Source organism: Pan paniscus, chromosome 17, assembly GCF_029289425.2.
Source record: "Pan paniscus chromosome 17, NHGRI_mPanPan1-v2.0_pri, whole genome shotgun sequence".
NCBI lineage: Eukaryota > Metazoa > Chordata > Mammalia > Primates > Hominidae > Pan > Pan paniscus.
The window spans coordinates 79,314,495-79,458,673 of record NC_073266.2 but is presented as its reverse complement, the minus strand read 5'-3'; the positions used below and the strand labels follow the sequence as shown (position 1 = coordinate 79,458,673).

The following is a 144,179-nucleotide window of genomic DNA, read 5'->3' as shown; positions in this document are numbered from 1 at the left end:
CAGAAGGTGAAACTCTTGTAGCAGAGAGCAGTGCTCACTCTGCCCTGTGGCCGCTGAGATGTTTATAGTCCATATGTTCAGGTGGAAATTTGATGTTGGAGTTAAAATTAGTGGCAAACACCATAAGCGGGCCTGATATGAGAGCCGAGGGGAAGAAAAATTAGGAGAAAAGAAGATAAATTAGGAGATATAAAGAATTGCATCTTCATGTCTTCACAATTCTGTTCCATGCAGAGGGCTTGCATGCTCTGAGTATATTGGTTTTCCTAAGTCATTTTAGATACTGTGAGATACTAAACAAATTCTATGCAATCCTCCGTGAAAAATGTTGGATTCAGAAAAAGAAAATAATTATTGGCTGCCCCTTGATCATTGTTGGGGAGCAGATTGGAAAGAACAGATTGTTTATATTTCCTAGTCTTTCTCTTTGACGATGCTCTCAAAAGTCACAGATGACAGGACAAAGTGATACTTAAAGAATTGGTTTGTAAATCGTTCGAAGACTCTTAGTGTCCAGGCTACTAAATCCTTTGTCAAGGCTAAGGTTAATTCAAATCTTGGGACCACCTTAATCCCTTTCCCAGAGCTCTGTCTTTGAACAGCCTCAATACTGGCAAATCTTCATCCTTTGAAGGGTTATTCTGAGGATTAAAGGGGATAATATTTCTAAAGTGCTTCATGCAATTCCTAGCCCTAAATAAGTGGAAGGCATTGTGGGTTTTTTATTTCGGCTATTATTAATATTAGATTTGAGTTTTTGCAAGCAGTGAAAAGCCATTTAGGGGAAAGTCTGATGAATAAGGAGAGGCGGGGGTGCGGTCAGGCCAAGATGTGGTATTTGGAATCCAAAATGCAGGCAAAAATGGTGCGATTTTATGTGGTTCATAAGCTGAAAGTTAAAAGTTAGGTTTCGCTCAAAGCTACTAGAAAAGAGAAAGTTTCGAAAATATCTTGGAGCACGTCTGTGCATGCTCAAGGTATCAGGGTTCATTTGTATGTATACTTCCTGGTGTGCTTTCTGCAGGGCAGCATTGGGTGTTTAAGGGGAGTTTGAAACCCGTCAGGGAAGTCTCTGTTGCTTAGGTTGTGGTTGCAACAAGCCCAAAGGTTCACCTTGCTCCTGTCTAGTGCCTTCTGGGAATAAAGAAGATGCAATTATCTCCTATCAACAAGCCCAGAGGAACAGCCTCCAGAGGTGGCCTCCCTTTTGACTTCATGATGCAAGGAGTTTGGGTGGTCAGACATACCTGGATTTGAATTCTGGCTCCAACATTTCCTAGCAGTTGGGCAGATTAGGTAGTCATTCTGAGTTCACTTATCTTTTCTAAAAAATTGGGGCAAGTAACACAATCTTCAAAGAAGTTTCTGATTTTGTTTTTATTTTTTGTTATGAAAATTTTCAGAAATCTAAAAAATTCATCAGAATAGTATATATAATAGTATATATCATAAGTACCTGTGTATTCATAACCCTGGTTTAACACCTATTACTTTCAGCCCATCTTATCTTTTCTCTACTTTAACTCATCTCCCAACCCCAGATTATTGCAAAGTAAATTACAGGTATCGTGTCATTTAATTAATAATTATTTTAGTTGGAACCTCTAAAAGATAAGGTCTGTTTTTAAAAACTGTAACCACAGTGCCTTTGTCACACCTAAAAAAATGATTAGTAATTCCATAATATCAAATATAAGCTATCAAGTCAGTGTTCAAATTTCCCCAACAGTGTCATAATAGTTTTAATAGTTGGTTCAAATCAGCAGTAAAATCAGGTCTCTACATTGCAACTGGCCAATATGTTTCTTACTATGACTGAGACAGGGTCTTGCTCTGTCACCCAGGCTGGAGTGCAGGTGGTACAATCATGGGTCACTGTAAGCTTGACCTTCTGGGCTCAAGTAATCCTCTCACATCAGCCTCCCAAGTAGCTGGGACCACAGATGTGTGCAACCATGCCTGGCTAATTATTTAAAAATTATTTGTAGGGACGAAGTCTCACTATGTTGCCCAGGCTGGCCTTGAACTGGACTCAAGCGATCCTCCCACCTCTGCCTCCCGAAGTGTTGGGATTATATGGTTGGGTGAACCACCATGCCCGGCTTTGCATGGCTCTTTTAATCACAGATTCTACCTCCCTCTCATTCTATCACCTTGCTATTTCTTCCTTTTTATTGAGGTAAATTCCCTTGCAATTTGTTGTTTGTCTTGTAGAGTTTCCCACAGTCAGTCAAGAGTTGCTTATGATCTCTAGGAATTGGGTAGTCCTGAGACAGGCAGTCTTCCTTGGTCAGTAAGAGCCCAGGGGTTTTAAAAATGTAGGTGATATTATTATTCAAGGATGGTTAGGCAACAGATCAGGAGAGGATGGCTTTTGAAGATAGTCTGTTACTCACAGTTCCCAAGAGGAAGTGGCCACACAATGCCACTGAGGGGCTTATAGGGAAGTGTCAGGGTCAGTCAGAAGGCAGACAGTGTGAAGAAAACGGGGCAAGAGTTTTTACTGTGGTTTCCATGGGAAAGGCAAGATAGGGTAAACAAATTTAGAGTCAGATAATTTGAATAATTTCACCGGGTCCTGCAGTATAAGGACTATCTCCAGTGGTCTGGTATCTGGGCTTGCGGTTATTAGGGCAGGAGAGTATTGGTCTGGAGTGTAAAAGCTCAACAGAGGTTGTAGGTGTGTTGTGGGAGGAGGTAGGTATGGCTTTGGATTGTTGCTTTGCATACGAAATGCATGATGCATGCTTGAAAACAGGTGGTTTATTATCTCTAGGAACTGTGTGGCCCTGGAACAGGCAATCCCTCTTGGTCAGTAAGGCCCCAGGTATCAAACCATCAGAATAAAAAAATACATGCTTAATACACAAGATGTGGCCTATTGCATCCCTATGATGTCATTTTGTATCTTTCTCTGGTCCTATATTTGCTATAAATTGGTAATAAAATATAGAGGCTTGTGTGGATTCAAGTTCCATTTTTTGTGACTTCCACCACAAAGAAGGCAATATTCAATTATCTTCTTTTTTCTTATGGTAGTAGCATTTGATGAGCAATAGCTACATTTATTATTTAATTAGGGATTGCAAAAAAATGGTATTCTAATTCTACCATTCCTTCTTCATTTATTAGCTTGATAATTTTTTCTGTAAAGAGAAATGTCTCCTCATCTACTATTTGGTATCTCAGAGAGACAGTCTGTACAGGAAAGGTAGGCTAAATACTTAATTCTTTCCTTTTATTTACCTGTTTTCAAAACTAATGTGTTGGTGTTAGCATTCTCTGAAAGTGACCAGTGGGTTCGTTTCATAGGTTTAAACATATGCCATTTGTTTCAATCCATTGTAATTATTTTTCTTATTGATATTGAAATTGTTCTATTTTTGGCCACTGGGAGCTTCTGCAAGCTGCCTCTTGACTCCCTTTGACATAACACCAGTGGTCTTTGATAACTGCCTGTCTTTTGGAATGAGAAGAGTTCCAGGCTGATGTTAAACACTTCCCATCCCACACTTGGAATCAGCTGTATCACCAATGATCCATGCTCTTATTGATGGAAGGTGCATTTAGAGGCTGTCATTACATTGTTTTCCAGTGCTCATTGCTTTGAAGTTGGTTCTTGTTTCAAAGGCTTTCTCAATGGACAAAGCAAGAAAATCCATGTATAGATAATTGGCTTACATGTTTATTACTTCTCTTTTGACCATAGGTTTCCCCTCTCCTTTTTTCTTTTTTACTTAGGAATATTCTCCTTTCAATTTGGTTAACTTCATACTGATACTTCCAACACAAATTCAGGTTCTCAGGCTTTTAAAAACTTTTCCAATAATACCTCTGCATCACCTTTTTTGTTGCAAAAAATTCTGGCACCCATCTCAAACCAATATATTTACTCATTTGCTTTATCTAAAAAAATACAGAAAACACTAGGGGAATAATGATTGCGGCATTACCACCAATGATGTGATAACCAAAAACGTTTTAATTTTGTAATAGTTCTTCTTGTGTTTAGGTTGTATTTTGTAAGGATGTCCATTTGGATTTGGTGTTTCGGACTCATTGAAGTCATCCCTTTCTGTATGGGCACACTGCTGGCTTGATTCTCCCAATGAGCCCATTCACTTTCTGTACTTTGCTTTAGATTTTTAAGGGTTGCGTGTTTTTTAAAATTAAAGTGTGGGGTGCAGTCAAGGTGTATTCAGAAAAAGCCAGCTTTTATCTCAGCCTTCTCCACCCTATTCCCTGTGCTCCCATTGTTTCAGTTTTTGGTTTATCTTTCCTTTTAATTTTTTCAGTATAAGCAAATTTTTAAAATATAAACAAATATTTATTTCTCCTCCTCTTCTAAGATATGATCCATACTTTTCTCCACCTTGCTTCTTTTCACTTAATACATGCTGAGAACTACTTCATAGGAATATTTTAAGTACTAAATAAAACAAAAGTCCACAGTCCCTTATCCATAGTTTCAAAATCCTCAAAGCTTTTAAAACCCAGAACTTCATTATAAGCTTGCAGCAAATTCATTCGGAAAAAAAAAATCAAATCTAAACACGAATAAAGTTGTTTATTGTCTTATTTTTTATGCTTATGTGCACATTGACACATTTTTGATGCTGGGGTATTTAATATATTCGCTTATGGGCCCAGCCTCATACCTCAATGGAGGTGTTAAATAATAATGGTATGTGCATTGTATTACCTTTCAGAAACCTGCAGGTTATGAGTTCTGAAATTTATCTGGCTCCCAGGAGTTCAGATAAGGCATTCTGAACCTGTAATACATAAATCTTTTATCGGTAACTTTTAATCACCTTTCTTTCCCCAGCAATTTTTTGTAAAGGATTATGACCTTAATGCTCAGTGTCCCATTTTATAGTAGTATAACCAGATAAATATGATTCTCACAATACAATTTAAGTGAGAACCAGAAACCCATGGATTTTCCTTGCACAAGCCAATATTGGCTATGGTTTTAAGACTTCCTTCTAGATAGGGTGATTTCAGGGGCAAAGACTTCTGGCTAGAGAATTAAAAGAGTTACAATGTTAGTATTTTGAAATTTTAAGATAATTATGAAGTAGATACATTTTAAAGAAAAACGTGGCTAGAATATGTTCACAGAATTCTCAGATTTTGCTGACCTCTTTTGTGTTATAGTATCATAGAATTTTGAGGTGGAAGGCATATTGGTCACTGCTGGTAGGCATCTTTCAGAAAATCTAGATTGACCATGACTTGAACAAGAAAGCTTTTCTAACTCTGCCTGTTGCTTTTACAAAGGAACACTGAATTTATGGTGCTTATAGCCGGCAGGTATGAACTATAATTATAATAATACTGCTCTACTTCACTGCCAAGTAGCTTTTGGAATTATTACATCACAGGCTTTATATAAGAAGTAACATAAGCCAAACTTTTTCACAAGTGGGGAAAATGGAGTTCTCTTATGATAGGTTGTATAACACTCCCAGTAGTTGCTGCCTATCCTTGTGAGAGGATGATGTGTCCCATTGACAGGGCCATTGGACTTGCTCTGGCCCACAGACTGAGTGGAATAACGTGGGCTTCTTCTGGGAAGAAGCTTGAAGAGTCGGCATGTTATTTTCTGTGTGTTCTCTTCCCTCTGCCACACAACTAGGCAGGTCTGGGACAGAAACTTCTCCAACAGCCTAGGTCTGAGGGTGAGGATGATGGGGTGCAAAGCCACTGCTACCCTGTGACAGACACATGGCGTGAGTGAGAAATAACCTGTTGTAGTTATAAACCAGTGAGGTCTGGGAGTATTTTGTTACCACAGCATAGCCTAACTTATACTGACTGATACCCTTGCTAGGGTCATGCAGCCAATAGCTAGATGTCCTGGGGAGCCCCAGTGTCCAGACGAAACCCTTGAGTTTTTGCTAGCAGGTAGCAGTTACCTGCTTGATTTTCTAAAGCTCACTTTCCTTACCTATTCTAATTTTTGAAATAGCTTGAGGCCCCTGATTAATATTCATGAAGTTCTTTGAGATCCTATGCATACAGCAAATATTAAGTACTAAAACACCAGTATCTTTAGATATAGCAAGTGTTAAGTATTATAATTGGTCCCACCATCAGATGGGGAGTGAAAACAAGGTGACTGAGTGATGAGTAATCTGAGAAGGAGAAGAAAGATGAAAAGGAGACAAGAGGCATATCATGATGGATGAATTTGTTTGGTATTTTAATTTTCCTTGCTCTGAACTGACAGGGAGAACTTTTGAAAGAAAGGTGCTTTCATCAATCTTCTCATTTCTTCACCAGAATAAGGAGATGGGAAGGATTCATTTCATGAAAAAATGACCACTCCCAGGATGGAATTTTTAAAAGTTTAGCTTGTGCACCTCATCTTTTTGTTCCTACATGCTCATACGAATATGCTGGCTTTGGGGGTTGAAGGGCCCCCCTCCTCTCTTTTTTCTCCTTCTCCTTTTTCTTTCATTTTTGTAAAAGAAAACCCTGGCCGGGCGCAGTGGCTCATGCCTGTAATCCCAGCACTTTGGGAGGCCGAGGCAGGCAGATCACGAGGTCAGGAGATCGAGACCATCCTGGCTAACACGGTGAAACCCCATCTCTACTAAAAATACAAAAAATTAGCTGGGCGTGGTGGCATGTGCCTGTAGTCCCAGCTGCTCGGGAGGCTGAGGCAGGAGAATCGTTAGAGCCCGGGAGGCGGAGCTTGCAGTGAGCTGAGATCACACCACTTCACTCCAGCCTGGGCAACAGAGTGAGACTCTGTCCCAAAAAAATAAGAAAGAAAACCCCTAGGGCCAACCTATCACACTAGTACCATGTCCATATCAGAATGTGTAATTATAAAGGCCTTCATAGCTCTGGGAGTAACAAGTCTTAGATAGATTATGGAATTGTATATCCTCATTGATCAAATAATTGTAAGCTCCAGCATGTTTATTCCATGATCTATGGATATTTGAAGATATCAACTAAGAGTGGGAGAAGATGTGTTAATCAGGAAGCCGGGAGAACTCTGCCCCTTCTAGAAATTCCGTTTAGTGCCCCCTGTTATCAAAGAGATCTCGAGTCCATGTATCACATGCCATCTTGCTTCTATTTCTACTGAAAATAAAAATTGCCTGAATAAAAAAGCCATGCATATGTACTAGGATTCTATACACACTTATTGAATGCCTACTGTGTGCCAGACTTTCTAATACTTATCCCCAAAATAAGCAATTTGGAATAATTTGGGGATTGGCACAAGATTCTGAATTGTCTTGGACCCAACTCGTAATTACAGAACAATGGAAGAGATGGGAATAAAAGCATCAATTTGGCTTTGCTTATAAAATCTCAATTAAAATGTGAATTGAGAAGGCAAGATAGACCCACAGATAAGCATCCAAATAGAAAAGGATCAAACTGGGTGCTGGTGTAGGGGAGTGTGTGGAGCTTTGTAAGCTGTCAGATGATTTATCAACCTTTGGGCAGCTAAGTGGCCAGGATCAGAGATGGAGATTCACCAGCTGAGATACTCATGGACTCACTGACTCACTCTGAGAACTTGTATTACCAGGTAAAACATGCATTTCTTTTGAAGGATGATTACAGTACAATGACTATGATGGGCCACATTCTAATTTGTGTGGAAGTTCCAAATAATGCAGAAAAAAAATTAAGAACATGGAGCAAATATATTTACATTGACCACCAGTGTTTTACTCTCTAGTTCTGACATAACTGTAGGAGAAAATATACTTAATTCCATCCTGGTGTCAGCACGAATTCAATTCTTTAGTCACCTATAATTTGAAGACAGCAAAGTAACCTTTCCCTTCCATCAGCTTTTTTGCTGCTCATAGATGTTTGAACAGGTATGAGAGAAATAAGTTCTGGCAAGCAATAACTTGCAACTGCAGCTGTTTCCATTGTTTGTGGATAAAAGAAGACAATGCAAGTTCAGTCCACCACAACAGGAAGCCTATTGGCTGTTGTCAGTAAAGCAAGATCATGGACCAAAAGGTAATTCTTCACCGAGCCCTAATTTACTGTTTAATGACTTCCCCATAGTAGTCTGGAAGGCACAGGAACCCATGTCTTATGTCAGCAATACTTCTCTGCTGAAACACTAATTGGCCAGAGTCAATGGGATTGGCTGGGGCTGTTCCTGACTGTTTTGCTCAAAAGGCACCAAAGACAGAAAGGCATTCTCTCATGGGGCCAAATCAGGTAGATTTTGCATATTGTTGTTACAGAATCATTTGGGAAAGGGGCTGGGAAAAGAAAGCTAGAGCGGATAATTCATGAAAACATAACCAGATAAAGCCCTGCCCTGACATCCAATGCCTCTGCCTCCCATTCCAAGTAAAAGATTTCTTCTGGACCTCTTAGGGAAAGGTGGCAGAGCCATCCATTGATAGAATTTAAGTCCTGGTAGCACAGCTATAAGAAGGCTTAGATGGCATTTACATTGCTGAGATTTGTGGTGGCGTGAGCTACGCAAAAACATAAGCAATTAAAGAAATGGTAATGGAAAGTTATCGAAAGACAATTTAGAATTTCATTAAGAACTAGAGGAAAACAGTTTTGGGGTCAAAGAATCACAAGAAAGAATTCTTCCATGTTGAGGTAAAAAGCTGATAATGTTTGATGATCTCACAAGGCCAACTGGCCATGCAAGCTTTATTTTTTTATTTTTATTTTTATTTTCTTTTGAGACAGAGTCTCACACTATCACCTGCGCTGGAGGGCAGTGGTGCCATCTCAGCTCCTGCAGCCTTCGCCTCCCGGGTTCATGCCATTCTCCTGCCTCAACCTCCCAAGTAGCTGGGATTACAGGCACCCACTGCCATGCCCAACTAATTTTTTGTATTTTTAGTAGAGATGGGGTTTCACTATGTTGGCCAGGCTGGTCTCAAACTCCTGACCTCATGATCTGGCCGCCTCAGCCTCCCAGTGCTGGGATTGCACATGCATGCATTTTTAATGTATTAGTTATCTATTACTGTGAGAAAAATTACTACAAAACATAGTGTCTTAAAAACACACACACACACACACACAACTCCAAACATCTGTTATCTCACACAGTTTTGAAGGTCAGGAATCCACAGATGGTTTAGTGGTTCTGGGTTAGGATCTCTCAGGAGGAGGTTGCCCGAAGATGTTAGCCAGGGCTGCTGTCATCTGAAGGCTTGACTGGGATGGGAGGACCTGCCTTCATGGTGCCTGACTCACACTGCTCTTGGCTGAAGCCCTCACCTATGTGAGCTTCTTGCTATGTGAACTTCTCCATGGGGTTGCTGTAGTGTCTCACAACATGGCAGCCAGCTTTCCTGAAAGAGAGTGATTCAAGAGAGTGAGTGAGAAGAAAGTCAGAATGCCTTTTATGACCTCTCAGGAATCTCACATGCTCGCTTCTGTTGAAGGACAACCATGCTCAAGGGGAGGGAAATTAAGCCCCACCTTTTGAAGGCAGGAGTAGCAAGGAACTTGTGGGCATATTTTAAAACTACTACAGTAATGAATCAAAGTAAAGATTCTATCCTTGTGTAGCAAAAAGCCATTTTTGATTATTTAATGTGAAAAAGTGTTCATTTATTCTCCATCATTTAACCTTGGATTGATCTCCCTTTGCTTATGTAATAGGGTACTGATATGGTTTGGATCTGTGTCCCCACCCAAATCTCATGTCAAATTGTAATCCCCAGTGTTAGAGGTGGGGCCTGGTGGGAGGTGGTTGGATCATGGGGGCAGTTTCTCATGAATGACTCAGCACCATCTCCTTGGTGCTATTCTCGTGATAGTGAGTGAGTGAGTTATCACTAGATCTGGTTGTTTAAAAGTGTGTGGCACCTCCCCCACCTTCCTCCTGCTCCAGCCATGTGAAGCGCTTGTTCCCCCTTTGCCTTCTGCCATGATTGTAAGTTTCCTGAGGCCTCCCCAGAAGCTGAGCAGATGCCAGCATCATGCTTCCTGTACAGGCAGAACCATGAGCCAGTTAAACCTTTTTTTCTTTGTATATTACCCAATTTCAGGTATTCCTTTATAGCAATGTGAGAACAGATTGATAAAGGTACTAAAGAAGAACCTCCTTTTAGGTGAAAGGCGACTAGGAAAGAGTGAATGTGTCTGGCTTGTTTAAAACAAAAATTGGAATTTCCCAATTGATTTATCTGGGCAAGGTTCTAGCAAAAGCCATTCAGGAGTCCCAGTAGAGAAGCTGCATCAGAGCCACACCATGCCCACACAGTTTGATTAAATTCTCTTGGCCACTTGGTGGTGGAACCTGATTGTGTTTGCTTCTACCCTTGATCAGTAATGGTGTCTGTTCTGTGTTGTGTATGTACTTTCTGGGACCAGAAATTTGGGAACTGGGAAGGCATGGCCAGACATGGAGTGTCATATTCAGTGCTGAGGAAAAAAACAATAACAAAACAAACAAAGCCAAGCCCATCTGATGGACGTGGATGGAGACCTGTGGCTGTGCCATATGCAGATTCCCCAGAAGACCCCAGGGCAGATGGAGAATGTGCTGCCCATGTCCCCTCGGACCTTACCACTGCAGTGCAGGCTGGCTGATTTCCAACAGTCACCTCTGCCTGTCTTTGTTTGAGGGCTTTCTCTAGAAGCTGGAGCCCGATCTGCCAGCTTATATTAATGCTTCTCAACAGCAGCCCTCAACTAATACCTAATGAGAGCTGGTGCATAAATCCCCAGCTCCCTTGTCCCTCAGGTGGGATGACTCAGAGGCATGCATTTTACGGTGGCTTCTCAGCACTTCCCAGTGGGATGGAGCTCCAGTTGCCCGCATCGGTAACTGGCTTGACCACGCACACTTCATCAGCTGCCTTCTCTTTTCTCTCCATGCCCTCCTTCTTTTACTATGTTTCCTAGAACCACCTATCACATAAACTACTTGCATTTGAACAGATCCTTGAGACAGAGTCTGCTTTTTAGGGAACCCAAATTAAGACAGTGAATGACATGACCACTGTCTTCAAATGTTTGGATGACTGTCTTGTGGAAGAGTGATTAGATCTATCAGTCAAAGAGGAGACTTAGGACCACCAGCTAATATTAATAGTTATTAGAAGGTGGGTTTAGTTTAGCATAAGGATATACTATTATTATTATATCCTTATTGTAGCATGTACTATTACTATTTGCTATTTAGCACATACTATTATTCTGTAGTAACTCAATATGTCTACAGATGGACTGCCTTGCATTGGAAGGTAATATACACAGTATCACAGAGGTCGGTTAGCCACCAGAGATCTGTGATTGATATGGAGCCCAAACCAAAGAACTTCTAAGGTCAGAGGGAGGTTTCCTGTCAAGCAAATGAAAGGGAAACTTCCACCTCCCACTCGTGCAAAGGATCCTTGTAAGTCCCTAGCAAGGTGTTTATTGGACAATCATTTCTGTAAATTTGCAGATATTTGAATCACAATTTATGAAGACCACTGTCTGTTTCTACTTCAACTTAGTTTTATTCCGTGACTCTTTTGAAACAAAATTGATCAGAATTCTGGGGCTTGTAGGTAACATGTGTGCAGCAGTGCTGGAAATGGATACAACCTTTTGTGAAGTTGCATGTTCTTATGCATTTCAACATATCAGATTTAATTTTAGTGTATCTGACACAGCTTGTCCTGACAAAGCATAGTGGTTCCAGATGAAACAGCATGGAAAATTGCCACTAACACAGCAAAATAGCGGAAAAAAACAAGTGACAATATCAGAAAAGAAGTTTCAGTGACAAAACTCATGCCCTAAGAGTAACTTGATAACACAATTATGTCACTCTATACAATGTAACAGCAATTACAAAAGTATTCTGATTTAGCGCATTCTTTAATTTTAGATTGTTAATTTTTTTTCATACTTATGAACCAATCAAAAATTTAAATATGACAGGAAGGAAGTATCTTAGCGGAAACCCAGAGTGTAACTTGAAAGAAAATGGCTGTAGTATTCCTCAGCTTTCGAACATTTATAATCTGTTGAGATGTCTCTTCTCTTTAGAAATAAATATTCAGTTTTATACCTAATTTTGCATTCATAATTTTGCATGCATGATATTTCTTCTCTGTTTCTTTTATTTACAGGGGCTCACATTTAACTGGAGCCACCTCTATCTGAGGTATGTTTTGGTTCTGAGATTCTGAGTCATGAATCTTGATTCTAGGAGCTGCATAGTAACAATGCTCTTGATGTATCTGATTAGGATTATTTTGTGGGGTGGAATAATGAGATGTGTGACCCTCTAGCTCAAAATGCAGAGAAAATTCCCAGTAATCTTTAAATACAATCTTAGAATACAATGCCAAGGCCGAAGAGACCCTCTGCTATCTCTCTCTGTCTTTATTCTCTTGTCCTCCTGGGGGGTTGCTAGGGGGATCATTTTGGGTGCCTACCCACATTCTCCACAAAGAATTTTCTAAACTAAAGAGACACTGTAAGTGTATTATTAAAAGCAATAAAATTAAATGGTAAAACTATTCTTTTGAATGCATTCAAATTTATATAATACTGCCCCAGGGATGCAAGGCATTTGATGATAATACGAATACATATGATAATTTATTAATCTGAATATTAATCAGCATGAGGAGAAAACTGAACAGTAAGACAAAATTAAAATTGACCAGTTACAAAAATGCATTATACATTCTCTGAATGCAAAGGGCTAAGGTTATGTTGGTCTAGAGAGAGAGTCAGCAAACTATGGGGTTAAATCTGCCCCTGCCTTGTTTTGTAAATAAAGTTTTATTAAAACACAGCCATACTCATTTATTTATGTATTGTCAATGGCTGCTTTCATACTGCAACTGCAGAGTTGGTATGACAGAGACTGCATGGCTGGCAAAGCCTAAAATACTGACTGTCTGACTTTTCACAGAAAAAATTGGCCAATTCCTAGTTTAGAGGTAAACTTTGGGCTGGGTAGGTCTCTGTGGAAGTTTGTAATAAGTATATATGAAAAGAGAAAATCCTTTTTATATTAAAAAATTTCATGAGAATCTTAATTCCATATGGAACTCCATGAAACTACTATTGCTCCAGTTACAGGAATTTTGAAAATTAAAAAAAAAAATGATTTTGGCAGTGAAAGTCATGAAGCTTCTCTATGTTCGGGTCAGACTATTAGTGATGACAGCAGCAGGAGTGGAGAAAGAACTGTGGTTTAAAAATTAGGCGTTTATATTCTTTGCACACCTCTTTACTGAAACTGCAGTTAAGATAGAATGAACTTACCCTCCTCACCCAGGGCTGGGGGTGCTGCTGAAAGTGCAGAACTACTTTCTGTATGAGGACTCCAGGGCCACCTCATAAGCTGCTCCTCCACAAGCTTAGGTCCTGCCTACATGCCTTTTTGGTAAACACTTGAGCTCAGCTCATCCATCTACCTTTCCAGTGTCAGCAACAAACACTCCTCCCTACGACCCCATGAATGAGTGCACATCTGTGCATGTATGTGAGTGTGCACATACACACACACACACAGACACACACACCCACATGCATGCATGCACTGGACTTTGACTGCATGAACTTCAGAGCTCTCTGATGCTATTATATGTGAATGTCACTGTACTAGCTTCCTGGAGCTGCTGTAACAAATATCCCATGAAGTTTCATGTCTCCTGCGTCTTTATTCTTCTGATTTTTGTGCCTCTTGTGTCTATTGAAACTCTACTCATTCGCCCCAAAAATCTGGTTGTGGAGATCATTAAACCACATTTATTTTATCTTCCTTGGAGCATGTTTGAGAAATGCGCTCTTCTGTTTGAGTCTGCTGTTTCTGAGCTTGCGTTCTGCATGCCTTTGAGTGAGTGAGAAGAAATTCAAAGCATTCAGTTAGTGGGCCTCTGGCACCTGGGCCTTCTAAACTACATTTTTAATACTTAGAGAAAAATTCTGAATTCTAAATCCAAGGGCTAGAGTCTGCAACTACAGGGAAGTTTTCTGACTCGTTTGCAGGCAAGAAGTAATGTCTTTTTAACCTCTTCGACTATAACTTCACTATAAGCTTTATCAGGGCAAAGTTACTGTTTTATTCTTTGAGTGGCCGCTGAAGCCCCCGAGGGAGTGGCTTGCACAGGAAGGCATGTTACATGTGTTTATTATAAGAAAGAATGAATGAACATGAAGGATGGATACAGAGGAATACTTGGTAGGAAGGTGAGCTATTATATTTAGAGTGTGGTATGGCTTCAATGCTTGTCTCCTCTGAAACTCATGCTCAAACTTAATCCCAGTGTGGCAGTGTTGAGGGGTGGGGCCTTTAAGAGGTGATTGGGTCGTGAGAGCTCTGCCCTCATGGATGGATTAATCCAGTCATGGAGCAATGGATTGCTGGATTATCATGGGAGTGGGACTGGTGGATTTACAAGAAGAGGAACAGAGGTCTGAACTAGTACCTGAGCATGCACAGCCCTCACCACATGATGTTCTGACCCACCTCGGGACTCTACACAGAGTCCCTACCAGCCAGAAGACTCTCACCGGATGCACCCCCTTGACCCTGGACTTCCCAGCCTCCAGAGCTGTAATAAATACATTTGATTCCTTTATAAAATGACACAAGAGAAGGCTGGGTGCGGTGGCTCATGCCTGTAATCCCAGCACTTTGGGAGGCTGAGACGGGTGGATCACGAGGTCAGGAGTTCAAGACCAGCCTGGCCAAGATGCTAAAACCCCATCTCTACTAAAAATACAAACATTAGCCAGGCGTGGTGGTGTACGCCTGTAATCCCAAGTACTCAGGAGGCTGAGTCAGGAGACCTGCTTGAACCCCCGGGCAGCAGAGGTTGCAATGAGCCGAGATCGAGCCACTACACTCCAGCCTGGGTGACAGAGCAAGACTCTGTCTCAAACAAAATAAAAATAAAATAAAAATAAAATTCACAGGAGACTCCAAACAGACTAATAAAATGTGGGTATTCTATTATAAGCAACAGAAAACAGACTAATACAGATTGCTGCCTGACATTTTAGTGGCGTATTAAATGACTCTGACATGTCTGACAATTTCTCTTAGCTTGTTTGTCATCACTGCATCCTCATCAGCCAGTACAGGGCTGCTATCTTGCACAATCAGGTACATTCTGTGCACAGGCTGACCTGCCATGTGCAGCCGGCCTGAGCTAGTGCTAAGTGCATAGGTTGCAGGGTACACTTTCCCAGATTGGATTCCCAGCTTTAGCATGTGCTAGTTTATCAGTTCTATAAAGTTCCTTGAAGTTCTTCAGACCTCTATTTCTTCATCTCGAAAACTGGGAGAATTAGACATCATCGTGTTGTTATGAGGATTCAATGAGGTAAGGTATGACACCCAAGGCAATGACAAATGCTTAACAAACCTGCTTTTCGTGGCATGTGTTTGTGGTTAGCTGTGACTCTTCACCAGAGACATTTGCTACTCTAAAGGATCTTAGAATGGATAGGGTTTTGATGCTATTGTATGTGAGTGTCACTGTATTAACTTCCTAGAGCTGCTGTCACAAATTACCACAGACTAGGGGCTTAAACCAGCAGTCCCCAACCTTTTTGGCACCAGGGACTGGTTTCATGGAAGACAATTTCTCTATGGGCGGTTGAGCAGGGGATGGTTTCAGGATGATTCAAGTGCGTTCCGTTTACTGTGCACTTCATTTATATTATGATTACATTGTAATATATAATGAAATAATTATACAACTCACCATAATGTAGAAACAGTGGGAGCCCCGAGCTTGTTTTCCTGCAACTAGATAGTCCCATTTGGGGGTGATGGAGACAGTGCCGGATCGTGAGGCATTAGATTCTCATAAGGAGCTGCAACCTAGATCCCTCACATGCGTAGTTCACAATAGGGTTCGTGCTCCTATGAGACTCTAATGTCCCCGCTCATCTGACAGGACGCGGAGCTAGGGCTATAATGCGAATAAAGGGGAGCGGCTGTAAATACAGGTGAAGCTTTGCTTGCTCACCCGCCGCTCACCCCCTGCGGTGCAACCCTCCTGCTGTGCGGTCCATTATGTCCGTGGCCCCCGGGGTTGGGGACCCCTGCTCTAGAGGAGAATCCTCCCTTGTCTGTTTCAGCATCTGATGGTTGCCAGCAATGCTTGGCTCATAGCTGAGTCACTCTAATCTCTGCCTTTGTCACCACACGGCCTTCTTTCCTTTATATCTGTGTCTAAACTTCCCTTCTGTTACAAAAACATCAGTCAGTCATTCGATTAGGGCCTGTCCTGCAGTATGACCTTATCTTAACTTGATTTAGTTCCCTGTTTCCAAATAAGGTCACAGTCACAGATACCAAAGGTTAGAACTTGAACGTATCTTTGTAGGGGACACAGTTTAACCCACAGCAGTCAGTGATCATGAATATGGTGTAGGGAGGTGGCAGGGAGGAGAAGATTCTCCCCAGGGACTTGCACTATTACCTTAGACGCATCCTTCAAACAGCTTTAGCCCTCAGTTTCCTCATCTGTACCAGCTGTGAAATGCTGGCTAATCAGATAATGTGCTTGCCCGGATCCCTCCGCTTTAACACGTGGTGATTCCATGAACGATCTCCAATTCCGTATATGCTGAACCTGAATTCATGAGGTTTCTCTGTAATCGGAGCCTGACTACTGAAGAAAGCACTGCGTCTGGCGTGCAGAGGCAGGATCAGCCAGGGTGCATTCACTTGCTGTGCTCGCCTGCCCGGTATCCCGGGAACAGCTCCCTGATAGCAGTCTGACAACGATGGAGGCCTTTTTCACAACGAAACGCGTTCTCTATTTCTTCCTTTCATTCCTAAAGCACTGAAATTAGAACGTATTTTATTTTTACAAAACCTACCTCCATTTTACTAGATTGATACAGGGTCCAGCTTTGTTTCAATCACTACTACTGGCGACTTTTTTTTTTGTTGGACAGGGTCTCATTCTGTTGCCCAAGTTGGAGTGCAGTGGTGCAATCATAGCTCACTGCAGGCTTGAGCTCCCCAGTTCAAGCCATCCTCCCACCTCAGCCTCCAGAGTAGCTGGGACTACAGGTGTACACCACCATGCCTGGCTATTTTTCTTTCTTTCTTTCTTTTTTTTAGTAGAGACAAGGTCTTGCTGTGTTTCCCAGTCTGGTCCAAAACTCCTAAGCTCAAGTGATCCTCCTGCCTCAGCCTCCCAAGGTGCTGGGATTATAGGTGTGAGCCGCTGTGCCCAGCCTATTGGCAACTTTTGAATACTATTAAGAGCCAGGATAAAACACACCGCTTAAAAAGCAAAACAAAACAGAAAAGCTCACACAGGAACTTCAAATGTGTCTGTGTTCATTCTAAGTCTTTTGAAGCCCAACTCTTCTGGGGGTAACACTGATGTCCATGTGGTTCACTGGCTAAAAATGGACTCAGAGATTCATATCTCATGTGAACCTGAAATAAGAGGAAAAAATCCTTTAGTCTAGCAAACACTCCATAAAGAAAAATATTTGTTTCAAACTTATAAGGCAATTGAACATATTTTATAGCCTGGAAGAACCCTCAGGGTCTCCCTAGAGCTTTATTGTTAAATAACTTTTAAATCCCGATGCTATTGAAGTCTTAGAATTTGCAGTTTTTATTATGAATGATGTTATTACCTAGGAAATAACCACCAGAATCACATTCTTTGTAAGAATTACATTGAATACAACACAAAAGTGTAGATTTTTCTGTATACAGACATTACACAACATAAACTTATAACAAATTGATTATGCAAATTTTTAAAAATAACCAAATCAAAAGGCTTTGCTGTATCAATATTTCTAGTAACTATATGCTGTATTACATAGAGTAAGAACTCTATTTTGCCTTTCTATTAAGTTTTACAAGTGTGGCTTAATATAATCATAGTCAAAATAGAAATGTAGAATTTTAATCGAGAATGATAAAATGCTCTGGAATCAAATAATGAGTAAATCTCACAACTGTGTAATTAATTTCTTGATTTATTAGGAAAGGGTTTGGAAAGGTAAAATTCAGCACGGCTCCTATTAATTTAACACTGATTATGAACTGGGGCATCTGAATTAATGAGGTTTAATTTTCAGTGAAACTTTATTTTTGAAAAAATTTGTTTTGATGATATTAATTATTTTGGTTGCATTCAGGACGTCTCCCCTAACTGAAAGTGCTTACTCATAGTAATCGAAGAAATTACCCCAAGGATCGTAATATCAGGGGCATAGTTTTTAAAGACATGCCCTGCTCATATTATTTGTGATTCTTGTGGGTTACTTTAATCTCAAGTTTGTGGTTTGTTCCAGAGCAGTCCACTCCTTCCCGATAGCTGGGCAGTAGAGTGGTGCAGCCTAACGAACTTGCACCCTGGAGTCAAACAGACCTGACTCCAAGTGCTCTCTCCAAGGCTTCCTAGGACATAACCTTGGTCTTCCTTAACCTTGCAAAGGCTCATGTTTCTTATCGGTAAAATGTGTCCAACTTCATAGGATAGTTAACAGGATTAAATGAGATAAATCCGGGAAGCACTCTTTAGTGCCCCGTAGAAATGTTAGCCAGTGAGATAGGCCAGCACCAGGTCTTGCTCTTCTATCCCTGGCAGTGTCTAGCACTCATAACTGGCTTAGAAAATGTTTATTGAACAAAACTGAGTCGCCATTATGTATGCTGGAGGGTTCATGGAGGTAAAAGGAGATGTGATAGTTGGTTCAGGTGAGATGATCTCACAGAGCCCCTTTAGGTTTAATGCTAGATGAGCCTGTGTGGTATAACAAGAAATAGATATTTGGTCTTTGCTCTGGATTCCTGGCACTGAGCTCTTAAAACCCTTGGGATTTACTGGGTGACAGTGGTGATAGGAACCTCTTGTGTTATTCATAAGGAGCCTCTTTCAACCATACCTGAGTTTATGTTGATGACATAATTCTTGGTGGCCCCTAGATGGGAATTGGCTGCCAGAAAGGCTAAGCCTTGATTAGAAGTTGGAACTTTCAGCTCTATTCCCCAGCCTCCAAGGAGGTGTTGCATCCTGACTCCACGGGGACAGAGGCTCCCCAGCTAGGGACCCTTTCAGACCTCACCCTGTGCACCTGTTCATCTGGCTGTTCATTTTTATCCTTATAAGAAACTATATTGGTAAGGTTAGCATTTTCCTGAGTTCTGTGAGTCATTCTCACAAATTATGGAACCTGAAAGCAGGGGCCACCTAAAACCCTGCAGATTTGTAGCAAAGCCAGACAGAACTGTAGCAAAGCCACAACATTCCATTTGTGATTGGTATTTGAGGTGAGGACAGTCTTTTGGGACTGAATCCTTAAACCTGCGGAGTCTGATGCTGACTCTGGGTGGTTTGTGTCAGAATTGAATATGACTTTTGGATACCAACTTGGTATTGAAAAGTCAGAGAATCTGAGAGCCTCTGAGGTTCATTTCTGCCAAGTTTTGTAACCCATTACATCTCAGCTGGGACCAGGGGGAGGTGTGTGTGTTTCTTCTTGGGGTCTCCACAGTGTATGTGCAATTGCATTGATGGGGGGCTGTCTTTCTCTTCTGGATTGCTGCTACCAGATGGGTGTCTTAGGGTGACAAATTAGTGGTCTAGATGAGCAACGATAGAGCTAACAGTCAAGAAAATAGGGAGGTTGGTTCCCATTGCCAAGGTCACCCTTGAACTGCAAACATGAAGCTGCAGGTAAGCCACCTCACATGACCACAGGGGCCATGCTTACTATGAAGGATTTTCAGATAGGTGCAAAACACTGCCCAATCCAGACTGAAAATATCCCCCTCAGCCACTAGGATTTTCTCATTCATTGTGAATCTTTTTTGGTAATGGACAAGGTGCAGTAGACATATGAATAAACACATAAATAAATTTCATCTTCATGTTAATGTCACTAGGATGAGTCTTGTTCTGAGGAGTTTCCATGCCCCCAGAAATCATGTGTCTCACCTCATGATTCATATTTTCCATTTTGAAATGCTTTCCCACAAGCCATTTTCTTTCAGGTTCTGGGCCTATGAAGCGAAATTAATTTACTTGCCTCTTTTCTGTGGTGTCAGCTCAGCCCTGTTAATTTGGTTGCTAGAGGACATGTGTTATAATGCTCCATGAGAACTAAAAATGTTTTCCAGCTTGTAAATTGCTTTTTGTTTATTTAATTGTGTCTTTCACGGACTATATATTCAGCATATTCCTCTGGGGTCTTCTGCACATTAACAATTCAAAAACAACTGACCCATAATCATATTAAAACTCCCATTTTGTCTCCAGTTTACCCATAACAGAATCCTCATACAGGAGCTGGGCAGAAGCCTTGTTAATAGCCAATCTTGCATCTAAAACACTAATGCTTTGTGGAGTAACTAGGGATTGTAAATTCAAATTGCGAGCCGTTTTATTATTGTAAATACTGTCATTATCATACAATTGCAAAACATTCCAAATTTTATTAATCTAGGTAGTCATCTCCTGATCAGTTTATTTATTTTCTTTCGGTCAGGATTACAGACTTTTCCAAAAGGTAAAAATGAAAGTAGTTCCTAGTGAAAAAAAGGGCTTCCAGGTTCTTTGTGGGTGATGAACGAATCCTGGGTCTCTCAGTGATTCAAAATCAAGAGGCCATTCTCACAGTAACCTGAGGGATTGGAATACATCACTTAAGAAGCTTGTCCTCTCAAAAAGTAGTTTAAGCTTGGGACATTTGAAGTGTTAGCCTAAATTTGTTTCCCCAGCTAAACTTTGTCCTTATTAATCTTCCAGATTAGACCCTTAGCCTGTTTCTGAGTAGAAAATTCAAAGTATTTGTTTAAAACAACAATGACGCTGAATGTCTGCCAGGTTTCGATTACCCAGACAAGTAATAATGTCTGTCATGTTAATAACAGCATGATCTAAATTTCATAATTCAGTTTTATTGGTGGTTATATTATGAAAAAAAAAGGAGACAAGTTTAAAGCTGCAGGTATACATAGCCATTCATCCAGTCAATCTCTGTGCGGTGTGGTTGTTTAGACTTTTCAACAATAATTAAGGTTGATTTTTGCACAATTATTTGGATTACTATGTGGTTAAGCCAATTCGGTCATTATGACTGCTAAGATAATAGACTATTCTGTTATATTTATTTTGGCCATGTTAGGACAAATGAGGCTATATTTTAAGGAAATGTAACTGGGTAATTAAGTGGGATGATCTCAGTGGATACAAAAGTGATACAGAATTATTTATTTTTCTCTTCATGGCTTTGTCCAATCTGTGTTCCCTGACCCAGGATGGCACTTTAGGAAGGTCTCATTGCTTTTGAATGGCTCTCAGTTGTAAGAACAATCTGAGGTAGCTGTGATTCACTTTCAGGAGCTAAAATGTCTCCTCGAGTCTAAATCAAAACTTCAATCTCTCATTCCATCCAGAGCTTCTTCCCTCCCACCCTGGCCTCACCTTGGCTCAGAGACACAGTGGGAGGGGCCACTTCTTTCACTCTTCTTCTCCCTTTCCTTGTCCTTCCGATGTCTTCTTCAAAATGCCCTCTCTGGCCTCTGGGAAGGGGTCTCTTGGGGCCTCCCACTTCTGGCTCAGAGTGGGAGGAAGAAGCTCTCAAACTGGGTGCTTGATAACATTCTCTAGTTGCTCTTTCCTATCACTGGCCTTTCTTACGTAAGCTGAAGGTGGACTTCAGGAATTTTTCTCTGATGGTTCTCAGCATTGGGGCTGTACTCAAAATATGTGACAAGAAAAGTCCCATTAAACATCTTTTTACAGATGCATATATCACAGCACAGATATATGCCAGTGTAGAAACTTCTCTTTATATAATCAGAGGCTTGTCTCTTTAGAGACAAACATTAGTCCTAGAAGTTCTTTAGTTTACTAGGGAAGAAGGGACTCTACTCTAGTGAGTAGAAAAGAATAGCCAATATGGAGCTTGGGAAACTGCTGCTTTTCGCTTTAGGGCCTAGACGATCTGTGTGTCTTGTTAGATTGTGTCTGTCATGCACGTGGTAAGATGATGCTGGTGTCCATATTGACACGGTGGTCCCCATTTGTTGGAAATAGAATTAGGACCATCTATTTTCTCTTGGTACCACCTCTGGGGGAGAAGGTGGGTGGTCTGAATAATGTGGAGAGAAATTTTGAGCTTTGTGCTAATTTAATTTGTTGATATTTTCATTGAACTACTCTGTTGGGACCATTAAATCAATGTGGATGATTTTTTGAAGAATATAGTCTAGAAAATTCAATTATTTAGTGTCTGGAAGGGTTTTGAAGATTAAAATGCTGTGTAAAAATGTGTAAATATTTATTATTACAATTAAATACATGTTTGCTCCGTGCAATTAAATTGTATTGTCCAAATGGTTTGCATAACTCAAAACAAATTTAGTATTATTTTTGTTTCATCTTTTCCTAGTGCACCCCAGGCGAATTAGAAATTGCTTTCCTCTGTTACTCCCATAGCTTTTTCTTTATACCTTCATTTTAGTTAGATTCAATTTCATTCGATTTCATTTCATTTCAAATAACACTTATTAAGTGTAAACTATGTTCTAGGTACTGTGCTAGGCCTTGAAGAACAAAACATTGAATCATACCCTCCAACAAGCATTTTTTGTGTGTGTGTGAACTTTAATGCAATTAGTTCCATGGTAGGAACAAAATTAAGGGAGGCAGTGGGGAGGGGACATTTATCATTGTTCCTGGTGCTGAAGAGTTTAAAGGTAAATGATTTTGGTTACATTGAATTAACTACGAATGCTTTCAGCAAAACTGCATCCTTTCTTTTGTGAAAGGATTCAAATCTTTGTGGACAGATGGAGAAAGTTCTCCTCTTCTCCACCCCTAAAGAAGAGGTGCAAGAGAAAACTATGGTAGCAAAACTTTCCTTTCACTAGTTTTGCCCTTGAACTTGATGAACACACTTCTGCAAATTGGAAATATTTCTGAGGTTTCCACACTGTTCAAATTTCCAGCAAGTGTGCCAATGGTGATGGCAGACTTCTTCCTGGAGTTAGGAAGTTTTCTTCAATTGCTCATAACTCTGGCTTGTTTACTGAGGAATTAATCCTGAATATTAAACAGTTGGTATTCTAGAGAAAATCATTGGTAAGGAACAGGGCTTATGGGTATGGAGTCACTGCAAATGTAAGAATTAGAAAATCAAGATTTTGGCTGGGCGTGGTGGCTCATGCCTGTAATCCCAGCACTTTGGGGAGGCCGAGGCGGGTGGATTGCCTGAGGTCAGGAGTTTGAGACCACCCTTGCCAACGTGGTGAAACCCCATCTCTACTGAAAATACAATAATTAGGTGGGCATGGTGGTGGGCGCCTGTAATACCAGCTACTCGGGAGGCTGAGGCAGGAAAATTGCTTGAACCTGGGAGGCGGAGGTTGCAGTGAGCCGAGATCATGCCATTGCACTCCAGCCTGGGCGACAAGACAAAAGTCAGTCTCAAAAAAAAAGAAAGTGAAGATTTGGACGTAGATCCTTAAGAGGATTAGCAGAGTTTTTAAAGGGGAAGGACATTAAATACACTAAACTAAACAAAAAATATATATATTAAAGTTAAAATACAAAAAGGAAGGATGATAATTACAAACCATTTGTCTTTGTTTAGAAAGCAAGATAGAAGTCACCCATATTAAACATATTTATTGTTGAAATGTTGGATTCTGAAGAGGATAAGAAAAACATTTTTCTGCTTACTTCTTGTCTATAAACATGTTTCATAACCTATTAAAAGCTCCTTAGAAGCAAAAACCTTTTTAAACCATTTTGGTCAGGCAACAAGTTTGATGGAATATGGGGTTAACTGAGTGTAAAAGACCAATAAAATAAATAAAATGATGAAAGATAGGAACAAAAGAAAGTGAAGGGAAAAATTACAGAATAAATGGAGTAATTTTCATTTCTTACATGCCCTAAAACAGATTATGGAAGATATAAATTTTTATTCCTTGAAAATTTGAAAAAAATCTACTAGCAAAATGATCTGGTTCCAGATCCTTTTTTGAGAAGTAGTTCTTAGATTATTTTTTCAGTTTATTTTATTGTTACTGCTGTAGCATATTTTACTGTTTCTGGTTTCAGTTTTGGAAATTTGTATTTCTCAGATAATGTCCAGATTCTGGAACGTATTAGCATAGGGTTAAACATGGTACAAGAATTGCATATACAAGCTTATACTAATCTATTTAGATAAATTCCCTTTATATTAATTGTTGCATACTCTACCATTTCTAAATCTGTATTATTACTATTATTTGTCTTCATTTAATCCTTCAGACATGGTTTATTTTGCTTATTTTTTCTTAAGTATAAAGCTCTTGAATTTGTTGGCCAATTCCTAATCTTATTGTTTTGGGATTTCTATCTCTATTATTTTCTTTTTTCTCTTTATTTTAGGTATATATGATGTTTTTATAGCTTCTAGAGTTCAATAATTAGTTTTTCTTTTTTCAGCCTTTCTTGAATTACAGTGAAAGCTTTTAAAACTTTGCATTTGTTTCTGGGTACAATTTTGAGCAAATTCCTTAAGTTTTAATATATACAGTTCTAATTCTGATTTCTTCTAAATAGTATGCATTTTTATAGTAGCACAGTAGGATGTATATTAAACATACATATACAAATACACATGTATTTGTGTGTCTATATATTATAAATCTCCAATGGACATTTATAAGCATATATATATTTTTAAAATTTTAGCTTCGGGGGCACATGTGTGAGTTTATTATGTGCCTGTATTGCATGTTGCTGAGGTTTGGGTTTCAACTGAACCCGTCACCCAAATAGTGAACATGGTACCCAATAGGTAGTTTTTTTTCCTCCCTTTGTAAATATATATTCTTATTTATTTATTTATTTATTTTGAGATGGAGTTTCACTCTTGTTGCCCAGGCTGGAGTGCAATGGCATGATCTTGGCTCAATGCAATCTCCACCTCCTGGATTCAAGCAATCCTCCTGCCTCAGCCTCCCGAGTAGCTGGGATTACAGACACCCACCACCACACCCGGCTAATTTTTTTGTATTTTTAGTAGAGAGGGGTTTTTGCCATGTTGGCCACGCTGGTGTTGAATTCCTGACCTCAGGTGATCCACCTGCCTCGGCCTCCCAAAGTGCTGGGATTACAGGCATGAGCCACCGCGCCCTGCTGTAAATGTAAATTCTTAAATGAATACAGACAGGTATTAAATTAAATATATTGGTCAAATATTCCTAGGCTTCTTTCGTAACTTTACAGTATCTCCCCGCTTCTCAGTATATAAACATATTTGACCTTAGAAAATCTTCTCTCAATGCTGGTATTTCTTTGAGGCAGTGCTGGCTCTCCCCTTACCTGCACTGTATTTAGAAGTGTTGGCCACACCTTCACATACCAGGACCTCATTACTTGCTCCCGTGAAGCAAAAGGTTTGAATTCTTAAAATTTGAAACTTTAAGCATTCATTGAGAATCTACTTGAGGTAGGCAGTAAACGTGTGATGAGATCTGTGATCTGAAAGAGCTTGCACTGGGTTTGAATTCCAAGGCTCACATCAAGGACCTCTGATTTTGCTTGGTAGGAGACAGCCTTATTCTGAAGCTAGTTAGGAAGAATGGAGAACAAAGGCAGAACAGTAGCTTCTCTGAGCAATGGCTTCATTGTGCTTTCCTCTTCTTACCCTAGCCAGAGAGGTTAAGATTGGCGAGAGGAAAGGGCAGGCTGAGACCTCAAACTCTGGCTTTGAGGTCAGAAACATGGAGAGCAGGACCACTCTCCATGAATCTGGAAGGTGGGTGCCATGACCAGGCTGCCAAGAGCTTTTGTCTCTTTAGCAAGGGGTCAGTGGGACCCAGAGAAGGATATCCAGAGGTTTGGCTGATAATTTGTAGCTGTCAGGTCTTCCACTCAGAGTGGGGGTCCTATTTCCTCTCCTTCTACTTATAGGAATGCAATACCCTTTTTAATGTACTCTGGGATGCCCACCTTAACAGATGATTCTGATCTAATATTACAGATCATGTTTTTCTGGGCACCGTCTCATCCCTTGTGTGACCCCAAAATTTTTAAGCCACTGCACTACTCTGCTATATATAATCCAAAGTGCTTTCTAATTTAAAATAAGCAAACACAACAATCTAAATATACAACATTTATTTATCCTGCCCTCCTGAAGCAGAGATTGAATATTATAGAATATTGTGGCTAGAAAAAGAGGCATCCCCTCTGACCCTGAGTGTCAGTGACCTGACCTTTCCAGTGTTTGGGGTTCAAGGCTCCTTCGCCATCCAGGTTCCTCTGCTCTTCCCTCTCACTGTCCAGCCAGGCAGCCCCTGCACTAGCTGTGCAGGACTTCTCCTGGGCTCTAGATCACATGACTCTATGTATTTGCACCTTCTTTTCTTTCTGACATGCCTCTGAAGCCTGTTTTTACTTATATCTGACAAACTTCTGCTTGGTCTGCAAGACCCAGCTCCATACAACCTCCTCTAGGAGTCAGGCTTCTGTTGAATAACACTGACAGTCACTGATCTCAAAGTAGCTTTTAGCAAATAAGAATAACTAAATGCAGAGGTGCTGTGGCTTCAGAGAATCCCAGAGCTGGTAAGGTCATCAGGGCAGGCTTCTCCAGCTCTACTTCCCTCCATGTGGATGTCAGTCTCTCCAGGTCACAGTAAGGATGCTTGCTGGCAGCTCCACCAGGCTTGCCCCTATCTCAGAACAAGAGAGGAACTCTTCCATGAGTTCCAGCAGAAGCCTCTGGGGAATGGTTTGCATTCGCCTAGCTTGTGTCATGTACCCATCCTTGAACCAGTGTCTATGGCAGAGAGACACTATGTCCAGGGCATATGTGTAATTGGAAGGGCTCCTTCAAATGATATAAAAAGAGGCACTGTATTACCAGAAGACAGGGGAAAGGGTGCTGAGTATGCAGAAACAACAAAGGTGAAACATTCCACACAAAACCTTTCCTGACTCCCTTATATTTAGCTACTTCTATCTCTGTTCTCCCATTGTGCTTTCTTATTTCCCTCTTACAGCACTTACTGCATTGTATAGCAATACCTACTTACTTGTCTGTCTTTGCTATTTGTAGAATTAAGTGAAGGTTCTCCCTGTTATTTTTATCTATCACAATGCAATGCACCTGACAGGTGCTCCATAAAGGCTTACCAAATAAGCCTTGTCTTGAATTAAAAGACAAGAGTTTGAATGTAGAGAAGATTATGGCAAGTGAATGTGGTGGTTTTAAATACAGATGTTCCTCGACTTAAAGGGGGTTATGCCCCAATAAATCCACTTTAAGTCAAAAATATTATAAGTCAAAATGCATTTAATACCCCGTAAACTCATTGTGAGGTCAAAAAAATCATAAATGGAACAATAATAAATTGCGGATCATTTATATGTGCACAAATTCTTTAATACCTTCCCTTCCAAAGCTGGAGACAATTCCCTTTTTCTTGAATGTGGGCCACTCTTAGTGACACACTTCTAACAAATAGAATAAAGAGGAAATATTGATGTGCAACTTTGGCAACTTTGGAGACTAGGTCATAAAAGACAAATGGCTTCCTGCTCTCTCTCTCTCTCTCTGTTTCTGTCTCTGTCTCTCTCTCATCAGATTCTCAGGGGGAAGCCAGCTGCCATGCTGTGAGGATATTCCGGCAAACCTGTGGAGGGGCTCATGTGGCAAAGAGCTGAAGCCTTCTGGTCAGGCCAGTGAGGAGCAGTGGCATCCTTCCAGCAGCCATGTGAGTGAACAATCTTGAGAGCAGGTCACCCAGTCCCAGTCAAGCCTTCAGAAGAGGGTGGCCTCAGCTGACACCTAAGCAACCTCATGAAAGACCCTGAGCCAGAACCACCTAGCTAAGCCACTCCCTGCTTCCTAACCCCCAAGGAACTGTGAGAGATGATAAATGTTTGACTCTTTTAAGCTGGTAAATTTGGAACTAATTTGTTATACAGCAATAGACAACTGTTGCAGTGTGTAAGATCTTCACAGAGAAGTACAATGAGGGTTAAAGAAGGAACAGGTGAAATATCCACACAGGGGGATAGACAGCAGAAAACTCTCCAAAGAAGAGGGGGGCATTGGAGATGGGTCTTCCAGAGGACTGACCCCACATGGGCATATGGAGAAGAGAAGTAACATTTCAGGAAAAAGAACAAGGAGATGGAAAAGTGAAGATCATGCTCAGGGCCTAGCGACAGTCTCAGTGATTTACCTCAATGGTACAAGTAAGAAACCAGTGGGAGATGATCAGGAAAGGTGGTGGTACTCAAAAGTAAAGTACCCTGTGTGCATCCTCTTTCTCACTCAAACCCCTAAGGACAGCCATCTCTCCTGTTTGGTCCTTGAACCTCTTCTCTTTCATTACTGAGTTGCTTATTGATCTCCCCCATATCTAAGATGTTAATCAATTTCTACTGAATTGTTTAAGATGCAACCCAGTGATTCAGTCTCCCACCGCCAATGGTTTGCTGGTCTTCTGCACCTGCATATGCTACCAGCAACTAAAATACTTTGTCTCTTAAATCCATTTTCCCTTCCAGCCATCCTGCCTTCAATCTCAAGAATGGCCCTGCTGTGGTTGACATCACCCAGGTTTTTTCCCCATGGGCCATGAATCTGGGTGTAGATGTGGAAATCCAAGAGGCAAACAATCTCATGGAATGTTTCCAAGGACAGAATTTAGCACCACTGGATAGAAGTCTGTGGGACACTTCAGGGGAAGCATTGTCCATATCACTACCTTTAGGGTTTGCCACCTCCAGCCCCCACTGAAGAACACACATTTGTCGTACACATACCCACACTGTTTACCAACTGTGGGATGGATGCCTGTTTTTGATCACATTGAAAGTAGCAATTTTCCTTTTATTCTAATCCCAAATGCAGCTGCTCCCAGTCATATGTGTTTCCATCCTGGTCTCGTTAAAGATGAGGTTAAAGAGGTAGTTAGTCCCTGAGGCTAAAAACCTCATTGCCTTGGCGTCTCTCCGCAGTTCAATGTCAAGTCTCATCAATTCTGCCTTCCCATGGTCTCTGGCTTTCAGGCCCTGCCTTACAGCCAGGCTGTGCCACAGCCCACAGGTTCTCCACCTGGCTGCAGTTGAGAGTCCCAGGAAGTTTTGAAAAACTCCCTTACCTGGATTTCACCCAAGACCAATTAAATCAGAATATCTGGGGGTGGCGTCTAGACACCTCATTGTTTGAAAGTTCATCCAGCAACTGGAATGTGCGGTCAGGGTGGAGGAGAAAAAGACTTGCCCATGCAGACCTGACCTGGCTGTGCTCGTTAATTACTCCCACCTGGGAAATCATTCGCACTTTCCGAGAATCAATTTGCAATTCCATAAAATGCAATAATACTTTCCAAGCAGGATTACCAAAAGAGCAAATGAAACAGCGATGTGAAAAGATGTGAAAATATAAAGAAGTAGGTACTACTATTGTGATGATCACACTGTTACTGCTACCCAGTCTAATTCTAGTCTAATCACCTCATGGGAACTGGGGTAATGGCTTTCTAGCTGCATGCTTTGCCTCTAGTAGCTGCTCTCCAACTCATCTTTCATACCAGGGCCAGGTCAGCTTTTCTAAATCATCCTTTTGCTCAAGAACAATCCTCCTTTTCATTTCTACCAAACTTAAGTCCACCACTCTACACCTCCTTAAGTTGAAACCCAAAGAACTTTTTTAACCTTATTTTCTATTTCCTAAATATGGCTCATGTATGTCCAACCGTCACCACCCAGCTAGCCAACCAGACAACCAGGGTTTGAGTTCCTATTATGTGACAGCATTGTGCTAGAACTGTGGGAAAATGCAAAGATGAACCAGAGGTACATGAACCAAGAAGTTGACCATCAGAAGCTCATAGAAATGATCGATTTTAGATCAATACAATCCCTGAAGTCATTTTAATTTTCCCATCTCTCTGCCTCTGTATTCTCTAACACCAAGGTGTGCCCAATGCTCACTGGCTATGAATAGCTCTTGAAAAAGCTTTAAAAGATGAACAGACACAATGTTCAATTACTAAATGGAAAAATAACTTGTGTCTGTTCCCCAGATGACAATAGTTGGCAGACCTGGCTTCATGGGCATGTGACCTGTACATTCACACAAGGTCCCATACTCAGAAGGGTCCAACATGTGGTTTAATGCTCTGCTGTTATCATCTTGAAATTCTTAATAACTTTTGGAAAGGCACCCTCCATTTCTATTTTGTATTGGGGCCTACACAATGATAGTGAGTGATAATGTTTGATGATTCATCGATTTTCTTTTTTATTGTTTTAAAAAGGATTTAAGGCAGTATTAAAAATGGCTAAAATGAAGGAAGATAAAATAAAATTTAAAAGTAGCTCTTTAAGAAGGCAAAGGAAAAACAAAATTAGGAAGTTAAGATGGAGTGGGGACTGAGTTCATTCCCTTGGAAAGCATGTCAGGATGGCCCATGGCAATCCCAGCAGCCATGGTGAGAAGGAAGGAATGACCAGTTATAAGATGTGCATTAAACATGATCAATGACTAAGGAAGAAGCACAAATATCCCTGATAGGAGACCAGAGGGAAATTTCTCTCATCAGTCTTCATAATTGGGATATGCTAAAATACTCTTTAGGGACAACATGACTGGCAACATCCATACCGTGAACCCAGCAACAAGTGGCACAGGGTCAGTTCTTTTGATTTTCCTCACACTAGAGGCAACACACAATTTAGTAAAATTGCTTAGCATAGCTTTGCCCATGGCGGGGGCTCAGCACATATGTGCCCAGTGAGTGAATGAATGAAAAAATATGATGGGGTACACGAAGCAAAGTAGGTGTCTGTCTCTGGTGATCTGACTTAATTCAGGGATAGATTTTAGAGTATTTGAAGAATGGATGGGCTCCATATTCTTTAGAGAATCCTCCAAAGAGAAACGCTGCTTCTTTTTTGTGTTTCAAGGGATACTATGCACCCTGCAGAATGGGAGAAAATGTTTGCAAATCTCATATCTGATAAGGAATAGTAATCCAGAATGTGTAAAGAATGTCTAAAACTCAACATCAACAAAAACAAACAATTCAAAAATGGGCAAAGGACTTGAGTAGATGTTTCTCCAGAAAAGATATGAATGGCCAGTAAACACATGAAAAAATGCTCAACATCACTAATCATTAGAGAAATGCAAATCAAAACCACTGTGAGACGCCGTGCCGTATCCATTAGGATGGCTATTATTAAAAAAATGAAATGAGCAAGTGTTGGCAGGGATGTGGAGAAATTAGGACCCTTGTGCACTGTTGGTGGAAATGTAAAACAGCATTGCCGCCATGGAAAACAGTAGGAAGCTTGCTCATACATTTAAAAGTAAAACTACCATATGATCTGGTAATTCCACTTATGGGTATATGCTTGAAAGAATTGAAAGCAGGGACTCAGCCAGGTATTTGTACACCGATGTTCATAGCAACATTATTTGCAATAGCTGAAAGGTGGAAACAAGCCAGATGTCCACTGACAGATGAATGGATAAACAAAATGCAATATATGCATACCATGGACTATATATAAGTCTTAAAAAGAAGGGAATTCTGATATGTGCTAAGGCATGAATGAATCTTGAAAGCATTAGAGGAAAAAAATGAACCACACATAAAAGAAAAATATTGTTATGAGTACACTTATATGAGATACCCAGAGAAGTCAAATTCATAGAGACAGAAGGGGAAATGGTGGTTGCCAGGGGTTGGAGGAGGCAAATAGGGAGTTACTGTTTAATGAATACAGAGTTCCAGTTTGGGATGATGAAAACTTTCTGGAGGCCAGGCGTGGTGGCTCATGCCTGTAATCCCAGTACTTTGGGAGGCCAAGGCAGGCAGATCACCTGAGGCCAGGAGTTCGAGACCAGCCTGGCCAACATGACAAAAGCCTGTCTGTACTAAAAATATAAAAATTAGCCAGGCATGGTGGCCCATGCCTGTAACCCCAGGTACTCAGGAGAATGAGACAGGGAGAATTGCTTGAACCCGGGAGGGGGAGGTTGCAGTGAGCCAAGATCGCATCATTGCACTCCAGCCTGGGCAACAAGAGTGAAACTCCATCTCAAAAAAAAAAAAAAAAGTTCTGGAAATGAATAGTGGTGATGGTTGCGTGACAATGTAGATATACTTAATGCCACTGAACTGACACTTAAAAGTGGCTAAAATGGCCAATCATATGTATTTTTTAACCAGCTTAAGAAAAGACGCAAAATGTTGTTTCTCTCTGTTGGAACTTTGAAACTCTGTATAGCAGTGAATCTGAGGTTATTTTTAATAATACGATGTCTAAAAACTGGTCTTACTGTGGAAAATCAAAGCATATTGGTAGAAAAGGCATATCGAGATGATTTCAGCAGCAAATAGCAGAAGGCAACACAAAATGGCTTAAATAATAAGGAATTTATTATCTCACAAAAGGAAAAATGTAGGGGGTGGGAGCACCTGTAGGGTTTGTGAACTCAGGCAAAGTGAAGTCATTGGTGCTGTTTCCTCTTCTCCCCGTACAATGTTCTCTTGGAGGAAACTCTGCTCTTTGCTACAAGGTGGCTGCCGTCATCCTACTATCATATGCGGATTCGGTAACATCCAGCAGCGGAAGAGAAGCTGCCGCTTTGCGCATCTCTTTTTGATAGTGAGGAATGCTTTCTCTAGAAGCCTTCCAGCCGACTTCCTCTCATCTCTCATTGTCCGATACTGGTCACATCCTGATCCTTAAACCAATCATGAGCACAAGAAATGGGACCACCACAGGTTACTGCATAACTAGTTAGGATCATCTGAGGCACTTGGGTTGGGGAGGACACTGGAACAGAAAAAGGAAAATGCCACATGGGGAAAGGCAACATGGACGACCAACGGGACACAGCCAGGCCTTGAAGTTCACTGGAAGCATAATCCTGGGTGACTTGCATTATTATCTCTGAGCCTCAATTTCCACAACTGTGAACTGAGGATAACAATACCCCCTGCCCCCAGTTAGGTGGCTGGGAGAATTGAGAGAATGTTTGCAAAGCACCTAATATAGTGATTTATACACATTACTGTACTGAATATCATCTCATTGCTGACATACACAATAATGCTTCATAACAATAGCTATCATTACTATTTTTCTTCTCCCAAAAGGGAGAACACACAATTTCTTGGTTATCTTTTTAGCTTACCCATGGAGGTAAACACTCAGAAAATAAATGGCATCTAGATAAAGAACCGCTGCAGGTTGTGGAATCCAATTCTGTGTCAACAAGAGTCCTAGGACATATTCGCTTGTAGGGCTACCATGATAAAATGCCACAGACTGGGTAGTTTAAACAGCAGAAACTTATTGTCTCACGGTTCTGGAGGCCAGAACCTTGAAATCAAGGTGTCGAAAGGATTGGTTTCTTCTGAGGGCTGTGAGGGAAGGATCTGTTCCAGCCCTGTCTCCTTGGCTTACAGACTGCTGCCTGCTCCCTGTCTTCACATCATCTCCCCTCTGTATTTGTCTACGCCCGTAATTTCCTCTACTTATTTATTTATTTATTTTGAGACAGAATCTCACTCTTTCACCCAGGCTGGAGTGCAGTGGCATGATCTCGGCTCACCGTAACCTCTGCCTTCCGGGTTCAAGTGAATCTCCTGCCTCAGCCTCCCAAGTAGCTGGGATTACAGGCACCTGCCACCATGCCCAGCCGATTTCCTCTACTTATATGAACGTCAGTCCTACAGGATTAGAGCCCACCTTACTGACCTGATCTTAATTCGATGATCTCTGTAAAGACCCTAATCTCCAAACATTCTGAGGTACTGGGGGTTAGAACTTCAACATCTGAATTTTAGAGGAAATAATTCAACTCGTAACATAAGGTGAAGATTGGCATTGGGAAGTCTGTATTCCTTAAAACCAAGAGTGAGAACTCTCATATCATGTCATAACCCTTTACCCTACCCACACCCATCCCCTTCTCTAATCTCTGTTTTAAATGAATTTGGAAAATAATCCTAAATCTCACACTGACAGAGCTGGATCAACTGGGTTGTAATAGACTTGTGAAGAGACAATTTAGAGAGAATTTCCCTAGAGGGGCTACAGGAAACACGACTCTGAAAGAGAGAATAGAAAGTCCCAACTGGTCATTTTAAATGATTTTTTTTTTTAAGACAAAGTCTCACTCTGTTGCCCAGCCCAGACTAGAGCGCAGTGGGTCACTGCAACCTCCACCTCCTGGGCTCAAGCGATTCTCCCACCTCAGGCTCCCAAGGAGCTGGAATTACATGGAGCCTGGAGCAACTGAGTTGTAACAGATTTGTGAAGAGACAATTTAGGGATAATTCTCCTAGAGGGGCTATAGGAAACATGACTCTGGAAGAGAAAATAGAAAGTACTGACTGGTCATTTTTAAATGAACTTTTTTTTTTTTTTGAGACGGAGTCTCACTCTCTTCCCCAGGCTAGAGTGCAGTGACGTGATCTCGGCTCACTGCAACCTCTACCTCCCGGGCTCAAGTGATGCTCCCACATCAGCCTCCCAAGTAGCTGGGATTATAGGCACTCAACACCACACCCAGCTAATTTTTGTATTTTTATATGTTGGCCAGGCTGGTCTTGAACTCCTGACCTTAGGTGGTCCACCTACCTCTGCCTCCCAAAGTGCTGGGATTACAGGCAGGAGCCACTGTGCCCGGACCATTTTAAATGAACATTTATTAAGCACTGAATGCATGCAGAGCATGAACACTTTATTCTGCATGATGCTGTGGGGCGTGGGTGTGCATGGGTGGTTGAGATGGAAAAATAACAGCTCAGGATCGACTGACCATTACAAATGTGTGAACAGCTAACTATGAGATAAAGCAGAATGCAAGTGCAAAATAAAACAACAATGTGTTATAAGAGTGCAAAGAAGGTAAAAATGAATCTGGTTGGGGAAATTTGAGTGAGCTTTGAAGGGGAGAAGGTCAAGGTGAGAGGCAGAGACATAAATGCCCCAGAAACTTTGAAATTACTGTATCTTTTGGGATTGACAAGTACAAATGTGGGTTGCGCTGCTGCATAAGGAAAGGTACAAAGGAGCTGTGAGAGTGAGGATAAGGAGGAGCAGATTGACTTGAAATCATGGGGGAGATATGGGGTCCTAAAGTACTGTGAGCCGCAGTGTCAGGCACCCTGAGCTAAAATAGGAATGGCTTGGAAGAGACTGAGATGCATTTTAAGGCAAATCAAGTGCAATTGCCTGGATACTTTGGTCTATGGGAGGAAGCAGTGCAGCAATTAGGGGAAATAGCTTTGGGTTCGGCGGACCTGAGTCAAGTCCACGTTCACCATTTACTGGTTACATCATATTGGGAAAGATGCTTAAATTCTCTAGGCATTTGTTTTCTCATCTGTAAAGTGAGGATAATCATATTACTTCTAGTGTTCTTGCAAGGACACGTATGGAAATACACACACAATCTGGTACATACACTCAATAAATGTTTGCCAATAAAAAAGAAATTATAGTAATCTATTAATTTTGGATATGGTTGCTATCCTGAAGTTCCCTTGTCCTGTAGCAGAATAATTTGTGTCCTTTAAAACAATCAAATCTGCTGTGAACGTTTAAGGAGTTGTGGAGATAGAAGGAAAAGGGTTGAGAAATGAGCAAGGGGTCTTTACTCCATGCCCTCTCCCAGCACACTTCACCCACTGGGAAGGCAGGGAAGGAACAGCAGAGGAGAAACACTGCAGTTAGAATCAGAGGAGGTGGGTTTGTGGAGACACGTCTTACTTGGCATTTCCCTGTGCTGACCTCCTCAAGGTCTGACCTGGGTGATGTGCAGAGGCTGCCACTTCTCCTCTTGACCACTAGAGGGTGGACTGACTTGATCCCCTAGATCAGGTGCAGCAGAAACAGACGCTTGGATTCCTTGAGTTTGAATGATGAGGGCAGACACAGTGGCTGAAAGCAGAGACAGTGGGGAGGAAGAACTGCGTGAAGCTAGGTCTGGACCTGGGGCAGGTACAGGGGTGCTAGGTCCACTTGGATGAGGTGCAGGTGGATTACAGAAGAATAGATCCTGGAGAAACTGGAGCCAGATTCTGCAGACCAGCAGAGGGCAAGACATTGGATTCAGACTTGGGGGTCTCAAAAAACAGTGGTGGGACCTCCTGGCTCTTTTGTTCCTTTTCTCCTTTCTCAAAGTGGCACCATTCCATGATCTGGCAGCTGGAGCAGCAGGAGGGGAGGGGCCAAGTGGATGCCAGGAACCTGATAGCCAATGGAAAGGAAAGATAAGGAGGACAGTTGGAACCGCATGGGTGACAGAAGGTGACCTGGAGGGAAGGTGAATAGGACAGATGGTGGAGGTGGCAGACAGTGGGGTGAGAGGGGAGCTCCACATCCAACCCTTCCCTGGCCGATCACATGTGGTCACTCCAATCCATTAGGGAGGGCGAACACTGTCTTGTATTGATTGTACAAGGAATGGAGCTCAGTGTATGATGATTCTCCTCTATCGTACTTATAGCAAAGACACCAGCAATTTGCTAGTGGATGTGAGGATCTTACTCAACCCCGAACTGCACAAACATGATAAGAACACAGCAGATACCTGCTGCTTAGGAGGGTGTCCACAGGACTTTGGCATCATAGTCTGAGCTGATGTTTAGCCAGGACACACACCATAAAGGCCATACTGATTGTGTATGGTCATTGCCCAAAACGATAGGTGGAGGTCTGCGCCTGCAGGTTGTTAAACATGTTGCATGGTGACCGGCCATCGCCCTTGGCAATGGTCACATCATTCTAGCCAACTGTTTTGGAATGTATGTTGTGCATATCGAAGATGAGGTTAAAAAAATAGAGAGGCGGGGTGTGGTGACTCACGCCTGTAATCCTAGCACTTTAGGATCACTTGAGGTGGGTGGGTCACTTGAGGTCAGGAGTTCAAGACCAGCCTGGTCAACTGGTGAAACCACATCTCTATTAAAAATACAAAAATTAGCCCGGCGTTGTGGCACATGCCTGTAATCCCAGCTACTCAGGAAGCTAAGGCAGGAGAATTGCTTGAACCCAGAAGGCCAAGATTGCGCCACTGCACTCTAGCTTGGGCGACAGAGGGAGACTCCATCTCAAAAACCAAAAAAAAAAAAAAAAAGAAAGAAAATAGAGATGGCTTTGTTCAATCCACCACTACTTTTAGAAAAGCAATTTGGATTATTTCCTATTCAAATCTTTTGAGGTTTCCAAAATACTTCAGTATTTTGTTCTAGATGAAGTTTCATTGTCCTAAGTAGCACTGGGCTCTAAATAGGAAAGAGATTAGACAATATGTCAAATTAATACCTTTTGCATCCAGAACATCTTACCAGAATAAGAAGTCTGTGGGATTGGTTTATATAGGGCCCCAAAATAAGAACAGTTTTGAAATGTGCACTATATTGAGCAATCATTACTAGTCAACTTTCTGAGGCTAAATAAACTTTAAGACTTTTTTTTGTTTTTTTTTTTTTTGAGATGGAGTCTCGCTCTGTTGCCCAGGCTGGAGTGCAGTGGTGTGATCTTGGCTCACTGCAGCCTCAGCCTCCCAGGTTCCAGCCATTCTCCTGCCTCAGCCTCCCTGGTAGCTGGGATTACAGGCACATGCCACCACACCTGGCTAATTTTTATATTTTTAGTAGAGACGGGGTTTTACCATGTTGGCCAGGCTGGTCTCGAACTCCTGGTCTCAGGTGATCCACCTGCCTTGGCCTCCCAATGTGATAGGATTACAGGTGTGAGCCACCATGCCTGGCCTAACTTTAAGACTTCTTAGACTTTTTAAGACTATACATACTTTAAGGTGGCTAATATCACATAAGGGAAAAGTAAATTGGCAGATCAATTTGGTCTGCAAATTTTAAACATCTATTAGGAAGGATGATAACGTGTTCGGTTAAAGACGACTTTCTGGCTTATGATTGACAGCTTGTGAAAATTGTCTAAACATGGGATCCCACTTCAATGCTTTTAAACAATTTATTGAGGTATAATTTACATACCATAAAATCCACTCGTGTTAAGTGTAGAATTCAATGATTTTTACTAGATTTACTGGGTTGTGCAACTACCACCCTAATTCAGTTTCAAGGTGCAATTTTAACATGTAAAATTCAAACACGTTGAGTAGAAAAGTCACTCTCAATATTGGGCTGGATTAGGATCTGTAGTGATAATCAAGCACTGAATAGGGTTTGCTTGTTTCCTCCTCCCGATTTCTCTCTCTCTCTCTGCCTTCCTGCCCCGCTGTCCGCCTTCTTCTTAGCGTGTTAGGTGCTGAGGACACAAGTTGAAAGATGATCTTTGCCCTCCCAGATCAGGAAGACAGTAATGAAAAGCGACTGAAGAGATCATCACATTCTTTTGTGAAAGTGTCATCCCCGACAGAAGGGCTGCCCTGGGTATTATGGGATCACATTAATCTCAGCTCCATGCCAGGTTCTCGGAGATTTAAGGGCTCAGCTCAATAAACATTTATTGGGCACCTGTGCTCCATGCTGCAGGTACAAAGATGAAGAACTCATCCCTGACCCAATGTAAGCAACTCTAATACAACCTCAGGTGACTCAGCATCAATCAATGTTATAGATCTGACTGTCCCTGTAACCCAGTTCCAGCATCTCGACCTTTGCCCGTGGGGAAGTGCAGACACCCCCCACTTGTTCCCTCCGATGATGGCAACAGGCTTTCCCTATTTACGGGCATGACACTGTGCTTTTCTTCCTGCAGTTTTCAGCTCAGAAAATGCCTCCTCAGGGAGGCCCTCCCTGGCCACTGATCTAAAATTTCCCCCCCAACACACAGACTTCATAATGCCCCACCCCCACTGTTTTCCTTTTTTTTTTCTTTTTTCTTTTCTTTTTTTTTTTTTTTGAGACAGAGTCTCGCTCTGTCGTCCAGGCTGGAGTGCAGTGGTGCGAGCTCCGCTCACTGCAAGCTCCGCCTCCCGGGTTCACGCCATTCTCCCGCCTCAGCCTCCCAAGTAGCTGGGACTGCAGGCGCCCACCACCTCGCCCAGCTAATCTTTTTTTTTTGTATTTTTTAGTAGAGACGGGGTTTCACCGTGTTAGCCAGGATGGTCTCGATCTCCTGACCTCGTGATCCACCCGCCTCAGCCTCCCAAAGTGCTGGGATTACAGGCCTGAGCCACCGCGCCCGGCCCCCACTTTGTTTTCTCCCTTACCTTTTTCACTCTCCAACATACGATTTATTTATTTATTATGGGACTAAACTCTGATTTTTTTTTTCATCTTGCCCAAATTCCTATCTAAGGGGTCTGGGGAGTCATGCCCTACAAATCATAAATTCTCATCAGATGGGTTTTATTTAACCCTATATATCATGATTTACTTTCCAACCTGACTCTGGCATAACATTATAAGGCAAAAAAGAATATCAAAATATTTTACCCCAAAACATGTTTCTTTCCATATTTTGAAATGACTCTGCAAAGCTGTTCTTTGAGGAGGAAAATTGGCATCTGTAAAGAATCTCTATTAACATAGCTAGATATTTTTCTTCCAGACGTTCTCAATCCTAAAGAGATTAACTAAGATCTGAATAGGAAACATTTGTCACCTACTGTCTCTAATGGCAGCCGCTATAAGATTTCAAAAGAACTTTGGTCTCCACAATCTTGATCATAACCTGAACATTCCCTTTCTATTTCAGGTCTTTAGACAAACTCAACCAACCAGAAAATTTAAACTCAACCAGAAAATGTTTAAATTCACCTATAGCCTGGAAGCCCCTGCTTTGAGTTGTTCCGCCTTTCTGGACCAGTATTTCTTAAATGTATCTGATAGGTGTCTCATGCCTCCCTAAAATGTATAAAACCAAGCTGTACCCTGACCACCTTGGGCACATGTTCTCGGGACCTCCTGAGGGCTGTGTCATGGGCCATGGTCACTCATATTTGGCTCAGAATAAATCTCTTCAAATATTTTACAGAGTTCAACTCTTTTCATCGACATTTTTGGTATTGTCTGATTCCTCCATTAGAATGTAAGTTCTGTGAGGGCAGGAATTTGGGGGCGTTTTCTCTATCCTAACCCTAGGACCAGGTTCCCAGTACATAGTCCATACTCAATGAATATTTGTTGTATGAATTCATGAATATTTGGATCTTTATCTCAGTCCCCAGTGCTGGGGTCCCATCCTGACAGCCCTAGTCCTTCAAGACCTGGGATTCAGCCTTGATTCCCTCTCTCTCTCCCACACATGGGCAGTGCCCAGTCTCCAGGGCAATGCCAGATTCTCTGACCATGCTGCTTGCTGGCTTGCAGCTCTAAACACTACCTGGTCCTAACGGCCTTGATCCTGGAATTTCTCACCGAAGACTCTGCTGGGACGTGTTGTTGCCTGTTCTTCCTCTGACTCAAACTGTTTTTGCCCGCCCCAGTGCTGGCCTACGACCGGCCTTAAGAACTGGCCTATCCCAGTCTGCCCTAGTTAATTAACCTTCTCTGTGTGACAGCTTTACAAGACTGGACAGAAGGCAGAACACCCATGATGCTCTGTGAATTAAAATCCCAGCCAGTGGAAGTGAAAGAGTAAGGATGGGGGTGGTTATTCCACATCGAGTTGAATGCTTGAATCCCCTAAATAATAGTTCCAAAAGCAGCTGAATAAAAGAGTTGAAAAATTTTGGAACAATTACTGATCCCTGAAATTAGCTTCTGAAGAGTAGTCTTTAAAGTCATTCTTGTATAATCATAACATTTCTAGGCTGAACTTTCCTAGTAAAATTTGGGATGTTATAACTCCTTGCCAACATCAGAGTTTTCAAGACCCTCATTAACTTCTCCTTAAAGTGAATTTCTGGAGCTGGGCTTGGTGGTTTACACCTGCAATTCCAGCACTTTGGGAGGCTGAGGCAGGAAGATCGCTTGAGGCCAGGATCAAGACCAAACCAGAGCAACAAAGAGAGACTCCTATCTCTACAAAAATAAAAAAATACAAAAATTAACTGGGCATGGTGGCACTCCTGAAGTCTCCCAGCTACTTGGGAGGCTGAGGCAGGGGGATGCTTGAGCCTGGGAGATTGAGGTGGTGGTGAGCCAGGATTTTGGCCACTACACTCCAGCCTGGGCAACACAGTGAGACCCTGTCTCAAAAAAAAAAAAAAAAAAATTCTCCTTCCTGCCCTGAAGTTGGGGCTTAAAATAAAGACTCTTGAAGTCTTCTACTTCAGGATTAACTTAGGCTTCTAAAACATGGATACAGATTTTACTCTTTTCAGGTGTATGATAGAGGTTTTAGCTTGGGTGAACAAAGGGATAAGCATCAGTCAGATGACCATAGGAGGCAACGTTTTAATTGGGATCCCAGAGACAACTGATACCCATGCAGCTTTATCTGTTTCTAGATGACCAGTTTTATGTATGTGCTTAAGGACAGCACTTTTGGAAACCCCATCAACAGGTCGTAATTGTGGGACATGACAAGGGTGCTCTCAGTACATTGTGAGTTTTATAGTAGGTTACCTAGAGTCCCCACTGGCTCATAGGGCTTCCTCTAAAAAAAAAAAAAAAAAAAAAAAACCAGGCGCGGTGGCTCATGCCTGCAATCCCAGCACTTTGGGAGGCCGAGGCGGGCGGATCACCTGAGGTCAGGAGTTCGAGACCAGCCTGGCCAACATGGCGAAACCCCATCTCTACCAAAAATACAAAAATTAGCCAGACGTGGTGGTGCGGGCCTGTAATCCCAGCTACTCGGAAGGCTGAGGCAGGAGAATCGCTTGACCCCGGAAGTCGGAGGTTTCAGTGAGCTGAGATCGCGCCACTGCACTCCAGCCTGGGTGACAGAGCGAGAGTCCATCTGAAAAAAAAAAAAAAAAAAGTAAAAAAAGAAATCTTGGCAGAAGCATTTCAATAAGCTACTTGGGGGAGTGAAAATGGGGGCTCTTTCCTTGCGGATACTACGGACCTTAAGACAAAGACGGCTCCACTCCAGCAGTGGGGAAAGGCAGCAAGTGCCGCTGGAATCCGTGGGGATCACACTCAGCTGAGCCCTGCTGCTGGGGACCGGGTAACGTCCGCAGGCTGAACTTCATCTCAAGAAGAGAGTTTTAGGTTTTCATGCTGCAGAGAAATCCTTTAAAAAGGCACCAAAGGGCATGGAACTATCTTCTACCAAGGACCTTTCTCCTCCATTCTCCTATTTCGCAGTTAACTCAAGAGGCGGGAGATTTTCTCCGGGGAACAAGACATTCTAAGCACCTCCCTAGGTCGAAGTTAGGTTTTAAGGTGTGGAATAGGGTGGGCCCCGAGGTTCCGTGGGGTTCGCGCTTCCATATAACCCCTAGGACTTGCATCTCTTTACTCCCCTGCTTCTTGTCCCCCATTCGAGGGATTCAAGTAGTGGGGTGTCCATTCGGGCCTCTTTGGAAAGCGGGGCCCCACCCTGGCTGGACTACGTGAACTTTTAGGGGCAGCCAAAAAGTATCCGGTGACGAGGATGCAGGGCAGCTTCTGGAAACCTGATGATCTCAGCTCCTCCCTCTCGCTGTCCGGGTCCTAGGCACAGACTGGGCACCCCCCAACCCACCCACCGCGGCCCCGGCCCCCTTCCCGGCCCTGCCCCTCCTCCCGGCTGCCCAGGCCTCCTTTCACACCTGACGCCAGCTCAGGTCCCGCTTTTGCACGGTAGAGAGACGGCGTCGAGGTCCTGGCCGAGGGTAGGCACTGGGGGCAAAGCCGAGGGAGCGCGCGAGAGAGGGTCGGCAGCCCCTCACCCCGGGGGAGGTGGGCGATTCGGGACTGATGGACAGAAGTCCCGGGCCCGCCGGGCTGTGGGCGGGGAGGAGGGGGTGGAGCCGCCGGGGAGGGCGGTGCCGCGGGGAGCGGAGCCCAGCCTCTCCCCCCACCCCCTTTGGTGCCGGAGTCTCAGTGACACAAAAAGCTCTCGCTCGGTGCCGAGCGCCTGGCGGCGGTGTCCGACCGCGAACGCGGAGGGCGGCCGGGCAGGTGGGGGTGCCGCCCGAAGGGCCGGGCCGGGAGCTGCGGCTGCAGGCGCCGCCGCCGCGCTGTCAGCGTCCGCCCCGTGGCTCTCGGCGGGAGGAGCGGCGGCCGCCGGCCCGGGGCGCGAGTCTGGCTGAAAGGAGCGGGCGCGCCGGGACCACCCGGCGATGCTGTCGCCGCCGCCGCCGCCTCTGTAGCGAGCACCCGAGCCCGCCGCGGAGAAAGGTCAGTGAGTTTCGGTTTGTTTCTCTGCTCTGCCGGCTCCGGATCGGGGGCGGACAGAGGGGTGCGCAGGGATGTGTGCGCCCCTACGGCAGCCGCGCCGAAGCCGTGGAAGCGGGAAAGGGCAGCTGCCGCCTGCTGTAACTGGGGAGATCTTCTGGACCACGGAAGGGGTGGCGGGGCCGCAGGGGTCCCGGGGAGGGGAGCGCGGGGTCTGGCGGGGCACGGGGGAGGTGGTCCCGGGAGTTGCGTGTCTCCTGAGAGCTGGCGGAATTGGGCGGGCGGCCGCGGCGGGGAGCGGCGCTGTCGGCTGCTCGGCCGAGTCCTCGGATGCCCCCTGGAGCTCCGGTCCGAGGGCGCTCGCCTCGTGCCCGCGCCGCGCGCGCCCCTGGGTGTGCACGTGCGCGCGCGCCCGCCCCAGCTGCGCCCCCGGCCCGCACACACCCCGGCTCATCTTCTCCCGGTCCCCTTGTCTCGCGCCTTCTCCAGCCCTAGAAGTTGCCCCAGGGCCCCTCCCGGGATTAGAGAGCGCTGTGAAGGGCCAGATGTTGGGGGTCTTTTGTGCAGACACACGCGCCTGGGGCGCTTGCTCCTGGAAGGACAGCGGCAGGACAAAGCCAGCGGGACTCGTGGGGCGCTGCTTGGGAAGCGGCGGTCCCCAGTCCCGCCTGGGGTCGGGGCATGGCTTGGGGAGCGCTGCCTGGGTCTGGAGAGAGTAGAGAAATCGCCAAAGCAGAGTGACGGTGACTTGATGAGGTGGCGGTGACTTGATGAGGTGGCGGACAGGGGCAAACGAAAGAAAGATGCTCGGGATTGCCGCGCTGTGTGCCTGTCTGCGCGGGTGACTAGGCGCCCCGCATTCCCATATGACCGGGTTACCTGGTAGATTTTGCCAGTGTGTCTTTGCCCCAAGATGTTATTCCCCACCTGCTCCGATTTCTTTCTTTCCTAGGGCTTACTGTTGCTAGTAGGCGCTCTGCCACCAGAGGGGAACTCGTGGGCGGGGGAGACTGCGGAGGAGGGGGGAGGTGGTTATTTATCCTGTAGAGACAATTAGGAGCCGTGACGCCCCCTTCTCGGCCGCCAGCCCTCCACACCTCATCTGCCTTGCTCCACCTCCCTAGTGCACCCGCTCCAGCCCCGTCTGCCCAGGAGGGCGCTTGGATTTCCTTCTCCGCGGCGCGTATCTAACCCTTCCTGCATGTATTTCACTGCAGGCTGAAGAAAGCTCAGTCTCAATTGTGTTTCCTGCCTGTCAGCCTCTTGCCTCCTAAACGTGTACCATTTCCACTTGATGTCATCACGCAGAAGGGGTGAAAGAGACTCGGTGACAGATACAGGTAACCCCCCACAATCTGGGTAGCCGCCTGGGTGTCTCTGGGTCATTTGGGCCGACAGTGCTGGCACAGGGCTGTTTGGGTGGTTTCTGCATCAACATCGTTCCTATCTGTGAGAAGGTGTGGGGGCTGCTAAAACTCCTGGTTCAAAGAAATAAATTGCAAATGACTTTATACCTTCCCTTTGAAGAAGCCATTGGAGGTAGGTGCAGGGTGAATTTGGGATTGTAGAAATCCCACCTGGTTTCCTTTGATGGGAATTTTGATATAATTAATACACAGGCAGTTGTATCTGAATGTTAGGTTTCCATAGATGCCTGCTTTCTTATCTGTAGTAATATATTTAGGCTTCAGTCTAGAGGTGGGGTATCCTTTGTTGAAAAGTATCATTGGAAGGCTGATTGTACTTTTGCCCAGTGCTCTAATTGAGCACTGGTCAAATGCAGTGACCTTCTTATGAAATACTGTCTTTCTTCTGTTCCTTCATTGTAATAGTGTTTGCAATATTAAGAGAGACATGCTAGCAGTGAGTACTGGGAGGTGGAAGGGAGGGCTGTTGGGGGCAGCAGAAAGAGAACAGAGAAAACAGCTTGAGTGAAGTTTCCATTTAGATAGCCATGAACCAGTAGACTCTCATTCTGCATTTTATCTTTAGGTTATTGGGGCTTTTCCAAAAACTCTGGCCTGTTCTTTTCTTTCCAAGGATAGTTCTGTTTTGATGTCAGCCTAGCCAGATCTGGGGTTATCTTGATAAGAGTGCAATGAAAAAACGTAACCTTCAGACTTAGCAGGACACTCCGGCATTAGCATTTTCTCCTAGAGGGCAGAGTCCTGCGCATCCTACACTAGTAGCAGGGAATAAGAATGGTTATGGAAATGGGCTTTCGATTTTTCTTGTAGGAAGACAGATTGCTGAGGGCCAAAGGCTCCTGGTATACTCTCTTTTACGTTGCAGTAACACCTTGGTATCTGTGACAGATTCTCTCTTCACCATTTTCCTCCAAATCCCTTGAAAAATGAAGTTAAAAACTTGAAAGATTTATTATTCATCTCCAATGTAGTTTTGTTTTGGAAGGTGACTTTAAAAACATAGGTGACACTAGCATTTATCCTTCTACTACAGGCGTTCAGGAGTCACTAGTAAAAGTAGTTGAGTTATCTAGTCCCAGGTGAAACAAAGGCCAGTGCTTTGCAAAGATCAGATGAGTAATGTGGTGCTAAGATAGAGGTATTTCTGACAAGTAATTTTTATATCAGCAATAGTACAGGGTGTGTACTGTGTTGCTGCAAGAAGAAAAAACATGTGATGGGATAATAGGGAATGTAATAATGCAATAGAAACAAGGGTGTGGTTTTTTTTTAATAGAAAGAATAAACACTTCACACACAAAATTCCACATGGCAAAACAGTAGCCTGCCCATGTAAATGCACGTCCAAGAACAAAGATAGCCACAGTGCAGTGTTAGGTTTCATTGTGGTTTTAAATTGTGTACAGTAATAAATCATAATAAAGTGTCCATTGATGCTTACTTTTTTTTATATAAGAAGGAGGCTCCCCACCCTCAGATGTGTTTAGCTTTAGGCTGGAGGATCCCTAGAGGGTAGTAGGCTGATCTTTGCCTCCAATGCCTGCTTCCTTTCTACAATGCTCATTTATTCATTTAGCAGATGTTTATTGGCACCTGATAGATAATGGACTCTGTGATAGATAATGGACTCAAGGGGTTGGGGTTGGGTGTAGGGGGAGACACCAAATTGAACTCCCTACAGGAAGACCTGATTCTAATTAACTTCAATGGAAGCTCAAGAGAGGTAGGATTGGACTTCTGGGGAGAGAAAATATGGTCATCCAGCCTCAACTTTAATGCCTCTTTCATTGAGGAGCTCACTGCTTCATAAATGGCTGTTGCTGTTGTCAGAAGGTGGCCTTTTCATTGTAGTCTTTTTAGCTGAATTCCATACAGTTCGATCCTTACATTGTTGAGGGTCATTCTGCTTTCATTTCTAATTCCCTCAGAGTTGTTTGAACCCACCTATGCTGTCAGCACCCTCTGCTTCTCAAGATAGTGTTCAGTTCCTGATGAAGCTGAATTTTGAAACAAATGCTGCTTTTCCATATTATCTGATTTAGAAAACAGATTGATGGGATGCTTTTGCAGATTTTTCTCTTTTTTAAACAGTGACGTACCAGCAAGATAGGTGAGGTTATGCTGCAGTAACAAATACCTCCAAGTCTCCATAGCTAAATACAGTTTCTTTCCTTCCCATGCTGCATCCAGTGTGGTTGGCAGGTGGACCCTGCTCGTCGTAGTCACTCAAGGACTCAAACTGATGGAGTCTTGGTCTTGATGTGAGCTTGCAAGATCATTGCAGCATCGGGAAGGAAATGCTGCAGGGTCTTGCTCTAGCAATTATGTGATCCTACCCAGAGGTGAGTTCCATCACTTTGGCCAGAACTGGGCATATGACCCTATTTAATCACAATTCAATATTTCTTGTGCTGAAAAAGGGAGAAGTGGATATGGGTGAGTAGCACTAGTGACTTCCACAGGGATCTGGTCTAGGTGAGGTTAGAAAGTGTTGGGACCTAGCTCAGTGCTTGGTGGGTATTGGATGTCACAAGAGTATTGATTGAATCAACAACCTGTAATTTACAACCTGTATATTTACTATTCCAACCTGTAATTTACTAATATATGGTCCTACCCCCACCTGTAATGTACTACTAATATGTTGATATGTTATTTACTAACATGGTTGTACACTGGTCATCAAATAAAATAATTATAATCCTCTCTTTGCCTATTTCAAGTGCATGTTTACTCTGAAGTGAAAGGCCATTAGGTATTTTCAAGGCTGATTCTAGGAGGTTGTGAGCTTAGCATTATGTAATAGAGAGGTGTTACTTACAGACTTTCTCTTCCTCACCATCTGCCTCTTGTTTAAGGCTTCCTGAGTTTGTTTGGAACCGCCCAGGGTAGAAAAAGAGTGGCAATGGGCCTAGGGCCACCCAGGAGGTGGCCTCCTACAGCAGAGACCACAGGGCAACAGATAAGATCTGAAGGGGGCAGGAATGTGTTTAGGGTAACCTTGGGTCACCCTTTTGTTACTTTGATATTTAGAAAAAGCAATTTGGGCAAGAGGCTTTTTCTGGTCACAGGACTAGTAGAACACCCAGAGAGTTTAGGGACATTTGTGCTTCCATCAGCAACTGTATTGACTAGGAGGGTGGTGAGTTCTAAAGCCTTCCTTGCCTCACTCTCCCTAAAAAGAGTTGGATGCTATGGAATAGGCATTGCAAGGTGCTCTGGATTCAGCAGTTGGTGGCTTGCAGAGATTTTGCTTTGGGAAGAGCTGTTCACTCATATATCTTTGTTCACATTGTGATAACTGCATGCATGGATGAGCATTTTAAAGATTTGATAAATACCTTAAGCATAAGCGTAGAATTTAACAAAATAATATTGCTTTTGGTTCAGTAATCACCTTGGCAAAGTCATTTTTATAAAGATAGCTCTCCAAATAAGGAAGTGGTGTGGTAAACTATGTTAGTCTCCAAGTCACAGTGACTAAGGGGATATCAGTATCAACCTAGGGAGGTTGAGACCACCCGGCTTCATTCAAGTGATAAGATGTAGCACCCAAAGCGTTTCTGAATTGGGAGATGAGCAGCTTGGAGACCAGCAGGAAGAACCAGATATAGACCATCCAAAAACCCATTCAGGGTGCCTGGGGTTGGGCTGAGGGCCAGGCACAGACTGAGGGAGAAGGAAAATGAAGCCCCGAGGAACTAGTCTTGAACTATATTTGGGAAGCCCGAAAATGCATTTCTATATTTTCTCTGGCCTCTGGGTCCCTACCACTTTAATTTCATACCCAAGTCGGCTGGTCAGGTAGGACACTTGTGGCGTGAAAGTGGTTTCTGGCACTGCCCATTGTGACGTCATAGAAACCGGAAAGGAAGAAGGTGTTGGTTTTCCTGCTCCTTTTCCCATGGCTTCGAGAGTTACACTGTGTGATCCAGCAGTCTGATCCATGATTGAAATCACAATTGGGATAAAGTTGGTAGAGATGCTTCTTAATTTACAGTGGGGTTATATCCTCATAAACCCCTCATAAGTTAAAAATATTGTAAGTGGAAAATGCATTTAATACACCTAACCTACTGACATCATAGCTCAGCCTGGTCTACCTTAACTGTGCCCAGAAATGCACATTAGCCTACAATGGGGGTAAAATCATGTAACAAGAAGCCTATTTTGTATTAAAGCATCAAATATCTCATGTAGTTTATTGAATACTGTATTGAAAGTGAAAGATTGGTCGTATAGGCACTCAAAGTACAGTTTCTACTGAATGTGTATTGTTTTCACACCGTTGTAAAGTCAGAAAATCAAAGGTCATAGGTCAAACAGTTGTAAGTAGGGAACCGTCTGTGCTTGTTACATGCTTAGGGATTTTCTATTTCTAATTGACTCACTGTCATTGTAGGATTTAAAGAGGGAGGCCTCAAATAGTGTATCTGTGACCTGCATCTCCTTTGGGTGGTTCTTGATGTCCATGATTTCTTGGCCGAGATCATGTTTGGCTGCTAAGGCCTGGACTACGTTCTTTGTGGAGTTGTGAGGGGGCTGCTTGTGATCTCCTAGGAGTGGAGAGGATGCCTTATTTACCCCTTGATGTACTAATGCCTGCATAAATAAAACTCATTGCAAACATCCTGCATGATGAAACTTACTCAAACATCACATAGACTTCCTGGTTACCTGCCTTTCATGCAAAGGAGGGGCTGAGCAAAGGAAGATGTGCTGCTGGTGGGAGCAAAGTTATGAGGAAGTAGAATCTCCAAATGCTGTGTTCTGTGCTTGTATTTTCTCTTTCTACAACCTCCTTTCCCCTGCCACTATCGCATTCCCACCTACCAAGGAAGTGTAACTTTCCCGGCTCAGTTCTGATCTAGACATCCAGATAATCACACTTGGTGCACTCCTCACTGAGGTTTGACAAGAATGGAAGAGATTTTGGTAAAAGCTTTGACAGATACTGTGGAAATAGGGAGCATTCTTTTTTTTTTTTTTTGAGATGGAGTCTCGCTCTGTCACCCAGGCTGGAGTGCAGTGGGGCATGATCTCAGCTCACTGTAACCTCTGCCTCCTGGGTTCAAACTATTCTCCTGCCTCAGCCTCTCGAGTAGCTGGGATTACTGGGATAATTTTTTCTATTTTTAGTAGAGACAGGGTTTCATCATGTTGGCCAGGCTGGTCTTGAACTCCTGACCTCGTGATCCACCCGCCTTGGCCTCCCAAAATGCTGGAATTACAGGTGTGAGCCACCGCACCTAGCCAGGAGCATTCTTCTTACTATTGCTGTTCTGCTCCTTGACAGATTCACTTAGTGACAGTTGCCACTGCCGCATCTTAGTCAAGAACCTTGTTTCTCTCTGGGCTATGACAATGGTCTTGCTCACTTTCTGGCTTTCCCACCCCACTCCAGTTTGGAAAATGCTGTCACTCTTAGACCATTAGGCCGATTAATCCTTCATCCCCTCACTTAATAACTTTTAGTTGCCCTTGTGGGAGGAAGCTCATATTCTTCAGTTTTGCTTTTCAAGTTTTCCCCAGGTTGACCCCAAACTCCTTTCCAACCTCGACTTTTGCTCCGCCTGACTTTAAAACTGAACATTAGCTGGGATGGTTAATCCACTGTTGCCCAAAATGTTTTTCATTGCCTCTTTCTTATTCTAGCACATTCTGTGGCCTAAAATGTCCTCTTCCTTCCTCTGCCTCTATCCTATCATCGAAGCCTCAGTTCAGCTCTCAACTCTTCTGAAAAATTTAACTTGATCACATTAGCCTTTAGACATTCTTTATAATCCAAAGTTCTCTGGCAAAATTGCCTCCATCTCTCATTTCATTCAACATTCATTCATTCATTCTACAAAGGCCACTTGTCATAGATTGTCTTGTATTATCACCTACGATTGAAGTGTCTTTTTCTTTCTGTTTAATTGCAAAGAATAGAAATTCACTCAAGCTTGTTTGCATACAGGGAGGTGAATTGAAGAGATGTCCCAGGATGTCTTGTCATCAAGCCACATTTCCCAAGAGTTCCAGTGAATGGGACCCTTCCAGTTATCACTCACCCTGGACCTGCTTAGTGCAGGAGAGGGTTGGGGGCACAGTTCCTTCCAAGGGGGCCTGTGGCTGGCTGATGTAGCAGTTGTGACCTGCAATTAGCCTACAATGGGGGCAAAATCATGTAACAAAAAGCCTATTTTGTATTAAAGCATCAAATATCTCATGTAGTTTATTGAATACTGTATTGAAAGTGAAAAACAGATTGGTTGTATAGGCACTCAAAGAGATCTCAGTTCTCTTGCAAGCTCCTTAAAGATGACTGGATGAGGCTTTACACCACTGTGTGTTTGCCACCGTGTTTGTACACAGGAAGGGCTCAATAAACAAATCATTGGTGACTCTTTGACAACACAGAAAACGATTTTGACTTACAGTGATTTAAAGGAATTTTAGACCCTTTTAGCTTGAAGTCTTAAAGGAAGTTAAGAAGATAGAAACTTATTTTTAAGAGCTTCCCCTACTTGCATTAATAATGATTAAATGTTGAATCAAATTAGAATGACCAGGCTGCAGTGCGTATACCAATGTTTGGGAGGTGAATGTTCTCAATGAGGGTCATGATTCTAACAAAATTAGTTGTTACTCAAAGCCTGTTTTTCAACTTCCATTTGCCTCCTACTTTGCCCACAAAAAAAAAAAAAAAAAAAAAAAGAAAGCAAAAGAAAGCAAAAGAAAAAAAACCTCTACTTGGTGACATACAACAAGCAGCTTTAGGACTTGACAGCCTACCTACCAGGCCACCCCACAATCTAAAGGAGCAGGCATTGATGCCTGGATTTGTGATGACTGGGTGTAGTTGCCCACCGCTGACTGCCCCACCTGCGTTTATAATTAAAGGCTCCAATACCTTTGTGATATACATCTGTTTTACCTCCCTTCTTTTGATTTTGGAATACTCATTCACATGATAGAAACTCTTCTTTGATACTCAAAATGCTTGATCATTATGAGAGTGTTATTATGAAAGAGGGAAATATGTTCAGCTGCTTGAAGAAAATGACCAGAAATACATTAATATTAAAATAACGCTCTCGGCTGGGCGTGGTGGCTCACGCCTGTAATTCCAGCACTTTGGGAGGCTGAGGCGGGTGGATTACTTGAGGTCAGGAGTTCGAGACCAGCCTGGCCAACATGGTGAAATCCCATCTCTACTAAAAATACAAAAATTATCCAAGCATGATGGTGTGCACCTGTAATCCCAGCTACTTGGGAGGCTGAGGCAGGAGAATTGCTTGAACCTGGGAAGTAGAAGTTGCAGTGAGTTGAGATCGCACCACTGCACTCCAGCCTGGGCAAAAGAGCGAGGCCCTGTCTCAAACAAACAAGCAAACAAACAAAACACTCTCAGTTTGAAAGGTAGTGAATAGGGCTGAGATAAGTGTCTCAGGAACCAAGTATTTGTTGTGATATTCTTTTGCAGTTGTGTTGCTCTGGGGTAGGTTTGCAAATTGCTTCCTTGAAGATTAATAATATGAGATTAGAAGTGGTTGGTGAGCACATGGACAAATTTGTGTACTTTGGAGAATTTACCCCTTTTGTTGCATGAGACATAAGATTACTGCTATTTTAAGTGAGTAATAGTTAATTCAACCATGCAGGTAAAGAGGCGTCCTTAACTGGGATAAATAGTCCATCCGCTCCACTCCTTTACACTGGTACTTCAGAAACTGAAGGTACAGATCCATCCATTCACCTATGGTGGTGTGTAAAATAGCATTTGAAACACTGAGCATCAGGTATTTAAACCACTTATTGGGCAAACAATTGCATTCATTAAATGTATTTTGAATGGCCAGGCATGGTGACTCACGCCTGTAATCCCAGCACTTTGGGAGGCTGAGGCAGGCAGATCACCTGAAGTCAGGAGTTCAAGACCAGCCTGGCCAACATGGAGAAACCCCGTCTCTACTAAAAGATACAAATTAGCCAGGCATGGTGGCGGGCACCTGTAATCCTAGCTACTCTGGAGGCAGAGGCAGGGAGAATTGCTTGAACCTGAGAGGTGGAGGTTGCAGTGAGCTGAGATTGTGCCACTGCACTCCAGCCTGGGCGACAGAATGAGACTCTGTCTCAAACAAACAAACAAACAAAAAAAGAAAAGAATGTTGAATGCCTATGTTTTACCAGGCATAATTCTAACAAAAATCCCTGCCTTCTAGCTTCCTGTAGGTATTTAACTCATAATTAATTTGGTTTTCTGCTTTTTTTTTTGTAATGGCAAAGCTAAAAGGGTAGAGAATAAAAGAAATGTATCTGATATTCTCTCAATTCTTGATACCTTAGCATATATGCCTGCCTTACATGGCTCTAATTCAGGTAAGTCATTATGAACTGGAATTTTAAAAAGTAAGGTGGGTTTGGGTTTAAATTTCACGTCTGCCACGTGACCTGAGTGCACAAGGTCTGACTGAGCTTTGTTCTTCAGCTGCAAAATGGGGGAGAACCGACCTCATTTAGTTAGTGTGAGAACAGGAGAGACTTACATATAAAGTGCTTAGTGTGTTGCCCTCCACAATGTAAGACTAAATAAATGGCAGCTGTTGCTAACGTCCTTATATCCAGCATCTACTATCCACCAATCACTGGGCTCAGTTCTGGAAATATCGGGATGAATAGGCATGGTCTAATCTGAAGAAGCCCTTAAGCTAGCCAAGGAGGTGATGGCATCCAAGTAACTACAGCCTTCAGCGTTTACATGGGAGTTTCTTTTACCTGTCATTATTGTCAGAGTCTTTGGTTTGAAAGTCTGTAAAGCTTTCAGTGGCTCTGAGTTTAAAATGATAGGCCTTCTCAGGAGGAAGCAGGGAAAAAGCTGGAAGCAACTGGAGGAGAGGAGTCTGAGAAAGGGTTCTGAGCTAGCCCCCAGGCAACCTGAGTCTTCCTTAAAGGAGATGAGTCGCCTTTCTCCTGTGGCCTCACTCTTCCCAAGTGAAATGAAGGACATCCTCTTTCTCAGGGTCTGCTTTCTTGGGAGTAGAGTGACCCCCAGACTTGCCCATGACTAAGAGCATACCTGGGTCATGGAACTTTCCGTTTTAAAACAGTCCCAGAAAAATTGGGATGAGCTGGTCACCCTCCAGTCTTGTTCTGTGATTGTTGTTTGACATCCTGAAGCAGGCTTTGTAGAGATCTAACATTGTTAGTAGAGATACAACCATCCTACAAGAGAGGAGCAAACGGGGCAGAATAAGATGGGAAAAAACATTGTAGCCTTGTCAACCCCTTTATTTAGGAATCTGCTTTTTGGAATGGGATATTTATTATTATTAAAAAGAAGAGAACTGTTTAATAAAGGCAAAGAATCTAGGCTATACAATATAAATATAAAGTTAATGAAACCTTTTAGAAATTCTTCTTAAAAAGGGGTAGCCGCTTGGGGCCCGGTACACAGTAGACACTCAGTAAAGACTTATTGAAATGGTGGCATCAATTTATTCTTCAGAAATACTTTTGAAAGCTGCATAGAGAAGTGCAAGAGGCCTCTGAGACGTGCATTCCAGGACAGGTTGAGGGGCTGAACACTGTGGGCTTTGAACCAGTCTGCGCCTCACTCTTCTGGGCCCTTCCATCACTCATTTGAAAATGCATGCATCTAGATATGCCCTGGGTTTCCCGTGCTGGTATCTGAGTGTGTTTATGTATGAGCTGATGCTCTTCATGACTGTGTTTTTTTTCTTTCTGGTGGAACCGCGTGATGCTAGCAGACAAGTTGCTCTGTCTTTTGTTTGAAGCTAGGATGCCTCTGGAACATTCCTATGTTGAATACATGATGGTAGTGTGGGTTGGGTGGAGGGGGGCATTGTGTACTCAGCACCCAGTGTTTTCTTTCCAAAGATTCCAGAGGGTTTTCCTGATGAGTCTGTAATACCAAGTGGGGGTTGGGAAGGGAACCAGGCCTGGCTCCACCCTATAGCAGAGCTCTTAGAGATCTCAGGAGCTGGACTCCAATTTGCCAGCATTTCCTCTTTCTCTGAGTCTCCATTACTAACATGTGGGATTGATGGAGACTGATAAGGCCCTTAGCCAAGCCACCAATTCTTCTAGTATTTAGCTGATGCCTCAAATGATAACCCTTTGTGCTCTCTTTCTCCTTGGAACCTTAGCAAATTGCCAGCAACAGTGATTAGTTTGTTGGTTGCCAGTTCTGTAACCTCATGCACAGAGCACCTGAAGGCAATTGCCAGACACTTGCGTGCCTCTTTCCCATGTAATCATCATGCACACCAAGATACTGTGTTCACTGTGTTCCTGGCAAGCCAGATTTCTTCATAGTCTATTACTTCACTGAATAAAAAGGCAAATGACTTGTTTTTGGAAGGGGAATTTTATAGGCAAACAGAATGCATTTAATAAATTGCCTTTATTTTTACACACACAGTGCTAAATATTAGTACAAAGAGTTTGTTTCTCTGCAGATTAAGTACAGGCTAATCTATGTTTTGGATTTTGGATTTTTTTGGATTTTGTAATATTTGCATTACACTTAATATTCACACATTATATTTACTGGTTGAGCATTCCACATCTGAAAATCCAAAATCCAAAATTCTCCAATGAGAATTTCCTTTGAGTGTCATGTTTTCACTCAAAAAGTTTCTGATTTTGGAGCATTTCGGATTTCGGATGTTTGAATCCGAATGCTCAACCGTAGTTTACTTTTCTTTTTTCCAACAGAGGTGTCAGATCTATTAAAAATTAATTGTTCATAGACCCTACATCTTATAACAAAACAATAAGTTATTTAAGAATTGCATCTCAAGGCAGTCCACACTGTCCTATAAGAAGACTGTTAATTAACAAGGAAAAATGTCTTCTCTGAGAAGGAAATAAGAACATGTCAGATTTCACCCCAAATTTATTTCATCTTATTTGTAGAACTTGTGCGTGGAGATGCTAAACCCTCTCTTTGTGCTCCTTAAAATAACATTCTCTTGGGGGCAAATCTAGTTTGCAATGAAGATTGAAAAATAGATGCCATCTAGATAATTTAGAATTCCTTATAAATTAGGAAGACAGTGATAATCAATTTTGGATTCTAAACCTGAGTCAGCCTAGTTCTAGTTGCTTCAGCATTCATTTGATTTCATGTCTTTGACTATTGCAAAGGGCAACAGTATTAGCTTCTGTTACCGCTTTTAGTAAAGGTGAATGTGATTTTACTGAGACAGAAACCCTAGAAATGGGTTGTTTGCCTGCAATCTGCACTTCTCCTCTTCCCATCAGAGGAAGCAGTTCTGAACAGACTCATTGTCCTCTGGGTTCTGGAGTCCGCTTCCCTCATTTTTATTTCTCCCTTGAGATTCTGACTTGTAAAGAAACAAATTTCTTCCTTTTATGAGGCTTTTTAGTGCCAGGTGACTGGTGTCGTTCGATATAATCTATAGTACTTAACAGCTAAATACATTTTGTTTTCCCCAAGCTGATTACAGTGAAAATAAGAAAACGAGAGAGAGAAGGCCGGGTGCGGTGGATCACACCTAATCCCAGCACTTTGGGAGGCTGAGGTGGGTGGATCCTCTGAGGTCAGATGTTTGAGACCAGCCTGACTAATATGAGGAAACCCCATCTCTACTAAAAATACAAAAATTAGTTGGGCGTGGTGGCATGTGCCTGTAATCCCAGCTACTTGGGAGGCTGAGATGGGAGAATCGCTTGAACCCCAGAGGCGGAGGTTGCAGTGAGCTGAGATTGCATCACTGCACTCCAGCCTGGGTAACAAGAGTGAAACTCCATCTCAAAAAAAAAAAAAAGAAAACTAGAGAGAGAAAGACAACAGTTTGAGGGAGGAGGAGTGAGTAAAGAGAAGAATAAGGGTAAAGAATTGTGTAGGTGTATGGTATTTTCAAAATTCAGTTTCAGTCAAAATGAAGAACAACTGTTTACATGGTGGTGTTGGCTTCGTAATTAAAAACATTTTGCCTGATGCAAATTGAAGTTATTATTAATAATGTTTTACAAAATGACATGGAAATTTATCAGATATTTCCCTTTCCTAACTATCTTGGATTCCACAATGTATTTCATGACAACCAAAAGACAATTTGGGAGAGTGGGGGAGATAACTGTAGTAGAAATATAGTAGTAGATAGTGTTTATTAGACGCTTGGGTGCTTTCAGTTTAAAGTGCTTTAATCACGTTATCTGGGAGGCAGTGGAACTTGGAAAAGCCCGGTGACTTGTCCAAGGTTACGTGGCGAGTTTGTACTGGAGCTGGAACTGGGATATGTGACCCTGGGCAGGCTGGCTTGAGTCCTTCCTCTTAACTGCCTGTGAGCCACACTCACAACTGGGATTAGGGTTCAAAAGCATTTTGAAAACTGGTTCAGTGTAACGTAATTTAGGAAGAGATCTGAATTCTTTGCGGACCTGTCTTTGGGAACAAAGATGGACAATTTTGGCCACCCATCTGTTGAATATGTTTGATGTTGACTTAGAGAATGGGTTGTTTGATAGCTTGGGTGTCAAGTTTTGTTGGGAAATTTGCAGCAAGATTTCTGGCTATTACCCGAGTTTTGTCCTGTGCTAATTCAGGTTTCTGTGAAGTCAGGTGGTGTGAATTGTTTCTAGAAGGGCCACTTAATTGAACACCAGTGTATATAGTTATGTGAGAGATTCTGTCAGAGTCTGGGAGCTTAGGATTTTTCGGAATACACTTCTAAAAAGCTGTGAACAAAAAAAAATTTTTTTTTTTTTTGAGATGGAGTTTCGCTCTTGTTGCCCTGGCTGGAGTGCAGTGGCGCGATCTCGGCTCACTGCAACCTCTGCCTCCTGGGTTCAAGCGATTCTCCTGCCTCAGCCTCCTGAGTAGCTGGGGTTACAGGCGTGCGCCACCACACCTGGCTAATTTTGTATTTTTTCAGTAGAGACGGGGTTTCTCCGTGTTGGTCAGGCTGGTCTCGAACTCCTGACCGCAGGTGATTCGCCTGCCTCAGCCTCCCAAAGTGCTGGGATTACAGGTGTGAGTCACCGTGCCTGGCCTCAAAAAAATGTTTTTACAATCCTCCCTCCCTAGTTACTGTTTCTTCCTGACCCCATACCAGAAAGTGGAATAAATCATACCCTTTTGTATTCCCATTCCTTTGTGTAGTTCCCTTTCCCCGGAACACGCTTTCTCCCTATCCTTCCTCTCTGCCCTCCCGCAAAACACAGCATAATGATGGAAAGCTATAAGTACCATATATACAGTCGTCCCTCAGTATCTATGGGGCACTGATTCCAGGAACCCCCTTAGAAACCAAGATCCATGCATGCTCAAGTCCCTGATATGAAATGCCATAGTTTTTGCATATAACCTATGCACTTCCTCGTGTATACTTTAAATCGTCACTAGATTACTTATGAAGCCTAATACAATGTAAATGCTATGCAAATGTAATGTAAACATGATGTAAATGTAAACGCAATATAAATGTAAGTTGTTGTTATACTGTATCGTTTAGCAAGTAATGACAAAATGAAGAAGTCTGTGCACATTCGGAGTGGAGGTAACTATTTAGTATTATTTTTCCTGAATATTTTTGATCCATGGTTGGTTGAATCCACAGATGTGCAACCCAGATATGGAGGGCAGACTGTACTTTCTTCGATACTTCGTTCCCATTTTACTTGTCCTGTTGATCCTCCTCCAGCTCCCTCAGGCGGACTTACTTTCCTTTCCATTTGTTCTTTCTAATCCCACTTACCCTGTGTGTGAAAATTCTGCGTATGGTTGCCTCTCCAGCTCTAGTGTAAGTTCTTTAGCTGTAGGAACTGCTATCATTTGAATGTATGTCCCTCCAAAATTCATGTTGGAACTTAAACCACAAGATGATGGTATTAAGAGCTGGGCCTTTAGGAGCTGATTAGGCCATGAAGGCTCTGCCCTTGTGAATGGGATTAATGCCCGAAGAGGCTTCAGAGAACTGCCAGGCCCTTCCATTTCTTCTGCCACGTGAGGACACAACAATAAGGTGTCATCTTGGAAACGGAGGCCTCTCACTAGACACTGAATCCACTGGTGCCGTGGTCTTGGATTTCTCAACTTCCAGAACTGTGAGAAATAAATATTTATTATTTATAAATCACCCAATCACAAGTATTTTGTTGTAGCAGCACAAACAGACTAAGACAGAAATCTTGTCTTGTTCAGGAGTTTGGATCAATGAATGGAGGCTCAAATAAGCAAATGAACAAACAAGTGATTAACACGTGAGTTTGTTGGGATTGCTTAGGGTATATGTTAGTGGACAATGATGTTAGACCTGAGCATGGACCTGTGACTGCTGCAGAGGCTGGCTAGATGCTCACCAGAATCTCAGCATTTTGACCTCTGGGGCTGGATAATTCTTTATTGTGGGAAGACCGTCCTGTGCAGTGTGGGATGTTTAGTAGCATCCCTGGATTCTACCCACTAGGTATCAGTTGTCCCAGTTCAATCAAAGATGTCTCCAGACATTGCCAAATGTCCTCTAGGGGACAAAATTACCCCTAGTTGACAATCACTCGACTATACTACTTTCTGTACCTAGGTGGGGCCATGTGACTGGTTCTCACCAATGGGATGTATATGGAAATGAGAGGCAGTTCAGAGTGGGATGCCTTTTCTACCCTCGTTCTCTTTCTAATCTGCTGGTCAGTTTCAAGAGTCCAGGGGAGAAGTCTGAAGTCCTAGGATATGGCAGAAAGAACCTGGGTTCCTAAGAGACCTTGTGGAGCAGATGCTCCCTTGCCAAGTGTCATTGGAATACACTGTGAAGAAGAGAGAAACCATTACTGCATTTGGCCACTCAGATTTGGGGGTGTTCATTTTGGCAGTCTACTGTCTGACTTTCCCTGACATTTGGGATGAAGAGACTTTGCTGAAGCAGCCGTGCCAGTATTCCTGGTAGTGAGTAAAAATAGAGATTCCAAACACAAAAAAAGGGACAGATTTTGTTTGTTTTTTCTTGTGCAGCATCAGCCTTATTGCAATAATTCTTGTAATTTCTATATTTTGTCAGAAAATGAGATGATGATAATATTTGTTATCCCTGCCACCCTAATAATTTTGACGTGTGATTAACAAGCAGCTTTGAGCTATAAATACTTTCAGTAGAAAGTAATAAAACCTCAAGTGTACTGGCAGTTTTCATTTCACTGTGTATGTATGTGTGTCTGCAACACAAGTTCGAGTTGAGATATTTGTGGCAATTTATGTATAATGCATTTTAACATTTTTTGGGAACAGTGACAGATGTGGATACCCTGCAGTCACAGCTGTTTCCCACACCATTAATAAATAAATCACTGTATAATATGACAGTCTTTGAAATGGACTCTTATATGCTTAGTCCAGCTGAATGCCATGGATTAGTGTCCTGTAAAATGCTGAACCCAAGAACTTGCTTATCAGACTAAATTCAGTGCACCATTCTGAATTTATTCTGCTGCAATCAATTGTATTTGTCATTGTGTCTACGCAGAACCCCTGACCAAAATACGTAAGTCAAATGGTTTCATTTGGTGCCCATCTGGATGACAACAGCGGAGTTGTTTGTGGGAGACAATGGCTGTTTGTGGATGAGTCTTTTGATGGCTGGAAGCTTTGTGTTTGGTTCAGTGGTCTGTGTGCCTGTTCTATTTGCACAGGATTCAATCCTTTGTACAAAGAGCCACCCCAACTGAGTTTCACCATACCTGTCAGTCAAAATCCCTGTCTCCAGGAAATATAGCAAATCTGGCTTGAGGATACAATGGTCAAGTCTCTTTTTCCAGTAAATATCCTGCTAGGTGTCTTAACTTCCAAATATCTGAGTCTAGTGTTTTGTTCCCCCATATAAAGCATTTGCATAATAATGAGCATAAGACTGACACTTACGCCATGAATTGTGTGCCAGGCTCTAAGGGTTTTGCTTACAGTGCGTGCATACTCCTCACAGCAATCCTACGGGGTAGAGTAGACGGTTCTATTAATGTCTCTATTATATGGGTGAGGAAATTGAAGCACAGAGAGCCTAAATGACTTTCCTGAGGTCACAAAGCAAGTAAAAGCCAGAGCTGGGATTAGAACCCAGTCAAGACGTCTCCAGCATTGATGCTGTAAGCCACTGCAGTATGCTGCCACAGCCTTGTCATTCTGTTAAGGAGATGTGCTTTCTCTGAGATCTCCTGTATTTTCATGACTTCGACTAACATCTGTATATGATGCTTAAAAAGAGTTGTTGATATTATTGCTTATTTTTTTGTGTGGGCTGAGTGTACTTTCTCAACTTCATTGTCAGCTGATGCTCTTGTATCTTCCCTAACTCTTGGCATAATGCTTCCATGTCAGAAAGTAGTTCATTAGCATGTTGATTTGGTTATTTTTATACCAAGATGCTCCTTTAGAAGGTTACCCTGCAGGAGTAAGAACATGTGTACAAAGGGATGCAATTGCCAGGTGGTATAGGAATGAAATGGTAGTGGAATTCAGAGGATTCAGAATGCCTTCACAAAAAATGTAGTATTTGACAATGCCCGTGAAGGGTAGACAGTAATTATCTGGACACATGGCAGTGAGGAATGGCATTGGTGACAGCATGGGGGTAAGTGGCTCCTGTCTTCCAGACAGTGAGTAATGCTTTATGACTGGGACTGGTAGTATGGGAGTATGGGAGTAGGAATAGTATGAAAAAGGATTGGAAAGGTTGGTGGGAGGGGGATTTAGGGATTTATTTGACAGGAAGCCATTGATGGTTTGGGGACTGGAGGAGGATGTGGTCATAAAGCTGTGTTTTTAGAAGCTTAATCTGGCAGTCATCAATATGGATTGGAGCAGGAAGGGACGAAGGTGGGGAGACCATGGAGGTGGGTGGGGGAGGTCCAGAGATGTAATGAAGACCTGAGCCCTTGGGGAGGGTGGCAGGAATGGGAGGGTGAATCAATGCAAGAGACATTTCAGAGACAGAGCTAGTAGCAGTTTGGAGATTAATTGAATGAGTGGTGAGACATACACAGGTTTTTAAGTCTGAGGTATTGGGTAAATAATGGTAACGGATATAAAATTGCAGGGAAAAAAACAGATTTGGGAGAAATTAAGAGTTTGCTTTAGAAGCAGCATTGAGTGGACAGTTCAGAGCTGTACCTTCGTGGGTAATCCACGCCCAGATGGTCATTATGAATGTGAGGCTTAAACACCTTGCCACCAGGGAGAGAAGCTCTCTAAAGAGCTGACCATGTAAAGGCATAGGTCTGAAGGGTTGTAGGAACGAAGAAAAAAAATTTGTTTACTGGAACAGAGGACACTTGCATGCACTGACAATTAAATTTGATGTCTTATTAAATTTGATGTCTTATTTAAAGTTAGGATGTAGCTTAACTTATATTTATTATTCCCAAATTGGTTATGATTTCAACTGGATTTAAAATATTGAAAAGATTTTACAGACGGTGCTTAAGGACTGTTCCATATAGGACCCTGTCTGGAATATTGGGAATCTGGTTGGAAGATCCCTTCTCATACAAATTGGTTAACTCATTAGCCTCCAGGTGTTACCCAAGTTGTTGCCTCATTTAGAATGCCTGCCTTCCCTTTCTTCCTCTATCCTTCTATTCAAACTCTAACTCTTCCTTCAATACCCTGTTCAGATCCCATCTCTGAATCCCTGATTCCAACTGGAAATGGCCTTTGCTGCCTCCAACATCTTGCAGACCATGGCATATCCCAGGGGATGGCCAGGTGCTGGCCGGTGATGCAGGTGGGTCTTTGAGGGCTGGGCTTGTTCATCTTTGCATCTCAAGCATCTTACTTATTTTTTTTTTCACCAGGTCAGCATAAAGAGTGTTTAAGGTCTGTACCCAATAAAGCTAAACTTCATCTAAGTTGTAAAAAACCCCAGCTGAAATAAAATACACTATGGAAATGACTTCAATATCCTGAAAACACAATAGCTAAGAACCAGACTGGGATTAGATACCCCACTATGCTTAGCCCTAAACCCAAGTAGTTAAATTAACAAAACTATTCACCAGAGAACTACAAGCCACAGGTTAAAACTACTTGGCGATGCTTTATATCCTTCTAGAGGAACCTGTTCTATAATTGATAAACCCCGATATACCTCACCATCTCTTGCCACTCAGCCTATATACTGCCACTTTCAGCAAACCCTAAAAAGGCCTTAAAGTAACCATGAGAACTGTTATGTCTCTTACTAGTTCTGCCTCCTTAAGGACTGTGGTGATCTAATGCTTTTTAAAATAGTCCCACATTATTTTGAATGTGATTTCTTCAGTGGTCCTGGTTGGTTGATTGAGGGCTCTTTCATCAAGAAACATTCTTTCCACTCTGTGCACGCTAACTACACTTTGGTAGCTGAATCCTGTATCTGTAATCAGAAATACAATATGTTGGCTATCACCAGTGACTTGGTTTATATTTGTCTGCTCTTCAAAAGACATTGACTACCTTGATGGATTCTTCTGTTTGGTCAGTTCATGCGCTGTTAAACTGTGGCAGCGAGGAGGTAATATTAGGGGAAATTATTATGTCATTTTGCCTTTGGTTTTACCTAAGATGTCAGGGTAGCTTTTCAGGAACTGAAATATACTCAAGCCTAAACAAGTAAAATAGTAGTAAAGTATGAAATTAGTTTTTATATTTCTAAAATTAAATTAATTAGACAAAGTACACTTATTATAGTATGAAGAATGATCATGAATAAAGAGATTGAAACTATGCTTAGTAAGATAGATTAGGAAAATACTTTAGAGGATGCAAGGGGTTTACTTTTCCTTTTATGAGATTTGTTTACTAATAAAATTTCATCTCCATCAGCCTCAACAAATGCCCAGTAATTAGTACCGATTAGCTAAGATCTGCTACCCTGGACTTGGACTGTTCCATTTTCTCAGAAAACAAGTCCACTTTCCTTGGGTTGTGGGGAAAGAAGTGTTATTTCCTCAGAAATATGTCAGGTAAACTGATGTTCATAACGGACTTTTAAACAATTAGAGTTCACTATATGGGCAGAAAAAGAAACAAATGGTGGTGGTAACCCCACTGCTGTAAGATGTGAGGCCTGCCCGTGTTTAAGAATGGAGACTGAGGCTGGGCGTGGTGGCTCACGCCTGTAATCCCAGCACTTTGGGCGGCCGAGGTGGGTGGATCACCTGAGGTCAGGAGTTCAAGACCAGCCTGACCAACATGGTAAAACCCTATCTCTACTAGAAATACAAAATTAGCCAGATGTGGTGGCGTGCCTGTAATCCCAGCTACTTGGGAGGCTGAGGCAGGAGAATCGCTTGAACCCAGGAGGCGGAGGTTGCGGTGAGCTGAGATAGCGCCATTGCACCCCAGCTTGGGCAACAGAGCGAAACTCTATCTCAAAAAACAAAAAAAAAGAAAGAAGACTGCAGAATTTTGAGTACAATTTTAAATATCTCTGATATTTGTACTTGTGTCAGTTAAAAAAATTGCTAATATACTTGGCAATAATTAACTTTTAAGCATTTTGTGAAATTCTGCAGAAGTTACCCAATTTCATTCTCATAATAATTAGGAGTAGGTTCTGTCTTTGCCCTGTATTTTTTGATGGGCAGACAGAAAGCACAGTGAACTTTAGTAGCTTGGTCAAGATTGTGCTAGCAAGTGGCAGAACCGGGACAGAACCCCAAATCTGGTAAGTAGAAGCATTCATATGTTGTAGTCCATTAAAATATATTAATCTTTCAAAATTTTGCAGTAAGTTATTGAAAAGTACCAACAAAAGGAAGCTATTATCAGAAACAAAATAAACTAATAATAAACATCTTTAGAGTAATTATTTGCTCACTACAAAAATGAGCATGGCATTAAAAATGAAATACTAAAAATTTTAGAGTTTTAATTTCAGTCATGGTGTACTTTAGTAATAATAGAGTTGTAAAATCTTATTATGACTGTTTTGTTTCTATACCAGAAATTCATCTGGAAATTATAGCACAACAAATAGCTGCGAAAATCATGATGGTAGTCATTATATCAATGACATAGTTGTGGAAGAAGAGAATAATGAGGTTATTTTGAGGGAAGTCCACTACAGTAGAATAGCAAATGCTTTTCAAGTGTAGGGCAAGCCAGAAGGGAAAGAGGCCTAACTTTGGGTTTATAATATATCATGAAAATTGGGGGTTGGGAGAGGGGCGTGGTTTCATGAATATTTGGTGATTAAAAATTGGACTGCAAGGAGTTAATTTCGAATTTTTAACCAGACATTTTCAAGCTTGTTAGCAATAGTTTTGGCTCTGATAGTAAGATTTTTAAATTTTTAAACAAGCATTGTTAGTCTCTAGCCTGTTGCTCTATGAAGTTTCCACCTCTAGGACTGGAAGGAACTTCAACGATCAGGTTTGCTACCTGATGTGGTTTGGATCTATGTCCCCACCCAAATCTCATGTTGAATTGTAACCCCCAGTGTTGGAGGTGGGGCCTGGTGAAAGGTGATTGGATCATGGGGGTGGATCCTTCATGATGGTTTAGCACTATCCTTTTGGTGCTGTTCTCCTGATAGAGTTCTCACGAGACCTAGTTGTTTAAAAGTGTATAGCACCTCCTCCAACCCTTGGTCCTGCCATGTAAGATGCCTGTTCCCATTTTGCCTTCCACCATGTTTTGTAAGTTTCCTGAGGCCTCCCCAGAGCCGAGCAGATGCCAACATCATGCTTACTGTACAGCCTGCAGAACCGTGAGCCAATTAAGCCTCTTTTCTTTATAAATTACCCAGTCTTAAGTGTTTCTTTATAGCAATGTGAGAACTGACCCATATACTGCCCTTAATATAGGATCCTTTCTTGGAGGCTCCCTCACAAGTAGTTTTAGTTGTTGCCATGAAGATATGTACCTATCAGAGGCTTACTACCTCTCAAGTAAATTGCTCTTATTTTATAGTTGTAAAACCTGAGACTAAAAGAGGTAACTTGATAGACCAAGGGCTCTGCAGCTCCAAGGTGGGCCATGAGTTGTCCCTACCAGAACAAGCCAGGCTGTTCATGCTCCAAAGCCCAGCCTTACCTTCTGAAGGCTCGGCATCAGGATACCATGAACCACTGCCATACAATCCCACAACCTGCAGAATAGCCTGGTTTTTACCATGAGAGAGTCATTTCTTAATGATATGGTGAAAACAGCATGAATTTTGTTCATTTGGTCGGCTGAGGGCAGTAACCCTTCTGTTTATTATCAGCCCTGTGATCCTAAGTAAATTACTCATCCTTGCTGACCCTCTGTGTTCTGGGTTAAGATGAGACCAGTAATATCTATCTCGAGAGGTCATGGAGATGATGAATCCTGGTAACTTGATGTGTTGGAGCACTTGCAAGGTATCTGGTGCTGTTTTAAGTATTGTATATGTGTTACCTAATTCTCAGAATAGTAGTCTAAGGTGGGAATCCAGAGGCAGGCCCAGAGGAATGAAATGATGTGTCTGAGTCCAGAAGCTGGTAGGTGGACAATTCAGGGTGAATCAATTCCCTTCTGTTTTTTTTTTTGGCGGGGGGAGGTGGGTGGGGGTGGGAGGTGGTTCACTTTCTGTGAGTCCTATCCTAAACTGGCAGTGCCCTTGTGAAGGTAACATGTACACACCTCCGAGAGGTTGTAGTAGCCAATGATTTGAATCGAAGCCTAAGGTAAAAGCCTCTATCAGAAAATACAAATGCTTCTAGTAAATTCTAGTAACAGCCTCTCTGGGAAGCAGGTGCAGGGCCTTGGGGTGCCATTATCAGGATGGGGTCGGGGATGTCTGATGGAGGGAATATGGAAAAGACTAAGGTGGCACATTATCTAGACAGCTGGGCTGAACTGATTTGGGGCTGGAATCATGGGTGCAATGTGTGTGATGGGTTAGGAGTCAGGTGGGCATCAGAGGTTGAGAAGGAGTTAGGGGAACAGAGAGAAACAGGGATGCTGTGTCCCCTGAACTGTTTTGCCTGGACTGGAGCTGGAGCCTTATGTGGGTTTCACTTCATTTCTTCCTGGGCCCAAAGAAATGAGGTCCATAAACCATAGTAGGAAAATAGGACCTCGATCCTTTTTCTTTCTTGATTAACCTTGAAAGAACTCCCCTTCTCCCTGCATCCAAAAGAAGAGGAAGAATGCCCTGATGGAAAACCTACAGGGGGTAGCTTTCAGAGTTCATGCTTGGCCAAGAGGCAAACAGCATAGCAGGCTTTGGAACCGCAGAGTCGGCAGGGATTTGAAGCCTTCTCTCGAGGGACAGCAAGCTAGTAGGTAAGGTGACAGGCGTGGTCTCCTCTTTCTTCCTGGGGTGGAAAAAAACCGGAGCAGGGGACAGCCCAGAGTGAGAAAATACCACGTGGGAGATGAGGACAGGAAATGCATCAGACATGAAGATTTCCATGCCTGTGTGTGTTTACAGTAATCAATCCCACCCTCAGAGGCTGGGATCAGGAGAGCCTGTTTCTCTTTGGAGTGCGGAGGCCACGTCACAGCTGCAATTGGATTTGACCACCAAAAGCTCCCTGCTGTGCTTTCCACACCCCCACCCCGACACAGCTTCTTTATAATCCTAAAAGCAGGGTATTCGTGATAAATGTGGGTGCAGGAACGTAATATTTCCATGTTTTCAAATTATTTCTTTCCAAGAGAGCGTGAGGTTTGGAATAAATGGAAATACTTTTTTATGGTATAACAAGTTATATGGTGACTTGCCTGTCTTTTCCTTCATGGATAAAAATCAGAGTCAACAAGCCCAATGTAAAAGCCTCTGTCAAGGAATACAAATGCTTCTAGCAAATCCTAGTGACACTGTTTCTTTCATGGTTTCCTGTCCAAAGTACATCTGCTTATAAACTTTCTCATTTTTGTTTACATCATTGTTGTGCCAAGTTCATGGATGCATAAAAGCTGAGGAAGTTGGTGGGTAAGTGGCTTGTCTGAGTTTATGAAGATGATAAGCTTCCAGGTGTGTGCATGTGTGTGCGTGCGTGTGTGTGTGCCCACTCAGTTACATGAGTTTTCCTTTTCATTCATTTAGTGGACATTCATTTACTTTGAAGTTCCTTCTAAAACCTGTACTTATTCTAATGATCTGTGGTGTCTTCCCGGCACCCTCCTGGATCAGCTAAGTTCTTGATGCCAAACTTTGCTGCATCCTTTATTGAAGGTGTGAGTGTAAAGTAAACCTAAACAAATGGAAATAACACAAAAGTTTGTGTTCCTTTATCAAGTGGGTCTCTGGGTGTTCACCTTTAGTGCCGTCTGTGGTGAGGTGACAGGGCATTCCACATTTAGTTCTTTTCCAGTAACAGAATCTCTTGTCAGGTGCAGGAGACAATACCTCCATGGCCCATGTTTATTTGGAAGTAGGGGTTGTTTTTATGTATCCTAAAAGATGAATCTTGGAGACCAGTTTTCTTTGAACACTTGAGTTGCTTGGAAGTATGATTGGAAGAAGGCCCCTGACAGCTTTTGACCCCACCTAGTGATTTTGTGGAGTTAGCAGTTGAAATCTGAGGATAGACATTCCCTATTTCTTTGGATTTTACTAATTAGGCTTTTGTGGTCAGTGAAATGATTAAGACTGGGCTTTCCTTTAGCTCATCCTACTTAGAGAGACATGGTGAACTTAGGAAATTTTATATAACAATCGAGATTACCTCTGAGATGTTAGAATATTCTCAGAATCTTTTCTGATAACCTCAAATGCTTATAAAAACCTGTGTTCTTACACATGGTGAATGCTTTTTAGTTACTCTAATCATGAAGCTGGGAACCCTAAGAACCTCAAGTATAGGCAATTTATTGTCCATCTGATTTTAAGTCATCTATGAAGATGTGTGGATGCTGCTGGTCTTTTTGCGCTGTTGCCTTTGTAATGCCTGCTCCTGACTTGACTACATGCTTCCCTGCTCTGTCTTTCTGCCACATAACTACAAGGCACACTACTGATTTATGCTTTTCATTCATTTCCTGGACATTCATTTACTTTGAAGTTCCTTCTAAAACCTGTACTTATTTTTTTTTATTTTATTTTTTTGAGACGGCGTCTTGCTTTTGTTGCCCAGGCAGGAGTGCAATGGGCGATCTTGGCTCACTGCAACCTCTGCTTCCCGGGTTCATGAGATTCTCCTGCCTCAGACTCCTGAGTAGCTGGGATTACAGGTGCCTGCCACGACGCCTGGCTAATTTTTGTATTTTTAGTAGAGACGGGATTTTACCACGTTGGCCAGGCTGGTCTCAAACTCTTGGGTAATCCACCTGCCTTGGCCTCTCAAAGTGCTGGGATTACAGGCATGAGCCACTGTACCCGACCTAAAACCTGTACTTATTCTAATGACCTTGGTGCCTTCCCAGTGCCCTGCAGGATCAGCTGAGGGGTGGCTGGGCTGGGTTTACCTCTGTCCTGTGGTCTCTGAACTGATACTGAGCAGTGTAGCTGCTCTTGAGACTTGGAAAAAGCTAGGAGGAAAAGAGAAATATTGGGACATATTTTTAACATGCTTTTAAACATCCCTGAAACATAACACAGATATATGCTGTAAGTCTACAGCAACACCCGAAGGCCAACCTCTACGTGGGTAACTTGTTCTGAATGCCTGTGCTGGCTACGAGGAAAATGACTGGAGAGAGGAGCCAGGAAAAGCCCAGCTGCACACATTACCATGAATCTCCTCGGACAGCTTTCTAAGTGAGGAGCTGGGGTATCTGAATTGCCCCTAGGAGGCTCGTTAAGTTCTAAGAAGGTGAGCAAAATTGATTTAATATATTGTTTGTGTTAGCTAGCATATTCGTTTAAGGTTAAATTTACATAATAGTAAAGTTGTATTTTTATGTGCATTTTGGGTATTTTTATGGTACAGTGGGGGTTCCTTACAGAATTAGTGTGCACTGGACATTCGTGGCCATTTTATAGGATTTAAGAGCAGTATTTTACATTTTAAATGATTACTGTGAATTCAGTTGTTATTTTTATTTTTCCTGCTGCATTGCTGGTAATATCTAGGTTTATCTGATGCTGAGTTTATAGTCAGAATTGTATCCCAGGATGGTGAGGCCGGTGATGTGGAGAGTTCAGCCTGGTTTACATATGGTTCACCCTGGGTTGGGGGTTGCCATAACAGTTTCATCAATAGTGGGTGCTCTCCCTCCTTAAAATGAAAAAAATAAAAAACAAAACAACCAAACTCCTTTCAAATATCTCTTTGCCCCTGCTCCCCCTCCTCCCGGGAAACAACTATAAAAACCAGACTGAGCTGAAGATTCAGTTTGTCATCTCTTTTTTTTTTTTTTGAGATGGTGTCTCGCTCTGTCGCCCAGGCTGGAGTGCAATGGCGCAATCTCCTCTCACTGCAACCTCTGCCTCCCAGGTTCAAGTGATTCTCCTGCCTCAGCCTCCCGAGTAGCTGGGACTACAGGAGCATGCCACCATACCCAACTAATTTTCTGTATTTTTAGTAGAGATGGGGCCTCGCCATGTTGGCCAGGCTGGTCTTGAACTCCTGACCTCAATTGATCCACCTGCCTCCCGAAGTGTTGGGATTACAGGTGTGAGCCACCGCACCCGGTCCCCAGTCTCTTTGTATTTGCCATGCATGGGTAACTCTTGAGTTCCCACCTCTTGCTGATTTAAAATCTGCCACAGGCTTTCTTCCTACTTCAGCTGGCGAGCATCTAGGTGTTCTCCCCTCACTTGATTGCAATGTTTGATGTTTGGTGAGAAAAAAAATTCCTGATGTGCAGTGTTTAATAAGCCCACATAAGCCCCTTCCCATCCCTCCACCCCTGCTTATAAGGGATCTAACAGTCATTTTGGGACAAGCCCCTAAGTCTGTTTTTTTTTGTGTTGTTTTGCTTTTTAAAGTTTCACTGATGATTTGCCTTAGTGCATTCCTTGGTGCCAAAGCTATGGGCTGTCTTGTCATGTGCTGCTCAGCGGTGGAGACAGCGGGCAACTAGGGGAAAGCCAGAGCTGCTGCTTTGAGGTCATACCCCCAGTGTCACCACCAATGTTGGGAGGAAGTAGTGAATGGTTGATGAAGGGATGAACATGTCACTGTAGGAGCACACAGCAGGGAGAGGAGACATGGAGGAGAAGCACAGGGAATACCATGTGCAAGTAACTGATGGAGATAGAGGGCAGATGGAGGGCATAGGTTGGATGAGGCTGGAAACGTAGCCAAGTCACCAAAGGATGCGGAGGCCCTGCTGGGGTGTGTGGCCTCACTCTTGGTACTAAGGAGCCATGGGATGGCATGATCAGGTGGCTCAAAGCACAGAAACGCGGGCCGAGAGTGTGGATGTGAATCTTGTCCTCGCAGATTCTCACTCTGTAGCTTGGGGTAGTGTTTGAACATCTTTGCTGCCAGCTCCTGGTGTGTAATAAGAAGACAATGAGGGTGACTTCCTCAAGTTGTCCTGAGGATAAACGAGTCCCCGTGTATAAGGCATCTGGTGGGGAGTAGCCATCCATGGGGCTACCTGGGCCCGACTCGCTGTCTAGAAGCAGTAGGTTGGATGGTTGGTACTGGGGAGAGATGAGAGGCAGAGAGAACCTAGTTTGCTGGGCTTTGTGATGATTTGGGAAGGGGTTACCACAGGGGGTGGGGCCCTGTGCCACTCAGCCCTCCAAATTCCCTTGGAGGTGGGAGTATATGGCCAGGAATATTCCTGCCTGTTCCTCCACGCAGCCATAAGAATGAACCCAGGCAGTGGGAGGAATAGACCTGAGAGAAATTTTAGGAGGCAGAATAACCAGGGCTTGGTGAAATTTAAGAAGCCTTATATCATCTGTTGGACAACATGATGACTCTAGTGCCTGATTGTTCTAACAGGGAGATATGTAATTGACACTCAGCTGACTAGCCTTCCTTGCAAACTAAAAGAAAATAGGCATTTAAAAAAATGTTTTTAAGCAGATTTTTTGTAGATTTCTTTGGGGATTGGGACAGCTGTCACGGGAATATTTGCCTTCAACTTAAAGTGAGTTTCCTTGGAAGTCCATTGGGCTCTATGTCTAAACTCTAATGTTCAGAAAATTCTTTTCTGAGGTACAAAGTATTAGTCCATTGTGAAACTCTCTGTGGCAACAGAGACTCTAAACTAAATTCCACTACGGGATGGAAGCTGCTAGCAGGGGATTATCTAGTACTCGGATTTAGGAAGTTTGCAAAAACAATTCAGCAAAGTCTATAAAGGCAATGGGGGACAAATAATATTGCGTTTTTTGTGCTGCCAACCAGGTTTGTCACATGGATTAGTAATTTAGATAGGAACAGCCATGAATCACTGCTTAGAGTTTTGTATTTAATTTTATCCTGGAAGAAATTTCCTTTCAAATTCTCGAGCTGTAGTTATTAATGAATTAAACATTATGAAACCCAGAGAACTACTAATTCATTTTGAAATAAGTAGACATTTAAGTCTGAAGAAGAAACCTTACATTTTTTCAGTAGTGTTTAATATTTTCAAGCTGACAAAATGTGGCATGGCATTTTGTAGATGTGGTTTCCCCAGAATGATTATTGGTAGGTATCCAAGTATATGTGCCGGACAATTTGGCTGCAGGTTCTAGGGGTATGATATTGTGATATAATAAGAAATATATATATTTGGTTTTCATCCTCCATTTCCTGGTACTGAGCTCCTAAAACCCTTGTAATTTCCTGGGTGATAGAGGTTAGAGGAATATCTTTTGTTTTTCATCATAAACTCCTTTTTTTTTTTTGAGATGGAGTTTCCCTCTTGTTGCCCAAGCTGGAGTGCAATGGCACGAGCTCAGCTCACTGCAACCTCCGCCTCTTGGGTTCAAGTGATTCTCCTGCCTCAGCCTCCTGAGTAGCTGGGATTACAGGCACGCGCCACCACGCCTGGCTAATTTTTTGTATTTTTAGTAGAAACGGGGTTTCACCATGTTAGCCAGGCTGGTCTTGGACCTCAGGTGATCCACCTGCCTCGGCAGGCGTGAGCACTGTGCCCGACCATAAACTCCTTTCAACCATACCTTAGCTTATGCTAATGAGATGACTCTTGGTGGGCTCTTAGCTGGCCTCAGAGTGCCAGCTGGTCGCCAGAGGAACCAACTCTGTGATTAGAGGGTTGTGACTTTCAGCCTCATCCCAGACCTCCTGGTAGGGAAGAAGGGCGAAAGAGGGAGTTAGTCCCCAGTGGGCAATGATTTAATCGACCATGTCTACACAGCGAAGCCTCCATCAAACCCCTAAGTGACAGGGTTCTGGTCGGTGAACACTTGGAGGAGCTGGGGGAGGGTGACGCCTCCCAAGAGGTCACGGAAGCTCTGTGCACCCAATCTTGCCCTGTGTATTTCTTCCATTTGGCTGATCTGAGTTGTATCCATTATCACAAACCAGTAATAGCCATAAACTGTTCCTGAGTTCTGCCAGCCATTCTCAGAGAGTTCTGCTAGCCGTTCTCACAAGTTACTAAACCAGAGAGGGGGTTGTGAGAAACCCCACTGATAGCCAGTCAGTTAGAAGCACAGGAGGCCTGGGACTTACACTTGGTGTCTGAAATGGGGGCAGACTTGTGGGGCTGAGCCCCTGACCTGTGGGGTCTGTGCCGACTCCGGGTAGTTAGGGTCAAAATGGAATTGAATTCTGGGACACCCGATTGTTGTTGGAGAGTTGGAGACTTGGTTGTTGAGGTGGCAGACACCCATGTGTTTGATGTCAGAAATGTTCTATGGGTAGAAACAGATTGTGGCTGTAAGGGGCAGGAAAGATGAAGTCAGGTTCTCCTGATGACCAATGACTGGGTGTTTTTCAGAAAGAGAAAGATTAAAATATATGGAAAAGGCAGCCGATTAGAGCGGGAGCTCACCACCCAAGTTCCTTATCATCAGTGCTGTTCAGCTTAACCCTTTCAGTCCTGTCCTTACCTTGGACACCTGCCACTCTGCCCTGGCTCTGCCTTCCTTACTCTTGTCAGGTGTTGCTTTGGGGAAGAGATTTGTCCAGTCATCAGATGTCCTCGGACATTAGCATGTAATGCCCCCACCTCTCAAGCACTCTTCGAAGCCCAGAATCAGGAGAACGCACTTTGTACAGCATGCTAGTTGAGGACAGGCCATACGGTTACACAGGATTGCTTGAAGATTTAGAAGCACAAAAGGAGACAGAATGCAAAAGCTGAAGCCTTGGCTTTTCCAGCCTGGAAAATGTGCTTAGTTTTTTCCCCAAAGATATTAACTATTTCCATGTAAAAAGTTAGTAGGAGAATCTACAGATTGTGTCTACAGTGATGTTACCTGAACAACTGAAAAAAGTCAAGTCAAGGGGCTACTTTTTTTTTTTTTTTTTTTTTTTTTTTTTTTTTTTTTTTTTTTGAGACGGAGTCTCACTCTGTTGCCAGGCTGGAGTGCGGTGGCACGATCGCCGCTCACTGTAACCTCCGCTTCTCAGGTTCAAGTGATTCTCCTGCGTCAGCCTCCCGAGTAGCTGGGACTACAGGCGCGTGTCACCACGCCTGGCTAATTTTTTTGTATTTTTAGTAGAGACGGGATTTCACCGTGTTAGCCAGGATGGTCTTGATCTCCTTACCTGCTGATCCACCTGCCTCAGCCTTCCAAATGCTGGGATTGCAGGTGTGAGCCACCGCGCCTGGCTACGGGACTACTTTTCAAGAGCAGATGTTTTACGGGCAACACATTTGGTTTGTTTTGGACATGGATGGCTTCCAGAACCTTTGGTTAACCTGTCTTCAAAATTTTTTTAAGATAATATTTTGGGCTGTGTGTAGGGAAAACTCTCTGATTTTCTTTGTTCTCACACCACAACAATCATCAGCACACAAGTAGAGACACCCGCTGAGTATCCTCTAATTCACTTCCAACAGTGTCTACCCAGAGATAATGTCAGAGCCCACTGATTGAGGGCTCAGTCCCCAAGACTGCCCCTACCCACACATCAATGATAAGTCTGGGCCTCCCCGGAACTTCTGACCCACCAGCTTCAAGTTGGGGTCCCCAGAACCCCCGCTTTGGCTTTGATGAATTTGCTGCAGCGGCTCACAGAACTTGGTGAAACCCCTACTTATGTCTACTGGTTTATTGTAAAAGATATTGCAAAGGATACCGATGAAGAGACACGTGGGGTGAGGGGTGGGGGACAGGGTGTGGAGCTTCTATGCCCTCCCTGGGTGCCACCCTCCAGGAACCTCAGCATGTTCAGCTGTCTGGAAGCTCCTTGAACCCTGTCCACTTGGGTTTTTTTACCGAAGCTTCATGACACTAGCATTCCTTTCCCCAGGGCACAGGGTGGGACCCCCTCATGGAGGGTCTTAAGACCCTCAATCAGAAATCTTCCCTCCCACCTTTTTGAAAGCCTCTTGCTCTTCACCTCTTGCTCTTGCTTTGTCAGCTGAAGTTCTTTTCAGGATGGTCATCTCCTCTCTGGGCAGTTCCTGATCCAACTGAGCCTTAGTTTCCTCGTGTGTGAAATGGGAATGAGAATTTTTGCCTCCTCCTCTGCCACACACATTGTCATGAAGATTAAATGAGGTGGTAGACATGAAAGTACTGCATCTAGTGCCTTTCTGTAAGCATAGGAGGCAGAGAGGAGATGGGGGGTCAGGATGGAGGAGGCAGGGCTTTGTATTAACATGTAAATAGGGAGAAAAAAGCCTCAATTCCTACTTTTTCCCACTCATGGTCCTTCCCCAACTTAGGACATGAATTAGAATGCCCAGCTTCTTCTGGGAAGGAAGGTTCTTCTGAGGGCCTCATGGAGTTGTATTCATTTTTCCAATTTAACCAAGCCACTGCTGTGAAGGATGTTCCTTAGTGGTATAATTTGGATGTCTGAGCCCTCCAAATCTCATGTTGAAGTTTAATGCCCAGTGTTGGAGGTCGGGGCCTAATAGGAGGTGTTTAGGTCACAGGAGCAGATCCCACTTGAGTAGATGAATGTTCTGTGGGTTGGTAAGTGAGTTCTCACTCTATTAGTTTCCATGAGGGCTGGTTGTTACAAAGAGCCTGCCTCCTCACCCTTGCTTCCTCTCTCACCATGTGATCTCTGCACATGCCAGCTTCCCTTCACCCGCTGCCATAAGTGGAAGCAGCTTGAGGCCCTCGCCAAATGCCGAGTCTTGAACCTTCTGGCCGGTGGAACTGTGAGCTACATGAACCTGTTTTCTTTATAAATTACCCAACCTCATGTATTCCTATCTAGCAACACTAAATGGACTAAGACACTGAGCGTAACATGTACAGTCATGCCTCACTTGATGACAGGGATATATATTTAGGAATGCATCTTTGGGTGATTTTGTTATGTGAACATTATGGAGTGAGTACACTTACACAAGCCTAGGTGGTGTAGCCCAGTACACATGTAGGCTATACAGTATAGCCATTGCTCCAAGGCTGCAAACCTGTACAGCATATTATTATACTGAATACTGCAAGCAATTGTAACACACACAATAAGTATTTGTTTATGCAAACATGGAAGAGATACAATAAAAATATTGTATAAAAGATAAAAAAGGTACACCTGTATAGGACACTTAGCATGAATGGAGCTTGCAGGACTGGAAGTTGCTCTGAGTGATTCAGGATGTGAGTGGTGAGTGGATGTGATGGCCTAGGACAGTTCTGTACACTACTGTAGACTTTACAAACACAGTACACTTAGACTACACTCAATTTATAAAAAATAGTTTTCTTCAATAATAATCTTAGCCTACTGTAACTTTTTAACTTTATAAATATCTAAATTTTATTTAACTTTTTGACTCTTTTGTAATAACACTTAGATTAAATCACAAATATTATACAACTGTACCAAAATATTTTTCTTTATATCCTTCTTCTGTAAGCTTTTATTATTTGTAAAATTAATTTTTTTCTTTTACCTTTTAAACATTTTTTTGTTAAAAACTAAAACACAAATACACACATTAGCCTAGGGTTACACAGGGTCAGGATTGTCAATATTACTGCCTTCCACCTCCACATCTTGTCCCACTGGAAGATCTTCAGGGCAATACACGCATGGAGCTGTTATTTCCTGTGACAGCAGTGCCTTCTTCTGGATACCTCCTGAACCACTTGCCTGGGGCATTTTACAGTTAACTTAAAATAAATAAGTAGGAGTACACTCTAAAATACTGATAAAAATATTGTACAGTAAATGCAGAAACAAGTAACATAGTTGTTAATTATCATTATCAAGTATTGTGTACTGTACATGATTGTGTGTGCTAGACTCTTATGCAACCGGCAGCACGGTAGGTTTCTTTACACCAGCCTCACTATGAACATGTGAGTAATGCGTTGCAGTGCAACAATGCTCTGATGGCTGTATCACCAGGCAATAGGAATTTTCCAGCTCCATTATAATCTTATGGGACCAGCATCTTCTATGTGGTCTGTTATTGACCGAAACGTTATGTGGTGCGTGACTGCATTTTCTCTTTGCTATTTGGTGCTGCTTCTAAATTGGGAGGGTTTTATGATTCCTCAGTTGCTTGCTTCCCCCTTAGATGAGTTTTCTAGGGCTGCCTTAACAAAGTAGGTGGCTTCAAACAACAGAAACTCTGTCACATTTTTGGAGGCTGGAAGTCCACAGGCATGGTGTCGGCAGGCCCATGCACTTCTGAGACCCATGGGGAGAACCCTTCCTCCCTTCCCCAGCTTCTCGTGCTGTCGGCAGTCCTTGGCATTTCTGGCTTTTGGCTCCTGTCATCACATGGCTGTCTCTCCTTGTGAGTCTTTTCTGAGTCTTTTCTGTATTAAAGGACACTAGTCATGTTGGATTAAGGGCCCACCCTACTCTAGTATAAACTCATCTTAACTAATGACATCTGCAGTGACCCGTTTTCCAAATAAGGCTACATTCTGAGATACTAGGGGTCAGGATTTCTTTTCTTTTCTTTTCTTTTTTCTTTGAGGTGGAGTCTCTGTTGTCCAGGCTGGAGTGCAATAGTGTAATCTCGGCTCACTGCAACCTCCACCTCCTGGATTCAAGCCATTCTTCTGCCTCAGCCTCCTGAGTAGCTGGGATTACAGGCGCCTGCCACCATGCCTGGCTAATTTTTGTATTTTTAGTAGAGATGGGATTTCGCCATGTTGGCCAGTCTGCTCTTGAACTCCTGACTTCAAGTGATCTGCCCGCCTCAGCCTCCCAAACTGCTAGGATTGCAGGCATGAGCCACCGTGCCCGGCCTAGGTGTCAGGATTTCAAACTATCTTTTTGGGAGACACAACTCAACCCATTCCCCTGCCCCACACAGGTGGGTGATGCTCCTTTGCTCTGCAGCTTCCAGGCCCTTCTTCAAGGGCAGCATCTCCTGCTCTGCATGGGAATGCAGCTCCCTGACTCTCCGGAACCCTTAGCCTTGCAATTATGTCTCTGACGCATGTGTTGGGAGCCCTGGGAACAGTGTGTGAAACTGATGCGACGTTTCTGAAGCACGTCAAGTTTGAATTTGTGCCACAACAGCCCTCTCACGCTCTGTTGCCTGTTTCACTTCAGTCAACTAAGCCTGAAACTGAGGGGCTTTGATGGTACCTGTGGGAAGGACAAAAGTCCTTCCAGTTTTATTTGAAACAATTGGTTTGGTCAGAAGTACTGCGGTGGGAATTTGAGCAAGTACATACTTGTCCCAGTCTGCGAGGTGGAACAAGTGCATAGTGGCATCTGAATGGTGGTGATGACTTGTAGGAAGCCACCAGCCCTCGTCTATAATACAGGGTCGTGGCTGAGGGACATCAGATGGGCCCATGTGGGTTAGAAAGGGCCTCCTTCACCCTCCTGTAATTGGATATTGACATCACCCGGTGCGTAAGAAACATGGAGTTTCCCCAAATATGATTTATACAGTAAGAACAAAGCCAGGGGACCCCAAATTTAGTTTTTGTTTTGTCTCAGGCTTGCTGACCGAACTTAAGCACATCTCCTATTAAAACGGGATCTCTGTTTTTGTGAAAATAGTGAAATTTGCTGCATCATGATGTCTGCAAGGCAATTAATAGGTTGCTGAATGCAAACTGCTGGCAGACCTCAAGTAAATAGCCAGGGGTGATGATGGGGATGGCCACTCTCCAGCTTCGTCTCCATGGAATACAGAAATTTTAGGCTAGGATGCAGGATTTCAGTAAGAACAAGGCCAGACCTAGGAATGAGTACTGTGGACTGGCTTGGTGGGAACCCTGAGTGGAAGTCGACCACTGGGGGAAGTGGAGGGGCTGCAGTAGATTTGGGGCCCAGGGCATCCTTCAGGGTGATAGGTTGGAATGTGAAGTCTAGGGAGAAGGTATCGGGGGAAATATTTCTAGAGGTGGCTGGATCTTAGGGGCAGATTCCTCATCCTAGGGTATACGGTTGCAGGGGAGATAGGTCCAGAGAGCTTGGGGGAGGGAAGGGCTGGCAGGAATCTAACAAGTGGCTGGATCTCAGGGACAGATTCCTCATCCTAGGGTATATGGTTCCAGGGGAGATAGTTCCAGAGGGCTTGGGGGAGGGAGGGGCTGGCAGGAATCTAACAAGTGTCAGATTCAAAGAGCTAAGGAATCAAGAAAGCACTCAATGTCACAGAGCTCTGGGCAGGAGGTCACAGCCGAGCCCACGGTCAGTGGGACCTGGGTGGAGTCCCAGAGAGTTATACCAAACTACCTAAATGTCTCTACTAAGTTTAGGGCTGGTCCTGGAAATTGGGGTAGAGGGTTTGCATGTGGCTGCAGAGGGAGATTTCAGAAGGACAGACAATTGTCTTTTTCAGCCCCTGCTGGGGTGGCTCTGCTTCATTTATTTTAATAGATTATAGCAGAGGAGACCCAAACATAAAGCTAAACCCATCCCCACTACCTCAGATTGACTAGAGTTGTTTTTTGCTCCTGTTGTTATTGTTTTAGTTGTCTGATTATTTATATAATCACAAGGCAAATGTGTTATTTTGGAAAATGCTCTTGAATGTACATGTTTATACACGCCCATGACAAATGTACTTTAAATGACTATTGATTAACAGGACTGAGGCTGAAAGATGTTTTGTGATAGGCTATTATCCAAAACTAGAATGACCAAAAGCCCACAGTTTTTTTTTTTTTTTTTTTTTTTTTTTTTTAATGACTGGCGAGTCCCTGGAGGATATGGAACTTGTGTTATTTGCTACTTTTGTGTCCCTGTATCGTCAGAACATGGCCATGAGATGGAAGGTGTGGTCATTTAAAGGAAGTAACAGTAGGTTTGAAGAAAAATTATAGCAATAACAACAGATTGTGGGGAACATTCTCTTGCCTGTTGCTGTTTGAAGAGAAAAAGCCATTTTTATGGCTTTTGAAAATTTGCTTCATTCTGCCAGGATTCAAACTAGACTATTCTGAGGCCCTAAAGGTTCTAAAGCAGTTCCAAGGCAAAATATTTGACAGCTTTCAGTATAAAAATTGTTTCAGTTTCACCATGAAAATAAAATCATGTGGACATAGTGTGTGGTTTCCGGAGCAGGCGTTGAAGATCTGGGCTTTTGACATGAATTGACTTTGGACAAATCATTTAATTTCCTTAAGTCTCAGCTTTCTCATCTGCAAAATAGAAAAGTGTCTGCACTTTCTCCCTGTTACAGTGTTGGGGGTAATGGAGACAGAGCTTGAACCCTGACGTATAATGCAAGTCAGGGTAGGAGTTATCAGCACAAAGTAAAAAGTGAGATTCTGTGTCTTTTATGCCTGTTCCCCTGCCTGTATTTTAATTATATTCACTCTAGAGTTTTGATTGAATAATGCTGGTTTCTCCTTGTTTTACTACTTAATGAATTTAAAATGTTGCCCTGGGTAATAGCTCTGTATCTGAATGAGGGCTGTTAGAAGAGGAGGGATTGTGTGTACAGATGCTTGTAAATAACGCTTAGGTGACACTGTTGTGATAATTATGGCTTTTTGAAGATGAGCTTTATAGCTAGTCCTCAATTTTCCTGTGGCTTTTTTCCTGGGCTCTCCCACTTCAGTGAGCACATTTGTTACATGGAGCTAGCTGTTCGGGGAACTGAATCCCCCCAGATGTCAGCAGCTCTGTGAATCCACTTTTCATTTTCTGTGCCTAACTTTGCAGACCCTCAAAAGTACAAAAGATTGCTCGACCACCCCTCCCCCAACTCCTCACCTCTAGTAAGGATGTGGGATGAGTAAGGACAGCAGAAAGAAGGGGTATCAAATCTAAACACTCCAGTTATCAACTCCCAGGAATAGCCATCCTTGGATCTGAGTGACCTGGAAGGTGATGCTGGGTCCTTGGTGGCTAGAAGGGTCCTAGCTATGACCCTTTATATGGGATTTGCATCTCAAGACTGTCTTCCCATCCCCTCCCATCCTTTCTGTGCCTGTACTCAGGGCTAGTGCTGAGTGCTAGAGCTGCCATGAAAGAAGTAGGCACTGTGGCAGATGAGTTCCCAACAGGCATCTTTAAAATTAACTCTTGGGACCCCCAGCCTTGTAGTGTTCCCAGGACAGGAACCCATTGTGTATTTCCCCATGTCGTTTTCCAGCTTATGTTTGTTCTCCAGCATTTAGTTTTCAAGAGTCTTCGACATTGGCTTCATTGTCATCGCTTTACTCACCAACTCAATTAGAATCTCATTTCAGATAGAAATCAGCCAGTGAATTTTGTTAATGGATCTTTTAGAAGCTTTTAGAGTCAGAATTGGAAAAGACCTTGGAAGGTCATCTCATCCAGCCCTCTCCCCTTGCAGATGAGAACCCTGACACCCAGAGAACTCATGTGACTAGGATAGTGAGTTAGTGTCAGAGTCAGGACTAGAACACAGAGTTCTTTAAGTACCTGGTTGTAGGGAAACATGGCGTGGTCAGATTAAAGTATGTGGAGTAGTGAATACTTAGCAGGTGTACTCTCTTTCAGTTTACTCAGTTTATTTTTGAGGCTTTTGTCACGGGATCCTCTGGGAGTCACCAGCCGGAAACCTCTGTGGCCAATGGCACCTTCTGCCTGGGTATTGCTCGTACCTGCTGGGCTCATTCTGTCCGCTTGGCCTGGCTAGCTGCGCTCAGTTCATGCTACCAGCCCAGATCCCACACCTGCCAAGGGCGAGCCAGACATGGAGTGATGAGGTTGTGTGGTGAGCGAGTGTGGGGTCCGGCCACTGTGCACAGCCAGGCACACCAGGGGCTGCAGCGGGGCAGGCAGCTCCAGGCGCTGGCACAGGTGCTGGCTCCATGCGAAGCTGCAGCTGCACCAGATGTACTGCACGTGGCTTCTACTGCGGGCATCCACATCTGGATGAGAACACGGTGGCACCCAGAAAGTTGGAGATGCGAGGAATTGCAGAGCCCCAAAGGGGGTGTCACAGCCCTGGCTCGAGGAGCCCCTAGGTAAGGGCTATGGAACGCACAGTCCTGGCTGCGCCTCCCCCACTACGGCTGGCGTCCCTGCAGTGGCTGCTCCAGACAGGCCGCTTCTGCCATCACTATGATATCATCAAAATAAGGAATTACATGAACCAGAACTTCCTGATTTTATTAAACTTTTAAGGTTGACTCCTGGTAAACCAGAATTCTCTTACAATGACATCCTTATTGAAAAGCTTTACAAAATGCATTGTTTTACTTTTCTGAATTAGTGACCACAATTGACTCTTTCTTAGATACTGGGGAATCTTGCTGTCCTTCAAATCCTTCTTCCCACTGGTTATAATTATGTAAGATAATAGCTTCAGAGCACAACTTTGGCATGAACACAAGCCAGCAGCTCCCTCTCCCCACCACCATTAGCTTATTTAAAATATAATATTTAGGTTATTTGAATTCTTCCACATGACCTTTAAAAGCCCTATTGCTGGTATTTTGTAGCATTTGAGACAGTCTGTGAGTTATCTGTAGTTCAGGAAAATCATGTAACTTGCTGCTATTATACCAGTTGCATTTTGATGTGACATTGATTTTTCTCTGCCTGCTATTTTCACGTCAGGTTGAACACAGACATAGATGAAATATAAGCTTGGCAGCGAGCTTTGCTTGGCTTGTTTACTTCTCTCATTGGTGAAGTGGCCATGATTCAGCACTGGGTTCTTTTCTCCCTGATGTGCTAGTGAAAGGAGAGAGAGAGGAAATTCCAGGTTACCAATAGCAGTATGACCATCATAGTAGAAAACTGAAAATTGTAGTCACTACCTTCTGATTACCCCAGCTTAAATAATACCTCGTTCAAAAGATGACTAATTGAGGCTCCAAATACCACCTCCCAGCCCTCTTTAATTCGCTCAGTTGAGAAAGAGGAAGAGGGGAAGAAACTATGGAAAATCATTGAGAGGATGGTTTCCTGTGTAATTTTGAATAGATTGTGTTGAACATGGAAAACACCGGTGTTACCTATTGTGCGTTTCCTTTAAGGCTGTTGCTGTGTGTATGTCTTAGCAAGTTCAGATTATTTTGCACTCTCAAAACTGAGAGCTTGCTTTTTTCCCCCATATACTTTCTTGCATGACCAGTCTCTTAGATGGTTGTGACATTGTAGTCTGTATAATGAATTCCTGCCTTGGTGGGCTTTCTTGTTCCTTTGAACCTTAGGGAAAGGCTTGGTTAGTTTCCATTTGCTATGCATTGGCTGAGAAGCAGAGATAACTGAGTGAAAGTAAAAACACTTCTTGTTAACTGTATAGTGGAAGCTTGGAAAAGAAAAAAATATTGCAAACATCACCTTGTCACGGGGAGTCAATAAGCAGTGGCAGAAAGAACGTGGGGCTTGGAGTTGTAAGATTAGGTATCAGCTTGGCCCATTTCCAGGTGTGGACCTGGGCAAGTCAACCCTGGACCTCAGGCAACCTTGAGCCTGAGTTTTCTCAGTTGAAAAATGGGCAGGTGGGCAGGGAGGATGGGCACAACAGGGGTGGCGATGTTTGCCTTACTCTGTGGTGAATAATGGACCCCAGAGAAGTCCTTGTCCTCATCCTTGGAACCTCATCCTTGGAACTTGTGAATATGTTACCTACATGGCAAAAGGGACTTCAAGGAAGTGATTAGGTTAAGGATGTTGAAATGGTGAGTGTATCCTGAAATATCTGGTTGAGCCCAATGTAATCACAGGGGTTTTTATGAAAAAGAGGTAGAATAGTCAAGGTTAGTGGTAGGAGATATAGTGACAGAACAACAGTAATGTGAGGAAAGGGCTCGTGAGCTGGGGAATGCAGGCAGCCACTGGCAGCTGGAATTTTTTAAATCTCTCCAGGTGATGGAAGTGTGCAGCTAAGGTGAGACTCACTGCAGAGGTATTGTGTTTGCTGAATAAGATTATAAATCAGTTTCTGTTTGAAGACTGACAATCTAGATATTCTTTTGAGTTTTGAGGGAAGTGGGTGGTCTGTTGAGGACTCTGTCTTACATCTTTTAATGATATACACAGATCAGTGTATGAGTGATGCTGTAATTGTGGCAGGAAATACAAAAGTATTTATTACCCAACACTCTTGAGTATGTTCAGCACCACAGATTGGTATGTCCTGGTGGCAAACACATTTTCAATCAGCCAACATTTTTCTCCTCTTGTTGCCCAGAGGTTTTTAAAAAAGCAGTAGTGAGGGGAGAAAAGGAAGATGTCTAGGCCTTTTCCTCAAATGGGCAAGTCCCTTGAGACTTGAGGAATATTGTTTTTACTTCTGTCTTATGTCCTTATGTTTCCAGTTTGGAGGAGAAATAATCATATTGGAATGTTTTCCTTTGGAACCACTGTTTCCAGAAGCCACGGTTTTTGAAAATTGCCATTGCTGCTGGCCTCGTCATATTCCTGGGTGTTTTGAGAGCACATGTGCCCCCTGGCTGGCTCTGAGCTGCCTATCACTGAGAGCACCCTGGCCTTTGACAGTAGGTGACGTCATTTGCCTTATATATGTCACAGGGAGGATATTATAGATAAAATTATTTTAATAAGCCACAAGGTGCTGTGCAGATGTCGTTATATTTTCAATGAGACTTCTAGGTTGAGGTTGGAAAGATGATAGAAACCCTGTAGAATAAGTTTATTATATTCATGTACTGCTGTATAAGAACAGATAGGGGTTGTTATTTTCTAGTATCCTATGGTATTGACCAAGTAGAGGCTCTAGTGCCATGTAACTTCTTACTGGTTATTTCAGCAATTGAGTTTAATTTTCTCAACTATAAATGGAAATATTAATGCTTGGCTCTTTTAAGGTTGCCCTGGGTGAATTTGGGTGTCCAGACAGTCTGGATTATATTGTCTCAGTTTAAACCTTGGCTCTGAAACTTACTGTGTGGGGGATACTCAGGTAGTTACTTAACTTATGTGTACCTCCATTTCCTCATCTGTAGAAAATGGGCAAATAAGATACCCTCCCATAGGGCTGCTGTAAGGATGAGATAAGGCACGGAGAAAACTGGGCACAGTTCCTGAGTGTCTCACTGTAGCCTCACCCCTGAAGCTGGGGCAGCTCAGGTGCTTGGGTAAGTGTTTTCTCCTCTTTTCCGTCCTCCCTCCCCTCTTCAATAAGCACTTATTGGACACCTACTACTGGTAGGAATATGGTATAGATGCAGTGTTTATGCAAAGTGGACACCCTTGTGAAGGACTTCAGTGATTTAAAGTTTGATTTTAAAAATGAAAATAAAAAATAAAGTTTGATTTAAAATATTGACACAAAGTAGTGATGGGAGGGAGGGATGGGGTGAGTACAGCCTGTCTGTTTCTGATGGGTCAGAAAGGTAAGACCTGAAATGGTTTATTTGCACCAACCAGAGTCAGATCATAAGATTTTTTTTTTTTTTTTTAATCATTGTGGATATCAGCAGATGGTCTTGAGGACCAAACAGAGAAAGGTCACTGGCTGATGCACCTGGTGGTAGGTACCGTGGGGAGTGGCCATGATTCTCTAATTTGATTGGCTACACAGCCAATCATGTATGAAAGCAAACGTGATGACTGGGCATTTCCATGTGCCCAGAGCTGCACTAGCCATTCAAGGGTGCATGCTGTCTGCCTGGATGGAGCTTCCTGAGTACGTGCGTACCTCACAGCCTGAGGGTGAGGTGCTCAGGGGGAGGCTGCAAGGTAGGAGGTGAGTAAGCTCTCATCAGTTCCCTGAGCTCAAACAAGCGGTTTGGATAAACCATAAAATTGTCTATATTTTAACCTCTCTGTTTTTAGGGTAGCATTCACATACAGGTTTACTTTGTTGTCCTGAATTTATATTTTTTTCATAGCAAATGGTCCAAACTGAAATCCTCCTTTTTCCAAGATTCCCTTAGTAAATATTTATTGTGCTCTAATCAAGTATATGGAGCTTGAGTCCGCCTCTCAGTAACTTGAAATTTATCAGTGATTAGAACTGTTAACCGAGTTTGATGGTGATCATAATAGTGATGTGTTATTTTTAACTCTGCTTTTCAGGAGTAGAAAAGAATTATTTTAAGGGTATAGAATAATTCTAGCAAGTGCTCAAAGAAATTTTGTTCTGTCACCTATTTCACTTAAAAACCACATATGAAAAATGAGAGGACTGTAATAATGATAATGATAGCATTCTGCATTCAAGGAGTTATTCTGTGCCAGATGATATGTCAAGGGCTTTGCACACATTTCTCATTTTATCAGCCAGAAACTATATGAGGTCGTGCTTTCTTAGTGTTCACACTTTACTGACAAGGGGCATTGAAGAATAACAAGGTTAGATAACTTGCCCACGTTCAAGCAGCTTGTCAGTGGAAGGTCTTCCATTTGATTCCAGACTCGTGTCTTTTCAACACTACCGTATTATTGCCTTGGGTAGAATCCACAGTTAGGTGGATTGAGAAAGAAGAAGCTCTAAAAGAGACAGGAAGAAAATATTGGCTAATTCACCCCAATATGCCCCTGCCAGGTTTGGATGAAGAGGAACCATATTTAGACATCTTAGAGATAGGCAGTAAGCACTGAGAATGAGAATTGCCTCAGGTCACACAGTACTTGATAGAACTTACCCAGAAGCCAGGTGCTCCTCAAACTCATTTGATGATGTCAGGGCATGGTGGCTCAAACCTGTAGTCCCAGCAATTTGGGAGGCTGAGGAGGGAGGATGGTTTGAGGCCAGGAGTTCAAGACCAGCCTGGGCAACATAGTGAGACCACTTCTCTTAAAAAAAACCCAAGCCAAACCAAAACAACAGCAACAACACTCATTCAATGAGGATTCAGTCCATACAATTACATGCTTTCAAACTAATTGATAGAGGAGAGATCCATTTTGTTTTGGATAATCTAAAACCATAGTTTTAAGAACTTTCCATTTGGGTTAAATTTTGAAATTTCTTTCTGCATATTTTGGAACAGTGCACAGGGTTTGGCATTAGCTCAGTGGCCACTTTGGGCAGGTTACTTCAATCCCTTTCGTGTGGCTGTTGGGGGAAAGAGGTGCTAATGACACCTAAAGCTTTGTAGGTATTCATTGTAATTGCTCAGGGATTGGCCACCTGTGACACTTTTGACATAATTTTAGAAAAGGGAGCCAAGTTCTCAAAAGTAATTATGGGTCCAGGGAAATTCCTCAGGGTTAACTTCAAGGTAGCAAAAATGTAGATTTTCTAAAAAGGAAAATTTCTGGCCATGTCACATAGTGATTGGGTCTTGGTTTTTATGTGTTATGTACTGGAGATCATTTGCCCCAGAGAAAGGATTTAGTACTCAGGTTGTGAGCTGATGAAGCCCCTGCAGGGCAGTACTCCCCTGTTTCTCCACCCATCTCCCCTCAGTGGAGCACGAGAGAGGAGGCAGGGAGTCATAGTACGGGTTGACACAGACCTGGCTCCCAAACCCCGGGGGATTCACAGCTGACAATGACGGGAAAGTAGGAATGCTCGAAGGCCCTCTCCAGGCTCCCCTTCCCTGTTCTTCCCTGGGCTGGTGCAGAGTCCAGGATCTCCACGGGCTATAGGTTTGTGCTGGAGATTCTGCATCCCTATGGATCATTCTCCAGTCTTTTGAGACCTCTGTGGGCTGTGTCCTGGCTCTCTTGCCCTCTGGCTTCATGTTGGGTTAGGCCACTGGCAGGAGACTGAAGGACAAGATGGAGAATTCTGAGTACTTTCCTCCTCCCTGCCTTAGCCCCTTGTCCCCATCTGTACATCAGCTCCTGCCAGGCAGGCCTCTTCCGTGGCTCCAAACTTTCACTGCTTCTGGTGACAGCTGCTGTCTTGCCCCCTCCACCCTGAGGTCAGTAGGGGCTTTCCACAGGTGCTGGTCTCTGGGGGCCTTGTAGGACCCTTAACCCTGCATAGACCTACATACAGTTCCTTCCAAAGCCTCTCTGCAAATACTACTTAGGAAGGTAACTGTGTTAGGCTGAGGCCACGTACAGTCTGGGGGACTATGTGTAGTAAGTATATGGATGTTGCTTGCTATTCTGTTACTGACTTCTGGTTTTATCTGGGGGAAGGTGATGGTAGCAGGGTGGTATTGATTTTTTTTTCTTTGACTATATTTGACATAGAAACCTAGAGCTTCTTTTTGAGGCTATGGAATCATTCAAAAAATGTGGCATAATTACTAATGGTTAGAAAAATTGTGGAAGCACTGATATCTTGCAAAAATATGGAGAAAGCTAGAAAACTTTAGCTGTTGTGGTGGGTCAGAGAGAGAGGGAGAGGGAGAGACAGGGCAGAGTTAGTAAGAGCCCGCTCTTCCTGCTACCTCATAGGGTTTTAGTTAGCTGATGTGAGAGGAGCCCAGAGGCGCTTTTGAAATCAGGTGTCTACTGTGTGCCAGGCACAGTTCTAGATGCTGGAAATGCAGCCCCAAATGAAACACACAGTGGGGCTTATGTTCTGGGGAGATAGCAGGTGACTCCAAGTAAAATCAGATGGGTAGATTACATAAGGTGTTAGAAGATGATCTGCATCTGGAGAAAAATAATCACACCAAGGGAAGCGTGAGTGTGGTGAGAGCTTGCAATGTGTAAAAAGGCAGTCAAGGAAGACCTTCTGAAGAAAGTGATATTTGAGCTCAGACTTGAAGGAGGTGAAAAGGAAAAATACATCAGCATTTGAGAGAAGAGATTCCAAGCAGAGGGAAGAGTAGGTGTGAAGGCCAGGCCATTGACTGAAGGGGAAGACTGTGGGTAGAGCAGGTTTGGGAAGTGGATGGGAGGGAGACTGGGAATTCCATTTTGGAAATCTTAGCTTTGAGACGCCTATGAGAAACCCGAGGAATGATCTCAAACGCATGACTATTGTCAGTGTTTAGTAGTTTTCAGTTTCAAATTGTATCACCATTGGTGGCTTGCTTTCTCTGAGGTGTGTTTTAAGAAAAATAAATGTTTACACCATGGTTTTGGTAGTGATTTTGAGAGTAAGCCTAGGGGCAGAATATGCAATGCCTATATTTTCGCTTGATTCAAAAACCACCTCTGCATAGTTAACAGATTCAAGGACACTTGCGGGAATTTTTTCTGAGTTGAGAGAATTTTGCCACTGTTTGACCAGCTCTGACTGTAACAATACCAAACCTCTTTTTAGAGCAGAGCTGTGTTTTATGGCATTATGCAATGAAAGTTTCAAGTCGCCCACAAAAGCAGACCCCATGCAAATAGAAATAGCACATTTCTCAAAGCCCCGATTTGCTTGTATGTTAAAGCTTGCTGCCCTGTTAGATGTATTTTTGCTTTTAAATGTTACTCTGGTACCTCTTTTTTTGTGTTTTTCTCTCCACTTCTTGCTTGTTATTTATTTCTGAAAGTTCTGTTTTCTTGGTGGCAATGTCACAGTTGCTCTGAATAGTGAGGTGAGACTGTAAGTATGGGGGAGGAGTACCGGTGTTTGCTGAGCAGCTACTATGTGCACTACTGGGCTGGATACCTTGCTACTTACCCCCATTTAATCCTCATAACAATATTTTGATGGAGGTGTGATTGTCCCTGAGTTACAGATGAAGAAGCAGATACTCAGTAAGGTTAACTTGCATAAGGCTACATTACTAATTGGTGACAAGAGTTGAGACTCAAATCCAGACTAGTGGATTTCCAAGCTCTGGAGTCTCCATAGCTCAAGCAAAGCTTTCTCTGCAGGCAGTTTAGTGCTTCTAGATATCAGTGCATTGCATTGTCTGGCTTTGTTCCTAATGAAGGTGAGGAGAGCAGTATTAATAATTCTATGTCTGGTGCTTCTTTCCTAAATGTTTCTATGCATTTCCCAGAATGTACAGAATACCTTTCTGGTGCCAGGTGTTTGCCCAGTGTTGAGTTGGTGGCAGCAAGTACTCGTGGAGCTTACACCCTAGCAAATATTTAGTAAGGAATCACTCAGGAGAAGAGTGTTGCGGGGAAAGGAAGGAGTAGGTGCTCAACGAGTGTGCATCTGTGAGTTGGGGACCACTTTTCCCCTTACCTCAACCAGTAAGACAATGAAATGTCCAGGTCAGGGAGGTAGAGAAGAAACTCTTGGCAGCAGAAGCAACATGAACAGAGGCTCAATGTAGCGATGAGATTGAATGAGATGAGACTGCACAGGCACAGTGGGTAGAGGGAGATGAGAAGGGGGCCTATTATTTGGTAATAAGAGACTGTTGTACCTTTGAGTTTTTATTACATGACACCATGGAAGCTCCCCAAAGACAGTTTTTTGGGATTGTTTTTTATTAAAAAAGAAAGAAAAGATTGAGGAAAAGGCAAGAACAAGAGAGAGTGTTTGGGTTGAGAATTATGAAGTGTGTATCTTTGTCCTTTCAGGCTGCTATAATATAATAACATAGACTGGGTGGCTTATAACAACAGAAATTTATTACTCACAGTTCTGGAGGCTGGGAAGTCCAAGATCAAGGCAGATTTGGTGTCTTGTGAGAGCCCATTTTCTGGTTCATAAAGGGCATCTGCTGTGTCCTCACATGGTGGAACGAGATAAGTGAGCTCCCTTGGACTTATTTTATAAGGGGCACTAACCCCATTCAGGAGGGCTGAGTCCTCATCACCACCCCCCCACACAAAGCCCCACCTCTTAATACCTTCACATTGGTGATTAGGTTTCAACATATGCATTTTGGGGAGACACAAACATTGAGACTGTAGCAGTCTGCATTGACTACATTTTTGAACAGACTTATGGTCAGGTTCATCAAACAAAAGTGATTCCTGAGAGGAGGGTTTCAATGAGGAGTACTATTATTCGGGCTGCCTCTGCTACGGGAGGTCAGTTCCTTGAAGAATGAAGATTGCAAGTGCATTATAGGGCAGTAATCTATAGCCTTGTTTTGGAGGAAAATTGACTTCACATAAACCCTTCGATGTCTTAAAGTACAAATGTATCTACCATTTTAAAATGAAACGTTATAAAAACTTTCCAAACCTGCTTTAAGGGAAGCAACTGTTTTGACTATAAATTTCAAACTTATGCACCTAACTAGGAGAGAGATTGATGTTCTCCCAGCACAAAAGCTCCCAGGTGGCTGAGTCAGTTTGAGCAGCGGCGGCCTGAGTGGTTTGCTCTGTGTGCCCAGCTGGCTGGGTCTGATGTGTGGGCTTGGCGAGAGTTCTGGCACTCTGAGCGGACTTCATTGTTTAATGAGGTTTTATTTGAGATCCCTAGCATTGCTCTTCTTACACAGCACAGCCAAAACTGTCACCTCCACAAGTGAATAAGAAAATCATCTTGGGTGGGTGCAGTGGCTCACGCCTATTATCCCATTGCTTTGGGAGGCTGATGGGGGAGGATAGCTCAAGCTATCCTCCAGGAGTTTAAGGAGTTTAAGGCCGCAATGAGCTATGATCAGGCCACCGCACTCCAGCCTGGGCAACAGAGTGAGATCCTGTCTGTGAAAACAAACAAAAAACCCACCAACCACCAACAAAATAAAATCATCTTAACTCAGCCTCTGCACTTGTATAACAATCCTACAGTGGCACCAATGCGTTCAGTCCTCGTGTCCACTTATGGCCCTCAGGAGGAACGGAAGGAATAAAATGAATGAAATAGGCTCTTTGTTAGTTGCCCTCTATAAATCGCTAATCACTGGGGCGAGTAGGTGAATAAATGCTTTTTTTTTTTTAAAGGCCATTGCGAATATCTAAAGGTTATCAGAGCCTTTTAAAACTAGGTTAAAATGCATTTTGCACCTTCCCTTGATAAATCAAGTTTCATTGCATCTTACTGCCCTCATTAGAGGTACAGGTTTTAAGCACATATGACCTACCGACCCGTGCTATGGTTACACTTATTCTCTCCTAAACCCCAGTCATTGGGTAGACACAATATGAATAATTTGTTGGCCTGTTTGTGCTAGTGATTTCAAAAAGGAAGCTTAGCTTTTAGATTAAAAAAATGCTACTGTAAATATTCTGCAGTCCTGAACATGTTTCTTACACACAAACAATAATACCAACAAGCACATAAAACCCACCAGAGCCAGTGTGGCTTTTTCCACCAGATCGACATAATGGATAGTTTTCTTTTGCCAAGGTGAAGGATAGTGGTAAGGTATTGTTTTTATGATTTTCCAATAGTCTGTTACTCATAACTCCTCTCAGGTTTGTTGTATGAGATTTTATAAAAGGTATTTGCTCATGAATTTGACTTTGGCTTTCATACAAAATGATTAGTATCATTTGTGCTCTGTAGAGTTTTAAACTTTGAGCTTTTTAGATTCCTAGATACTATGGGGCCTGCCCTCCCCTCCCCTCCCATCTCCCTCCCTCCCTCCTTCCCTCCCTCCTTCCCTTCCTTCCTTCCTCCCTTCCTTCCTTCCTTCCTCTCTTCCTTCCTTCCTCCCTTCCTTCCTTTTCTCTTAATTTCTTTCTTTCTTTCTTTCTGTCTTTCTCTCTTTCTTTCTTCTTTTTCTTTCTCTCTCTCTCTTTCTTTCTCTCTCTGTTTCTTTTCTCTCATTCTCCTTATCTGCTTATTATTTATTTATTTTTACTGTGGTAAAATACACATAACATAAAATTGAGCATTTCAATCATTTTTAAGTATACAGTTCAGTAGTGGTAAATACATTCACAATGTTGTACAACCATAACTTCCATCCATCTTCGTAACTCTTTTCATCTTGTAAAACTTAAACTCTATGTCCATTAAATAATAAGTCCTCTTTCCCCATTCCCTGGCAACCATGATTCTATTAATTCTTTCTGTCTTTATAATTTTGACTACTGTAAGTACCTCATGTAAGTGGAATCACATAGTATTTGTCTTTTTGTGACTGGCTTATTTCACTGAACATAATGTCCTCAAAATTCATCCGTGTTGTAACATGTCAGAATTTCCTGCTGTTTTAAGGCTGAATAATATTCCATTGTATGGCCATACCATATTTTGCTTTGCCATTCATCTGTCTATGGGCATTTGGGTATTTTCCCATGTTTTAGCTATTGTAAATAATGTTGCTATGAACATGGATGTAGAAATATCTCATCAAGACCCTGCTTTCAATTTTTTAGGGTAAATACTCAGAGGTGGAATTGCTGGATGATAGGGTGATTTTATTTTTAATTTTTTGAGGAACTGACATACTGTTTTAAAACAACAGTTATTGCTATAGATTTTTAAACAATAGCCAACAATCCTGAAGAATGTTAATATCTAATTTAGTGAGGCCTAAGTTGAGAAACCAGTGAAACTGGCTAGAAACACACCATTGACCATAGTCATTTCTACTGAGAGATGGATTTTCTGTAGGGTGTGCATGAGTTGAAAAGAAAATAGTTTTCTCAGTCATTCAGCAACAGTTGTTCAGGTGCTCTTGGCACTTAGCTGGCATTCTAAAATCCTTCCCACAGAGCAGGTTGTCAAATACCCGGCTAGCTCTGAACTTTAAAATGCAGGACACTTAGAAGGAAAACACATTTAAACCACTTCCATTCTTTAGAGTCAGGTTGCTGTGAATGGAGAGGTTACCAGAGCCAGTCATGAAACAGGGTGATATGGTTTGGCTCTGTGTCCCCACCCAAATCTCATCTTGTAGCTCCCATAATTTCCACATGTTGTCAGAGGGACCTGATAGGAGATGATTGAATTATGAGGGCGGGTCTTTCCCGTGCTGTTCTTGTGATAGTGAATGGGTTTCCTGAGATCTGATGGTTTTAAAAATGGGAGTTTCTCTGCACCAGCTCTCCCTTTGCCTGCTGCTGTCCACATAAGATGTGACTTGCTCCTCCTTGCCTTCCACCATGATTGTGAGGCCTCCCCAGCCATGTGGAACTGTGAGTCCATTAAACCTCTTTCTTTTGTAAATTGCCCAGTCTCAGGTGTGTCTTTATCAGCAGCGCGAAAATAGACTAATACACAGGAAGAGACAGAAACTCACTCATGAAGGTGCTCAATAGTCAAGCATTTGACTTTTTGCCATGAAGGAAGAGAGAGGCCAGAGAAGAGTCTCTTGCAGGTCCTAACTTTTGTGAAAACAAGTCTCCAGGGAAACAAAGCCCCTGTGACAACTCGCTTGGGTGTGACAGCTGCCAGCCTTGTTCCAGCAATGACAGCAGCCTCCAGAAGAGAAATGGGCCACTGGGGAATGTTAAAGAATGTGTTTTGCTTTTATGTCTGGTGTGTGGTCAGCTGTCAATTAATAGAACTGTGCTGTGAGTTAGAAAACTAGGCCACAAAGGGGCTTTCAGGAAATGTTTATAATGTGGAATTAATCTGACACTCACTGTGTTGGCTAGAAAATGGAACAATGGCTTGTTCATGACAAATTGTTCAGTAGGAAAAAATGTCATAAGCAGAATTGCTGGTTAAGAAAATAACAAAGTGAATATGATCAACTTGTGGTAAAAATACATGTGAACCCTTAATAAAACTCAGAGCTGAATTTAGTTTTGTGATTTGCTATTAGATTCCTTGTGCTGGCTTTAAAGTGATACCTTTTAGTATAGCCCTGGGGTCAAATGCAACCCACCTCATGTTTTTGTAAATAAAGTTTTATTGGAACACAGTCATGTCCATTTGTTACGTATTGTCAATGGCTGCTTTCTGTTACAGTGGTAGAGTTGAGCAGTTGTAACAGATGCTGTGTGGCACACAAAGCCTAAAATATTACCATCTGTCCCTGTGCAAAGAATGTATTGACCCATGTTCTACAGCCTTGCCACTGAAAGCAGGATTAGTGATTTACTGCCATGTTGGAGATTGAGAAGCACTAGTCTAAGACCAGTTCTTCACTTGCGGTTTCATGGAGAGGCTTAGGTGATTGCACTCCATGAAACTATACGCACAACTCTGTTTTTGTACAAATGTGTATTTTTCTGCATCTCTACCCACTCAGAGGTAGAGGGATTTGTGAGCCTTATCACTTTCTCAGAATGACTTGTAACCCCCCAAAGTTAAAAATCCCTAGACTAGAAAGAGTGGCCTTGACTCAGTATGGGTTCATGTCTGAAATGATGGTTGGAAAGATCTTACTCCTCTACACCAAAAATGGATCCAGCTCAAGTTCATTTATTCATTATTCTTAAATAAAGAGTATAAATTTGCAGCACAGCACAGAGGTGGGCTATGTCATTTTGTAACTATTATTAATGGAGAAGGGACTATTTCATGAATATTGGTTCCTTGTGCCTTAATAACTAGTGTCATGTTATGTTGCGGGTCTGGAGATATTTATTACATGCCTCTCCCACCTAGATAAAGTGAAAGCTTTCTAATGTCCAGAATTTTAGGCCTTTGTAGTGACTTTTAATGGGAAACTGGAAATCACTGCTAGTTAGCTTGACAGTGTTATTAAACTTCTATCATGTATGGAACCCTGCAGGAATTTCTAAAAAGCAGAAGATGAAATCTGAAATGGACCAAGCCTGACTTCTGATCAGCTTCCCCATGAACTGCTGCTCCATGTGCCCCATGGGTCTTTCTCACCCCATGCCAGCCTCCTGCAGTAGGTGGTAGGAACCAGATAATTTATATGTGGTTTTGTGTTACCCAGGTGGACAGGTGCTTCTGGAGATGGAAGCTGGGAAGAGCAGTCAAGGGAAGAATAACAATGGTGCTTTTAGAAAGCTGTGGTTTCACGGGTAGGGAAGGGGAAAAGGCTCTGCAATGCAAAACTAGCTGAAGAGAACAGACCTTGTCACTTCCACAAACCTAGAAAGGTACATGCTACACTGTCTATCCATTAGAGATTAATGTAGGGAAAGATGGACTATTGCTATTAAAAATATACATCCTTTTTGGATTTTTCAATGGGAGAATTCTCTAGAACAAATAGGTCCCTGGGTGCTAGGCCCCCATTCTAGAAGCTGGGTTCTGGGAGCTGGAAGGGAATTGTGCAAGGTGCGGGACTAGTTCTCAGGCTCCCTGGGACCCAGGGACTCTGAAAATCCATCTATGAAGCCACAAGCTAGAAGCATATGCACAGAGTATGGCAAGGATGATGCAATCAGATAGAACTAGGAGTTTCCAGACTAAAATGTGAAGAGAAGAAGGACCACTTAGAGACAGAATACCCACCCCACCCCCATCCTTTGCCCTGTACCACAGCCCCTTGGGGTTCTGGGTTATAAAGAAAAGATAGACCAGGATCCTAGGAGATTTTACAGATGTTGAGGCTTGCCTAACTTCGTGAGAGCAAGACTTTGGACACTGTGGTCCATTCAGGCTGCTATAGCAAAATACCATAGACTGGGTGGCTTATAAACAACAGAAACTTATTTCTCACAGTTCTGGGGGCTGGGAAATCCAAGATCAAGGTGCTGGCAGATTCAGTGTCTGGTAAGAGCCCATTTCCTGGTCACACACAGTATTTTCTTGCTGTGTTCTCACATAAGGGAAAGAGCAAATAAGCTCCCTTGGGCCTTTAGGTTACATTTGTTTTCTAGCTGTGCCCATGGGCATGCATGGGAGCAGTGATACCCAATGGCAGTGAGCCCACCTGTTACCCAGGCCTTGGTTTCTAACTGACATTTTTCACTAAAAGGAGCCAGGGCTCCCTGGAGAAATGGCTGAATCTGGGCCTGGGGATGGGGAAATACAAGTTGAGCCTGAAATATTTTTTCCTGTCACAAAGTAAGGCAGTGCTCAAAGAATGATGGGGACATATCAAAAGCACACAGGCACGATCTCGGCCCACTGCAAGCTCTGCCTCCCGGGTTCACGCCATTCTCCTGCCTCAGCCTCCCGAGTAGCTGGGACTACAGGCACCTGCCACCATGCCCAGCAATTTTTTTGTATTTTTAGTAGAGACAGGGTTTCGCTGTGTTAGCCAGGATGATCTCGATCTCCCGACCTTGTGATCCACCCGCCTCGGCCTCCCAAAGTGCTGGGATTACAGGGGTGAGCCACCGCGCCCAGCCCACAAAATACTTCTTAAATGTAAAAAGAGGAGGAGAATCCAAGGAGGGACAGGTGATCAAAGTTACTACAACACAACCACCTGCTAGGATGGAGTGGGAACATTATAGCATTGCTTCTGTAATAGCTCATCCTCTCTAAAATAAAAGTAAAAACCAAGGTAAACCTGAATCCATTCATGAGAAAACATCACACAAACCCAAACTGAGGGATGTTCTATGAAATATTAATAACTTCTGGAAATCTTTAAAACTGTGAATGTTATGAAAGTCAAGGAAAGACTAGGGACTTTTGAAGATTGAGGAAGACAAGTAAATGCAACCTGTTTTCTTAGGGTCTATCCTTTTGCATTATTAGAGGAACACTGGGTGAAATGTGGATGAGATCTGAGGTAGTGTACCAAAGTAGATTTCCCGATTTTAGTGACTGTACTGCAGTTATGTAGAAAATACTTGGAGCATATGGGGATAACGGGACCTCAGGCCTGCAGCTTACTATCAAATCATTCAAGGAGGGAAAGTTATTAGCACTTTTTTTTTTTTTTTTTTTGGTCACAGGGTGGGATCTGATGAACATTATGTTTACTGAAGTTGTAGAAGATGACGGCCAAGTTCAGCTTGGATTGGAGAAGTGTAAGGAAGGTGAGAGTGAATGGGTAGTTTCTAATATTGTCAGCAGAGAAACAGGTTCTCCAGGGACAAGGAGGATGAGAGGGCAGGTGGGATGTGCTGTAGCCAGTTTAGGGTCAAGAAGCATCAGCTGACAAAAGGAGGGAGTCAAGGAGTCAAGTCATGAGAAAAGGCTGGGTGAAGACTTTGATAGATCTGAACGTGGAGGTGAAAGCTGGGCCTGCAGTCGCACTTTGAACAGCGGAGGGAGGTGCATCAATCTTTGTTGGCCCTCTAGTGCCATCCTGATAAAAGCAGCTCTTCCTTGTCTTCCTGGCCATGAATGTTAGTGCTGTCTGGGGACCGTCTGTGGCTATCTATAGATGTTTTGGGACCAAGTTGGAGGATTGCCAGGGACTTCAGAGGAATGATGACTGTTCATTCTAAGAAAGGGGGTTGATTTAAGCTCACACTGAGGTCCATTTCATTGAATCTTGGTTCTTTGAGATTCATTTCTGCCAATGTTAATGAAAATTTGGCTGGCTGGAAGTGCAGATCCAAAATGGGAGGATGTAAGTATGACTCCTCCGTCTCTGGTTACAGGGCTGATCTCTGGAGTCTTTTGTGATTGCTACTTTGGTCCCTTGAACATGCCAAAGCAAATGAAAAGCCAAAAGAGGAGTCTGAAATTGAATTAGGATTGTTTGTGTTTCATATTAATTCAATTCACTGAAGGATATGAATGCCTAGTATGTGCTTTGGATGCTGCTGTTTGCAAAGATAATGAACATGTGTTTCTTGCTCTAGAGGAAACAAAGTCTGATGGGGGTGAGAATGGTGAGTGAAAAAGTAATTACAATGCAGCTTGGGAATTGATTCATAGGGACTGATAAAGGGCTGAGGGTTTGGGAGGGAAAGAACCTCTACCTTTGTATGTGGGGACGGGAAGCCTTTAAGTCAGAGGAACCATGTGTGTGTTTCTTCAAAGACTGGCACAGAGGTGAGAAATCAGAGGTTGAAGAGTGTGTGGACCCTTGGTGAAGACAGGAGGGCAGGAGATGAGGCCTGGATTTTGTTGGATCCAGATCCCCAGGATCTTGTGGGCTATCCCTGCAAAGTCTGAAGGAAAGAGTGCATTTGGCTGCTGTGAGCCAGGAACTCTGCTAGACTCTTTGTCTGTGCAAAATAGAAATTATATCAAGAACAGCACTAAGTTAGGAAGCGTTATTTTTGTGGATCCTCACACAAGTTGTTTAAAGGGCTATTGGCAGCTTTTCTAGAAGCACAAGAGGCTTGCTATCCCTTTTTTGAGGCTTTCTCCTATCAAGTATCTTAGAAATAAAAGGAACAACTGAGCAAGTGGAATGGAGATCTGTATGAGGGATTTTGTTATATGGGGATGCAGATAAGTCCATAGTAATTAAAAAAATACTTTGAAAAATGTAAAATACACAGAAATGTGGAGAGACTGGTACAAAGTCAGCAGTCTTAACATTTCATCTTATTGGCAGACATCATGACCTTTTACCCTGGAATACTTCCAGTAAATATCTCCTGATAATAAGGACATTCTCTTACATAATCGCACCATTATCACACCTAAGAAATTCACATTAATTCAATATCATATAATATGCAGTTCATATTTTAAAATGCCTTGTATCACTGTGGGCATTTTCCCCACTCAATCCTGGATCTCATTGTGGTTCATGAATTAAATTTGGTTTCCTCATCTCCTTAGTCTCTTAAAATCTAGAACAATCTCTTTGCTTTTTGTTTTCCTTTCCATGACATTGAGAGTTTTGAGGAGCCAGTACTAGTCCTACATGTCTCATCATCCCTGTCATGACTGACTGGATGCAAGACGAACATTTAGGCGTGATACTTCATAAGGGATGTTGCCTTCTTCCCATTGCATCACCTTGGGAAGCATGATGTCAGCTCTTCCATTATTGAGGGTGCTAAAGTTGATCTTTGGTTAAGGTGATATCTGTAAAGATAACTCTTTATCATTTAGTAAGCAATCTGTGAGCTGATATTTTGAGACATGTAAATATCCTGTCTTTCAAAGCCTTTAATCCAATGATTTTAGCATCTATTGATGATTTATGCCTAAATTGGTCATTACATTGGAGATGGTAAAATGGTGGCTTTCAAAAAGTTTAGTTAATCGTAATCCCCCCTCTATTCCTGCCTTTCTTTCCCCTTCTTTTTCTGTATGTTTCCCCCTTTGAGTGTTACTATGGAGTCAAGGATTTTTTTTAAATTCAGTGTCTTATAAAACATTACCATCTGTCTTAGCTAGCTTGGGCTGCCATAACAAAACAACATTGACTGGGTGGGTTGAACAAGCATTTATTTCTCATAGTTCTGCAAGCTGGGAAGTCTAAGATCAAGGTGCTGAACATGGTCAGATTCGGGTGGGAACCTTCTTTCTGGTTTGCAGAGAGCTGCTTTCTTGCTGTATCCTCACTTGGCAGGAGAGAGAGAGGCCGCTGATCTTTTCTTCTTCTTATAAGGGCACTAATCCCATCTTAGGGCCTTACCTTCATGACCTCATCTAAACCTAATTACCTCCTGAAGGCCCTACCTCCAAATGTCATCACATTGGGGATTAGGGTTTCAACATACGAATTTTGGGGGGACACAGACATTCGGCCTATAGCACTTTTTTTTTTCAATATTCAAATGTTTCCAAATTTGGCCACTCCACTGTGAGCTGGCTCCTGGGGCCTTTTGACATGTCCCCATGTCCCCACGTGATGGCACAAAAGGACATTCCAGGCTCACTTTGTATTTTCCCTGCCCCAGACCTGGAATCAACCATTTCTCCAAAGATGTCAGCTTCTTTTTAGTGAGAAATGCTACTTAGACATCAAGATCTAGGAACTAAGTGTGCTCATTGTTACTAGACTGTCACTGTTTCTAGGCCTTTCAGTTGACAAGGCTTAGAAATTTATGTATTATTTTAAATCATGGGTGTAATCTGATGGTTCCAATTTAAATTCAGTACAACTATGTTCCTTCTCACCTTCTCCCATTCTAAAATTTTTGTCTCTCCTTCCACAGTGAGAAAGCCTTGGCCTTGTTTTCTGACAATATCAATATGGTTGCTTATTTGTTTTAGCATATGGTCTATACAAACTAGTTTCAGAATTACTACTATACTAGTATCAATACCGATACCAACAACTAACCAACTAGGTAAAGTTCAAGACTGCTTTACAGTTATTATTATTAAAGAATGTACCCCACTAAAGGCGTATGGAGTGCTTGTATTCAAAAGGGATTTGAATGTGGTTCTGTTGTTGAATTGAATCCAGTTTACTTGTTTCTGTTTGTATTTAATTTTAGGGTTTGATTTTGTTTATCCTTTTTAATTTATTATTTTTGATATGTAACATATTTACATGGATCAAAAGTCAAAAATTCAGAAAAGTCATATTGAGGAGGTCTCCCATGCCTTTCTTCTCTGTTCCCACCTGCCTCCTTATTCATGACCCTTTCCCTTAATTGATTTATCCTTTCTGGGTTTATTTTTGTAAAAATAAACAAATATATATTCTCACTCTTTCACCTTGAAATAAGGTGAACTCTTTCACGTAACAATATAACCTGGCTCCTATTCCAAAGCCATTCATAAACTTCTTTCTCATTCTTGTTTTACAAACACATACTACTCCATCAGGTGGAGAGACGTAGTCTAGTCAGATTCCTATGGATAGGAATTTAGATTTTTTTCCTATTGCAAATAATGGTGAAATGAATTACCTTGTAAATATGCTATTTTGTACTGTGGAGCTGTATTTTCAGAATGAATACTTACAAATACTTTTGCTGGGTCAAAAGTTAAATCATATGTAGCTTTATTAGATAATGCCACATTTCCCTGCTACCATTTTGTTCTCCCATTTAGCAGTGTTTGAGAGTGCCTATTTTGGGGCAAATTGTTAGAGCCCTTTTTAGTTGGAGTGAGAAATTATCAGTGACTCTCAACCCTCAATTGACATTGGAATCACCCAGGGAACCTTGCCTTTTTGCAGATCTTTGCAGTGGGACCCTACCCCCAGACGCTGATTTATCAGGTTTTCAGTGGACATTATGAAGCATGGATTCAGATTATTTTGTAGAAGTACTAGTTTAACATCTAAGTTTAGTTACCTACCTAGTAACTCTTTCTTTTAAGTAACTTACCATTCTGCGAGGAGATATCATAAAAGCATACTGATAATGTATGAATCTTACTATACTCATGATTTCTGAATTGCCTGCAAATACTGGTAGCCAGATATTCTTAATTTTTTTTAAAATGGCCTAATTTCAGTTAGTTTTCACCCCTTCTACAAGCATTTATTGAGCACTTACTGAGTGCCAGTCATTGCCTAGGTACTGCAGAAAGAATACAAGACAGACCAGATCCCTGTCCTTGGGGTCTTCTTTGTAGCCGAGGGAGATGAAGGTAAATAAAGGTCAATAGAGTCCATCAGTTGGCTAGATGCTGGGTGTGTGTGTAGGTGCCTTCCCTCTAAGGAACTCACTTTTCAGTGTGGGAGACTAAAAGGACACAAAATGTGATCATTCTAGAAAGGTTCCTAGGAGAACATAGAAGTGGTGTCTAAGCCAGCTGGAGGGGAACGGGAAAGCTTCTTGGAGGAGGTGATAGACATTTGGGCTGAAAGCAGTGTGCCTCATCTGTAAGCCATTCTTTCTCTTAGCTTGGGATGCTGTCCTTCTCTTTTTTGGTTCCAGACCAAAAGGACAGCATCCCAAGAGATGAGATAAGAGAAAGAACGGCTTAGAGATGAGAAAGGCATGTTGCTTTTAGAGATGTGCAAGTGACTCAGAGTGGCTGGAGTGTGGGATTCAAGCCAGGACATAACAAAAATAAGATTGGACAACTACCCAGGGGTCACATCTTTTGCTCCAGTGTCTGGTACATAGTAGGTGCTTAATAAAGCATTGGATGGTTGATTGAGTGAATGACGACTTGCTGATTTGTGGAAAAGAGCAGTTTTGCATTAGCTTTTGCTAACCACACATAATTAAAGGAGTTGGTATTCTTAGCGCATCTGATATTTTATCTTGTGGATAAAACTTTTTTTTAAAGCTCAAATGGCAACCAGATTATGAAAGTAGCTATAATTGAGAGAGGTCACCTGAGGTGATTTATCACCCCTTTCTAGATCTATGGACAGAAAGAAAAATCTCTTCAAATTGTTGTCACAATGCTTTTGTCTCTTTATCTGCTTATTATAATCCAGCTTCAGGGATGGATGACATTTTTAAAATGCATAGTCCCTTTGGCCCTGAGAGCTCTTGTAATGTTTCCCATCAGCTAAAGAAAAACAAACAGACGAGACTAACAGACGGCCCTCGTGTTCAGTTATGTTAGCCCTAGAATCACTTCCTCAGGAAATCGTGTTTGTGTGTGTCTGTGGTTCTGTGGTTTCATTGATATTCCATTAGAGGGAAACGCAGAGGAGTTTCGACAATTAAAGCCATCATTTGAAGGACAGTTCTTGGTAGAAGCTGGAATTGGATTTGCAGCTGTAGCAGTGGGGCATTGTGAATCACCTTAAATTTGGATTCTTTGAGGCTTTGCTACCTCCACCTTCTTTCCAATGTAGGTTAAATTTGACCTTGTTTTATTTTAAGTTACTCAATAACTTGAGAGTATTAGTTAGAGAATTATTTTCTGAAATAGACTGGCTGTCTCAATAAACCAATTTAATCTGATTCTTGCGACCTACATCAGCTAATGGTTTGTGAGAAATCTATCTTCATTTAAATCTGTATTTGTTGTTTTACTCCTAGCATTGCTACATCTTCAGGAAAGGTGTCAGAATATGCATAAAACAAGGAAATAGTAATTTCCTGTTGGTAGAAGTCAGTGAATTTTAGTAGAGATACAGGCTGAGGAATGGAAGAAAGCACGCTGCCATCCCTTAACTGGCACAGTGACTGAATTAATATATGCCTTACTGTTTCTTCTGCTTTGACAAACATCTTGAATTAAGCAGATACAGATTTTCCATGTTATAGGTACTTATAAAATGGGAACAGACTAACAAAAGCTATAGCAATATCCCTGTGTGGAGTGAAGGTCATGATATGCCAACTGGCAAGATGTATTATCATCTAATTACTATTTGGTGATTGAAACCATGTTCTTTGTATCTGGCAACACCTAATAATATGGTGGGCTCTAAACTCAGGGTGGCTTTTAAAATCCTGTCAATTTTATTTGCTGGCCCAGAAGACTCTTGTAATGATTTTCTGCTTATAAAATGCATGCCTGTTAAATCGGGCTGTTTTTTTAATTCACAGGTAGAATTTGGGTAATTAAAAAATATTAACTTATTGATTTTAGATACTTTTCATGACTATCCTGAGAAAGATAAGTTATTGAGAATTTTTTTCACAAAGGAAATGAAAACTGAAACTCAAGCAGTTATTTGTGGATTAAACAGGCTTAATTCTACAGGGTATGCATAGCTATTTGGGAAATATTTTTGTCTTACTGAATTAGGATAGCAGTTTTTACCAAATGAAACTTAATTACTGTAACTAAAATGACTAGCTTAGGACAAATAAATATTTTATAATGTAAAAATAGACATTTTTATTTTTAAAGTAGTTTTAGTTAAGTAGTACATATATACATGTGCGCTTAAAACAAAAACAAAAATCCATATACTGTGAATAACAGCAGTACAGACTTTCCTACTTGTACACATCTGAAATGCTTTAGAATGAATTCACCCCAATCAAAAATATATCCTTTTGCATTGGTAGAAATTACTATTAAGTGTTGATTATTATCGATTAATATGTTTAGTGGCTCTCAACAGTTTACAAATGTGACTTGAATGTTTGACTTCCCCTAAAACTGAATACATTTGATGTTTTGAAGGACAATTGCAACGACTCCAACAAAACCAGTTCAAGGCTTAGGAACTGTGTCTCTTAGTTTCAAGAAAATGAATTGGATTTTATTTGGTCTATATGTGTGAGTATGATTACAGATCAAGACACACACCCCTACACACACCCACACCCCTCCACACACATAATACTATATTTATAATATTATTTACATTTTAAATAGGTTACATAATTTTTTTAAATGTTCTGGAAGTAAATTGTTTCTTATTGATGACAGGACTTTAAGTTTTTACCATTTGACAGGACACTTTTTAAAATAGTCATTAACATGTAAAATTTTTAATTAAATGAATTATTGCTTTCTATCCAACATAGAAATTGTATATACAGTGGTTTTTGTTTGTTTGTTTGTTTGTTCTGCTTTGAGGGTAGCTAGTGACAGTAGGAAGTGAGCATTGTGTTCTAAATTGCTTATTTTTTTTATCTTACATCTTAAATACTTTGTGCGTAGTCTTGGATATAAAAGTGTGAATAATCCATAACCTCACATTTCAGTTCCTGGCTCCTTAGAAAGTTGAATATTCTTATTATGGAGATAATAAGGGAGACAGTAAGAGCAGGAAGCATTTTCATCCTGGCGTTATTGAATAAATTAGTGCCCAGTGTGTGCCATCTACTGTGCTGGGCAAGCTTTCATTAGTTTGTAAAATGTGTCCACTTAGAGAGCAGGAAGGAGCTCAAGCTAAATAAGCAGCAAAGGGAAAGATGATGAATCCGAGCATTTCCCCGAGCTGATTCTGTAATCACAGCCCAGGGTTTAGAGTGGGAGGGATTTACAAGATGAGAAGTGGCTGTGGACTAGCGACAGTGGTGATCTGAGGACCCAAGGACCAGCTCCAGCCTGGTGCACAGAACTGCTTCTAAGTACTTAGCTGCAGCTTTTCAGAGATGAGAAGAATTTGAGTGCTGTTAAGGTTTAATCTCTATAAACATAAATATTTGTGATTCATAGTCTCTTCCACATCCTTTGTTTCTTTCTAGAAGGCCTGTTAATGGAAATACCTATTTCTTTATTGTCTAATAATAGACTTGGTGAAATATAACTTCATATAAATAAAATTACAGGGTAAAGCTAGTTTCCCAATAGTTGTCTAAATTACACATACAAGTCAGGACTTTGCTAGGTACAAAATCTCAAGATTCAGAGAGTATTGGCCATCTCTAATCTTCAGATGCCACTCTCTTCACTGACCTTTGTCACAGCTGTACCCCTCAAAAATGCTTCCTCCATCCAGCTGCCTCACTGAGAAATCAGGGATCTTTTCCATACTCCTCCTTCACTCTCAGCTCTTTGTAGTTCCAGCCAATCTCCAAGCCTTCTTCCTCGTCCTTCATCCCTACCTTCATTCCAGCCTTGCCCCTCTTTCCTTTAGTTCAGCCTCTGCCAATTCATATCTCACTCTGCTGCCAGAGTGGCTTAAAAAGAAAAAATAATACACAATTGAATATTACTCAGCCATAAGAAGGAATTCTGATACATGTTACAATGTGGGTGGACCTTGAGGACATGCTTAGTGAAATAAGCCAGACAAATATTAGGACAATGGTTGAAGGACAAATAGTGTACAATCCCACTCTTATGAGGTACCTGGAACAGGCAAATTCATAGTGCCAGAAAGGTGACCGGTTAGCAGGGGCTGGGGGCAGGAGAAATGGGGAGCGGTTGTTGAATGAGTATGGAGTTCTGTTTGGGATGATAAAAAAGCTCTGGAAAGGGCCGGGCACTGTGGCTCATGCCTGTAATCCCAGCACTTTGGGAGGACGAGGTGGGTGGATCACTTGAGGTGAGGAGTTCAAGACCAGCCTGGCCAAATACCAAGACACCCCCATCTCTACTAAATATACAAAAAATTAGCCAGACTACAGTGGCGTGTGCCTGTAGTCCCAGCTACCTGGGAGTCTGAGGCAGGAGAATCCCTGGAACCCGTGAAGCGAAGGTTGTAGTGAGCCAAGATCGCACCACTGCACTCCAGCCTGGGCGACAGAGTTGAGAATCTGTCTCAAAAAAAAAAAAAAAAAAGAAGCTCTCTGGAAATAGATGGGGACGATGGCTACACATGATGGTGACTTAAAGCCACTGAATTGTACACTTTCAAATGGCTAAAATAGTAAGAATATTAATAGCAATAATAATGCCGTTATAATGGTTACACTTGCCCCCCTGAAGTCTTCACAAGCCCCACAGCCTACAAGACAAAACCCAGATTACAGAATAGGAGGGGACTGGTCTTTCTCTTCCATTCTTCAGATTCTCACTTCTTCTCACAACATAAGAACTTCCGCTTCCAGCTACTCCTGGAGGCTTGGCCTTTCTCAGCACCCCTTGCTTTGGATTGGAAGAGGAGGGGAAAGGTTTGGACCGCATCCTGCTCCTTCTACCCTCACCTCCTGGTCCTCCCCTCTTCACTCCCCTTCAACCGCCCTACGATGTCTCTCTTTCTCTCTCTCTCTCCTTATCTCTCTCTCTCTCTCCTTCCCCCAATCTCTCTCTCTCCCTCTCCCAGTATATATATCTCTCTCTCTCCCTCCCCCGATATCTCTCTCTCTCTCTCTCTCTCCCCTCTCTCCTCTCTCCCTGGGCCTTGTTTTGCTCTCTGCTTCTGCTGCCCCCTAGTGACCTGGCCCATCCCAGCTGCAGGGACAGCCACTCTGGTCCTTGGGACCACCCCCTGCTTTAGAGCGCTGGGGCTGGCAGAGTGGACCTTAGCCCCCATCTATCTCTGGGTCTGTGCCTCCTCTGGCCGGGCTGATTAGTCATCCTGAGAACTGTCACACTGCACACCACTGGGCAGGCCAGTCCTCCAGGCTGTGCCCTGTGTCTCCTTCCTGCCTCCCCTTACAGTGATATTCGCTAGGAGAAGAGCTAAACCACCTGCCGTGTGCTGCCCTACATGCTCAACGTGTATGAATGCATGTTAATCTTAACAACTCTATTGCAGGGGTATTTGACTTACTGGAGGTCCCAGGCTCTGGTCCCTACCCGTAACCACCCTGGGCACTGCCTCCCCTCGTCTTGGTCTCTGTGCCTTTGTGTCTGCTGAGTCCTCACCCTTGACATTGAAATGGTACTTTTTCTTGAAAAATCCTTCCTGGCTGCCCCAGACAGACATAGGTGCTCCTTCTTCAGTTCAACCTGATACTCCCGCGTGAAGTATCAATCACACAACTGTAGTTTCTTCACGTCAAGCATGGCTGCCTGTATTCCCCACCGGCCTTAGCAGGAGAGGGCCCTATCTTTTTCTCTTCAGATTCCCCAAACCTAGAGTAGTGCCTTATACTCAATATGCATTTGAACGTGCCTACGTTAATAGTAGTATTTGTTACTCTATGGCTTTCTCTGGGAAATACGAATATGAAGTTGGATGAAAACTTTGTTTCTAAAAACACACTAAAGTACACTGAGAATATTATCACTTTTTTTTTCTAAACCAATACCTATGGATTGGGTTTTAAATACATAAATTTGCCAGTGCAATGGTGTACACCTGTAGTCCCAGCTACTCTGGAGGCTGGGATGGTAGGATCACTTGAGGCCATGAGTTGGTGGCTGCAGTGAGCTATGATTGTGTCACTGCACTTCAGCCTGGGCAACATGGCAAGATCCCGTCTCTACAAAAAAATGTTTTTTGGAAAAGTAGCTGGGCATGGTGGTGTGCATCTGTAGTCCCAGCTACTCGGGAGGCTAAGGCAGGAAGATTGCTTGAGGCAAGGAGTTCAAGGATACAATAAGCTATGATCATGCTTGTGAATAGTCACTGTACTAGCTTGGGCAACATAGCAAGACCCCGTCTCTTAAAAAAGAAAGGAAGGAAGAAAAAACGCAAACTCAAATTCTCTGGAAAGCAGAGCCGTGGCTATTAGTGGCAGAGATAGGGGCAGATGTATGAACTGCATGAGGCACAAGGGGACCTTTTGGGGTGGCGGAAATATCTTGATTGGCATAGTGGTTACACAGGTGAGTACATTTGTCAAAACTGGTTGAACTGTACGCTGAACATATGTGCATTTTATTGCTGATACACTTTGCCTTAAAGTTGACTAGAAAATAAATTTAAGAAAGCAAGAGGAGAAATCTGGATTTTTTGTTAGGTTAGAAAAGGTGGATTAATGATGGATGGTGTTGGGTTGCACCGCTGTTCCATATCTAGTTTCAAGGTTTGTACTTTTTTCTTTCCTTCTTACCTTGCCTAAATGGAAAATCAACCCTCATTGAGTTACTGCAGCTGGAAGTAAGAAAAAGCAGAAGTAATGAGCAGACTGACAGCTGACTCCCTGTAGTGCTTAATTTTAGTACCAATGCCTTTAGGAATTCTTTGCAACTTCAGTGTAAGGCTTAACTCGTGCCATGAATCATCAATATTGAGGGTAGGTAGAGAAATTGCAGCAATAAACACTCTGTGCTCAAAGAAAATAATGTTATGAATGGCTTTCGAATAGACTTACTTAAAGAGATATCTATAAAACCCACTGGCCTTTTACTTTACCGTTCTTTCCAAGTGTTAATATAGAATGTTCTCTGGGTAATTTGAGGAAATTTAAAGAAATATATATTTTTTAATGTGTGAAAGTAAATGAGTCTTAACAATTAGGTAGGTTTTTGTTGTTGTTTTTTCATTGAGCCAAGATTTTCCCTCCTTGCACCTCCTTCCAGCCTTAGGGTACCTCAAATTAATGAAGTTCTACTCGTCTGAAATCATACATGTTCTTTAGTATTTTGAAGGAATACTGAATGTGTTTGGGCAATTTATTCAATGTCCCTTCTTGATGGTCAAGGTGACCCACCGTACGATACTGCTGTGTAGAGTGAGATTAACCTGGCCAAATCGAAATTCATTCAGCTACTTTGTGGCCTGCTATAGCTATGCAAAGGAACACGGGAATTATGGCCAAAGTTCAGACTATAAGGAGGAATTTATCATCATGTCTTTGTGAAGTTTCATCAAATAAGGAATTACCTTTAATCTGGAGCTATCATTTTGACTTTTGGTGCCATTGCCCATATTGTTGAAATAATAGATCCATATTTCAAAGAATGAAGAAAGATTTGACCCCTTCCTGTATGTTCTCAATAATGGTAAATGATGGCCATTGTTTATGTTCTTTGCTCAGCTCTTTCTGGTTGTCTGGAAACAGTTATTTAAAAACAAAGTTGCATCTGTAAGCCTTATTATCTCCAAAATAGAATGCACAATAATTTTGAAAACAGTTTGCATTCTGGAGCTTGACAGAAAACTCAGGTAAGGTAACCACTGTTAGAGCAACAAGCTGATTTCGAGGTAGGTGTCTCCAGAGTAGTATACTAAATTTAAGAGAATCAGGGAAGGGCTAATGGAAAATGATGTAGATCTGAGGTCAACAAATAATAGCCTGTTTTTGTAAATGCAGTTTTATTAGAACTGTTGCAGAGGGAAAGTTCTTTCTTAGGTTCAGTATCATGGACGTGCAAATGAAAGTAACCAAAAACATGTAAAGAGGAAAAAAAGTTTATATATGCATACAACATGTGCCCAGATGAATGTAAGGATTACATACCTAACTTAGTAGGGGAAAGGGAGGAAGGTGAGAAAGGCCTCTATGGGAAGAACAAATAGGTATCTTTAGGAAAGACAAATGGGTTTTTAGAGTTCAAACGGGAGATAAGAATGTTTTTGTGATAAGATGTGTGTTTGCGTATGTGAGTGGTCTTTCTGTCTTCTTTGTGGCCATGAAACTACCCTGGAGAGGTGATTTATGGTGGGTTTCTCTTTGTTTCTCTCCTGGAAATAGACCTGCCCTAAAGAAGGTATTTATGGCAGTTCTCATTTCTCAGAAGTTTCTGCTTTTGGTCAGGTAAGGGATGCCCCACAAGTCTTCTTTCTGCATCTATTGAGTCTCAAATGCCTCCAGCTTAAAATAGTCTTTATACCAACTCTGGGGTTTCCAGTGGGTCCCCACAGAACATAGCCTTGCTCATTCCTTGAGATACTATGACTGCTTTCACACTTTGATGGCAGAGTTGAGTATCTGTGAAAGAGACTGTAGGATCCGCAAAGCCTAGAAGCTGGATATACTACCTGCCCCTTTCTGGGAAAAGGTTGTGGGTCCCTGACATAGATAAAATACAATGGGAAAATATTTTAAAAAGCCAACAAATTGACTTAAGGTTTCAATTTGTTCTGGAATTTGTGGTTGGTAAAAAAAAAATTAGGAGTAGGGAACATATGTAGTTCATTTTATTAGAATGTAAATTTGTACATGGGAACTTTGGGCCTTTGGGGGTCCTGTATATATTGGACATGAAGAGTAGGGGCACTGGAGGGCTATAGCAGAGAGAGACCTTTGCTCTTCAAGGGAGCCTGGCTACTTGGAGGCCCTTGCAGTCCCTAAGGCACAACTCTCAGCCCTCAAACCCTCCCTTCACCTCCAGTGATGACTGCATGCTTCCCTGGTCTGCAGCTGCCTCCAGACCTTAAGTTACCATCTTAATATCTTGCATCTCTTGAGGTTTGTGGTTGGAGTCTCCCTGTATGATGCTGACAGGGTCAGTTGTGATGTTTAATCAAATAGAGGAAATGCCACTGTCCTTCCCCTGAGTTTTCTTCTCTCTCCAGTATCTCTGGAGTGGAAAGAACAGTGGGCCAGCTTGTAGGCTCCTTAAATTCCAAATGTCCTTTCTGGCTCTGACAGGCAATGATAGTTCTGTTTAAAGGTTCTGTTTAATCCCTATATATATGATCAATTGGACATACATGCTCAGTTGAAGAAGAGTCTCCTTCCAGTGCTCTGTCTACCCTTCTCTCTTTCCCATGGTTCTCTTTATATGGTTCTTTTCTTCTGGTTGTACATCCAGGCTCCTTGAGGGTAGGAACTCTTGTTTGCCATGGCAACCCCGGTTCCTTGAATAGTACACAAGGTGAGTTCACAATAAATATCTGCTTACTCACCGCTATGTGCTTTGTAGCTGTTCAGCAGCTGGTAAGACTTAGTAGGATTTTTGTTTTTTCATCTCTTTGGCTTTCCCTGTGTGCTTGATGTGTCAGTTATTTCAACTCTATTCAGAATTCTGGCAGTCAGGGTAATTGATCATCTTTATTTGCTCTACCTGCCTGTCTGTCTGTCTGTCAGCATCTTTTATCACTCCCTCTTTCCAGGGAGCCTGGGGATCTCCTGACAGTCTTTTATAGCTCTTTCCTGCTTTAATGACCATGAGCAACTTTTTCTTGACTGTCACTGAGTGATTAGAGCAAATGAAGATAAAGCCATGTGTTTGATGAATGCCAGCGCTAACCTTGGCTTCCTGCACAAGCCAGAAAACTGTGCAGCTTCTTTTCAAGGTAGCGTTGTTGGGACCCCCTTCATCTGGTAACAAGTTTGGGTAATAGGAATATCTTTCTTCATCTGGGAAGGCTACTGATCAGACTTGAAGGAGTTTTTCTTTTGATAGTTGCTAAAAAATTGAAGTTGTAGCATTTTCTGTTAGGATATGGGCTCTAGCTAGATGCACTCATTAAGCTGAAGGCATCAAGGGAGAAATTTCTAAGTAGTTTATATGCCCACTCCCCCATCTCACATAAATGTGCATTCTTGCCAGATCACTAACAGATAATATTTGTAAATGATCTGTCAGGGATGAGAAGCATAGAATAAGTGGCCTGGCAGTACTGCCATGCGGTTGGAAACCCAGCAGTGTTTTCAGCAATTATTTAGGTCATAGAATATTTTTACTAGAAGGTGCTTTAGGGGACCATCTAATCCAGAGTCCTCATTTGTCAGGGGAGGAAATAGGAGGCTCATCTAGAGGTTATTTGCTTAAGGTAACCTATCTATGTAACGACAGAATAAGAGCTAGAATCCTTATCTCCTGATTCCTAATAGTAATGATTGGCAGATATACAAACAAAAACCAGTAGTTATCATCACTCACTGCAATACTGACATGTGGCTTTAATTCCTAAAAATGTCTAGATTCCAATACACTTTGATTTTTAAATATGCATCATCAAACCATGGAGGGGTCAAATTCATTCATTGTTTAATTTGACATAAACAAAATGCACCTGGGGCTGGGTAAATACCTCTCTGGTGACCATGGTGCTTGGTTAGTTGAGTTTTGTAGTGACAAAATTGGCACATGCCCTAGCAGAGTCCCCTGGCACAGGATGCCCTTGGCTCCATAGCACATCCAGACAGGGACAGCACCTAGGCTGCAGCCAGGCCAATTGGGCCCACAGTTGACCTAGTGGGCTGTGCTGGCAGGGCCAGGCCTTCAGTTGTGTGGTGAGTCCCTGGGGTGACCTTGGCCTTCTGGATGGTGTGCTGCTTTTGTCTGGTTCAGCCAGTATTATTCTCTCTGTCCCATCCTCCCTGCCTCCGCCACCTGGGCCAGTTGGCCTCCAGCACTGTCAGCATCGCCTGCCCTATTCCCTGTTTAAATATGTAAACATCTTAAATAACCAAAAGGCTGGGTGTGGTGGCTCATGCCTGTGATCCCAGCACTTTGAGAGGCTGAGACGGGCAGATCAGTTGAAGTCAGGAGTTCAAGACCAGCCTGGCCAATATGGCGAAACCCCATCTCTACTAAAAATACAAAAAAAATTAGCTGGGTGTGGTGGTGCACACCTGTAATCCCAGCTACTCAGGAGGCTGAGGCAGGAGAATAGCTTGGACCCAAGAAGTGGAGGTTGCGGTGAGCCAAGATTGCACCACTGCATTCCAGCCTGGGTGAGTGAGAGTCCATCTCAAAAAAACAAAAAACAGGCCGGGCGCGGTGGCTCACGCCTGTAATCCCAGCACTTTGGGAGGCCGAGGCGGGCGGATCACGAGGTCAGGAGATCGAGACCATCCTGGCTAACACGGTGAAACCCCGTCTCTACTAAAAATACAAAAAATTAGCCGGGCGTGGTAGCGGGCGCCTGTAGTCCCAGCTACTCGGGAGGCTGAGGCAGGAGAATGGCGTGAACCCGGGAGGCGGAGCTTGCAGTGAGCCGAGATCGCGCCACTGCACTCCAGCCTGGGCGACAGAGCGAGACTCCGTCTCAAAAAAAAAAAAAAAAAAAAAAAAAAAAAACATGTTTAAACGACAATTTTCACTTTCTGGATTCTTTGCTTCATCAAATACAGCAAACCAGGATGCTCATAGGAGGAAACTGCAAATATTAGAGCTCGAGCCAGTGGAATTCTCAGTTGAGATTTGTCAAAGTCCTGCTCCATTAAAACAATGACTGTTGTTACATCAATTGGACTACGCATGTATGCAGCAGTTGTGTCCTGGAAGGATTGCTCTTTGCTACCAGAGGACAAAAAGTCAATGACACATCTGTCACCGGGCATTCCCATTCTTGCCACTAATTGGAGTGTTTGCTAAGATCCAATATAACTAAGTGGCTGGCAAGCCAGCTGAAATACCAGATGAAATGGAATTGTGATTATTTTGTTTAATCCCATTTCAAATATTTATATTTTGTTGAAGATTTAAGTAGATGGCCTGTATCAGAAAGATGTGCTATTTCAATAGGAAAAGAAAAGCAATGTAGTGCCTAGTTTAATCTCTGCATTTGAGTTTTTTTCTCAACACAACCATTGAATTTAAGGTCCTCATAGAGACTATCAAATGGAACACTTCAAGGTCAGCCCGATGTAATCAATATCAGCTCAGGCCACAATTCCACAGAGAGGCTTCATAATTAACCCCACTGTCGCAGAATGTATGAAGATTCTTAAGAGTGTAAGCAGAGTAAAACTATCTGGATTATCTACTTCACTGGCTTTTTTTATCCTTGGGCTCATATACCTAGACTTCTAAAAGCAACTGGGATTATAAAAATTCAATGTTGGAGATCTTTGCTATTTTACCACCTACCAAATGAATGGGCGCACTTTGTCACACCTGTACCTTTTCAAAGATGCATAAAATTATGTATAGTTTTTAAAAAGAAATTTTATTTTGTGAAAGTAAATCGTTATTGTAAAGGACTTTCAAAAGAACAAAATATCTATGGCCTCAAAATAACAACAGCAACAACAACACAAAGACCCCTTTTGTTTATTTATATATTGTTCAATTAATATTATTTATGTAACTATGTACTGTTTTATGAGGTTATGTTTGAAATAAGTTCTATCTTGGGAGCCATCTATTTTTTGAGAATGCCCTCCCCAAACCACTGTTCTTCTCTTTGTCATCTGTTTTTCTCTTTGATCTTGACTTTAAGTTTTTTTCAAATAAATTGTGGTGACATTTAAAAATTGTTCTCATATGTTTTCTTATATACTTGTTCTTATGCATTCTACTGCAGTACTCTTTCCCTCTAAATCTTAATGAGTATTTTGTTGGAGTATCACATCTTGCTCTTCCTGTAAGGAAAACAAGGCCAAACAGGTCTCTGAAGCAGCAGTCCCCAACATTTTTGGCACCAGGGATGGGTTTTGTGGAAGACAATTTTTCCACAGGACGGATGGGTAGGGACCGATGGTTTCAGGATGAAGCTGTTCCACCTCAGATCATCAGGCATTAGTTAGATCCTCATAAAGAGTGTGCAGTCTAGATCCCTCGCATGTGAAGTTCACAGTAGGGTTTGTGCTCCTATGAGAATCTAATGCCATCGCTGATCTGACGGGAGGTGGAGCTCAGGCGGTAATTGTCTGTCACCAGCTGCTGACCTTCTGCTGTGTAGCCTGGTTCCTTACAGGTTGTAGACTGGTACTGGTTGGTGGCCTGGGGGTTGGAGACCCCTGCTCTAAAGTAATCACTGATATGTGTTTATTATAACACGCTTGACAGGGAACTCTGAATTTCTTTTCTGGTCTACATGGACTTTGTTTCCATTCTTTCTTCTATAGTTGATGCACATCTTTAGACTTCATGATGAAAGGGGGAAAGAATGATCCATCATTAGCTTCACTCCATAGCCTCATAAATTTCCTTCTCTTTACCTAACGAATCATCATCATTACTAATTATGCTCCAGAAAATAAACTGGAATGCAGTACAGGCTGGCTTCATGTAGAACAAATCAGTGCATAAATCAGAGAGGCTGCTGTCAAAATGGCTTGTAAGGCCTAGAACTTACTTGGATAGAGTTGGAAATTGAATAGGATAATCTAATTTTAAGGGAGCGTAACACAAATTAAGGGAACATTACTTGGAACATAAATTCATGAATAAAATTGCATATTGGTTTTGTTGACCAATGATGGTACGCAGGTCTTGGGGCAGGGCCAGGAAGAACACTTGCATGCCTCCTCCCAAGCTGTTCCAAGTGGCAGCTCTTTGATAGCCAGGAAGTGCCTCTGGGCAGCTATGTGCCTCAGTGCAGAGCACTAGACTGAGTGGAGAGGAAGTGGAGAACAAGCACTGTCCTCTCTGAACCTTTCACTATGTGGAAGTATGTGGATCCCCTGAGCTCACTTGACCTTCAGCCACAACTCCATCATCCCTGCTTGGCCAGGGAGAAAGCAGGCTCAGAGAAGGTAAATGACTTTGGCCTGGTATCACAGCTGGTTAGTGACAGAGCTAGGCTTTGAGCCCAAGGTTCTTTGAGTCCCAAACCTCCATTCTTCCCACTCTGCTGAGCTACTTCCCACATTGTGATGTAGAAGTTAAGGTAAATAGTATGGAAAGAAAAAAGGTTTATACATAAATCGGCGGTCACTGTTTTGATATGATGTCATGAAACATTTTTGTCCCCAACCTCATTTGCAATTGAGGGTTTTCCTGTTAAGGAAAAGTCTCTCCAAATTCATAAAATTGCAGGAGTCTGTAAAGTTTTGTACCCTGCCTCAATTTTATTGTTCCTACCCACCCGTAGCTCAACGTGAGCAATCCTTCCCCGCAGGCACAGCTACATCTCAGTAGAGTCAATCATAGTCTCACCTGATTGCTGTCTGTGCACTTTCACCTGGAGAGAGATAGAGCAGGATTCACCAACGAACCCTGTATTTTGTTTTGTTTTAAGAAAAAAAAAGTATTACCTTGGATATAAAATTATAGAAGAATTTTATCCTACTCTCTTTGACTCTTTTATTTTTTTTATTTTTATTTTTTTGGTGAGACGGAGTCTCTCTCTGTCACCCAGGCTGGAGTGCAGTGGTGCGATCTCTGCTCTCTGCAAGCTCTGCCCCCTGGGTTCACGCCATTCTCCTGCCTCAGCCTCCCGAGTAGCTGGGACTACAGGCGTTCGCCACCACGCCCGGCTAATTTTTTGTATTTTTAGTAGAGACGGGGTTTCACCATATTAGCCAGGATGGTCTCGATCTCCTGACCTTGTGATCCGCCTGCCTCGGCCTCCCAAAGTGCTAGGATTACAGGCGTGAGCCACCGTGCCTGGCCGGATTCTTTTTTTTTTTTTTTTTTTTTGAGATAGTGTCCCACTCTGTCATTCAGGCTGGAGTGCGATGTTGCCTCACTGCAATTTCCGCCTCCCGGGTTTAAGTGATTATCCTGCCTCAGCCTCCTGAGTAGCTGGGATTACAGGTGTCCACCACCACACCCAGCTAATTTTTTTATTTTTAGTAGAGACAGAGTCTCGTTATGTTGATTAGGCTGGTCTCAAACTCCTGGCCTCAAGTGATCCACCTGCCTTGGCCTCCCAAAGTGCTGAGATTACAGGCGTGAGCCACTGTGCCTGACCTTCTCTTTGACTCTTTAATATCTTCCTGAATAACTTAAATACCTTCCCCAGCACCTCCAATGGAATATGGCCTGAACAGAACGCATTGTATTTCTCTTCATGATCCTTATTTCTCATAATGATATTACCTTCCTCTAAAGGCTTCATTTTTGGCTTCTTTCACTGTACAACCTTATTGCAATACCTTGCAAGATCCTGCTGGAATTCTGTGAACCTCTTCTCACACCTCATCATTCCATCCTAATCATCACTATTCACTTCAACTACTCATTAACTCTTGCCTAATGTAATAGCCTCCCAATAGGTCTTTCCAGTCTTCCCTTGAATGAATTGTTCTGCTACTCTTAACCTTTCTGGTGTTTTCCCATTGCTCACTCTAAACTCCTGAATCCTTGGCCTGGCACTGGGGGCTGCCCACGGTCCACAGTCTCTGGCCTGTGCCTGACTAAGCTCATTTCTCCCCTCCCTGTGGGATCTGCTATCCTTGATTGGGTCTGGGGAGAGTGCTTGCAGGTTCTCTGAGAGTTTTATTTCTTTAAAAGACATCTGTATCAGAGACTGTAAGGGCTAAAATGATCAAACTCTTAGAGAAGACTTCTGTAAGATACTCTAGTATTAGAAACAATCCTCTAGCCAGTGTCCCAGGTAGAATAGGAAATAATTCTGTAATCGCTCACCTTCTTTCCTTTGCTCATGCTGATTCCATAACCTGAAAATAGCCTGTCCCCTGATTTTTTGTGTCTAATTCCATAATCCAGATTTTTCACTAAACTCCCCCTGATTCCTTCGGCTCCCTTAGGGTACCTTGTATTTACGTTACAATTGTCTAAGTACTTAGCGCTCCCATCTCTAGGCCAGGACTTTCTTATGGGCAATGACAAGATCTTAGTTACAAGGGACAAAAAGGAACATCACGCTTGACACATAGTAGATATGCAATGAAAATTTGAATGAATAAATGAATGAAAGAAAAAATATATTCGTGTGTTCCTTCTTACCTAGGTTTAAGTTGTTTTCGGGTAGAATCTGGGTCTGATTTATATCCTACAGTATTTAGCTTTGTGCTTTGTGCATAATAGATATTCCATAAATATTTTTTGAATTAGTGGATAGCTATGTAGTTGATCCTGATATGAACTTTCTGAATGCTACATTACTGTATTTCACTTTCAGTAACTTAAGTGTTTCTAATATAGCTAATGTATTTTAAAGTATGTTGATCTTTTCATTGTTACTAGTTTTTAACAGTGGTTATTTTTGTCTTTGAACTGGTTTGCTTTTTCTTGTTTTTTGGTTTTTTTTAAATTTGAGACAGGGTCTCATTCTGTCATCCAGGCTGGAGTGCAGTGGTGCAAACATGGCTCACTGCAGCCTCAACCTCCCAGGCTCAGGTGGTCCTCCCACCTCAGCCTACTGAGTAGCCGGGACTAGAGGTGCTTGCCACCATGCCTGGCTAGTTTTTGTATTTTTTGTAGAGATAGGGTTTCACCATGTTGCCCAGGCTGGTCTCAAACTCCTGAGCTCAAACAATTCCCCCTCCTCGGCCTCCCAAAGTGCTGGGATTGCAGGTGTGAGCCCCCACGCCGGCCAGGTTGGTTTTGGGTGCATTCTTAATTTTGATTGTTAACACATTATATACCATGATGGGGGGGTGCTTTCTTAATTTCACAAAGGAAATTAGAAAGGAAAAAGAAGGGTCACTTTTAAGAAAAATGTGAAGGAGCTTATCTATTTGTTATAGCTCCCATCTCTAGGTGTTGGTGGGGTTCTAGGACTAGCAATTTTTTCTGCAATAGTGGTTGAGTAATTCTTTCTAGAGTCATCATGGCTCCATCCAGGGACACATAATTTGGATGCTTTCAATGGGAAGCTGAGTCAGGCAGCCCTTATTGAAATGCCAGTGGAGCATTAGGGGACATTCCCAAACTTCAGTGAAGTTGAACTAAGTTTCTCTGCCTCCCCTCCATACCAGGATGCTAACACTTTTTTTTTTTTTTTACAATGAGGAATGCTTGCCAGACTTCCCTGACAACCTTTAACTATAGAATATTTGATTTCAATTAGTGAATTAATGGTTCAGTCATCTCTCTATCTGAGGGCATTCGTTCCAGGACCCCCATGTATACCAAAACCTGCGAATACTCAAGGCCCACAGTTGGTGCTATAAAACCCAGGAATATGAAAAGATGGCCCTCGGTATGCAGGGGCTTTGCATCCTGAGAACGCTGTATTTTTGATGTCATTTGGTCGCAGATGCAGAACCCACTCATAGAAAGGGCTGACCATATCTATTCAAAAAATTCATACTTAAGTGGATCCATGTGGTTCAAACCTGTGTTGCTCATGGGTCAATCGTACTTGCTTTTAGTTGTGTTACTTGGTACAAGCCTAAGTAGTAATGAAACAAAAAGAACTGACTGGAAAATGCCTTTGCGATGAGTGTGCCTTTGTGATCCACACTGCCTGAAGCTTCACTGCTGCTTTTGGTTTTGTTGCTGTTTGGGGTTTTTTGTTTTGTTCTCTTCAAATGATTTGTTGGGAAAGATGAAAGATGCTTTCGTGTGCTTCTTCTGCAGTGTCACTTTACTTCTCTGTGAAGAGGAACAATCCTAACCCATATGTGTAAACTGAGCGAGCTAGTTATAGGAAGTACCTAGGTTTGTGAAGTTGCCTAAATCTTGCAATTAAGACTTACAAGTGGGTAAGTAGAGTCAGGGAAAAAGGTCAGAGGATCTAAGGAGAGAAATTTACTTCTAGGAAATGCTATGAACTTATTGGAAGCAGGAAAGTTTCTCTAGTATATTTTAGAAGGATGACCCAGAGCTTGCTTAAATGTACAAAACAGAAACAAAAGACACCCTCTTTATGAAATACAGATGCATCGTCTACAACTATTGGAGTTGTTCATTTTTTTAGAAATGAACAAAGTATTTGCCATGACATGCTCTCTGAGACAACTTTCATTCGCCTTTCACTGGGCGTTATGGGAATCCTGTAGTCTCAAGAGTGGTAAATTTTTAGGCTTTTGGCCCAGTGTCAAGACTTTTGAGCAATGGTATAAATCCATTAGATATGTTGACATCTCAACTTCTTTGAAATAATTAAGATTGTTTGCATTATTTGTCTCTCTCAGAAATGAACACACCTGCGAGTACTGGATGCCTGTGAGCTCGCCATTACCTGCACTGCAAAGACACAGGGCAGTGGCCTCTGAGAAGCAGCTCCTTCCCCTTCACCTTGGCCTTGCCCTTCCTGCTCACGGTCCACCATGGAGACGCTGTCCCAGGACTCTCTGCTGGAATGTCAGATCTGTTTCAATTACTACAGCCCCCGGCGCAGGCCCAAGTTGCTGGACTGCAAGCACACCTGCTGTTCAGTGTGCCTCCAGCAGATGAGGACCAGCCAGAAGGATGTGCGGTGCCCCTGGTGCCGCGGTGTCACCAAGCTGCCCCCTGGCTTCTCCGTGTCGCAGCTCCCGGACGACCCGGAGGTCCTGGCTGTCATCGCCATTCCACACACTTCCGAACACACCCCGGTCTTCATCAAACTTCCCAGCAATGGGTGCTACATGCTGCCCCTGCCCATCTCCAAGGAGCGTGCGCTGCTGCCCGGAGACATGGGCTGCCGCCTGCTGCCCGGGAGCCAGCAGAAGTCCGTCACTGTGGTGACCATCCCTGCTGAACAGCAGCCTTTGCAAGGTGGGGCTCCCCAGGAGGCGGTGGAGGAGGAGCAGGACAGGCGGGGTGTGGTGAAAAGCTCCACCTGGTCGGGGGTGTGCACTGTCATCTTGGTGGCTTGCGTCTTGGTCTTCCTCCTCGGCATCGTGCTTCACAACATGTCTTGCATTTCTAAGCGCTTCACTGTGATATCCTGTGGCTGAAGAGGGCTGCAGGGAAGTCACTTGTGGGTGCCAACTTAGGGGTTGAGCAGGTTGATGATGAGATCCCAGTGAGAAGATGGGGGGCAACACTGACCATTTGGTGCTGAGCGCTGGCCTCTGGGTTGCCTCTTGATTACCCCAAGACAGACACAAAGGGCAGAAGGTGCGGTCTCAACAAGATACCAGGTGAATTGTTCTGAGTGTTGATGGCAACAGCTTGGAAGATGATTGCATGCATCCTCATAATCATGTATTCAATGGACTGTAATTTATGATTTTTCAAAATCATGTTACAAGACAGACATATTCTACTTAGACGTTAAACTGTACAAGTGCGTACAATGTGACCTTCTCTAAATGCGGTAGATTCAAACAAAGATGCTCTGTAGACAAGTAGAATTAAACCTGCGAATCCATGTAAAAATTCAGTGAAGACATGCACTGCTGGCTTCTTTATTTTTTTTTTCTTTTTATTGAAACCCAGTCTTCATTTAGTTGCTAAGGCTTTTAATACATTTTGAATGGCACCAAAACAAAATAAGTCAAAATGGACAGTCATTTTATTTGGAGGAAATATTTGAACAAGTGTCTCCAATGTGTTGTGTTTTGTCATGAACCTTCATTTTCTTCACTTGTAATTAGAGCTCGCTACGTGTTTATGGAACTGAAAGCTCAACAGGGGAGCAATAAACCGAGAAATCATGAGAAATGTCTAATCCCACGGGAAACCTGTATGCCGATTTTCCTCAAGCCATCTCACAAAATAAGAATTTCAAATGTAAATATTGTGTATTTGTGTGTGTATGTGTGTGTGTCTAATTTGATTTACCTCAGGTGTTTGAGTCTTTGCTGAAGAATCCTGGGATGAAGACTTCATTGGGCATGAATGAGTCAAGTCTCTGAAGCGGTGGCCACTTCTTGGACATCTTGACCCAGCGAGTAGTCTCCTACACATCACCTGCAACACTCGCTCCTCTTCTGTGTATTTAAGTCCTGCATTTTGTAAGAGGCAAATGGAGAGTAACAGAAGAGTGTCTTTTCTCCTGGTTTTGGAGTCTTGCACTGGCCATGAGTGTTGTGACTGATGGTCAACGCAGGCGGGCATTTTAATAGATGGCCTGTGATTCTTTTTTGAAAGATGCTCTTCCACAAGAGTTAAGCCAGTTAGAATTCCTGTTTCCTCTTGTTGATGTGAGAGAAGATCTCCTGTATTTTAACACGTTTTTACCAAGAAAGGTGGCAAGGTAAACTAACAGCTCAAATTCCCAATATAAGTGGACCAGTTCCTCATAAACTGTCAAATGTTCTTAAATGTGTAATGATCCATAGATGCTCATGAGGAAAGATCTGCTAGAAGTACGTGATAAATTCCTATCCCTGGGTGCATGTGCATTCAGAAATAGCTGTGAGCTTTACAGTTCTCATCTAACTTCTTTTATGGAATTCATGAAGCAAGTGGTATGTGACAAGGACTCCACTTATAAATATAACTGTTTTTATGTTCCACTGAATCCCTGAAAATGGTGAGGAGGGTGGGGGGAAGTGAAGGAAAGACAAGCAGGGCTAATTCCGAAAAGCAAGGCTAGAAAATAGCCCTGTGAGGTCAAGACAATTTAATTTATTTACATGCTACCTGTTATCTTCAAGCAGCACAAAATATGCATATAAAAGTGATGAATTAATGTGAAATAAAACAAAAATATAATGGCTAGAATACAAAGCTAATACTGCTAATTGGCATGAGAATTCAACATAAAATTGTGAGCTCTGATTTTTCAAATTTGTCATAAAACCTTTAGGAAATGTATTTGAAAGCTGAAAATAGAAATTAGGTTAAAATGCCATTTTATTGTGTAAGCTCTTGGGCATTATACAACAAATAATCTAGGATTTATTTGGTATTAATAATTTAGGTATCATATTAGCTGAATACTATCCTCTATTACATAACATAATATACTGTTGGGTTAGTGTCCATTTCTCAAACTCTCCCAGGCTGCCGTAATGCATGTCTGACCTAATTTCTATTTCTCTTGGAGGAAAATACACACACACACACACACACACACACACACCCACACACACCACAGAAGTGTTGCATTAAGAATGCTACATTTCGAATAGACTTTGCCCTTGCAATTTTAAGCTATGCCATATTCAGATTAATTTTGTGAGTGATATCTGCATATGTTTCTGTACAGTATGAAATGACTGACCCTGTAGTATAGTATGTGATAGAGTTCTACTTGTTAAAGTAGGTTAGATATAGACACTAATGTGTGTGATAGTGTCCTGTGTTTCTTAGTGCAAATCTGTAGAGTAAAAATGTCCATAGAACTTTTACTTAAAAACAATCCCATGCTAGAGTTGCCATTAAGCAGTGCAAAATTAATCGGCTGTATGGTAGATTCTTGACCTTAAATTTAACAATAACAACCAAAATCAGATTTTTTTTGTGAGTCTTACTGACCTAAGAAACATTGTTTAAATTGTTTAAATGGATCTGATTGCAGTTATTTGTGTACCTGTTTGTTGGGGTGTGCATTCTTGTGTGTGTGTGTGTGAGAGAGAGAGAGAGAGAGAGAGAGAGAGAGAGAGAATCTCAGTCTCCCAGATAGAATTTTATAGGCTTAATGATGTTTTAATGTTGCTTGGCATCCCATTGCTCTGGCGTCTTCTGGCATTTACCAATGACCCTTAACAAACACATCTACCCATGTGACCAAAGTCCACTGACACAAGAGGCCAGGATTCATACTTGCACATTAATGAAAAGTCACAACTGGAAAGCACAGAAAGAGCTGAAAGCAGCCTCCGGTGGCTTCATTTTGTAGATGAGTCCGTTTTGTAATTCTGCAGAAAAGGGGGAATATGAACTTCGCACTGCAGTGTCTTCTTGCTCCATCCTAGGTCTGTCTATATCTCTATCTGGCTATGATCCTTTCTAGGGTTGATGAATACCCTTTACTGAGTCAACTATTGCTTTAAAGAATTTTTTTTGTAGGTTTATGTACTCATTTTAGTTAGCATCTACCTCTCTGGGAAAATGAAAGGAGGGTTGACTTAGGGATGAGTATAGATGTTGAAAGACAACTATCAAACCATGTGGTTTGAATTTTTAAAATTGTAAAACATTGGTGTCCAAACCTCCCACCCCACTTGTATGTAAAGGACAGTGAGTGTTGTATAAATAGTAAACTATAAGAAGCATGAATTTTCATCTTTATTAATGATCTTGAAATAAGGAAGAGAATGCTTAATATGTTAAGTAGAGCCAAGAATGCTACTAAGAAGCATTGTCTTTGGAAAAATTTTGTATAATGACTTGGGGCATAAGTTGTGATGAAAAGGCAACTTGGTTTTTGGTTCCAGTCATACTTAATGATCAGAAAGCTCTAAGATGTTTTCTTTAAAAACAGAATTAAGTTTAATTTTTTGCATGGCTTACAGATTGGGTCCCTTGAAGGTTAAACCATGTGATGGTATAACCTGTGAGATCTTCTAGATTGGCACTGTTCAATAGGGCTTTCTGTGATGATGGAAATGCTCGAAAACCTGTGCCATCTGGTATGGTAGCCACCAGGCACATTGACTTTTAGGCAGTTAAAATGGGGTTACTACAAGGGAAGAACTGGATTTCAAATTTTATTTAATTTTAATTAGCTTAAATTTAAATAGCCCTATGTGTCTAGTGGCTGCCATATTGAACGACGCAGTTCTGGGTGATAGCGCTTGGGGATCCAGCATCAAGGTATTAATGGAGTAACAGTGAGGCTAAGGTGAGAGTTTGTGGGCTAGTGACATGCAGTTGGCAAAAGGCAAAACATTCCTTTCTGGGCTTAAAAAGTATGTGATCTCAAGTATGACAGTAAAAATTCATTGTTGCCCTTTGGAACTGTTGCTTATAGATTTTAGGCCAAGGAATGATCAGTGAAGCTTAAAGAATGCTTTATTAAGCCCCTTTTCTGGGATCATTAGCTGCATGTTAACCTATTGTCCAAAAATAGTAGTTAGACAGTACCTGTAAAACGTTTGACTTGCAAGCTATGCATGATCTGTACTGTGAAATTGTGTCTAGGGTCTTGTGGCCAAAAAGTAAATGTTACAGGAAAAAAAAAAAAAGCCTAATGAAATCCCTGTTCACTTCCAGTATCTTATCCAAACTTCATTGCTGTATTAGTAAGGTGCAAATATAAGAGCAAGCATGTTTTGCAGTGTTCAGACTGGTTTTGTTTGCCCTTGAAGTTGGCCAGCTTGTCGTCGTATTTGGTGTGGGCATATGTGGGCATCATTTTTCAGATGCCAAACTAAAATGTAGGTACTATTTTTAGAATGAGATTTGACATTGTTTTAATGTCTTTCTTTTTTAAGCAAAAATTTCAGTTATCCCTGAAAGAGTTGAAGATTTGAAGCTTTGCACAAAAGCACTTTTTTTAACAGTAAAAAATACTGCCCATGAAATTTAAAGACTTGAAGTTTACTAAAGCTACAATAATTATTTTTTAGCTAAATAAAAGGAAGCAGAAAATTCAGTTTGAGATATATTTCCTATAAAGACCAGATTCTTACTGATAATCTGGTATTTATTCCAGTCTAGATTTTTTTGATTTTAAGAGTTCCCATCCCTTTATTTGAAAACTTATGTTGTTTCAAAATTGGTTAGTCTGCTTTTCATTGTTTTCCAAATGGAATATATACAAAATACATTTACTTCATTTTAGCAGAAATGGGTTGATTTTTTTTTTCTAGAACTCATCAATGTGCAAGACTTTCCTTCTTAGCTTGCCTTTAAAAATCATTTAATTTTTTTTTTTTTTGCCAAGATAGTAATCTTTCTTTAGCCTTAATAGGAAGATAGAAGTTCAAAAGTTATCTGTGCAAAAGGAGTGATACACAAAAGACTTCAATTTCTATCTTTTCTCAGAAAAGTGATGCTGCCCACCAGTCAGCATTTTGTTTCCACATAAGTGTCAGGTAGTCAGTCTGTCATCCCTGACTTAGATAGAGAAGCTGTTCCTTGACATTTCCATCATTCTCAGTAAATTGTCACCTACAAGGTAATTCTTACCAAAACAGAAACTATTGAGAAGAATAAGATAGTCAAGATAATTCAGTAGCTGTTTTGAAAGTAGTAGTCTATTTAAAAAGCAACGATGTTCAGTTGCTGGATTTTGTTCAACATGAGACATTTATTTATTTATTTATTTATTTATGAGATGGAGTTTTGCTCTTGTTGCCCAGGCCAGAGTGCAATGGCATGATCTCAGTTCACTGCAACCTCCGCCTTCCAGGTTCAAGCTATTCTCCTGCCTCAGCCTCCTGAGTAGCTGGGATTATAGGCATGCGCCACCATGCCCAGCTAATTTTGTATTTTTAAAAGTAGAGACGGGGTTTCTCCATGTTGGTCAGGCTGGTCTCCAACTCTGACTTCAGGCGATCCACCCACCTCGGCCTCCCAAAGTTCTGGGATTACAGGCATGGGCCACTGCACCCAGCCAACATGAAACACTTCTAAAAGATAAGTGGAAATTCAAGCCGTTGATTTTTCTGACACAACTGACTTACTACACACACACACACACACACCCCACGATTTAGCTGTAATTGGAGTTAAAAATCAGTAAAAAACTGTTATTAGTCATGTTTTCCAATTTGTGAGTTATACAATATTGGATTAGATGCTAATTTCTTAACTGTTGCTATGGGCTGCATACATTATGTCAAACTAACTACCTTTGGGAGTGTCTATATAAACACTTGAAACTTTTCAAATATATGAAGAGGTAGGTTCTACTGTATACATTTTATTGGAAAGCCATTGATCATTGAAGAACATAAGCAGGTGGGGCATTTAATTTCTTCCAAATACCTTATTTTTTGGATCTGCTCAAGTGGTTAGGACGAGTGCACCATTATTCCCGAATCCCTGCAATTTGGTTCCCATTTTTCTGCACAAATTTTCTTGCTCAGTCGAGCCAATGACTTTTTTTTTTTCTTTTTTTCAGGATTCACTGCCTGGGGTATCCCACTGTATATATCTCACCTATGATGTAGTGGTGCTTGAAATACTCATCTCATAGCTAGATTTTATTATTCTAATCTAAGGTTTTTTATATTATTCATACTATGATATTTTTAGGGACAATCAGTAATATTTGGGGCAGAGTACTGAGGGACCTCTTGAAGTCTGCAACAGCATGCATTTTCTTTGTTTTCGTGGGAGTGCTTCCCTGTAGCTGTCTTTGTTCTAGAACACTGCTCTAAATTTATTTCCATGGGATGTAGGGCTAGTAGCCCATGTGAAAGTCTTCTGATTTCTCCTTGGGGTGTGAGTTATTGGGTTATTCTAACAGGAGTTTTCCAAAGGGATGGCCCATTTTTAATTCAACATTTGCTTTTTGAAAATCCAGAAGTAGACAGTTGGATATAATAGTGGTGGAAGAGCATGGGCTGTAAGCAGAAGGAAATAGAGATGACAAATGCCTCTTAAAGGGGATCTAGTTGATACCTCTGTTAAATAGTGGGAGAACACAGTAGCTGGTACCTTACACTGTGCTTTAGGAAAATCCTATGAGGATTTCATTTACAAATCCTCATAGGATTTTCTGGGTTGAGGGACAACCCAACTATTAAGTAGAGGGAGAGGGAGAGGGAAAGGGAGACGTGAAGCACTGGGTCTATGTGAGGGGACAGGCAGATATACCCACAGAGGGAGAAAATACTTAATAAAGGAAGCGTATAGCTGCAAAACAAGACATATAGGAGCTGAAGGCCAGATATGGCAGAAACCAGCTGGAGAAAGAAGCACAGGACAACTAGGACAACTTAGTCAAGCACAATCTGTCATTCCAATACGGACTACCAAGTTCAATTCAGGATGCTTTAGTTGAAGACATGTGGGGTAATGTGCTCAGCTCATGAGGGTCCAAGGAGGCCCCATTTTCCCTATCACCCTATCCTATGCTCATGGTTTGGATTGTTAGCACACTAGGCAATTTCAGAGTCCGCTCTAGAGTTGGTTGCCACGTCAGTGCAGACAGACTCTAGAATCCTCTTAACCATGGAATGCAAGGCCTGTTCCTGTGGATCTATCCTGACTTGAGTATGTCAGTACTGTTGGGAAAATGAGTTCAAGAATATTTCAGTTTATATATCCTGGTTGCCGTCATCTATTTTTTCATTTCACCACTTGTTTGTGTTTGCCTCACTCAACAGTCATGGGTGTAGAAGCTGGTTTCAGCTTGGGGCTGTTACAAACTCCCAACATAAGCCATGTAGCTGCAACCCAGGGTTCCTCCCACCCTACGGCTTCAGCGGTGGGTTCCCTGGCCCTCTTGATAACAAATACTCCAGTCTAATGGCTATATTAATGCTGCTCAGAGGCTATTAACTCAAATCCTTGATGTGTTTCATTTACAATTATGTGGATTATTTATTTTAGGAGCTTTTTTTTTTTTTTTTTTTTTTTTAAGGGCCAAATAGCCCTACAGATAAATGAGCTGCTGGGCTGTGTAGAAAATATTGTCCAAATGTTGCCAAATATTGACTTCGTAAAGGGGATATCAAGCTGCTGTTTATAAATCTGAATGTCTTAAAAGCATTCTTGCTTGCTCTCTCTGTTATAGATGGTGTCTTAGCCAGTCCTGAGTTTTCCAATGAACCCAATTTTAATATATGGTATTTTTGTATGCCAAACTGGTGTCTTGTCCTTTGTATATGTGGTAATGTTGATTTTATGACTACTGTAAAAACACATTTGCTATGATTAAAGTTCATAAAATGATTTCAAATAGACTCACGTATTGGTTTTTTCCCCCCTCCTAACCCCAGGAAAAGAAAAAAAATTGGCTGAGATTTTCATCATCAGTTATTCTAAGGATTTTAGTAGACTTGGGTGATAAAGCAGTAAGAAGATCCTGAGCCAAGGATTTTAAGTGGAGGTGACTTTCAAGTAGCTCCTCCGAGAGGCCAAAGAACACATCTTTAATGAGTAAGCCCAAGCTTGTCTTTGCAACTTGGGTTTTCATGGCTTCTGGTGGCCCTTCCTTTATCCTCCACTGTTTAGAAATTGTGCTGCATGCCCCAGGTCCCAGGTGAATCATATACAGAACAACTTGTTGCACCATATACAGAACAACTTCATGCAGCCCCTGTGAAGTGGGGTAGAGTGACTTGGCCTCTTGGCCCTGAGCCTGGAAAGGTGTCCTTCAATTAATGTTCTCATGAATAGGGTATTTCGGAGAGACTTTTTTGATAAAAAGCATTCTGTCTTTTGATAACTGGATCATATCAATGAATTTCAATTTAGTTTAGCAGGTAGCCTACTCCTAATTAAGGGCTATCAGTGACCTGATATGCATGGGTGCAGGTGTAAGCATGCTCTGGCTTTCTGGGAAATTATAAAGTAATCCCCACAGTTTTAAAAGTGAGATGTGGCCAGGCACAGTGGCTCATGCCTGTAATCCCAGCTTTTTGGAAGGCCAAGGCTAGAGGATCACTTGAGGCCAGGAGTTTGAGAGCAGCCTGGGCAACATAGTGGGACCCCTGTCTCTACAAAAATTAATGAGGAAATTAGCCAGGCATGGTGGTGCACACCTGTAGTCCTAGTTTAATCATGAGGCTGAGCCTGGAAGTCACTTGAGCCTAGGAGTTTGAGGCTACAGTGAGCCTGATTGCGCCACTGCACTCCAGCCTGGGTGACATAGTGAGACCTTGTCTCCTAAATAAATAAGAGACATTATTGTGATTCAATACCCACTTCTTATACCAAAAAAGCAAGGAGTATTGTATTAGTCTGTATTTTTAAATGTGCAAAATTTATTTGGCATATTTAAACTTTTCTGATCTGTGAATTTCCCTGGTTTCAAGTAGCATGGGGCAGAGGTGGGTGGGTGGGTAGGAATTTCTTTGTTAGAGTTGGTTACTCATGCTTGAACCTCTCTATCAGCTACAGAAGGACTTGATTGGAAGAAGGCAGAGAGGCATTTAAGGAAGGCATTTAGATACCCTGACTTCTCCAGGTCTTAACTGCTTCATGCTAGGAGCCAATGGTATCTATAGTCTTATGTTATCAAGACTCACCTGTAGACTTGATGGGGACACAGCGAAGGAAAGGGGGTCTTGGGAAAGCCCTATAGGTGCATCTTGCCTGGGAATAGACACACTGGCAACCTCTTCAGATGACACTACTGGTGGTGGCACAGGTTTTATGCCTCTGGATGTGGGCCTGGAAGGAGAGGAAGAGGCCATGCCAGCTCCAGGATCCCTGCAGAGGAGGAATGTGTGTGAGTAGCTGAAGATCAGGCAGAGGGATATGAAGGTGCAGAGAGAGAGGGTAACCAGGTCTGGCATTCACTGCATGCCATCCTCACCCTCAGGCCTTCCACAAACAAAGCCCTCCAACACTCCGCCAAACTTCCTGAAATGAAAGCCCGTCTACCTGCCAATACATTATTTTTCTTAATGCTTTTGTTTTCAGAGATAATTCTTGGAAGAGAAACCCATTTTCAGTGTACACAATATAGCACTAGGCTGCGTAAATGGCAGGGGAGAAGGGGAAGGATTTCTAGAATCAAGACTGAATCTCTGCTTTTCTTTTTATAGATTTGAAAACTTTTGCACAATTTTACTTGACTCATATAATGACACAGCTGTAATTGGATTCAGTCTCTCTCACTCCCCAAAACTACTGCTCCTTGAATCCCCTCTTTACACTATTGTGTTGGCAAACGCCTATTTGTTTTTATTATTTGCAAGAGTAAGTGAATGTACAGACGTGCGTGGGGATGTGTGTGTATACACATGCATATGTGAACATTTCATGGACTCTTGGCATAGGTTTTTTTCAAGGTTAAGAGGGTGAAGATCTTTAAAGAGGGGTCAGGAAAACACTCTGGTTTGGGATTACTTCTTCTTCTTTTTTTTTTTTTTTTTTTGAGATGGAGTTTCACTCTTGTTGTCCAGGCTGGAGTGCAATGGTGCAATCTCGGCTGACTGCAACTTCCGCCTCCTGGGTTCAAGTGATTCTCCTGACTCAGCCTCCCAAGTAGCTGGGATTACAGGCATGCACCACCACACATGGCTAATTTTGTATTTTTTTTAGTAGGGTGGGGGTTTCTCCATGTTCGTCAGGCTGGTCTCAAACTCCTGACGTCAGGTGATCCGCCCATCTTGGCCTCCCAAAGTGCTGGGATTGCAGGCGTGAGCCACTGCACCCAGCCAAGAAAGGATTATTTCTATGGAATCATGAGGAAAATTAGGGAGAAGGAAAGCCCCTTCAACCTTTTGTTACTTCACTGAGGGTTTCCGTGATGGCCAGTCACTATGGCTGCTGAGATGAGCAAGGTGGGAACAGTCCCTGACCGTGTAGGGGAGAAAGAGAAACTTCTTTTCTCACCCATCACAAGGTTTATGGCTGACACCCATTAACAAGAGAAATGCATAACACATTTATTTAATATAAGTTTTATGTGACATGGGAGCCTTCAGAAATAAGACCCAAAGACTGAGAAGAAATTATTTTTATGGACAGTCATGCAGAAGTATAATTGGAGGACAAAAGGATCTGATCTTATGGTAATAAACTGGGGGTTGGGGGGAACTTAGTAGGACCTGTTTGTTCAGATTCCTCCTGGCATCCCTGCATGCCATTTCTTTTCTCTGGTTATAGGGTGACACATCTGTCACATGGGGATCTTCAGGGGAGAAAGGAGGAAGAAGATCAGAGAGTGAGCTTCCTAGGTTTTAAGGTCTGCTTCAGAGAAGAAGGGGCAGGTGGAATTCTAGTTTCTATGGCCCAGTTCAAGAGAAAGAGGGTGGAGAAGGTCAGAGAGACCTTCCTGCTTTTGAAGCTTTCTCAATTTCCTTCAGCTTAAAATACTCAGTATGCCAAGGTGCCACACATTGCGGTATCATGTTCTGAACCCTGACTTCACGTGGACCTTAAAGTCTTGTAGGAAAGACAGGCATTGGTAATAAACAACGTCCAGGTCCAGTGCAGAGGTGCAGGGGATTTGAATGCATGTAACAAGGAAGACAGATGGAAGGCTTGCCTGATGGGTTTGGGGTAGGAGCAGAGTCAGAAAAGGCGTTTTGGAAAAAGTGGCTTCTAGGATAAGAGCTAAGGGATGAATTGGGATCAGTGAGGAACATCTCTGGAAACACACTCAAGAAGGGATCACAAGAGAAAAAGGAGGCATAGGGCATGGAGACTTCTCTCTAGGGTAAGTTGACTTCTCTTGTTAGCCTCCTTGCTGTTTGTACATTGTCTTGTGCCAATTACACTGCAACTGATGATGTTTCAGTGTGACATCCCAGTCCCCAGGAAGATCCATTGCGATGGTCTGTATGTTGTGTCCCCCTCCAAATTCATTTGTTGAAATGCTAAACCCCAAGATAATGTTATTAGAAGGTGAGGCCTTTGGTGAGGTGATTAGGTCATGAGGGTAGGGCTGTCATGAATGGGACTGATGACCTTATTAAAGGGACCTAAGGGAGCTGCTTTGCCCCTTCCACCATGTGAACACACAGCTAGACGTCACCATGTGTGAACCAGGAAATGGGCCTTCACCAGACACCACATCTCTCAGCACTTTGATCTTGGACTTCCCAGCTGCCAGAACCATGAGAAATAAATTTTTGCTTATAAGTCACCTAGTTTATAGTATTTTGTTATAGCAGCCCAAACAGACTAAGATACCCAAAGAAGAGCATTTTACAAAAGCACAACTATAGGGTTGATTTTATAGGTAGATATTTTTCGTAAGACATAATTACATGTGAAACTGGCTCTGCAATGGACATTTACTTCATCATGTTCATATAACATGTAATTATTTTCTTCTGCCTATGCTCTGTGCAGAAGAAAACAATGCGTAGAATCTTTTATTCCAATATTTGTGCCACTAGTTTCTGAATTAGACAGATTCAGACTCCAATATTGCTGACACAGGCTGCAAATAAACCTCTGTCTAAGGTATAGTCTTGAAAAGGGCATTTTCCAAGCTGTGTTTTGAGATATTATTAACAGTAGGTATTTTATGAAAAATGTTTTGTGATTAAATAAGCTGGGAAAATACTAGGTTAAACAGGTTTGTTTTTTTTTTAATTGCATAACTTTTCAGAGCCTTTAATATGTAGATTAGTCAGGGTTCTTTAGAGAAACAGAACCAATTGTGTGTATTGGGGGTGGGGGTGGGGAAGGGGAGAAAGAGAGATTTTAAGGAGTTGGCTCACATGATTGTGGATTGTGGCAAGTCTAAAATCTGCAGGGTAGGTCATCAAGCTGGAGACCCAGGGAAAAAATAATGCTGCAGCTTGAGCCCGAAGGCAGCCTGTTGGAAGAATTACCCTTGGGGGTAATTACCTACCCTTGGGGTAGGTCAGTCTTTTTTCTCTTAAGGTCGTCAATTGATTGCATGAGGCCCACACACATAATGGAGGGCAGTCTGCTTTACTCAAAGTCTACTGATTTAAATGTTAATCGTATCTAAAAAATGTCTTCACAGCAACATTCAGAAAGGTGTTTAACCAAATATTTTAGTATTATGGTCTAACCAAATTGACACATAAAACTAACCATCACAATATGCTAAGGGGCCCTGGAAATCTCTAAAATGGGAACATAATATGTATCACTTTCTCCCAATTTATTTCAGTAAAGAATCCATCATTTGCAGAATGTCTGTTGATGTCTAGCAGAACACAGTTGGGGGAATACTGGCCTTGAATGATAATTCACTATTTTGACTTACTCCTTTCGTTTCTGGTTTGAAGTGATAATCAAAGGCTGGCCCAAAGCAAACCAACCAACCAGCCTATAAATTAAGTGCTCATATTTACATAAGAAGATTGAACTATTAGCTCATGGTTTGTTTTTTATTTTAAAACAATATCATGTAAACATAAAATAACCCAATACTTATATTAGATTTACCTTGATGGTATATTGTAAGTAATTCGCAAGCTAAAATGTACTGCACACATTACCAATGAAATTTTCTCACATGAGCAAATTATGGGGGAAATATGTATACATCTGCTTTAGCAATAAGGGTATGGATGAATCATACTTAAATGCAGTGCATACATATCAGAGTCTAGTTTTAGAAAATTATAGCCTAAAAATTTATAAATATTCATTACTACATATTGTGGGGTTAAAAATAACCCACAACAAACTAAACTGATAATGATGAGCAAAACCAACAATAATTTGCTATTAAGCAAGAAGAACAGCAATTAAGAAAAACATGATCAATTCAAGACAGTACTGATAATAAGTATCCTTCCCACAAATTGTAGGAATTTCAACTATTTGCACATGCAGTAGGAGCCTAGCAATGTTGGGAAAATATTGAATTAGCAAAATACAGAATTGGAGCAATTGCTAAACTCTCTAAGCTCTGAAAAGCACTCATTTGGTTCAAAAACTGCAAAATTTAGCAAATCATCTGTAGGCAGTTATTAATGAGTTGATCTCATTCAAGCATTTAAGAAGTTTTGGGATTGGTGGGCAACCTGTTAATAAAACCTATTGGCCCTCCCAAGTGGGCAGAGGGCCATGCATTGAGAACCACTCCCTAGATTAGGCAAACAAAAACAGGAATTTATGAACATGGGCAATACATATAAATGAGAAACAAAGCAATTTTCCATTTCATAAAACATCATTTTAATAGAAATACAATTTCATGGAATAAAATCAATAGTTATAATATTTACTTTCAAATATGCTCAGGATATAGTCAAGACAAGAACTATCCATGTTCTATAAATTTCTATCAGTTTTTATGTACTTTAAACACATGAGATCCCAATGTGCATTGGTTAAGTTTCCTATTAAATTATACCCCCTGCCCCAACCATTTAGGACAAATCACACCTTCTTTCTAGCTTTATGTCAGACAACCAAGAAACTGTCTACTTTTTTAAAATCCCATATTGTTGCCTCATCACCCACATTTGGAAAGGTAAACTTCATTCCTATGTAAAATGTTTGTACCTCCTTAAGTTTCAGTCCAGCTTCTCCAGTCCTTCACAAAGAAGATATTGATAGTTTTGTATATTTATATGGAAATGGTTATTAATTTTACAATGACTTCTGTTTATGTAAGTGATGTTTTGCTTATAAAATATAGGATGGACTAAATAGTAAATTTTGCAGAGAAGCAGAATTAGTGAATGTGGGGTGAAATGGGGAAGACTTCCTATGAGGTATTTTGAAGTCGGCACCACTGGCAGCACAGAGCCCACTGCTCCTGCCTGGAATGTCACTGATAGACTTCATCTATCCATTCTTGCCACTCACCACTGCATCCCACGGCACCTAGGAGAGTAATAGCTGCTCAGTAAATATTTGCTGGATGAATGAGTGTCTAAGTCATATTGTCTGCTGAGACAATTTAGTAACATTAGGCTTCAGATGCACCAACGGTTTTGGAATATTCGGCGTGGTTGGGTCTCTTTTCTTGGCAGATCTCATCATTTTCTGCACTTAGAGTCTTGCAATTGCTGTGGGGAATAGTTCGCTTTCTCTTTCCCGCCCATCAAACCCATTTTAATGAGCTGTTTCTGTTCGGCTGTCTTCCTGAAATAAAATCATTTCCTCTTCCTCAAAATGTTCATGCTCAAGGCTGACTAGCTTGGCAACTGGGTTGTTAATCAGAATTAACTAATGTCAAGGCTCTATCTGCCCTATTACTTTGACCATCTACAGATGCTGTGCATTTTCCCCATAGTCCATTAATTTGAATACATGATTACACTCCATTCTGTTGTATCAATGATGGTGCTTGCTTGGTACGGGTTTAAGAGGCAGGGGGCAGGGCTGGGGTGAGGCAGGCAAGGCGCCTAGGGTGGAACATTTTAGGGGGCTCTCACTCCTTCGGGGGTTTCCCTTGCCTCACCCCATCCTGGCACTGGGAGGGGAAAGATTTGAGTGTGTGTGAGCATGTGTTAGTCTTGACTGTAACTAGATCAAAAGCAAGATCAGATATATATCACTGGTTTTCCCAACAGTTGCCAAAGCAGTCTTCTCTGCATAGTCTTCTCTACATAGTAGGTGCTCAGTAAATACGGCATTATGCCAAAGCGTAAAATAATCCAAATTACAAGGTGATACTTTATCTTCCCAGTGAGAAGACCTAACAAACAAAGCAAAATATGATTTAGGCCAGCTTGAAGATGTAAACTTTTGTAGATGTAGTTGTGAAATGTTCACTTTAAATATAATTCACCTTCATTGTACAACAGGTTTTAAATCTTATGTTTTTCTATTTGCCTTTTTAAAATACCAATTATATCAGGTGACCTGTATAAGGATCTAAACCTAGCAGTTTCTGGCCTGGCGTGGTGCCTCACACCTGTGATCCTAGCACTTTGGGAGGCCAAGGCAGGCCGATCACCTGAGGTCAGGAATTCGAGACCAGCCTGGCCAACATGGCGAAACCGCATCTCCACTAAAAATACAAAAATTAGCTGGGCATGGTGGTGGGTGCTTGTAATCTCAGCTATTCAGGAGGCTGAGGCAGGAGAAACACTTGAACCTGGAAGGCGGAGGTTGTAGTGAGCTGAGATGGCACCACTGCACGCCAGCCTGGGTGACAGAATGAGACTCTGTCTCAAAAAATAAAAATAAATAAAGTAAAATAAAGCTAGCAGTTTCCTCATATTACAATCAGGATAGTAATAGTAGCTGATTTAGAGGGTTGTTGTGAAGATTAAAACAATTAAGGCAAATAAAAGACTTAGGACAGTTCCTGGCATATTGGGAGGTCTCAGCAAAGCATTGCTACGTGTGTGTGCGCTCACACGTGTAGGTGTTTCTAGCCCATGTGTCTAACCCAGGGAGAACTTTGTTGTTCAAAGCATCTGAACCTCATACTAGAAAGGGCAATGACGATGTAAATGAGGGCTACCTCTTCCTTTCTGAGGGCGAGATCTTGAGGGAAAACAACCTTCCTTTTTCTCTGGGAATACACAGTATTTATCAAGTAACCAACTGACTCTACTTGAGAAGACCTGCATTCAAATCTCAATGGGAGGTTCTAGAGAGATAAGCTGAATTGAGGCTGAGGAAAAGGCAGTTGGGAGACAAAGCCCCCAAAATAACAATGACGGATTCTCTGTGCACATATGACTTCCTTGAATTTTTCATGCCTTTGGAGAGCTTTTCCCCCCTTTTCTTACTTTTTCCTCAAATAAAGAGCCTGTTTCTCATTTCATTACCATCTCCACTTTACTTTTCAAGACTGTGTGATTTTAGATACATCTAATTCAACTGGATTTATTTGAGAAGCTTAGGAACTAATTTATTTATTCCATTGATTCTTACAGTTTGCCCACTACCCAGGGATTCTGGGCACATATAAATGATCTGCTTGAGACTGGCAAACAAGAACTGGTGATAGATGAAGAGTAAGCAAACAGTCTAAAAACATTAGTCAAAAGGGCTCTTCCCTTCTAGAAATGCTTGGTTAAGCAAGTTGGTCTTATAGTTTTCTTGGATCTGGGCATTTTAGGCTCACACTGCTTGTCTTTTTACTGACATGCACAAGAGAAGTGTTGCTAAGCCCCAGGGTAAGAGAGGAGTAATCAGAGAGGAGCCTTATGGGGCAGAGTGAGGGCAACGGGAGGCCAAGGGCACCTGCCACCCGCCTTGCAAAGGCCTGGGCTCTTACCCTGGAGGGCTATTTGTTTTGTGATTCAATAAGGGAAAGGCTCTGGGGCAGATGATCATGTGTCCTCCAAAGGTCTCTAGTAGTTTCAACCTGGATTCAAGGAGAAAAAGGGAAAGACGCTAGTCCACACTAAAGAGAGGCCAGGAAGGGACAAAACTCTTCCCTTGTTGAAGGGAACCAGAGTTGAAGATCATCTGAAGATTCCCATTTGGGAGAAAAGCACTAATATTGAAACAATAGAAAGAAAACCAGGATGCTGTTGTTGGTCCTCCTTTTAAGTCTTTCCTGGGCTGAGGAGACCCTGGGGATACCACGCTGTTCCTGTCACTTGCTGTCAGTCTCTGAGCAAGCCACCTAGCTCTCTGGACCTCCCTTTTCTTGTATGAAAGATGACAAGGTCACCCTGCAGTAGAAGTTTTCAAAGGATGTTCCCTGAGAGCCCTAGGAGCCACCAGGGAATGACTAGGGAAGGCTGTAGCCACTCCAACCAATCCAGCATACATTTTGTCTGGGAAAAGGAGTTCTGCTGGAAAAAGGAAATGTGAAAATCACTCCTCTTGGTGATTTCTAAGGTGCTTTCCAGTTCTACTATGCTTTTTCTCTAGCCAGTCTTTTCCCACAAATTTGGTTAACTAGTTTGGATCCAAATGTGGATTTGGGCAGCTTCTCTCAAAGGGATTCTGGAAACAAACTGCCAACATACCCTTCTTTAAGTTCATTCCCTCTACCAGGTGGGTCAAAGGCCTTTTGTTTTCTTCACAGTCAAAGTTCGACGGAATAAAGCGGCTGATTTTTAAAAAGCCAGCCTCAGAACAATGAGGCTTTGAATGGGCCTCTCAGCCCAAAGTGCTCTCTAAATGGAAAATATTATTACAGCAGGACTAATCCCTTTTTATAGCAATAAACGCAGACCCAGTCATGTAAATACATTGGCAGAATCAGCCAGATTTAACTCTGAATAGAAAATGTTTTTCAACAAGTAGGTCTCGGAGCAACAAATAAATGATGTGCTTAGCAAGAGGGGGAAGATGTGACCTTGGCCTTTTGAATGCACTCATATTTGAGATGCAGGAGAATGGAGACACCAAACAAAATTAGTGTATATTAATGTGCCGAACAACAGCGCACTTCTCATGATGTCAGAGAAGCCTAAAGGCAAATTAAGCCTAAATAGGTCACCAGATGCATTTTGGTTTTCTTAGTGACGGAGACAGATCTTCACAGCCCTATTAGCCTTTCCATCTAAAGCAGAAATTTTACCCAGGCAGCAGAGAGGAGGTAAAGGCATCCTGTCAAGCACCTCATAAATCCTCATTCACTGTGCTAGAGTCATGTGTCTGTGCAAGTGGATTCACTGTTTATTTAAAAAGCAAACCAGAGGCACTCCTGCATTTCTTCCCCTTTGCCAGGCCATTTGTGTCTAGATCAATAACTCTGAGACTCCTACAGTCTGCTAAAACTTTCAACTTTCTTTAAAATTTTTCATTCTCATGACTGATAGCATATTGTTGAGCAAACTTTTATTTTCTGGGGATGCATAAGTAGGAAAATTATGGGGAGGGGAGATTTGTTTGTTTTTCTGACACAGGGTCTTGCTCTGACACCCAGGCTGGAGTGCAGTGGTGCAAACACAGCTCATCAATCCATGGGCTCCAGTAATCCTCCCACCTCAGCCTCCTGAATAGCTGGGACTACAGGTGTGTGCCACCACACCTGGCTAATTTTTTTATTTTTTGTAGAGACAAAGTCTCACTGTGTGTGTTGACCAGACTGTTCTCAAACTCCTGACCACAAATGATCCTCCTGCCTTGGCCTTCCATTGTGCTGGGATTACAGGTGTCAGCTCCACCACACCTGGCCAGGAAATTGTTTTGAGCTGATAATTCCATGGTGTGATGGTGGAAGGAAACCTGGACCACAGTAAGCAGATTTGGGTCTAACTCATACTTTTCAGTTTGCTATCTGTATTAACCTTGGGAAAAATGAGTTCATCCCTCTGAACCTCAGTTTCTTCATCTGCAAAATGGGGATGATAAAACCCATTCTTCTTGCCTGACATAATTACTCTGGCATCAAGAAATATAATGAAGCTTGCAAAAATGCTTCAAAAAGCTGAAAAGTATAACATATATTAATGAAATGCTTCCCTTAACAGTGAGTGCTCATTAAATGCCTGTTAAATGAATGACTATAAAGACTAATAAAAGAAACACTGTATTTGTTCATTTTTCTTTTATTTCTTTATGGCCGCTGCCCTGATTTAGATGTTCATCAGGAATTTCCAATCTCCTCCTGACTAATGGCCCTGTCTTCTGCTCTGTCTCTACCACCGACTCTTTACTAAAGCTGTGCATTCCTTCAAAGACCACAGATCTCAGAGCATGCCCTTCTCCTCATTAAACCCTTTTCTGGCTCCCTGTCATCAATAAGACGAGGGTCCAGGTAGCTTAGCATAACAACACCCAGGTTCCTTATGAAACTCCTCCTACCTACATACCCCTCCAGTCTATTTCTAAGCTCCAGCAGTGTTAAACTATTTTAAATGTTCCCTGGATGCATTTGTCCATATGCTGTTTCTCCCTGCCTGTCTGACTGGGAAACTCTCTTTCAATTTTCAAAATCCAGCACAGATGTCATATGCACCAGGAAGCTTTCTTGACCCTACAAGAGAGACCTCAGCTGTCCCTCCTCTGTGGTTCCCTGGTACGTTAAGGATTTGTATTCTTCTGTTTATCATCTTAGCATTCATTGGCTTATGTGTCTCTGTCCACTACTAGATTGTGATCTGCCTGTAAAGAGGGATAGGATCTTACTTACACATTTTTTCCTTCTGTCCACACCACCTTGTTTAGTCCTTGGCTATCAGAAAAGTTGATGCTCTCAGGGGCCATTGAAAGGCAAGTCAGGATTTCTGCACCTACATTGAATGGCTGCAGCTTGTTCTGCTTGGATTCCTTTTTGTTTGTTTGTTTGGTTTTGTTTTTTTTTGAGACAAGGTCTGACTCTGTTGCCAAGGCTGGAGTGCAGTGGTGCAAACATGGCTCATCACAGCCTCGACCCCTGGGCTCAAGTGATCCTCCTGCCTCAGCCTCATGAGTAGCTGGGATCATAGGCCCCCACCACCATACCTAGATAATTTTTAGATTTTTTGTAGAGACAGAGTCTCACTATGTTGCACAGGCTGGTCTCAAACTCAGAGGTTCAAGTGATCCTCCCACCTCGGCCTCCCAAAGTGTTGGGATTACAGGTGTGGGCCACCACACCAGGCTGGATTCTTCCTTCCCAACCTTCCTTCTTCTGTTCCTCCCTGCCTCTTTTCCTTCTTTCTTTCCAAATATTTTTGTCAACTTCCCTACTGAGAGTTGTCCCTGTGAGCCTGCTGTGTAGTGTCCTCTGTTTCCAACTTTCAGTATGAAGGCTGAAGATGAGGCCACTGTATGTCTTATGGGGAAATGTGCCTGGACTTGGGTAGCTCTTATCCTTACCATTAATAATCCTTTATCAATCATCAGTCTCTGGTTAGCAAATTGTCTGGATTAACTAATAAGGACTAATTTAAATAAATTATATAGAGTACTGAAATATACTTACATATTTATAAAGATCAATAGTTCTCTATCCTATAACCAGTCCCCGAAATGGAATGAAATTACTATAAGTTTTCTGAATAAATGCATGCTACCGTGTACATGTATATGCATCTTATGTATGACATTGGCTATTAGAATTATTATTATCCTGGTTTTTCAGATGAGGGTGCTAAGTCACAAAAAGGTTAAATAACTTTCCTAGGGCCTTATAGGTAGCTAATGGTGGCAAGGTTAAAATCCAAGCTGTCTGAAAACCATAGATTTGGATAAATCAATATCCTTTCCTTTTCAGAGAATTAAAGCTTTGAACGATGTATAATTAGGCCATTTTAATGCCAAAAGCATTATTCCTTTTGTATGTATTTACAACTAAAATAGAGAAAATGGTGAAGGAAATATGGGAGAGAAGAACAATATTTTTTAGAAGTGGGATACATGCTACAACATGGATGACCTTGAAAACATGCTGAGTGAAATAGGCGAGGCACAGAAGGACAAATATTGAATGATTACCCTTCTATGATGTTTCTAGTGTAGGCAAATTCATAGAGATAGAAAGTAGAATAGAGGTTACCAGGGACTAGGGGAGGGGAAATAGGAAGTTATTGTGTAGTGGGTACCAAGTTTTTGTTTGGAATGATGAAAAGGTTCTGGAAATTGATGGTAGTGATGGTTGCACAACACTGTGAATGCACTTAAAGCCGCTGACTTGGCACTAACTCTCAAAAGTGGAGAAATATTATTTCTATTTTTCCACAATAAAAAAAATGAAAATAGGCCGAGCGCAGTGGCTCACGCCTGTAATCCCAGCACTTTCGGAGGTTGACACGGGTGGATCACCTGAGGTCAGGAGTTTGAGACCAGCCTGGCCAACATGGTAAAACCCCATTTCTACTAAAAATACAAAAATTAGCCGGGTGTGGTGGCATATGCCTGTAATCCCAGCTATTCCAGAGGCTGAGGTGGGAGAATAGCTGGAACCTGGGAGGCAGAGGTTGCAGTGAGCTGAGATTGTGCCACTGCACTCCAGGCTGGGCGACACAGCGAGACTCCATCTCAAAAAAAAAAAAAGTTAAGATAAAAAGCAAATGAGGAGGAATGCTAGCAGTTTTGTAAGACCAAAGCTTCCTCCTGAGGCAGCCAAAGAGGTGGGAAGCGTAATAGAGACTCTGACACTTGCTCTCAGCAAACAGAGTTTAATTAGTCACGGCAAGGCCTTTTTCACCAGCTCTTACCAGTGCACCAGAGGCTCAGAACAATTACTGTTGACAGCAAAATCATGTGGCAGGGAGAAAAATATCTTAAGTTTCCTCTTTAAAATTAGGGAATTATCCAGAGTAAATGCACTGTGTCTATATCAGGGTAACCGGGGTTAAATATATTCTGCATACACTAAAACTGAAGTCATTTGAAATGCAAAGTGTTGTGTGAGAGGAAAAGCTGCTCATTTAGCTGACCTGGGTCAGAGCTGCAAAGCGGTAGTCCCATCCAGCCAGAAACTGTGTTTTATTTGACCTACAAACATGTTTCTCTTAGTTGCCAATATTTTAAAATCTGGCTATTTCTTACAAATATCTGGATTTCTAACTTTTCTTGAAAAATCAGAAGATGTGTGTTATCAGTATCATAGAGTGGGTAGTGGTTCTTCCCCATATTCCCTGGACGTGCAGAATTAATATTTCTATCCTATACTTAGTCTCATTCATTTATGTTCTCTGGTTGGCCTCTGCGGCCATTTGAGTTCCCCATATCAGATTTAAGTCTAACCTTTCCATTTTTGTTTTAATACATTTTTTGTAGAGATGGAGTTCTCACTTTGCTGCTCAGGCTGGTCTCGAACTCCTGGCCTCAAGCAATCCTCCTGCCTTGGCCTCCCAAAGTGTTAGGATTACAAGCATGAGCCCCTGCGCCTGGCCTTACCTTTCCTTTATCTCACCTCCTTAGTAAAACTTTTCCGTCTTTCAACTTCCTTCCTTGGTATCTCTTCATTCCTGTAGTAGTTATTATGTCTATACCACTTGGTTCTTATCACATATTATTTTTTATAATGTAATGTAGGCATGCCAGAAAGTTCCGTATTTTCTAAAAAAGAAAATTTAATTATTTTGCCTCACTCTCTATTTCTGTTTCTGAAGACATAGTCAACGAATATATCTGTCTCATGACCCCAGCTAGATTGTAAGACCCTCAAGTGCATAGACCATACCTTAAGATGTTGTGGGTTTTTTTGTTTTTTTTGTTTTGTTTTGTTTTGCACAAGCATAGATTGAGCTGTTGTCAATAATAAATCAATAGGTTTGGGATTGTCTTTAAGAACAAAGATGACTCATGAGTGCAGACTGGCTAGATTATCAATGGCTAGAGCATAGATGAAGAAATGGACTTCGTCTCTCGGGAAGTCAAGGCATTTTCCATATCCGATGGCATTAAATTATCATGTCTCATCCTTTTGCCAATCCTTGTCCTTGTTTAAAGGGCAGAAAGTGTGATGGACTCATGCAAATTCATCCTTCAGTCCTGGGGGAGGAATTCATGGCTTCTGGATTGGCTTGATTATTTTTGCACAAGGAGGCTTTTCCTAAGATGATAAAGGCATTTTTACCAAAAGAAGATAGCAGCTGTGTAAGTTCATGCTATAGCATTTTCAGTGAATCAATGTTTAATTATGATTATAACTGTAACTGATAATGACTTATGTGTTAAGAAGAATGGTGGCTCGGAGATGAAGAAGGGAGGCTATGACAAACAGAAATTTTAAGACAGGGTAAATGAGATTTATTGTTATTGAGAAGTCACAGTAATTTATATTAATAGGAAAAACATTCTTGAAATTTAAAGAAAAAATGTGAAACTAAATAAAATGTTGCAAAAATTGAGTTTCAATGTCTTGACCCTGTGTAGTTTAATACTTTCTAGTAAAGTCAAATACAGGAAGTCCTTGCTTTGCATGGCCCCAATTAGTGTGATTTTGAATAAATTTTTTTTTCACTTAAAATGTGTTTTAGTCCTCATGTGCGGAAGGCACTGTGGGGAGTGAGACAAGATGGGATTATGGTATAAATTTTGCCCCCAAAGGAAG

At 42.3% G+C, this 144,179-nt stretch overlaps 1 protein-coding gene across 2 annotated transcripts; it reads left to right on the top strand.

Annotated features, from left to right (window-relative positions):
* Positions 1 to 42,922: 42,922 nt before the first annotated feature.
* On the top strand, positions 42,923 to 124,953 carry RNF152 (ring finger protein 152). Of its 2 annotated transcripts, XM_034943889.4 has the most exons (3): positions 42,923 to 43,171; positions 44,386 to 44,508; positions 120,085 to 124,953. In XM_034943889.4, the coding sequence occupies exon 3, from the start codon at positions 120,220 to 120,222 to the stop codon at positions 120,829 to 120,831; it is 612 nt and encodes a 203-aa protein (XP_034799780.1). In that variant the 5' UTR covers positions 42,923 to 43,171; positions 44,386 to 44,508; positions 120,085 to 120,219; the 3' UTR covers positions 120,832 to 124,953. The 2 variants fall into 2 exon arrangements, with proteins under 2 accessions (XP_034799780.1, XP_063453421.1); XM_063597351.1 differs by lacking the exons at positions 42,923 to 43,171; positions 44,386 to 44,508 and adding an exon at positions 68,031 to 69,318.
* Positions 124,954 to 144,179: the final 19,226 nt, after the last annotated feature.

Coding starts and splice junctions, on each gene's coding strand:
- RNF152 (XM_034943889.4), top strand. CDS start 120,220: ATGGAGACGCTGTCCCAGGACTCTCTGCTGGAATGTCAGATCTGTTTC.